The 144179-nt window shown below is 45.8% G+C and overlaps 1 protein-coding gene across 2 annotated transcripts; it reads right to left on the reverse strand.

Annotated features, from left to right (window-relative positions):
• Positions 1–8558: 8558 nt before the first annotated feature.
• Positions 8559–70641, reverse strand: Smad1 (SMAD family member 1). Of its 2 annotated transcripts, none has more exons than XM_005077731.4 (7): positions 70487–70641; positions 44348–44919; positions 26322–26579; positions 23595–23711; positions 19946–20167; positions 14384–14640; positions 8559–9923 (listed from the first exon to the last, which is right to left on the reverse strand). In XM_005077731.4, the coding sequence occupies exons 2-7, from the start codon at positions 44745–44747 to the stop codon at positions 9780–9782; spliced, it is 1398 nt and encodes a 465-aa protein (XP_005077788.1). In that variant the 5' UTR covers positions 44748–44919; positions 70487–70641; the 3' UTR covers positions 8559–9779. The 2 variants fall into 2 exon arrangements, with proteins under 2 accessions (XP_005077788.1, XP_021087275.1); XM_021231616.2 differs by lacking the exon at positions 70487–70641 and adding an exon at positions 60668–60791.
• Between the last annotated feature and the right edge of the window lie 73538 nt (positions 70642–144179).

Raw genomic sequence — 144179 nt, forward strand, 5'->3', positions numbered from 1 at the left:
TGTCTAGGAACTCACTGTGTAGACCAGCTGGCCTTGAACTCATAGAGATCCACCTGCCTCTGCCTCCTGAGTGCTGGATTAAAGGTGTGTGTCACCACTGCCTTCATGTGAAGATTTAAGTGTAGCTAAGGAAAGTCTGCAGGGAGGCAGCCCAGGTTCCAGTAAAGGTTCAGGCCAGGCTTCAACCTGTCTGCTGACATCCTTTGCACCTGAGAAATGTCCATAGTCCCTGCCGTAAGTAGGTATGTGAAATAAGGCCTGCAAACCAAATATTTACTGACAAAAGAAATTCATTTTAAAACCATCCTTTAGTGTATGTATTTTTACTGTTTATTAATGCCAAGCAAATTTTCATGCTAATGGGAAATGTGCTTATTTATTTTTACATAAAGAATTAAATCTGGCAGAATATTTCATATTGTTGGATGCGGAACATCTTCAAAGGTTCTCAAAGTTGATTGATATTTTGCTTTTAAAGACCAAGTCTGAAACCACTTTGTATAAATACATAGAACAAGATGGAGGAATATACTTAGAGTATTTTGGAATTTGTCTATCCTGGCATAATTTCAAGCCAAAATTTATTGAATAGTTGTTTCTATGGGGCTTAGCATCTCAAACAGCAATTTTAAAATCAAACATTCTTACACAATGCATCCCAAAGATACATTTGTTCAATTACCTACATTGGAAAGCCGGGGGAAAATATTTAGTGTTTGTTTCCTGTAATTAAACCATTATGTTTCTGTAAGAGTAGAAAACAGTAGAGTAAAAGCAAGGCAGTTAATAACACCGTGCGATCATCTGGAGTCTGAGAGTGCGAGTTGCAGCACGGTGGGTTGAACTATGCAAAGCGTGCTTGATTCATGGTCTGAGCCAAGACTGCGGTGACGTCACAGGACGGAATAGGGGTGAGCACTGCCAGGAGTGCCTTCGCTTCATTCCGACTCGGAATTAACTTTTGATCATTGTCCATTTACAAACTCCTTACTGACGCCAATTTTTCTAACACCCCCGCCACACATACTGAGTTGTGAGGCCACCTATATGTTTGAGACCCACAATTTTAGAGGTCACGGTAGGGGCCAGAGATGACGCCACCTCAGCCAGGGTGGGAGAAGGAGATCCGGAGAGAAACGGATGCGCTGAGGATGGGTTAAGGGTGGGGGCAGAGGGAGCCTCGATGGTTCTGATGTGGGGTGAGTTCCTTTAGCAACGGGACAAAGGATACCAATTAACAGTGACCAAGAAAGGGAAGATCACAGTGTGGGTGAGGGTGTATGGTGCTCAAGGGTTCAGTTGTGCCCATGTCAAGCTTAAGATGACATGGGTCAGGAGAGCAATGTCAAGGTAGATCTCCAAGCCCCTGAAAGGTGATCGGCCGTACATGGGAGGCATTCTGAGCCCTGGGATTGACTGAAGGTTGCAGGTCACATTGGGGAGAGTGGGTGGACCGAGGAGAGAAGAGTAGTAAGGACAGAGCCTTGGGGACCCTATAATATTAAACAAAGCATTTCTCTATTAATTATTCCATTAAGAGGATCACTGACGTTGCACACATTAATTTTAATGGGAATAATTAATGACTGATGACACTAGTTTTGGCTTATGGGTAAAAAGTTTGGAACTAATTATACTCATTTGTCAAAGCATGAGGATGTATTCCTTTATGTATTTCAAACTATTTCCCAATGCAGAGTATGAATGTCATAGTAACAGTGTGTTATAAAATAGAAGTGATTAACGTTTGCATTAAAGGCAGACTGTAGAAGGGAGCTCTTGGACTCATGAAAATTAGCAGTTGAAGTTCAGTAATCAATATTTATTGGTCACTTACAGCACAAGACTGGGTTTCTCAATGTAAAAGTCACTTTCATGTTTTCTAAAGAATTCAATGGGTTCCATTTTTTAAGTCAAAGAAAATTCACAAACTTAAATTTAAGTATAACATCCACACTGTAATACAACCTTAATATCTGAACTTGAATATGATTACAGTAAATTTTCAAACACACACACACACACACACACACACACACACACACACACACACACACAGATCTATTACCATACCAGCATTACAAAACAAAATAATATAGGTACTATTTAGCAGGTAATAGGTATGGCCAACAGCATTTAATTATTCCCAGTCTTCACCCCCTTTTCATATAGAAAACATAGCTGCAATAGATCTGGAGAACTTTCCAGAAAGTACTCAGGAAGAAGTGCTGCAGGAGTCAGGATCTGACGCAGGAATCAGTACCCAGAGTTTTGTCTCCTCCCCTTACACATTCTGCATGGTCTCCTAAGAGACGGAAGCTGCAGTCTGGAATAAATATAGAACCCTTCCCCCACTCTGAAGCTAGATTAATGCCACAATTCATTGATACTGGAGTCGCGCTGGTTTGAACTTTAAAGCACTTTACTGTCATACACGGGTTAGCTTTAAAGAAATGTCTGAGTGATGTCAGAGTTAGTGCTTACACTAAAGCAGGATTAGAGCCCATTAATGTTGAATCCACTTACAGTGTCTCCTTCCTTCGAGAAAGCAGGACCTATGCTGACTTAAGTTTCTAACTCTATTTAGGCAAGAGCCAAGTTCGGGATAGGATAGCAGCATGGAAAGAGACAAGTTAATGGATCTTACTAGATACAAGCGGGTTATTTATATATGATGACTGGTGACAGTAGAATGTGCTGTGTATTTAGGCAGTCACCCATGGCAAAGCAGCTGCCAGATCGCCTAGTTACGGAACATACACTTCCAGAAGTAGGAGAGGAGACTTCCGTGTCCTGATCAGAGGGGGTCAGATTACACAACCAAAATAAATCCTTGCCTGCGAAGGGAGAGTGGGAACTTGGGACACAGAACTGCAGGGCTTGAAGTGAATGGCTTCAGGAATGGTGACAGTGACAGGCAGGCTACAAACTGCTCTCAGAGAGGTGAGAGGGATGATTCCTGCCGGAGTGGCTGGCTGACTCCGCAGCTGGTAGTGGGAGCTCTGAGGAAAGGGTCTAGAAAAGTGTCTATTCAAGACAACAGCCCAGGGGGCGATCTGGGAATTCTCCCGAACATCCACAAGGCCGGTGTTTCATCCCCCAAACCACATAAGCAGACAGGGTGGCACAACCTGGAATTCCAGATTTGGAAGGTGGGGACAGGAGGATCTGAAGTTCAAGGTCACCCTTGGCCACGCAGTGAGCTTGTAGCCAGTCTTCTGCAATGTGTAACTCTCTGTTAAAAAAATTGTTTTGGCTGCCGGGCACTGGTGGCGCATGCCTTTAAGCCCAGCACTCGGGAAGCAGAGGCAGGTGGATCTCTGTGAGTTCGAGGCCAGCCTGGTCTACAGCGTGAGTTCCAGGACAAGCTCCAAAACATTAGAGAAACCCTGTCTCAAAAAACAAAACAAAACAAAATAATTTTGGGAGTTGTTAATATCTAATCTTCACTTTCAACTTAATGAGACTTGGAATCACCATGGCAACACATCTCTGGGCATGCTTATAAAAGTTACCTCATTAGGTTAATTGGAAGTAGGAAGACCCACCCTAAATGTGGACAGCAGCATCCTATGGGCTGGGGTCCCTGACTGAATCAAAAAGGAGAAAGCTGGCTGAGCACCAGCAGTCATGGCTGTCGCATGCGTTCTGACTGGAGATGCCCTGTGACCAGTGCCTCAGGCTCCTCCCACGCCTTCCCCACCGTGGTGGACCCAAATTGTGAGCCCCAAACCCTCTTCTCTTAAGCTGCTCTTGACCACAGCAATGAGACAAGTGGCTAAGACAGGCGTGGTCATGGCATGGCGAGGATAAGCAGTACAGCCACACGTAGTCATTGGTTGCTAGAATTTCCCCGGGGCTGCTTTATTTACCAACCTCAGCTCTAGGAACTTGGCCGCAGTCTCGTTCTCCCGACGTTGAGTTTCAGCTGTGGAAATGGATCTGCAGCAGGCCTGCTGCCCACTCAGGGATGCACGCAACTCTCGCGAGGGCACCTGGCTTGTTTTCTAGTGGTCTCCTTCCTCTCGAGGCAGCTGCTGACTTGCCCGTCCTCAGCGAGACTCTCTGTGGATGACTCCCCAGGGAAACAGGTGTCTCACAGCTCCCGTCTCAGCACAACCTTTCTTCCTGCTCACTCATCTTCCAGCCTCCGAGTTCTGTGCCCCATCTTTGTCTCCTCACCAGCAAACTTCTCTGAGCCCAAATGCACCTGCCTCCACTCCTTTCCGCTTAGACTTCCAAACCTTCACGTGCTGGCTTCAGGGACCACAGCTGCCCGTCCCCAAAGGTTAGTTAACTGTCAACCTCACAAAACCTAAAGCCACCCGGGAGGCAGGCACACGAACATGCCCGTAGGGGATTATGTTGGTGCGTTTACTGTGGGAAAACGTGTCCGCTGTGGGTGGCTTCCTTCCCTGGATGAGATCCCTGGTTATATAAAAGGAGAATGGGAGCTGACCTATAGCATTGCATACATTGCCCTCTGTCCCTGATTGTGGATGCCGTGTGACCAGCAGCTACTTGGTTATATAAATGGGGAATGGGAGCTGACCTATAGCATTGCATACACTGCCCTCTGTCCCTGATTGTGGATGTCGGGTGACCAGCAGCTACAGCGTCTGCCTTGATTCCCCATGATGAATTCCTTGAGCTGTGAGATAAAGAGCTTTCTCCCGTAAGTTATTTTGTCAGTGTGTTTCACCACAGCGATGGGAAAGGGAGCAAACACAACCCCGAAACCCATAGGTCGGCAATGGCTTTGTAATTCCTGTCTGTTCTCAGGCCTTGCCCTTGCCATGCGTTGGCCCTTCCGTGAGTCAAACCTTGCTCCGAGAAACCCTGCTGTCTGTGTCGCTTCTCCATTCCTTCCTGGTACCCTTACCTGGAGCTGCATTGTGGGTACACGCTTGATCCTCAAGTGATCTCGTCAATCAAGGGGCTATAATCATAGGAAGAAAACGGTTCCCATCCTTTCGTCTGCCGTACCCAAGATCCATTGATTGTGTGACTCCTGTCTAACTACCCTAGGCTTATTGGTGCTCCCAAATGCATCCCCATCTCCTGCTTTTACTTTCCCCTGGTCTATACACACTTTCCTTCACCAGGCTTTGGACAGTATAATCTCTAGTTAGCATGCAGACGTCAAAGAGGTATCATCTCCAAGGACTGGAGTGCATTTTCAGAGGTCAAACCAAACAATATGTCTGACCAGACTCTTCTACCCTGGACTTTTCTCTGATTATGCAAAAGTTCAACCTTGAATGCCACTTCCTCTGTGAAACCTTTAGCCATCTCCCTTCAACATGATTTCTTGTTGCTTTCTCCTTATTTGGCAGTAAGTTTCTTTATACTAGGCAACTTTGGACAAGATAGCTTATGGGCTGGTTTATTTATATTAAAAATGATGAGCAGCTTTGATCTTGAACAACACTGTTGTATGACCCTTTCCCGGGGAGGTGTGGACAAATGTCTCCTTACCTCAGCTAGGGAAGCAACAGCAGGCAGAATGATCCTAGCCACATCAAGTCTGGTGACACAGTAAGTGCATTGTGCTTATGCCCACAACGTGGTGAGAGGCTACTTAGAGGAGGAGCCTGGGTACCACAAGCAGCCACATCACTGAAGCCTCACCCCGTGTGGATGACTCCCATGGCTGTATAGATGGGGCTGCTATACTTCAGTAAGCCTTCCACACTCTATCGTTACTCAAGCAGCAACCATGACCACACGTAACTTGTGGTTACCTGTAGCTGGGATGGAGGACCAGGAAGGAGTGGCTAGATCTCAGGGGACAGTCTAAGGACTCTTCACTCCCTAGGAGAGAACATCACAGACCCGACTTTGGGAGTTTCTTGCAGGCAGTCAGGGTTGCTCTGCTTAAAGTGTTAATGGTTCCTTATGCTCCGAGCACAGCATTTCAAAACTGTCGCTCAGCAGTCTATTGTGTTAAAGGCTTAGCTTTCAGAATTGTGCTATCAGGAGATGATGAAGTCTTTGAGAGGTGGGAATTAGTTGGAGGTCTTTGGCCCCTTTGGGGCATGCTTTCAAAGGGGGTAGTGGGAGACACATCCCCTTGCTGCTCAGCCATGAGGTGAGTGGTTAGTTCATTTCTGCCCCAAGCACTTGTAATGACAAGCTGCCTCTGTCCCTTAGAGGTCTGAAAGCAATCACAAATCACAACCTTCACACTGTTTCTCTTTACACACTGACCATGGTAACCATTTATTACAGCAAAGGATAACCAGACTTGGGGATAGAGTAGAAGGCATCTCCTATGTTGTTGAGAGGAAGCCCTGGCGTGGTGCCTCGGCAGAGACCCAGGCATCTGCACCCTGCCGGTGCCCTCCCTTTCTTCCTGTGGATGGGATCTGATGGCTTACTCCTTTGAAGGCAAGGGTCTTCTCCACGTGCAACTGAGTCAAAGCCCCTCCCCAGGCAGCCTTTTAACCAGATCGAATCATTTACAGAGGAGTTCTAAGTGCTTTGTATGCTCAGTTAATCTCTCTATGACCCAGTCAGGTTAGCTTTACGGCCTCCATTTCACAGACGAGGGAACACTGCAAAAAACAGGGAAACTGCCGGGGAGGCCAGGGCTGGAGCTTCAATTCTGTCAGGCGCCAGAGATGCTAGGGCCAGGCTTCTCCCCTGCTAAACATCCTGGCTTCTGAGTCTCTTAAAACGGTCCAGTCACCTTTGTCATCTTCTTGGCTTCATTTGTTTTCTCGTTCTCTAGACAAGTAGCTGCCTTGATTTTCCTGATTCCTTTAACAAAATAGTCCCCAAAGACTTGCTCATTAACCTCCTACAGCGATGAGAATGTTTTTCATTAAGATTTTACTAGAATCCCGTATACCTACTCTTAAGCACAAAAGGCCTGTTATGCACGACACTGCATACCCCAGGGTCTCCATCTAGTAGGTCTCAATGGATGGGATGGTCTTTGTGTTTTATTTACTAGATTTTCAAGGCATTAATAGTGTAATATACAACTCACTAACTGCCCAGCAAAGGAACTCAAGGACAGCAAAAGTAGCTTTCCACCAAGAAAGGGGGGAACTCTGGAACTGAGCTGTTTGCTTCCAGACAATCTCCAGTTGTACATCATTCTCAATGGTAATTTTATTAATTCCCATTTGCCGTTTTCAAGGGTGTGTGTGTGTGTGTGTGTGTGTGGTGTATGTCTGTGCATGTGTGTGTGTGTGTGTGTGGTGTATGTCTGTGCATGTGTGTGTGTGCACATGCATGTATGTGCATGTCTGTGTGTGTGGTGTATGTCTGTGCATGTGTGTGCACATGCATGTCCTTGTGTGGGGGTGCACATGCATGTATGTGCATGTGTGGGGGTGCACACGCATGTGGAGGAATCAGTTTTGATGGCTCCTCCACTTTGTTCTTTGAGGCAGGGTCTCTCAATCAAATCTGGAGCTCATGGATATGGCTTGTCTCCACAGCCAACATGCTCAGGGGAGTCCTGTCTACCTTCTCAGGCTGGAATTGCAGGCAGGCTGCCATACCCACCCATACTTATGTGGGCTGTAAACTCTGATATCCACAACTCATCCTTTACCTGCTCTGCCTCTTCCCAGTTCAGTCTCAGTAATTTAAAATAAATAGATAATTATCTTACCGATCCTGGTCACAGGCACACTAAACCATCCAGGCCAATGGAAAAGACAGAATAGAGAAGGTTCAAGAAAGGTGGCTCCTGAATTTGTGACACATTTCTAGGGTATTCATAACTTTAGCTGAATGATCCTGGCTCAAATGTGTGACGCTGCCATCTCCAGCGGTCCATGAGAATGGAGAGGTCCACAGAAGCCAGGTGCCTAGCAAGGATGGACAGGAAACCGTCCCAGTGAAGGCCTCCTGGCCAGGCTTCCTCTGTTTGCCACTGATGTTCTTGGAGGCAACAATAAGATGCAGACATTTGGGCCACTGTTTTGTTTGTTTTTTGTTTTTTCGAGGCAGGGTTTCTCTGTATTGTTTTGGAGGCTGTCGGCCCAGCCCGGCCTCGAACTCACAGAGATCCGCCTGCCTCTGCCTCCCCGAGTGCTGGGATTAAAGGCGTGCGCCACCACCGCCCGGCTCACTGTTTATGAGGATACATTTCACAGTTTTACTGGGTGGGGAACATTCTTTTCTTTTAGAGTGGATTTCATCGGTGGGGGGCAGCAGACCCTTAAACTCTGGGATTGTGCACCGAGTCCAGGAGAGAATGTGAGGAAAAACAGTGGCATTTGTGTGGCTAGAGAACATAATGACCTCAAACTGTGGGTCCTTTTCAAAAAATTTTAAAAAATTCCCCTGGTTGGAAAGGGGGTGTCATCCCATCCCAGTAAAACTGCACAAAGTCAACTTCCTCCTGTGTGTCCAGTTTTTGGGCCCACCCTGGCTACATTCCCTGTGGTTACTTACCCTTCAGGTCGGGAATGTATGTTTCCATTTGAGTAAGGACATCCATCTTAAGTACACTGTGGAAGCTCCTTACATAAAAAGCACTCAAAAGACCACATCTTACCGATCCCAAATTTTAACATGCAAAGAAAGAAAATGACACATTTTTAATCAAAGGAAGCAATAATGACAGGTTTATTTAAAATTTTCCAGTAGAGAAAACCCGCTAGTGTTGGAATAAAGGTATTCAATGTATAAGAGCAGAGAATAGAAAAAATTAACAGAAGAAAACAAAACCAAAGAGTATAAAAAAACAAAACAAAATAAAAATGTTTGAAATGGATTCCAATAGGGATCTTCTTTAAACCTGTGAATAATGAGCACAGTTACTAGGTTTGGCAAACAATTCATTTGGAAATTAAAGCCTATGTCTGTATTGTAAACTCCTCCGTAAAAACTGCTCATTAAATTCAAGCCTTTTATATACCGGGCACTGAAACACAAAGCCAGTTGATTTGCAAATAAAAGGAATTATTCATTTGCTCTCACAGTTACAGGAATTAACCAGCTGCTTAACTGCCTTGTAGAGCAGAGACTGAGACAGAAGAAAAGAAAGGGAAAAAGTCGGATGAACCTCTAAAAAACCGAAACACAGCAAATTCAGACACAGCTCGTTCATTTAAGGCAGCAAAGTGAACTTTACGGTGTAGTCTACATTTGCGGTAGTCATTTCCTTTCCCACCCCACCCACAAATACCTTCTAGATCCACTAGCGTTTAGACTATTCATATCCTCCAAATAGTTTGTATATACATATTTAGCGAAGAGCACAGGCCTGACATCATTCGGACAGCACTACAGCCAGCATATGGTTTTAGAAAGAGTACTATGTATGTCATAAAGATTAACCTTTAAAAACAAACAAAAATCCCCATTCATTTCTACACAAATAGTTTTAAAATACTATGAAAGCCCACGAGAAGGTGATTCGTTGTGGGCTTGGAACCTGATGAAGAGCCCACTTCAAAGACTATTAGCGTAACATTCTGCCAAACACTCCAGACAAAAGGACTGCTCAGGATCGTTCTTCTTCTAATAGATAATGTGTCCCTGGCTTAGCCATCGCTTCTTAAACTACACACAGAAGTCCTGCTAAAAGTCGGCATTTCAGCTGATCATACAACAGAATGTCACAATGTAAACTAAACAGGTTCTTGATGTCAACGGCATGTTACCAAGGCTTGTTGATTTCTCAATCCAACAGTTGGTCACAGAGGTCAAGTATCATCAAGGCTCCTCTGTCAGGTCTTCCCCCGTCTGACATATCCATCCTTCAAGTACATGCAAGGCTCAACAGTTTGCAAGAGACAGAAGCCCGAGGCCCTTTAAGACACCGAGGAAATAGGATTGTGGGGCGAACCCATCTGGGTAAGAACTTTATCCAGCCACTGGAGAGGGCCATGCAGATGTATCTCAATCCAGCAGGGGGTGCTAGTAACATCCTGCCTGTGGTACTCGGCGCCCCAGCCCTAGGAAAAAGAAAGAACACTGGGGTCATTTAACTCCCTGTCTCAGTGATCCACCCTGTCACGTAAAAAGATCGTATGGTCAGTTCATAGAATCCTGTCTGGACTCGTGGCTATGTCCCACAAGAAGACAAACATACCACAAATGCATGGGTAATTTTGGGGGATGGACATTGGCCACCGAAAGTCTATCCAAGGACCCCAGATCACCCATCTTGCCTGGTGTAGTGGTGCACGCCTTTAATCCCAGCACTGGGGAAGCAGGAGCAGGAAGATCTCTGTGAGTTCCAGGCCAGTTAGGGGTATAGAATGAGACCTTATTTCAAATAAATAAATAAAAATTACTAGTATTAGATAATTAAAAATTTTTAAATACATTCCATAGTTTGTTTGAATAAAGATATTTAAAATATTTATTCCCATTACATTGCTGTTATGTTAAAACTTTACTCACTTATACTTTTAAGACATGTTATTACTGGGTAGCCCTGGAGGGCCTGAACTCCCTATGTAGACCCAACTGGCCTCAAACTCAGAGCTTACCTGTCTGATTTCTGGGCACTGGAATAAAAGGCATGCTATCAAACTGGCTCTCTCTCTCTCTCTCTCTCTCTCTCTCTCTCTCTCTCTCTCTCTCTCTCTCTCTCTCTCTCTGTCTCTCTCTCTCTCTCTCTCTCTCACATATATGTATATATATATATACACACATACATATATTATTGAAAAAATCAATTGTGCAAATATGTACGTGTTTGAGTATGGGATTACCCATGAATGTGGTATCTGTGGAGTCCAGAAGATGCTGGGTCCTGGAGCTGGAGTTATAGCCACTGGGGGCTGGGAGTGAGCCCAGGACCTCTGTAAGAGCACTGCACCTTTAACTGAGCATCCCTTGCCCCTTTATCCGTGTGTCCACGCCTGGAGAGTACGGAGGTCTACATTGGCTGCCTTGTTCAATCCCACTCCACTGCATTTTCTGAGATGAGGTCTCTCGCTGCACCTGGGGCTTGTGCCAATCAGGCTAGCCTGGCCGGCCAGCAAGCCGAAGGGGTCCTACCTGTCTCCCATGCCGGGAGCGCATATGGCACGGGGACCACAGACAGCACTGTACCCAGCTTTTTGATGCTGTGGCATGAGTGTGTGTGTGCATGCATGTGTGTGCACGTATGTGTGTGTATGCATGTGTGAGCATGCACACCACAGTGTGCGTGTGGAGCTCAAAGAACAAAGCTGTGAAGTTCTCCTCTCACTGCCACACGTGTTGTGCAGCATCTTCCTCAGAGACAAAACCTCCGTCTTAGAGGGAAGTTCCATAATTGCCAAATGTGCTAAGGGGAGGTGGACCATTCTACCCTCCAGGCAAACTCCTTACAACTCAGGAAGCAGGCACCTTAAAGGCTTTAGAAAGTCCCTGAAACTGACCAGATCCACCCGGCCCTCCCTCCCAGGCTGAGACACGCAGACTGGCTGGGCTGCCTGCTTCTGGGGTCAGGCACGCTCCAGCCTGCTGAGCTGTCTGTGCATTAGGTAGTGAACTCCAGAATCTCAGCTTTTGTGAGCCGCCACCCATGCTGGGGTGGGCTCTTGGTGATGTAGCTGTCTGAGTCATTTCTGTTCTATGTAACCCAAACAAAACTCAATGGCTCTCCAAGCTGGACTTCAGCGGTACCCACACTTTGGTCTGACATTGGTTTCCTATCTGAGGTGAGAAGACATTTTGCTCCTGTCTCAAGAACAGTGTCATACAACAAGTCTCATGGGAATCGAACTTGGGTTTCCATGCCGTGCGGTAAGTGCCTTTACCCACAAAACCATCTTACCGTCTCCCTTGGCATTTTTTTTCCTTTTTGAATGGGTGTTAGGGATCCAAACCCAGTTCTTAGGCTGCATGGGAAGCATTTTACAGACTGAACAATCCCCTCGACCCCGTTTTTTTTTTCCAACACGGTTTTACTCTGTGGCCCAGCTGGACTGAAATTCACTACATGGTTCAGCTGGCTGCAAATCTGTGGCAACCCTCGGGCCTCAACCTTCCATGTGCTGGCATCAAAGGTGTGGGCTACCATGCATGGCTCCCTTGTACCCACTCCTGTGACACCAGGATGGAAACCCGAGGCCTCTCATGTGCCTCAGTGACATCCCTAGCTCCGTCACAGCTGTCACTGAATTCTCCCTTTACCCTCCATAAACACAGTGGAGGTGGTGTCAGACAGACAGACATTGTTTCTTTCCTACTCTAACAGATGAAATTCTCCGGTCAAACAATGCAGATCTCTAGACCTTTCCGTCTCAAGACAGGAGAACGGTTACACATTCCCAAAGTTCTTCCTGATACCTAGTCATGCCCTGAAGCAACAGGTTCTGTCATGCCTCTGGACATTCCCAAAGTTCTTCTCTAGCCATTGCCCTGAAGCAACAGGTTCTGTCATGCCTCTGGCCAAGGAGGTGGTTTGCTAGATGGCTTCAGAATGACCAGTTGGGGCAAGAATGTTCCCCAGAAGTCACCACGAAAGCCAGGTGATAGGACACACCTGGAATTTCAGCACCAGTGGGAGGCTGAGGCAGAAGGATCATGACTTCCAGGCCAGTCTGGGCCACACTGCGTTTGAGGCTAACCTGGGTTACACAGCGAGACTGTCTTAAGTTGGAAAGAAAATGGTGTTTGTGTGGGTGATAAGAAAAACACAGAGCTCTGCTTGATCCGTGCGTGTAAAGAATAACAAACAGCCACTGGGGTCCTTTGACCTCTGCTACATACTGTCTCCACCAGCCTTAAGCAACACATCCGAATATGAGAGCTTTTAGGACAAAGTTGGGGCATGTGAACCCCACCCATGAACGTGCACCCAAGGAGAAAGCTTATTGGAGCACACGAACCAACGCTTCTTTAAACATTCAATAATCATGGTGCCATCAAGGGATCTTGAGAATAATTACCGAGGTCCCAATGCCACCTAATCCCATTTTACAGGTCAAGAGCAGAAGGTGTGAGAAAGTCCCTGTACCTCGACCAGTTAACACAGCCACAAGGGAGTTGGTCTTCCTTCCCAACAATAAGCACTTTGGCAAGCTGCTGGCCTCATTTTGAAAACCGTCTGAGCCAAAATGTGAAGTAAAAAACTAAATGGTGCTTGTGAATAGTGAACAAGGAGGGACTCTGGTCACATCTGTACACAACATACAGGCCAACCTTTAAGGGGTAGAGAGAGGCCTCCTTTAGGGCTAGCGAGTACCACGTTTGGCTGGAAGGAGGAAAACGCCTTTGATCTGGATGACGGGCTCTGGACTCAGCCCCAGTGATGAACACATCACCCAACAGGCCCAGCAAGAAGTCAGAGAGCTTTTGAAGACAGCACATGAAAGATGTCTGCCTCACCCAGGCTTGTAATTAGCGCTCTTTCTCAAGGTTTACCTTTAGCGGGATAAAGACTTATCTTGGAGACTTCAGAGACCAGTCAGTTACTAGACTGGGCCGTCATCAGATACACATTTAAAAAATTATTTTCCAACTGCATCTTAAAAACTTTCGTTTCTTAGCCACAGAAGAGGCCAGAGCTAAGCAATGACTTGGACGTTCTCCTTTCTGTGACACTACAGAACACTTACTCTGCTAACTTGTGAAGTATACACAGGGCACGAGGTTTACTAGAAATACTTTAAGAATAATTTCCCGTGTGATTGACTCGCCACTGACTTATTCTGCTGCATTTATTCCCCTCCGGCCCTGTGTGGAAGCCAGAGAAGAACTCGAGGGAGCTGGTTCTGTCTTTCTATCGCATGGGTCCCAGGAACTGAAGCGCCATAGGCGCCCATTCTCCCCGAGCCACCCCGCAGGCCACGCAGGACCACACTCACATCTGTAAGCAGCAAGCGTGGTACCCTGACCGTACTAAAGGCAGAGTGAGACGAACAAAGACGCACTGATTCAGCTGCTCTCACAGGGTGGCCGCGCATTAAAGCTACGGGGTAAACGCACACCACCCTCTACGATATTATAGAAGCTATGGGGCCCCAGGACAGCAGGACAGCGCAGTGGGTGGGGACACTGGCCCGGCATACCGGAGCCCAGCAATGGGGTGGTGGTGGCGGTGGGCGCACAGGCCTAGAATCCTAGATGTAGAGCTGACGGATCAGGACTTCAAACCCATCCTCAGCCAGCTGGAGGCCCGCCTGGACTACATTAGACCCTCAGCTTGACCAGAAACAAACAGCAAGATGGCTGGGGGAGGGGGGAGGTAAAGGCCCTGACGCCAAGCCTGAGTTCTGTCTCTGGGGCCCGCATGGTGGGAGGAGAGGACTATACCCTATGTTCCCAGGACAACCTCGTGGACACTGGTGCTCTTGCTAGGTGCTCATAGGGATATATACCAGGGAGGCACAGGCATACATTTTGGAGATGGGGGGGTGGGAGGCCCGCGAGGGGAGAGGTCAGGCCTGAAGGAGACTGGGAGGGTGCTGCTCACCTTCACGAAGCTCATTCGAATAGTGCACATTTTGGTGAGTTCGTACACGGTCTCAAAGCCATGGTTCACGGACTGCGCCAGCAGCTGAGCAAACTCTTGATTGTTGAAAATTTTCAGGCTGCACCCGCTGGGGATCTTGCAGACAGTGGTAGGATGGAAGCCGTGATGGTAGTTGCAGTTCCGGCTCTGCACAAAGATGCTGCTGTCGCTCAGGCACTCGGCATACACTTCTCCTCCAACGTAGTACAGGTGGACGCCTGGGAGAGGACACACCGCGTCAGCCGCGGGCTGGCAGGCACCCGGGCAGGGCCAAATATGGCCGCTCACACAGCCACTCTGACAAACCAGTGTGCTCAGGAACTAACAAAGCCTCTCAAAAATAATAAAGCATAGCACTTTTCGTTTTGGTATTTAATGTCCTGCTTGGCCAGAGATGAAAGCATATGTGCACTCTAAAAATAGGGCGCAATAAAACCTGCAGTTTCCTGGGGTAGCCTGTGTGTTTAAAGTCTTCTGCATTTGTGCCAGGGCTAAGCTGCCCAGAAAACTTCAGAGAGAGAGAAGGGATGATCAATGAACATGGAGGAAGGAAGCCTGGGTTGAAAAACTACTGCTGTAAGCTGTAAGACATGAGGTCTAGTTGAAAACAGAAGCCTTGTAAATAGAGGGGAAAATGTACAGTGTGAAATAAGAGCTCACCGAAATAACCACTAAAAACAATAATTGAAAACTTTTTACAATATAGAATGCTGGGAGGCCAGGCAACATCCCGCCTTCTCAGGGAGAAGGGAGCAGAGACCTGGATCCCCCTAGTAAAGCTGGAAGAAGGAGAGAACCCATTCTGCAAAGTTGTCCTCTGACTGCTACGTGCCCGTTATACACACACAAAATTTTAAAAAAGCAAATATTTAAAAAGGAAGATGGACCCTCTCGCTAGCCTCAGGAGGGGGTAAGAAGCGGCTAGCAGGCAGGCAGGTGGTGTGGCTGTGAGCCCTGCAGGTGACCCTGGAAGGGCTTAGTACAAAATGCTACTATGACAGACATGTCTGAGGAAACAGCATTACGGCATTTCTACAGACACACAGGGCTAAGCCTCCAGCATCAGATCTAGCCAATGTGGCAGAAATCCATTGTCTAGTGACAGAGAGAGATACATTTAACAGAAAAAATATAGAGAAAACTACTTAAGAGGGAAAAACAACTTTTCCCCTGATAACAAAAATGACTTCTCATTTTAGAAAATTAAGACAATATGTGTACAATATTGACATCCCTTCAGCGACAGAGGAAGATGCTTGTTAATGAATAGTCTGCAGTACTGTGTCCAGTTTCGCAATCGTTCAAGCCTCTGTTGCAAGCTTCCACATTTCTGTGTGACTGTGCTGCTGTAACCGTTTAACCAGGCCCCCTCGGCAGACCAGTGTTGACACTGATTATCTACTATTGCAGCATGACCAAATGTCACCGGACAGTTTCAACTAGCATCTGTAAGAGACATTCCTGGGAGGTAAATGGCTGGATCGAAGGCCTTTGAGTCGCTCTGCCAAATGACTTTCCAGAACGCTTGTGTTACATCAGCACTGTGAGCGCTACGATCAGCTGACCCACACCAGCACTGATACTGAGCGTACATGAAGCCAAGGCGTTCACAGCCGCAAAAAGAATTGTTTTAATTTACACATGGGGCTGGGCACACGCCTGGTTTACTGGCCGTTTGGGTGTCATCTCCTGTGAACTCACTTGACATCTCACCTATCACCCCCCTGGGGTTGTAAGCTCTTAATCATCCTTTTTTATGAGGTGTGCATTTAGAGCTAGATAGAAATAATTTATTTTGTATTTTCCTGTGTGTGTACATGTGTAGATAGATACATAGACAGACAGATAAACAGACTCAGATATATGTTTCAACCTACAAGTTTAAAACCCTTTAGTTGAATTTATGATTTTTGCTGAGATAGAAAAACTACCTTTCAGATAAGATATATTTTCATCAAGTTTTTTAATAGTTTGCCTTTTTACAGATACACACTAATCACTTACATGTGTGGTATATCCTCAGGACCACTAGGGGAGGCCCCTGACCTGCGGCCGCCACTTGACCTACCCTCTACGTCAGTGCAGGATGAGTCTAATTCTACTGCACTGTTTTGTCTACACACTCATTTATTTGTAGTTTTGTAATGTCGTTCTAGTCTTAATGGCACACTTTTTTCTTTACTCATCCATTAAAAAATTTAACTATTCTTATTTACCCTTTCAAGTAACACCGACATCATACTGTTCGGCATCCACACAACATTCACTGTAATCCAACTGGCTTTAAGTCACAAAGTAATACAGAAAGAATTACTATCCGCTCACAGTATTAACCCAGCCCTTTACTGAACAAAGGGTGCCTATATATGCAATTTGTCTCTCTCCCTAGCATAGCCCGTGGGAGGAGGCGTCACTAGTGGTGGCTCTGAGAGCTTAAAGTCTTGTGCCATTTCCACTTCCCTCTCTGTTTTGTGCTTTGGGCCCAATGTTCGAGCCCTCTGCTTCTGTCCCAGCCACCAAGTCTCCTGGTGCCAGCGTCCCTGCCACGAAGGAACCATGACCCTAAATAAACCCTTTCTTTAAGTTGCCTTGTTTATGGTGTTTATCAGTGACAGGCTAGGGAAACTGGTCATACCATCTTCTGGGTAAGTAGAATGCCATGGACAGGCGTGAAGGGAGACAACACATGTCTGTGTCCAGAGGGAGGTACACATTAATAAGAATGTTTTCAAAAGTATATGGAACCAAGAGTTCCTGGCCTGCTAGCTTCACTCTGAGAACCCATCCCAAGAATATTACCAATTGGTCATGACGTCTACAATTATGTCTATAGGAGGTCTTAGCTTCCTGCTTGTGGTTCAAGAGTTATGTTCTCAGCTTCTATTTAAGGATAGGTAGCCATGGCTTCCTCATCATTCCTAAGTCTATACTGAGTCCACTAGCCAGACATCTGGAGGGACTTTAAATGTATCCCCAGAACCCTCCTAACTTCCTAAAGAGGAAATTCTACCATACTTTTTTTGCTACTTTCGGGGAATAGTCACCTTAAAATTTAATGAAATACACACTCCTTCATTCTAAACATATTGACAGAAAACGCCAGAGGTCTCCAGGCACAAGAAAATGCCCACCTGTGCCATGAAGCTAAGCTCTACCATTTCACCACAGAAAATGCCCACCTGTGCCATGAAGCTAAACTCTACCATTTCACCACAGAAAATGCCCACCTGTGCCATGAAGCTAAACTCTACCATTTCACCACAGAAAATGCCCACCTGTGCCATGAAGCTAAACTCTACCATTTCACCACAGGCTGTCATTTCCATCTCTTCCTTTGGCCACATTAAGGAAATGTTCACCAAGTTCAACAGTTGTTAGGGTTCCTCTTTGAATCTAAGAATAAATGTTAAAAATCTTCTCAAATGTCTTCTCAAGCACCTATTAAAATAACCGTTTTACCTGATGCATTGCTGGAGGTGTTGATTCTCTTTTTACTCTATTTACTTACTTAGAGACAGGGTCTCATGATGCAGTCCTGGCTGGCCTGAAACTCAAGAGATCTGCCCGCCTCCACGTTTCCCAGCGCTCCTCACCGCTGACTTCAAGACGGGAGACTGACCAATTTACTGACTATGCAGATTTATCCACTGTATAATTCATTTTATTCTGCAACTAATTTTTATTGGCAACTAAAATAGTTTGTGGAGAAACATTCTAAAACATTCTCATAAAATTTCTCTTCATAGTTTGTTCTTCATACATTTACTTGTTCTGCGTGGTGTGTGTGTGTGTGTGTGTGTGTGTGTGTGTGTGTGTGTGTGTGTGTGTGTGGCCTGTGTGTGGCCTGTGTGTGGAGGTCAGAGTTGGCTTTCTCCTACCATGTGGTCCTGGGGATTGAACTAAGTTTGCCAGGCTTGGCGCAAGCCCCTTTACCCACTGAGCCATCTTACCAGCCCTATTCTTACAACAATAGTTACAAAATGGTGATGCTTGCATTCCCACACTGTCTATTTAGCTACTGGATTTGCCAGTTGATTCACTTCTCTGTTAGTATGGCAGTATCAATTAGGACTTACTTACTGGACAGAACCTCACTATGTATGTAGTCCAACCTGGCTTTGGAGCCTTGACTTCCTGTTCCAGGAGTTACGTGCACCACCATACCCAGCGGTGTGTTAAGATCCAGTGCTGCAGCTAATCACAGTTGGTTTTCATTATGTCTAGATCTGGAATCCAGTCTCAACTATGCACAGATCAAAAACGATTTTTTAATAGCACCAGCATTATCATGAAGAGGCTTTGCCCTCTCCGGGGTCACTCAACTATTTACATGATTCGGACTCTGCAGTAGGTATGACTCGAAGGGCACCTGAAAGGCACCTGCGTTAGGTGGCACGCTACACTGTTTTCTATATAAGGGAGCTGAGCATCCTTGGATTTAGTTCTCAGGGCCCCAGAACAAGCCCGCCATGGACAGCTGTATCCCGAGAGGCACCACCATTTGCAGAAGCTCTTCTTCACTTTCTGTCAGGTGAGATGCAGCTCATCGCAGACCTGGAGGCAGCCAGTTTGCCTCGGTGGGGATAGATGTCAGCGGCGATGATCTGGACCCTAGATGTGCTCATTGCTACTCCATACCTCTGCCTTCTCAGTAGACAAGGTAGACACTACACGCGTATTCAGAGGGTATAAAGAAAGGTTCGCATACAGACATAAGCACAAGAGCATATGAACACACGCCATGCCATTAAATTACGACTTTACACTGACACTTCTAAGGAATGATGCCACACCCCTTCTTGATTACATGCTCCTTACTCCACAGGGAAAGCTAAGCTCTCAGCACTACCCACACACTTAGTCATCGACTTAATCAGATGATAAATGCATACAAGCGCTGCAGAACTGTCTTCATCCACCACTCAAACATAGTTAAGTCCCCTAGGAAAGGTATTTGGGATGTTGCGAAGCATCAGTGGGGCAGAGGTGCTCGCCACCAAGCCTGATGACTTGAGTTTATTCCTAGTACCTCACGGTAGAAGGGAAGAACCCACATCCACAGCTGTCCTCTGACCTACACACACATGCACACACACACACACACACACACGCACACACACTTACACACACGCGCGCACACACACATGCACACACACACACACCTACACACGCGCGCACACACAGGCACACACATGTACACAAACTCGCACATACACATATACACACATGCACACACAAACACAGAGTAAACAAATGTAAAATCGTTTTAGAAGACACTTCACCGATAACAAAACGTAGGCCAGCGTAGCACCCCACAACAACAAGGCAGTAATGGCTGACACCCAGCAACACCAGGAGAGTTGGGAAGCCACTAGGATCACTGGTTGGGACTAGTTCCAGACAACATGAACTTGAAAAATACTTCAAACGGCAGCATCTGAACATTTGGCATTTGCCACAAGAACGATGGAGTCACTTCTAGAGGAACAAGAGACGAACAAAGAGGGGTAAAGGGACACTCACCTTTTCCGATATGTCGCCTGGTGTTTTCTATTGTGGAGTTCCGGTTAACGTTGGAGAGCAGCCCGAGGCAGAAGCGGTTCTTATTGTTGGAAGGATCGGTGAAACCGTCCACCAACACACTTGTGGAGGAGGCGTGGAACGCTTCGCCCACGCGGTTGTTGAGCTCATAGTACACAATAGAGCACCAGTGTTTTGGTTCCTCATAGGCAACGGCTTGAACGTCTGCAAGAAGGAAAGAAAAGGTTCTATTGCTCACTGCTGCGCCTGGAGCACCCCCAACGAGAAACCGCATTGTAAACCTGTGGAATGAAGACAGGGAGGGGCAGAGGGAGGGGCAAGGACGATGGTCACATGGGTCACTTCTATGAGACCAGAGTACTTCTCATTAAGGGTGGCATTCTCCTTTAATTGGGGAACAGTCTTCTCCAAGGACTGGCAGAAATCCGAAATACCAGCTCAGCAAGCCAGGCAACAGCTGAATGCTAATGACCTATTGCTTACTCATTAACATACAGAAGTAACTGAAATCACTCCTGCTGGCACACTACCTACAAGAAATACAAGTGACCAGTGAAAAAGCAAATGGCCCGGGAACAAGAGGGGCCCGGAGATGTGCCAATGGGACCGGCGAAGAAAGGAGCTGCTTTCGGCAAAGTCTTGGCAGACCTCTGCTTTCTCAAAGCCCTGAAAAGTAACTTCTTCCTATGGTGAAGACGCTGCTCGGCTTCACAAGAGCTAGGGATGGCTGCAGCTCCAGTTTTGCTATAGCTCAGGAAGAAACCGTGCCAGCTGGCCAGTCCCCCCGAATGAATCATATCTCTCTCATCCAGACTCCATGCTAACTTCCTTCTATTTGCCTCAAGTCATGCCGAGCAGGTGTGTTTGTCTCTCCCTTCCCAGAATGGGCCAACAATGGAAACTACCCAGTTTTACTGACAGGATGCAGCTTGTGAGGCCCAATCTCTTAAGGCTGATGAATCTCCAAACAGAAAATGCTTCTAAATGCTTTCAACCAAAAGGCTGGGGAAACAGCCCTTTCTGCATCAAAACCTCCTGTGCGTGCCTTTTGAGAGTCCAGGCATACAAACCACACAATTGCCAACTTGATTATTACCAATCTGAGCCTCGTGGGGCTTTAGTGTACAAGTGTAGGAAATAGAGAGAAAATCTACCAGAAGTGGGAGAAGGAGAAGGACTTCCATGTTCTTTGTTTGTTTGTGGGTTTTTGAGACAGGGTTTCTTTGTAACTTTGTAGACCAGGCTGGCCTCAAACTCACAGCCTGTCTGTGCCTCCCGAATGCTGCCATGTTCTTAACATAACCGGCCAGTTATTTGCTTTATATAAGTAGGTCAGCTGAAAACATACTATTTCCCTTGTTTTCTAGACAACACTTCCCTGTCTCCTGCTCTTCAAGGAGCAAAGCTTTAGTAATTCACAAGTGCCAAACCCCAGAGAAGGCTGTGCCATGGGTCACTCAGGCCTTTTCTCAGCTTTCAGCGCTGTTAAACATACTATTCATCCAGCTTACAGGTGGACACATTTTTTCCTATAAAAGGCCAGGAAGATCTTGTGAGACATATGGTCTTTATCACAACAATTCTACTCTGCCTTTGTAACAACAACCACAACAACAAATAAAAAAACCTAGCCACAGATAATGTGTAACAAATGGGCACAAGTGTGTTCTAATAAAGCTTTATTTACAAAAACAGAGAGTGGGCTGATCTGACTGTGTGCTATAGCTTGCTGACCCGTGCTCTGGGAAAACCACCTCAGTAACAACAGGAGAAAAGCCCAAGTTTTTTTCCTTTGAAAATATTAGGTGATTTTTTAAATTGGCTCTAACTGGGGACATTTTTAAAGCTATTTTAAAAATGGGACAGGGGCTATTCTCTCAATCAGACAGAACTCTTTACTTTTCAACTCACAAGATCTAAAGATGACTAAGGCCCATAAAATATAGAGCGCCTAGAAAAGAAAACTTCAAAGCAAAATCTACGTTTCTTTGGGATTATTCTCATCATTTTAATTTGGAGCAGTTAGGGTCTCAGGGATGCTTCCTGCATGCCCTCTCATCGCCAAGACCTCCCATCAGGGTGGTGCCTTCAGTGTAACCCAAGAGCCTACAGGGGTCATCACCACCCCAGCTCAGTCAGCACTGGAGCGTGTTCTGGGCATTCCAGTCACGCGAGCAGGGCATGCTCGATCAGTGTTACACCGGCTACGGGCAACATAGCATCTACACGAGCATCAACGACTCTCATGTCTAGCTACCTCTCATGCACTGCAAATGGGGTTACGGACAAAATTGGACGAATTCGGCAGGCATGTTGGTTTTTTATTTCAACTTGTTTCACACCCAGGCTGAGCACCTGGTGGAGGACTCTGCCGGGAGTCAGACTCTGAGCTCTGTCTTGCCAGAGCAGCATGGCACCTCGGGGCAGTGGTAAGGGTGTGCTTGGTGTTGGTGCGGTGTCAGTGTCTAGTATCCTGACTCTCTGCTCCTCTAAACCTACTCAACTTGTCACTGTGGTCCTGGGAAGCAGGGGGGCTGTCCACCACATCACTCCAGAGCCGAAACAGGCCTGATGGTGAAGACCAGCCCCTGCTCCTCAGAGGGACCATGAGCTTCGGTTCTGCTTGTAAGTTCTTCGAGGGAAGAGGGGTAAAATCTTGTCCTTTAAATTTTCAGTTGATGAAGTCAGGCACAAGGACAGAAAGAAGGAAACAATTATTACTTGTTTCAATGACAGATAAGGCCATAAAACAGATGTGGCACATGTGTGTCTTTTCTGACACGATAGCAGCTGTTGGGAACCCAGCTGTAATGGATTCCAGTATGATCCGATCACCTACGGGAGTCTGCCAGAGCCTATTCCTCGAGACCCCCTGAAAGATATGTCTGACAGCGTGGGTCTCAGGTTATAAATTACTGAACACACGAGCATATAAATAACTTATGTGCTTGCTATGTAAAACAGGACTCGCTATGTAAAACAGGACTCAGTCATTTCCTCCCGCTATCTCTGCATGAACAAGAGATCTCTAACAATCTCATATATAGGCATACAGGTATGTGAAGCAGCCATACAAACCCACATTTATTAGTAATAAATCACAGAGAAATGCCTTTTAAACAGTTATCTGATACATATGCATACATGATAATATATATCACTTAATCATTTATTGAAGGTGAAAGCAAATTAGCATGCTAAGGACATGGATATGCTTGTTTATTTTCCCATAAATAATAAATCTTGGCTGATTATTCAACACTGGTCAACATATAGCACCTCTGATCATCTTCAGAGGTGATTGACAGTTCAGTTCTCTAACAACCAATGCTGGGAACTCACTTCACCTATGTAATACAAATGGCAGAATACTGCTTAAGGCCATTTCAGAGACCAGTGGAAATCTGAGACCTCCATATTCAATTCTGAGATCTCATATGGGATTGTGACAGAATTTAAGTAAAAAGATAGGTTCTAGAGAATTCTTTCCATTAGGCTTAAAACAACAACAACAACCCTGTTTTACATGTTTCTTAAACAGCTACCTTCTTAAGGTCTACCTGAGTAAAAGTAACATTTGGACATACAGACAACAAACTCTAAAGAAGGAGCAAATGACAACTCGTTTTACCTCCTCTGTTGATTTCTGAGGGCAGTGAAGGTGCCATCATATTCGTGTCCATTGGCTGAGAGCCATCCTGGGCCATGGGGTCTTCAGGAGGCAGGTAAGCAGGTGGGGGTGTGTCGGCTACGAAGTTTGAAAGAAAAAAAAGATTACATGTTTCAGACACACATTCTCTTCTGCGCCGGGAGCTTTTGTGTATGCAGATGCATGTGCGTGCACACGTAGGAAGGGGTCAGAGGATAACTTTAGGTAAAAGCTTTTCTTTTACTGATTGTGGGGAGAGGAACATGTAGGGGGCAGAGCGTAACTTGGGGAGTCAGGTCTCTCCACCATGTGGGTCTCACGGTGGCAACAGGCGCCTTTGCCCAGTAAGCCACCTGGGCAGGCGTCACTTTTTGGGAGGTGGGGTCAGGGAGCAAGGCTCTGCAGCAGTCTCGGCTGCTTGGCCGGTGAGCCCCAGAAGGCTCGCTGCCCCTGCCTCCCTGTGCTGAGATCACTACTCACTCAGATGGAATCAAGCTCCCTACTGAAAGACTGGCCTACACGGCGGCAGGCGCCACTTTTCCCAGTAGTTAGAAGCGGGAGCAGGAAGATGGAGGGGTCATGGCCAACCTTGGCTACATCAGGCCTTGCCTCGCCCCTCCCCCGCCCTCCCAAAAAAAGACTAGGTCCTAAAGACACTGGATTTAAGGTATCGTTTCTGAAAACAATCACATCCCCAAACGTTGTTTCCAGTGACATTTCAGTGAGCCCCCTGCCTGTCTAGGGTCAGGTCACGTTAAATCCGCCAAGAAGAGCACATGGATATGCTCTGTGCAGCAGGCCCCAGGAACCCTGGGGTTTGGCCTGACTGGTGTAAGACTTCCGGACAGTAAACATATGGGCAGGAATTCGCTCTCTGGGCTTGCTAAAATCTACTAATTGAGATTTGGTTTCCCATGACTTGAAGCGATCTCCTTGGACTACCTTCACCTCAATCATTTAAGCAATGACTAGCTTAAAAATCCCCAATAACGGAATACTAGACAATAAATCAGCTTATCTCGGCTGTCTTCCGTTTCAGAACTTACACAGAACCCTTCTGAGCAGTTTCCAGCCAATAATATGATTACTGAAACCACACACAAACACTAATGCAAGCCTGGCATCTTCTTACTGTGAAACACAGGTCATTCCTTTTCCTGACTCGAAAACCAAGCTCCTCATTGGTTTGTGAGCCCACCCAGCAGAGCCTCGAGGACAAAATTATGCCATAGGGATGCACAAATGCTTGAGTAAATACTTAGGAGCAACAGTGGAACCCAAGTAACAAACTCAGCTTCTTCGGGGCTCCCTGGCGACTCCCCCTCCCCTGACCCAGGCAGAATCAACCCAGCTGCTAAAGAGCAGAGAGGCGGCAAGCCTTGGAAACCTTAGTCAGTCCCTCCTCTCTGGACTCTTACTGCCGCTGCCGCAGTGAAGTTAAACCCAGCTTGCTTACAGCCAGCAGCGAAGGCGGAGTCTCTTCTCAATGGACCCCAGTGAACTCACCACAGCAACCCTGGCAGCAACAGGGCTCACAGGGGTCATTGCTGACCGAGCACTACCAACCCACCAGACCTCAGCCCTTCCTCTTCCCTCTCCAGGGCCTGTGCTAATCCCTGACAGTCAAGGAAGTCTAGTGGCAGCCTTTGATTCTTTTACTGGGGCTCCTCTGGGGTTGCCCCTGCTCAAAAGTTCCCTGAAACAGACCTTTTCACCACTAACCTGTCCACCAGACCCAACGGGCTTGCCGGGGAATGAGTGGATAGGAGACCACCAAATATTATTAGTTTGGTTATTAAAATAATCCATCTCCCATCTTCATCTCAAACAGAAAAACATAATTCAAAATAAACAGGCTGGAAAATTAGCGTTTAAAAAGAAGAGGAAGTAATAAAGCATGGAGCACGTTTTAATTTCTGAAGGTATAACGTGGGTGCTGAAGTAAAATTTAATTTAAAGCACCTTAAGTGGCTCTATAAACATGCCTGCCCCATCATTGTCCCCTCACAAAAATATCCATAGATTTCATGGTGATCTCTTATTTATTGTGTCCTTCTTGATGTCTACAGGCTAGAGCTCTGGCACTAGTATCTGAGATGCTTGTTCACTAACCTGCAATCTGAAAAACGTAATCTTCTAGTTAATCACTTATGCTGGTAACTAGCACACCATCCGTCACGGCTGCTACAACAGGGAAATAACTGGCTTTTGTCTCTGCTGAGTTAAACAAGCAGATGGCCTCCAGCACTCCTGTTGCAATTCCTTGTTGTTAAAAGTTCGTATTTCTAGGGATTACATCACTGGCTAAATGAATCTAATTAAATGGGGGGGTGGTCCCTCAGGAAATAGCTCTTCTGCGGCTGCATTGATAGCAAGGGTTCTTCAATGTCGGAAATGCTCCGAAGCCGCTTCTCAGAACAGCAGTGTGAGTAACATGACATTTTCCCCTTCCTTTTTATGGAGAGCAGAGACTGGAACAATTGTGCCACTCCCAGAAGGATGCAGCTGTTTCAAAACTCTTGCAAACAAGAGGAAAATGGAACAGGACTCAAACAAGCCACCCTCCTCTCCAGCTGTACGAACAACTCCACTCCTAACACTGACATTTCCCAAGCACTGGCTACCCAGGAGGAGCTCAGGGGCCCGCCCCCCCCGCAGGCCACGCCCCCCCGCCTCCCCAAGGCAGGGTCCCCGGATGCCCCCTCATACCTGGCATCTGGAAAGGGCTGCCCGGGTCTGAGCTGGTGGGGGAGTGCGGGTAGGTGCTGCTGCTGCCGCCTGGGGAGTTGGGGTAGCTGCTGTTGGGCGAGTGGGGGAACGGGTGGCTGCTGGGCTGCTGGAAGGAATCTGGAAACGTGGCGTTCAGCGGCATGTGAGGCTCATTCTGCCCCAGGTTGCGGAACTGTGCCAGAAGACTGTGCTGAGGGTTATACTCACTGTGCCTGGGGACCAGCACGGGAGGGAGGACTGGGAACAGAGAGAAAACACGGACAAATGAAAAAGTGAAAGGCTCTAGGTGATTCCGGCACTGTAAGTGCTATCACAGAAAAAGTGACTGTCTGCTCCCGGGTACAGGCTAGATCACAGGACCCCAGCCTGAGCGCAGGGCCACTGGCCTGTTGACCCAGGGAAGCCTCAAGACACGGTTTCAGATTAAAAATAGATGCTTCATCCCATTTAAAAATTTCCTATTCACAAAAAAGCTAATGCACAATTAGCAATATACATTGCCGGCTGGCCAGGTGGCTTCGTGGGTAAAAGGGTTTGACCCCAGTTTGATCCCTGGAACTCAGGTAAAGGTGGAAGGACAGGATAGACTCCACAGAGCTGGTCTCTGGCTCCCACATGTGCATGACGGCATGTGTACCCCTCCAAACAAGCAACACACACACGCACGCACACACGCACACACACACACACACACACACACACACACACACACACACACACTCCCAGTACTCAGGAGGAAGGCTAAGGCAAAGGGATCTGAGGTTGGAGACCAGCCTGGGCCATTCTGTTTATATCTGTACGTATCGCCACTGATAGTCTCATAACAGTCTGCTAAAATCTGGGTTAACATGTATTGAATATTATTTACCGTTAAGTGTTTTAATCGACACATTAGCTCCTCTAAAAACAAAAAAGCAGTAAGCAGCAAGCAGGCGACGCCTGAAGGCAGGGAAGGGTTCGTGACGTGACCTCTGAGGTCCCGGGATGTCCAGGCAGCCACCCTTAGAAGCAGCATCCTTTCTGCAAGGACCTGCATGAATACACCCACTCCTCCGTGGCCCTCAGCACCAACCACAGGGCCAGGGAAGACACAGAAGTTATGGTCACATTTGCCAACTGAAGATAGGAGGTCCAAAGGGTTGGTACCCAGACAACAAAAAGAGCTGTCTCCTGAAGAGAAAGCTAAGAGCCTGAGGTGATGGAAACCAGCACAGCTACTCCAGAAGACCCCAGCAGAGCCTGCACCAAATGTCCACCTAGAACGGATAGGCTGGCTAATGCTGACTTACAGAACTCTACCCTGGGGGGTGCCACTAGACCCCACATGTCCTCCAGGGTCCCCGGGTGGTTCCCCTTGGTGACAAAGACCTTCAGGACTCCTCCTGCCCTCATGGTGTCAAAGCAGTAAGTAGAGCAGCTGCGTGTTTGAAAACTGCTCAAGAGAAGGAAGGAAGGAGATGTTAACACTGGCCACTGAGAATGGTGGCCAGGGCTCCCGGTGCATTTCCCTACAGAAACGTTGAGTGACCTTAGAAATGGAGTGTCCTTCGGGGCTTCCCAGGGCTTCTCCTGGAAGGCATGTGCAATGTGTGCTTATCCCTTAGCTGTGAGCTGTTGGTAAAACACATCTGGGGAAGTAGTAAAATTCCTCATACTCATTTGTCAATTACCATGAAGTGATAACACTTGTAATTTCCCTTGCTATCTGAGGATAATAAATATAATTTATTTCTAGCATGGCAATGGAATCTTCCCAAAGCAGGACATTATTTTCTACTTCTCCCTTCCAACAGTCATCTGAGGTGGAAAGCGTATTAAAGAAAGCCCTGGTAAAAAGCCTCCTTATTGCCAGCAGAAACCTACCTCATTTGTGCTATGAAATACAGCTCAGTATTTGAATTACTTATGTTTACACAAACATCCCTTATCTTTCAGCTGCCACAGTGTGAGTTACCACCTGCTCTTTGCTCCTTCTTCCTTTTGTGTTCGACTCAGGGAGCCCGTGCTGGCCTTGAACATTCTAGATGACTGAGGACACCCTTCCGGGTGCTGGGACTCCAGGCACACAACAGCATGCCTGGCTTTCCCGGCATGCCTGGCTTTCCCGGCATGCCTGGCTTTCCCGGCATGCCTGGCCTCAGCTGTAGCTCTGGTTAACTACTTGGAACAACGGGAACATTAGCAGCTTTTCCTTACATTAAGTGGATTCCACTTCCTAAACCACCTATTTTGGCAGCTCTCTTTGCCCAACAGCTTCAGAACGGGACTGCTCCTACCGCCAGCGGGTAGCGGTGGCCATGGGGGTAAAATCAGCTTCCTGACAGCAAAGGGTGCTGTGCTTCTGTACCCCGAGCTCTGCCGTCATTTCATTTGGTAGTGACCTGATCTAGGCACGGTGCTGAGACGGACCCGGTGCACATCAGAGACATCCATCAGCGGTTAGACGACCATGGACGTTAGCCATCTGTACTTGGTGCTGAGACGGACCGGTGCACATCAGAGACATCCATCAGTGGTTAGACGACCGTGGACCGTGGACGTTAGCCATCTGTACTTGAAGACACTCTAGATGTGAGTGTGACAAGTGACCTTTTTCTCATCCCTGACTGTTCTACGTTTTCAGGGTACTGGGGGTCGAACCAGGCACCTCTAGTAAACTGAGCTGCTCTAACTCTGCAGTGAGGTGCACAGATCTTCAAATAAACAATGTTTTAACCCCGACTCATCTTTGGGTCAATATCATACTTGTGACATTCACCAGTTTTATGGGTAGCAAGTTATTCTACGTGTCTGCAATTTATCTGATGACACAGTTTCACCTCCAGAGGACCTGGGATGTTTCCCAGAGGGGATCATTGTAATGAAGCTTCTGTGAACATTCTTTTTGGTCACTTCTTATGCCATAGTAGTTAACGCTTTTATTTCCTCTTTTAACTTTAAAATTTGTCATCATCATCGTGTGTGTGCGCGCCATATGCAGAGCGCGTGAGGTCACAGGACTTCAGAGTCGTTCTGCCGTACTTTCGCGTGGGTTCTGGGGATTGAACTCAGGTCTCCAAGTCTGTGTGACAAGCACCACGTCACCTGCCTGACACCCCCACACTCCACTCTTAACAATGCCACATTTACTCAGTCATTCACTCTCTTCCCCTCTCATGCTCCAAATACCACCGCTTCCCACCCCACCCCCGGATACTATGAGAGCAGGAGATTATATATATATATAAAATCTCCACAACAGTCAAGAGTAACTGCTACACAGGAGTACTAACGTTCACACATGCATGAGACCATTACTGACACGGTAACCATCTGTGTACCTACATATGAGTGATTCTACAGACTGCCTCTCAACTTGGGTTCCTCTGACAATGACTACTGCACATAGGGGGTAGGTGACATTATGCCCTTCTCTGGGTACACAGCCAGAGAAGTCAACCACATCTGCCCGTTTCCTCTCGACTGCTTGGTCAGACTACTGCCCAGCTCACCTACCATCCGCTGTAATTAGTTGGCAGATCCTCCAGACTGAGCGTAACCTCCACTGCTCATCAGACCTCACCAGCCCTGAATGTACATTTTGCTCCAATCAACTCTTGCTTAGAGAGTTGAAGCATGGCTTTTCTGTCATTCCATTACCCTTATTTTTCAGTCAAAATTCTACCCTAAGGAGGGACTTCCCCATGTCTGGCCTCCCACTCATCTATCTGTAACAGCCTCTGGTATGGATTTGTGAATTCTTGGTCAATGGGCTGAAATGTTCCCATTCTTATCTATTTTTGTGGTTCATCATGTCCTACAACTGGCCACTGTGTGCTCTTCACGCCTTTTAAAACACGCTGCCACTCTTTAAGCTTTTCTCTAGTTTTTGGAACACGGTGCTCCTGGCTTCTGTCTCACTTCTCCCTCGGACCCTGGGACCCTGTCCCTGCTGGTGAGGAACATCATAGAATCGGAAGTCACGCTAACTCTCTGTCCCTGCTGGTGAGGAACATCATAGAATCGGAAGTCACACTAAATCTCTGTCCCTGCTGGTGAGGAACATCATAGAATCAGAAGTCACGCTAACTCTCTGTGCATGGGACGTGTGCAGTGAAGATTGGTTTGCAATACTCTCCCTAGGTCCGACCCAGCTCCACCAATTTATGTTTTGGAATTTTTGAAGCGGGGTCTCAACTTTTAACCTGGGATGACTTGAACTCCTGATTCTCCTGCCTCCACTTCTTGCACACAGGATTATAGGCTTGAGTCAACATGCCTGGTCCAGTTTCAATGCACTTCATGAATTCCCTTAAAATCATTATTTTTTTTTCTCAAAACGACTACATTCACATGAACTACACCTAGGAATTTGTTTTATTTATTTTAAAATTTATTTTTATGTGCAAAATACTTGGATTCACTTCTATTAATTCAAAGTGTGTTTGGGTGTGACTCCCACCTTCAGTGTTAAACTCCTCTGCACAATTCATTGCCAGTCCTCACTGATTTTGTAAATCCAGAAGACACTGACATGGTTCTGAAGGTCAGAACAATACATCTCCCATCTCTTCTGCTCTGTTCCCTCATCCTAACCTCCTCACAGGGTAGCTAGCCATCTTTCTGGTTTCTCTTTGCATGCACGTGTGTGTGTGTGTGTGTGTGTGTGTGTGTGTGTGTGTGTGTGTCTTGCTCAATGGGAGAATTCATCCCTGCACCCTTCTGGGGCATGCAGCTTCCCAATTTATTTAAGTTTCTGATCCACTGGTTTTATTTGAAGCATAAGGAATGTATCCAATTTCATCTTTTCTGAATGGCTAGCCAGACCCCTTAACTGCCACTGACTAAGAGGTCATCTCTATCCTTGGGACTGGGCTGCTACCTTTTCCATAATATCCTGTGTATGTTGTTTTCAGACACTCCATTCTTCTCTAGTCTGTGCCCATGTGACTGTTTAGTTGTTGTTTTTAAATCACATTTTGTCAAGTGTGTGTGTGTGTTTGGTTTTTCAAGACAGAGTTTCTCTGTATAACCCTGGCTGTCCTGGAACTCGCTCTGTAGACCAGGCTGGCCTTGAACTCACAGAGATCTGCCTGCCTCTGCGTCCTGAGTGCTGGGATGAAAGGCGTGCGCCGCCGCCACCTGGCCCATATCACAGCATTAATGAAAGGGGTTTCAATGCCTGACAGGCCCGGCTCCTGTTGGTTTTGCTTCTCGGTTTTCACCTGCATGCATCTCTTTCCAAAAGTGTTAGTTACCACCCTGTATGCCTTTTAGAAACAAAACAGTTCTTCAGTCTTTACTGAGAAGCCATCACACTCACAAGTTAACAGTAAAGATCAGTACCTTGGTGAGGAAACACCTTTAGAATAGGGAGAGCTAGCTGGGTAAGAGGTGAAGGCAGGGGAATGTTGGGTGCAAAGCTATTCTGGGCTACAGAATGAGTTCTAGGCCAGCTTCAGCAACTTCGTGAGACTGTGCTGGAAGGAAAAACAGATGCCAGAGAGATGACCCAGAGGTTTAGAGTGCACACTGCTCTCCCAGCTCCTGGCACCCACATGGATAACTCCATCTTCCAGGGCTCACCTCCTGAACTCTGTGGTCTCCTGCATGCGTGTGCAGAGTTAAGGAGAAAGCCATGAGTACAGCTTAGCATGCATGAGGGCCCAGCTTCACCCCAGCACTGGGGAAACTAGAGAGCACTTTAACGTCTATGGTGGTTTGTGATTTGTAGACACTGCCTGTAGTTTCCCGGGGCAGCTGTAATAAAATACCGAACAGAGGTGACTGGATAACAGAAATTCATTTTCCTGCGGTCCTGGAGGGTGAAAGCAGAGGCAGGCCGGCTTCTGCTGAGACTTCTGTCCTTGGCTCCTGATGGCCTTTCATCCTGGTGTATCTCTTCATAGCCTAACCCTGTCTTGTGAGGACAGGGTTAGAGCTTCCCACAATGTCCCCATCCCAGCTTAATCTTTTCCTTAATGGCCCTGTCTCTAAAACCCACACTCTGTGGTACTTGACACTGGAGCTTCAGCACGGATTTAGAACACACACGGCCTGGTCGGTGCAGGTGCCCAAGGCGCCTCCCAAGTTCTCAATCCCTAACTCGACTTTAGGACAGCGTGCGAGGTTTGGAACTGCAATCCTTCCATTTCCGGAAAACATTTCTTTCTGTAAGATTCCAAACTGCTTCCTAAACACTGTCAGTAACCTGTTCTTTTTTATTTGGCTCTGAGGTTTATCCTTGGATGTGGAGCCTAATGGTTTTACTTAGATTTTTCTCCAAGCTGATTGGGTTGTGTGTTCAGAGAACCCTGGGCTGACAATCACCTGGAGTCTGTGCGTGCGTGTGTGTGTCTGTCTGTCTGTCTGCACGTGCATGCCCATGTGTTGGTTCAAGTAAACATGCACGTGGCGGCCAGAGGTTGACAGGAGCTGTTTGCCTCAATTACTTTCCTACTTGACCTTCTCAGCCAAGCCCCCTTACTCAACCTGGAGCTCACCGGTTTACTGGGCTGGCTGGACCTCCAGCTATAGTAATCCTCCCCCCCCCGCCCCCGTAGCTCCCCAGTGCTGGGACTGCAGGCGCATGCTGCCTGGATGCTTTGTTTGGGGTGCCTGGGATCTCAGGTCTGCAGACGTACGCAGGAAGCACTGTACCAACTAAGGAAAGAGAGAAGCCATCTCTCTGACAGGTCTTCGTTTTAAAAACAAATTTTAATGATTTACCTTAATTACGTGTGTATCTGTGAACACATCTGTACATGTATGTTAGTGCCAGGGCCCTCCGAGGCCAGAGGCATCAGATCCCCTAGAGCTGGGACTGCTGGCAGTTGTAAACTGCCCAGCGTGGATGCTGAGAACTGAACGTGGACCTAAGAGCAGTCTCTCCAGCCCCTGGCTTAAGTCTTAGGACGCTCTCTCCTCCTGACCTTTGAAAGGACGGAGAAGATTCTTCCTTTCCTCACTGCTGTTGACTCCGCTTTTCACTCTCTTTCCTTGAAAAACTAAAATCCCTTTCCCCACCAGCAGGGACACCGAACGAGGAATAAAACTGCCCGATGGATGCTGAGGACTGGGGAGACATTTGTGACTCTGCCGCTGGACCCTGCTTTTGTTCCCTGCACTCCCAAGGCACATCGGAAAGGGACGGCCAGGAACAGCTAAAATTACACAGCGAGCTCAACAGAATCCCGCACACCCAGACTGGAGCTCTGTGCAGAGACTCCAGCACGGCTTGAAATTCTACACCAGTGGTCAGTGGCGAAGTGTGGTGTCCAACCTGACAAGCCTTCAGCTGTGCTGTGACCCTCCAAATGGGCTCCGAAAGGCAGCTGTCCTCCGCTTTAACACACAAGAGCTTGAGGGTGAAGCTGCCAGCCCCCCTGCCTGCGTTTGTTCACAGAATGGCAGTCACGCTACCTACATGCTTCTTGCCTGGGATGGCAGGAGTGAATGAGCCACTGAGCTAAGTGACCTGAGCAGGGCGACTCCCTCGGGGACTCTCAGCAAGTCACCTGACTTGTTGGGGTTTCACACCCCTCACCTCCCAAAAAGAGCACCGCTTTGCTCAGGCAGCCCCACTCTGGAGTCTGCATGTCGTCTGCCACGACCCGTGGACAACTATCCTAGGTCAGCGGTACCCAGGACGCCATTTAAGAGCAGAGAGGTGGCCCAACCGGCCTTGCAGGAGTTCCTAGCAAAAGGGGAGTTGACAGAGCAGCTGCCTAAGGCAGATGTCCCCGCTAGAATACACTGGTGACCTTGTGGGCAGAAACCTTTCCCGGAAAGAGGTGGGGTGGGGGTGTGAGAAGGTTTTCAGGTTAATAGTATGTATGTTTATAAAACAGAATTCCTTGCATCAACATATGTCTTGGGAACTGAAGAAACTGCTCTCGGGATCTTAATCCAGGTTAAAATTTAACAGCAGCTAACAACAGCTAAAAACCTTTATCTTTCTGCTTGCTCATGGGTGGTGAGCTGAGGGTGGGCAGGGCTTGAAATATTAGATAAGGTCCCATAAAAGTCAACAGGAGGACACGGCTCCACCACAGGGCGTTTCCGGGCTCACTCTTCACAATGCAATCTGTCGCGCGGGGACGTAGGCTCGGCCTAGCTAAGTGTGTCATTCTGGGGGGCTGGTGTCTGATCAAAGCCTGTTCTCAGCCAGGGTTTACTAATTAGTGCTTCAAAACAGAGGAGGTTGAGAACATCGCTCCAAAGATTATCTTTCCAGTGTGAGTGTGTGAGTGAGTGTGTGAGTGTGTGTGTGTGAGAGAGAGGGACAGAGGAGGGAAGGAGAGAGGGGGACTGGGCTGTTTTCCTCAATCGTTTCTCTATTTTTTGAGACAGGCTCTTTCACAACCTGGAGTTCTCTGTTGGGCTAGACTGGCTAGGCCAGGAGCCCCATGACTGCACGCCTCTGCCCTGCCCCCCAGGCTTTTCCTGTGTGTGCCGAGGACTGAACTCAGGTCCTCGCGGGTGTGCAGTGAACGCTTCATTAAGCCATCTCCCCATGCCCAGGGTTAGGAGGCTGTTCTAAGAACATCATTTTCCCCACACTGATTTCCCCTAAGCAAGACACTGGTGTTTGCTTACAGGAATGCAGCCATCACTCTGGAGAAGAACAGCAAAGCACAATTCCAACATAAACAGGGAAATGAATTGTATTCAATACCAGCACTGGGCCTTTTCTTTTTCTTTTTTTTTTTTAGAAAATAAAAGCCAAACATTCAATTTGTTTAAAAGAAAAAATAGCCTAGATTTAAGTTAACTTCTGAAAGCTCAACTTCCTGGAAAATGGCAGGCCAATGACTTCTGCCCCACCCCTGGCGATGCCCATAGCACGCTGGCCATGGCTGGGGGCTACCTGAGGTTCCCCACCGCCCTCCCCACAGCTGTCCCAGGCTGCAGCAGGGTCAGTTTCGCTCCTCTGTCTCTGCTCGCCTGCCTCCAATGCTCAGTTCCTTGTCTTTCACGAGCCCTGTCCTCCCAGTGACAGCCGCCATGCTTTGCTGCTGACATCCTTCACCTGGTGGGACATCACGCCCTCGAGGGCAGAACTGCGGTTCCTTCATGTGAGTCACCCAGAACCTCCACGTGTTTTCAGTTAGTATGCCTGAGTTTGCCTTCAATTCCTGGTCTGTTTAAGTTGATGAATATAGTGAAGCCTTTCGGACTGTGTTCTTGGGACACTCACTACACAGGACCGACTGTGAATATCACCCCGTTCCCACTACATCAGAACCGGGGCATCTGGGTGAACTCAGCCTGGTCACCACCGTACAACCAGTACAGGTCTCCTGTTTGGGATGTTTAGTTATGGAAACCGAACTTCAAATTTCTCACCTGTGCCAACTCTCCAGTGAAGGCCCCTTGTACCCTAAGACTTCATACAGTGGCAGCTCTGAGTCTCAGGGAGAAAACAGATTCAAACCAGCGTGCTATGGGAATGACCAGCTTGGCCTTACACGGCTGACAAGAAAGCAGTGTCCAGGGCCTTCGAAATAGCTCAGCAAGTAAAGGGTGTTTGCTGCCAAGCGTGAGGACCTGAGTTTGAGTCCTGGAACCCACACAGCAGGAGGAGAGAAGTCACTCGTGCAAGTTGTGCAAGCCTTACACACACGCACGGGCACACAAGCGCGCGTGTGCGCGCGCGCATACACACACACACCATGGTGTGCACCTCTCCCCTCATAGACAGACAGATGTAAAAACCCTCACAAGCACATATGCATATGCCACTGGTAATTAAACTGGTAATTAAAAGGATACAGACAAATCTTCAGAGCAGAGCTGGAGGGACAGGGAGAGTAGTAACTAACTAACCTAAGAATACAGAACCAACTTCCAATGGGGTTAGGTCACCTGTGGTTGTCTAGCTAATACCCAGTGACTCAGGGTTCAAGCCTGGACAGCCAGGCTCCACAGTGGAGCTCTGGACCACCTTGGTCTTAAGGAGTTTCTGAGCAGTTGGCTCAGCTACCTAACAATCTACTAACACCTTCACAATGACCGCAAGCTGCTCTGCCTGGAGAGCCATCACCGTTCAATTAATTATATTCTCCTCTAAGTTCAAACTGACCCCAGCTAACGTGCTCTGTGAGGCTGAGACACCGGCTTCCTAATGATGAGTACTGACGGATGGGAAACAGACGCGAACCAAACTTCCTAAGCACCCAAGACGCAGGCGCCGATGCTCTCCACTCTCCCTTTCAGCCACAGGCTGGCACCACAGGCACCGCGGATGGCATGCTCTAAAACCTGCAACCCCGGTGTCTGGCTCCTTAGTTAGGGAGAAGCGGCTGCTTCCCGGGTCACGGGTGCTAAGTGGCGTGGATTTGAACGTGGATTCTAGCTGTCCGATTTCACGTTGTTCATACTCCCCCTCCGCCTCTCCACAGCCTGTGGCACGTGCTCCTGATGTCCGAGTCAATGAGAACACATGCCTGGCTTAAACATAGGGCAAAACACGGGCAATGAGATTCGTTGTCACTGTTCTTATTGTTCTGTTTACCGCTAGTTTTCTGGGGCATTTGCTTCATGAGGACTTGTTCACGTCACAAGCTTCACTTGGTCCCACAGACAGCACGGGGGTCTCTCCTCTTCTTGCAGAGAGAATGTACTAGTAGTGCAGAGAGCTCAATCACACACTGGTTGAAAGCAACTTCACAGTAGCCCTAAGGAGACGGACAATCTCAGGGACCACCTTCCCTCACAGTCAGCAGCCAGAGTGCCTCAAGGAGGAGGTGAGCGCCCTTGGGAGATAAGCAACGTCCCCTGGTCAAACTGCCCAAGTTGAATGGAAGCCTAAGCCTGATCACCCCCATCGGGTTTTCCCATCATTACTAAGGGAAGGTGGTGCCTTCTTTACATGACCTTTCCTGTCCTGACTCCTCGGGGATTCCACTCTACCCGTCTCCATGGGCTGACCCTTCTCATAGTACATGTGACCCATCCCCATAGCTTACAGTCTGTTTCTGTTTTTAGGACTTTCCTGATGAGATGGCCTCAAATCTGGGTGGTCTCTCTCATTTCTGTTGCCGTGTGGTGTAGACAAGCTTCTTACTCCCCTCCCTACCTTGCCAGAGTATCCCTGGGATTACAGACGTGGGCTTAATAAGGGCTTCTTGAAAGCATCTGGCTTTAAGGAAGAAACAAAAACAAAACAAAAACCCCTCCCATGGGTTCCAGCTACACAAACAATAAGGAAAACCCCGCCTGAAAAGCAAGGTAGAGGAACCGACTCCTGAGATGTCATCCTCTGACCTCTGCACGGATGCGGTGACATGTGCCAACCTCATGCTCCTCACATACAACTCATGAGAAACCTCCCAATTCTCTTCCCGCGCCTCGTTCTGACTGCACCTCTCAGAGGCAGGGCGAGGTGGGAAGTGTTCTGGTCATCCAATGCCTTGGTAGGCTTCTTTGGCTAACACAAACCCAACAGAAAATCATCCGATGGGGGGGAGGGGATATTTTTATTTGTTTGTTTGTTTGGCTCATGGGGCTCCAGTGGGTTCAGGATGCTTTGCTTGGTTCCACGGCACACCACAGCCCGAGCGCACAGAGGCGTGAAGCTGCTTCTGTCTCGGCAGGCGGAAACCAGCACGGGGGTGAGCCCCAGTACCCTTCAAGACCGAGTCCTCAGTGACCTGCCTTCCAGTCGGCACCACCAGCGGTGGCGCAAGCTGCTGTCATCTCCCCAGACTGACACAGTAGGACACTCGCATGACAGCCATGCCTATAGAAAACATACTGGCTAACTTTCCCTGGTCTTAGCCGTTCACTTAACTTGTTTTCCTTGTTCTTTAATAACACTCATTTACTTGATTCTCTCTCTACCTAAAAACTGATTACAGTTCTCTGTCCAGGGCTGGAGGATAGCTCTGTTGGTAACGTGCTTGGCTGCAAACACGAAGACCTGATTTCCATTGCCCCAGGCACAATGGTCACAGTCCCGTGTATCTCCCCCACCCCCTGCACACACCCTGGGAAGGTGGACACAGGAGGACTCCTGAAGCCTGGTGATTATCAACCTTGGTGACAGACTCCTGCAAAGGAAGTTCACACCCAAGGTAGTGCTCTGGTCTCCAAATGCACACATACACATAAAGAAACCCCAGGGTTATCAGGCGAACATCTCTGCATTGCCCCATGGGCCAGTGTGAGCTAGAACACGGTGTCCAGGTGTGTGACAATTGAGGAAGTCTTGTCAGTGCTATTCTGAGGTTTATGGTCAGCCTCTATCCACACCTGTCATTCAATTTAGTATGCACTACTATAATTACATGCCAGTCTTTCTTGGTGGGCGCAGTTCCTGTAGAGCCCTGTGTTTATTGCAAATGTCAGAAGAGAAATTGAGGTGTATTGGAACACAGTGCATGCTGTCTTGTTTTAATTTTTACAATTAGTACTGTTAATTGACCTCCAATGTTCAAAATCTTAGTAAGGAACACATCTTGGTATCTGATTTATTTAACTTCAAAACCTTCAAGAAAAGTCAATACATGCCCTCCCACCCCCACCCAGAAAACGTACTGCACAGGCTCTCTGGGATTTAATGATAGGTTCACATCCCCAAAAACCGTGAGGTCAAAACAGTATAGGTTGAAATGCACTCTTGCCTAACCTACCTAACCCTAAGGCCCACCCGTGCAGCTCCCTGGGGACGTCACCCAGGGTATCGCCTTGGGAGCATCTCCCGGGGGCATCAGCTCCCTCTGCAATTTCCACAGATGGTGTGTCTGACTGGAACACATGCTCCGTACATCTCCTACCATCGCCAGCACCATGCTGCACGCTGCCAGCCCAGAAAAGATTCAAAATCCGAGGGTCCATTGTCACTAGGCACAAATCACATCTGCACCATCATAGGGTGCCCGCTGTCGTAGGGCAAAGCACTAGGGTGTCTGGGGTATGAGACAAACTGACGATCTTCCAAAGAACATTGTTTGTTCTGTTGTTCTTTGAGACAGGGTTTCTCTGTGTAGCCCTGACTGTGCTAGAACTCACTCTGTAGACCAGGCTGGTCTTGAACTCAAAGAACCTTCTGCCTCTGCCTCCCAGGTTCTGGGATTAAAGACATGCGCCACCACCGCCTGGCTCACGGGACGCTTTTTGAGCTGAGATCATTATGGCTTTACAGGCAGCTTTATGTGACCACCAGAGCCTAACAGGGATACTGTCAAATGAAGAAACCTGAAGCATCCTCAGGCGTCTGACAGGGATACTGTCAAACAAATGTGCAGCATCCTTAGGACCACTCAGCCTGCTTCCTTCCTTGGCATCCAATTTCCCCTGCCCTATTCCTGCTAGGCAATAATGAATCTTTCTCCAGTTCTATAATGTTTGAAATGCTCTCTTCCAGGCAAAATTTACCAAGCCACAAATTACAGGGTGAATGGACAGCTAGGGTTGAAGTTCATATTCAGCCAGCAGGTGAGGAGGCATTTCAATCTTAAGCAGCCAGCAGCATTAACAACAAAAATGGAAGTCTCCGGCTTCATTTGTTTGCGGGGAGAGGGTGGTATCTGATGAGACAGGCTGTTACTATGAGGCCCCAAACTCTCAACTTTTTGCCTCAGCCTCCTGAGCGCTGGGAATATAGACACATGCTGGCACACCTGACAAGTCTCAGAATTTTAAGCTCGGGTGTGAGAAGGACTTCCATGTCAAAGTGCAAAAAAATAAATTTAAAGAACCACCACACGAGGAAAAAAAAAAAAAAAAGCAGAGGCCAGCAGCCAAGAAACCCCCATTAAGGCACTTTGAGAGCAGCGGACAGCAGCAGACTGGTCTTCTCACCACCACAATTAGGTGACTTACTCAGCCTTGGTCAGCATTTACTTTGGGAAAAGAAAAAGAGAAGCAATACTTAATCTGACCACTAATAAGCAGCCTCCACGCGGAAGGCTACTAAAAGTCCAAGCACACAGTCAGACTGCTGCATCAGCGGCAAGGCCAGTCTCAGGGACTCTGGGAACTTTCTGCTTCCTCGGAGTGTCTACATGTGGGCAGAGCTGGGCTTCAATAGTGGGCCAGCGTGCGGCCTGTCCACAGAAAGAAGGCTCTCTGCTTTGTACATGCACCGAAGCAACAGTGAACACAGAGGGAATATTTCTGAGAGTGCTGAGGTTCCCCTACCATCGTGTTTGCACGATCTTATTTGTAATACACGCCTCAGGTTAAGAAGAAACCGTAGTTACTTAATTTGACTAAATTATTTTGGGGCAAAGAACAGAAAGCAAGATGCTCAGAGGAACAATGACAAAATCTGCACCGAGCCAAATGAAAACAGATTCAATTGTCTTTCTCTCAATAACCTTGATGACTACCTGAAGGAAAAATCTAGAAAGAGTAAGCCAATTTTCTATCTGTATCAGAACATGAAAGCCCCAAATGCTGAATGGCTGGAAGATTAATTCACCCTGGGAAGGAAGGGCACAGCCTCACCACGACAGTGGCCCTGACTGGCCTGGATGCTTACTTACCAGGGGTTCAATAAACCTCAGCACGGATATCAATCACAATCCCAGCAACGCATGGCTGTCGTGTGATCACACACGGACTCTAAGAGGACAACACCACTTCTAAGTATGAAAAGACAAGAGTCAAAACCCTGGTGTAGTTAAACCAAACACATCTCAGCCTTGTCCTGCAAGGGTCTCTAGAACGGTCCCGTGGGTGGCTCCTAAGATTCTTGGCTGAAGAGGGCAAAGATCATGAAGCTCAGAGTCTTAGCCAGCCTCTCCACCTCATCAACCCTTTAAGTTAGAGCAGGTTACTAAGGAACAGAACTGCGCCAGGAATGGCTTCCCTTTCCATCCTTACATCTGAGGACAGTGGTTTTCAAAGGCTGCACGAACTGCAAACTCATCTCTACAGAGACAGATGTCCACATGGGCAGACTAGTCACAGCATCTTCAGTGATCACCAACAATCCCTGCCGTCGCGGCAGCTGCCGAGGCAGAGAAGGCGGAGGCACAGTGCCTGCCCTACGCAATCTTTCCTCAGGGGCTATCCGAACAGCAACTGGCTGTGACGTATATTATGAACAAGCTCGGGCTGCTATGGAAAGGCATAACCCCTCTGGGGTAAGAAAAGGGTAGGGTCAAGTGAGTCCCAACTACAGATCTGATGGAGAGAGAGAGAGGCGGGCTGGACCATGGGAGAGGAGGGAGGGGTTACAGCAGAGGCCTGCACAGAACTCAAGCACAGAGCCATGGAGAAAATGGGGAAGTGGGAGGGGCGGGCTCTGCGAAAGAGCTGTGGGAAAGTACATCTTTCTATCAGGGCCACACCCTAATAGGTCACAAGCTGCAGAGGTCACACAGAGGTGACCAGGTACGGGCTGCAGCAGTGCAGAGGGAGATGGAGGGCGCTGGGGAAGGACACAGACCCAGAGTGTTCTGAGCAGAGACCTCAGGTTGAGTGGACTTCTCGTGTTCAAACCCCTCTGCTTCCCTGACGTCTGACGCCCAAGTCCCTTGACTTGGAGGAGTCACTGTCACTACTTGGGTGACATTAAACTGCCCCTGTGGGCCCTGTGGCCTGAAACACATGCACCCAGAGTACGATTTGCACATTTCTTTTTACTCTGGGACACTCCCATCTCCATTTCAGTTTCTGACTAAAAGAAAACTATGTGTCTGTATGAGCTGTTCCTAAAAATAAACAACATAAACTTACATCCCTTCTGGTTTGACAGACAGTAAAGAATGTTAATACAAAAAAAAAAAAAAAGAATGTTCATACTAAAGCCAATGAGAGCTCAGGAAGGTTGCTAGGAAAAGGGGGAAATGGAGGCCAGAGCAACCTATAACAGTGTAACTTTCAAAGGGTCCAATAAAAAGTCACCCGAAAATAAAGCTACATGTGTAAGAACACAGTGAAAACTTATAGAATACTAAATAATATTATGTACGATGGCCTTCAATCCTTCCCAAATGAAATTCCAACAGAGGAGAGAGCCCTTCACAGCACAAGACAATCATAAAAATGTATATTCTACAGGCATACGGCACAATATGGAATGAAGAAGACAATCGCTTCCAGAGAAATCTAATGTCATTATATAATATTTTAAAACCATACAAAATAATGTGTTCCTATGAAAAATGTATGAGTATAAAACATGCATGGAGATAAATGTCAAACTCAGATTGGTGGTCACTAACAGAAATGTAATCAGAGGGACACACTTTATAAGTTTAGTTTATATGCTCTCTTTCTTAAAACAGGCAGTGGACACAAAAGCTTTTGCAAATTATTCCCCAGTCTTTGCTTTTTACATGACTGAAATAGTCCACAAAAATACACAAGGTCTTTGGCGATCAACCTATCACTGCATGACCGAGCTGGAAGTTTGTAGTCTACCCTTGGGGTCTGAAGTTCCCGTGAGAGAAAGGTCACCTGGCCATCCCGGGAGCAGGGACAGGGAGGGAAGCCACACGAATCTGACACCATTCATATTTGGGGACCCTCAGGAACCCTCAGCTAAGTGAACCAACCCATCAACAAAAACATCCTGCATGACAGGCACGTGGCAACTCAATGCTTCAATAGAGAACCCCTGCCAGTCAATCCGTCTGTCCCTGCCGGTCAATCCGTCTGTCCCTGCCGGTCAATCCGTCTGTCCCTGCCGGTCAATCCGTCTGTCCCTGCCGGTCAATCCGTCTGTCCCTGCCGGTCAATCCGTCTGCCCAGATGTAGAAACAAGCTCTAGGACAAACTATCAATTCAGAATGTCGTGGCTGCTCCCTTGGAAGCCCTCATCTGCAGATGGCACAGTGTCTGCGTGAGGCCTCTACGTGTCTGCTCCACAGCTTACATCAGATCTGAGCCGCCTGCGATGCCTAACACGTGGTAAACACCGGGTGACAGTCACCCCGCTGATTAGAGACTAAGAGGGGCTTCTGTCCTGCGCCAGCTGCTGCCACCGAGTCTAGGCATCCACAGGAGTCAGCCATGTGGGCTGCACTGCCCGGGTGCTGGATCCAGCAGTCACACAGCACCTAGCCCAGTCACCTCAAGGCCCTGGACTCCTTCCAGAACAATGGGCAGATTAACCCTGAGACTATGGCAGGGCAGACCTGTGGTGGTCTCTAAGCTGAGGGCAGGCCAATGCAAGCCAACCTACGTGAGGACCTCCAGCACTGCTGACCCTGGGCAGCATCAGGAGCAAGCACGTCTGAGCCCCATGTGGTGGCCACCGTACCTAGTCAGGGGCTTGGGGTGACCAAAAGGAAGCAGATCCTCCCTGACCAAAAGGAAGCAGATCCTCCCTGACCAAAAGGAAGCAGGTCCTCCCTGACCAAAAGGAAGCAGATCCTCCCTAACCAAAAGGAAGCAGGTCCTCCCCACCGAGAGCTCCCGGACTCTGAGCCCCAGAAAGCATGAAGGCCACTGACTTTTCCAACCACCAAAACTGAAAGAGAAAGTGTCAGGAAGGAAGAGCCTGCCTGCTCAGCAGGGACAGAGTTCCTTTCCTAACTATTTTCATCTGCAGCTGACTCCGTGTATAAATGCAGAATCCACGGACGGGAGAGGCCGACTCCAGCCTGTACCACAGCCCAACGCCACACATGTGAAGACTGAGATGTCTCAGAGTAACAGCAACAGCTCCTCACACGGCAGACCACGGCCCCATGGGGAACACACCACAGCACACTTCAACACGGGTGACAAAGAGCGCTGTCGGGAAAATGAAGTAGTGCTGGTCACAGGCGCCCCACGCTGCCCTTCCTTCAGCACACGGGACAGAGCCCTGGAGCCAATGGCACCAAGGGCAGATGCTTTCACACTCGCAACGCAAAGCAAGCCTTCCTCTTCATAAAGTGATCGCTACAGGCGCTCGTTACAGCGCGCGGGGGCCGGCTAGGGCCCGTGTGCTCTTTTGCACATGCAAGTGTGAAGACACACAAAGTTTCCCCCAAGCATTCTGGGATTACACCCCACAACAGAAAGGCACTGTTGCTCTGATCTCAGCGGGGCTCACGGGGCACACAGAGCCCCTCGGCACTCACCAGGGCTTTCCACACGCTTATAGTGGTAGGGGTTGATGCACACCTCCTTCTGCTTGGAACCGAAAGGAAACTCACAGCACTCCAGAGGCTTCAGTTCATGGTGGCTCTGGAGGTCCGGCCAGCGCCACACTCGGCAATAAATGACGTGGGGCAATCCCTTCCGGTGGGACACCTGCAGCCTGCCGTCCAGGGAGCGGGGAATGGTGACGCAGTTACTCGGCTGCCCCGGGCAGCTCAGGGCCTTCTCCAGCTCCTCCATGGCCCCTTTCTTCTTCTTCAGTTTCTTCACGAGAGCGTCCACCGCCTTCTCTGCCCACTTCTCTTCCTCGTCGCCCTGCTTCCACCCGAGAAGTCTCTTCACGGCTGGGCTCGTGAAGGAGAACAGGCTGGTCACATTCATGGCGGCTGCTCTAGTTCCTCACGCTCCTCTCGGGGTGAAGTGGCGGTGTCTCGAGAGGGGAGAGGCCGGAAGAGTTCAGCTTATTGACATCGATCCTCTTTGGCGTGTCCGTCGTTCTGAAAAGTTGAGAATGCTCTTCCTTCTGTTCCAAGAAGGGGCCCAAAGTTAGCACCTGCAGAAAGAAAGGAGAGGAAATGGGCTGTAAAACCACCTCTAGACGCGCCACGATTAACTGGTAAGTGCCCGGTGCCAAGCACTCAGGTCTTTTTCTGTGCGGGTGGTCCCTGGCTAAGGCTGCTCAGCTTCACGCTTGGGTGACTTTAGTAGAGAGATGAAAGCCCAGGCTGAGCTCCTGAGAACGTGCACTCTATGATGCCAGAGGCTGGGCCGAGTTCTAGAACTCTACATGGGAGCCCCAGTGCCCACTGCAACCCGCTGTACCTGGGCTTGGAGCGGCTAAGGAACTCGCCAGGGCTGAATCAGATTGTAAGGGTGGGGCCTGAAGGCAACGGGATTGGCGGCCTTACAAGAGGAAGAGAGCAGACTGCTCGGAGCAGCACCGTGCCCAGGGCAAAGGTCACGCGAGCGTCTGAGGCGGCAGGTACCCACTCGGGCAGTTTGCATGTCACCGCCACAAATGTACACGCAACAGGCAAGCCTCAACGGACGCCAGGCAGAAAACCGCAAAGAACGACCCAAGGACGATTCCCACGCACGACCCCGTGGGAGACTGGCCTATCGGCTGACAGGCCCAGGAGTAAAGTGCAAACGCGTGGCCCAGCTCAGTGGAAAGCAGCATGTAAAGGAGGAAAGGCGCTGGAGTATAAGGTGGCTGGGGCCGAGGAGCTAGCATGCCCAGAGTGACTGCCTCCTACAGGCCTGAGTCCCGTGTCAAAGTCCACACACACTGCAAGTCAGGGGTGGTGGCCCATGCGTTAACCCCAGCCCCAGCAGGGGACAGCTGGGTCCCTTAACGCGCTGCTGGCTGGCCAGCCTAGACCAGCTGGCAAGCCTTAGGCCTTGAAAATGAACAAATAAAACAACCACGGTGGACAGCTCTCGATGGCTGCAGCATGTGCACACAATTACACGTAACATACAACGATCTCTGTCTCACAATAACACAATCACACGTAACACACAAAGATCTCTGTCTCACAATCACACATAACACACAAAGATCTCTGTCTCACAATCACACATAACACACAAAGATCTCTGTCTCACAATTACACGTAACGCACAAAGATCTCTGTCTCACAATCACACATAACACACAAAGATCTCTGTCTCACAATTACACAATTACACGTAACACACAAAGATCTGTCTCAGTACAGCTAAGACAGCAACAATAATATTGGCATTAGAAGCAACCACATTTTAAACAGGAGTCATGAAGAAATTACAGTAGAGACGAAATATTTTAACTGAATGACTACAGAAACATGACATCAAAAATATTAAGATATAGCTTGGCAGTGGTGGCACACGCCTTTAATCTCAGGCAGAAGCAGGCAAATCTGTTCTACAGAGAATAATAGCCAGGATTACACAGAGAAACCCTGTCGAAAAACCAAAAACAAACAAACAGAGAAAGTAAGAAAGATGTGACATGCTGTAATTATATGGATGTTTATAACTAAAATCCATATTTACTGGGAGAGAAGAAAAAAAAGCCTGAAGAGGTGGACAGTGATTTAAGCCCAAAGAAAATACAAGTAATTGAGACATTATTTTTTAAGTATACTAGAGAAAACCTAATAAAACTGTATAATCTCTTAGCAAGACTGATCAATAAAACAGGAAATTCACAGAATAAATTGGGGACAATCTTCCTCACCCTCACTGGCCACTGTAGTGAACTGGGGTAGTCTGCACTTCCTGCTTCCTGGCAGGAAGAACCCACCTGGCCATTCCAGCTCAGTTAGTGTACCTGGAGCACAGCACGGTGCCTGGTACAGACAGATTCTCAGCAAATGTTTGGTGACTGGGTTCCAGAGAACTTAGACTAAGATGAAAAGATTGCAGGTTCCCTAAGTTCCTCCAGGGTAAAGGCTCAACTCACTCAAGAGAGAGCTACCACCCCAATTTACTAGTTATTTACAAGTTTTCATTTAACAGGAAAGAAAAGAGAAAACAAAGTTACGCCATTATCAGAAGTCGCACTGGGTGAGCAGGCACCTATTGATATGGTAATTCACTATTCAGTAAAGCACCACAGGCCCCCAGAACTGGAAAGACCGCTTCTTCCCAGACCTCCAGGAGCAAATCCGAGAGGTCCTGAATTTCTTCCAGCCCTTTTCTTTTAACCTGAAACAGCTTTTTAGTATTTTAATCACTGACTTTCAAATGGCAGGGTTTATTTATCTCAAAACCACTTGCGGGCTGTTTTCTGACGAGGGTGCACTTTATGAAGTGTGTTGGGGTGTTGGGGTGGGGGGTGCCTAGGGAGCCACCATTCTGGATCTTCACCCCCCCAAACAGCTATCCCAAATGCCTAGAACTAGGGCGGGGGGGGGGGCGCAACACCCTGAAGAGGCTTGATGTTTAAGGCAAGAAGCAGGGCGCAAACATCCGAGTAACTCCATGGAGCAGATGGCTAAGCCAATGCCACCCCATGGGACAGCACTGTCCTCTTCCGCTACTCTGGAGTCTCTCCCAGAAGGAATGCTGACAAAGTACCCGGGGTAACACGGTGTGGCTGGTAACCGCTGTCAGACTCGCAGAGGCCGGGTAAATCCTAACCCTATAGAATTAGGTGCCCCCTCTGGGAGGGGGTCGGGCGGGTCACAGGAAGAAGGCTTCTGAACTCTCCCTTCTGAGGGGGCAGTGGAGAGGTGTTACGCAGGAGGAAGCACCCCAACTGTCAGTCTTGATCTCGGGGTCTCACCAGCTCCAGCGCTGCCTGGCACAGAGGCTTGAACAGATGGAGTCAAATACCAACACAGACTAGAAAAAGACAGAAGAACTAACTCCAGGAACTTCGGGAAGCTTCTCCAAAGAGGAAGCCTCAGACAGCCCACTGCAAAACAACAAGAGTGACAGACATTCTGAGCACTTCCTATCGCCCAGTTTAGTCTCACCAACAAACTCGGAAGAGACTTCCATTTCCTTCACTAGACACGAGGAAGAAAAACTGTGAAGTCAACTGTTTTGTTCCGTGCCCCTTGTCCATCTGTGGGAGACAGAACCAGGGTCCGAACCCCTTTCCCCAACTCTATTGCATGCACAGACTGCTGAAACCCGGTCCTAAACCGAGGCACTTAGCAGTGGGTCAGGACTCCTAAAGGGTCAGCCCACGTGGAGGTGGTAACAGCCAGAGCAGCAATGGCAGGGCTGGGAAGGACAGTGCCAGCACCTTCTGTGTCAGCCTGAGGACACAGGGAGGAGACTGGGCATCACCGGGAAGGGAAGCAGGCACTCTGCACACGCCACGCTTGGACCCACACCGTGGTCACCTGGACAGTCAAGGTCTGGATGTCACTTACAATAATCAAACCAAAAAGACCCCAAGCCTAGGAATATAAGCAAGACAGCCATAAAAAAGTACAGGCTTGACAACTCACCGTGTGCCTCTGGGAGCTGAGGCTTTCCCAGGTGCATGTCAAACAGGGAACACGCCTCACACAAGGAACTCAAAGATGACTTCGACCAGCTCGGCACCACAAGCAGATTTTTTCTGTCCCTTTTTGTACTCCCGGCCTTAGTTTATGTCAGAAGCTGAGCGGCCTTATCAATTTAAAGCGCAACATAAGACATGAGTCGGCACACAGATCTGCTTCCCTCCTGTGCAAACGCAAACATTTCCCACTGGCCAGAAGCAAAACAAAACACCCCCGGTCCGTCCTCAGCCACCTCGTCAGAAGCTAGACTTTCTTGCACAGAGTAGTCTAAACTGGAAAGAGGAAAAAAGATTCACACCAAGATTTCCATCAAAATTATTTATAATCGGAAGATCACCCACCGTGCGGCCTGCATCAGCTCTGAAGCTACGCTCAGCAGCCCTGTGAAAGCAAGTGGGTACAGAGGGCCATGTGAGTGTGCCTGCTGCTCACACACTAGAAATGCCGCCTATGTCCCCAAACTCCGCAAGCGGGGTACAGAGCGCCACGTGAGTGTGCCCACCATAACAGCTGCTGCTCACATACTAGAAATGTCCCCAAACTCTGCAAGTGGCCTTCACTGAAAAAGTTATTCATTGTGCAAATGCTTGCCGATTGAACGACAGAAACACACACACACACACACACACACACACACACACACACACACACACTTCAAGAGCTGAAGCTGCCTGTACTCTGTACTCAGAATCAGATGAGGTGAGGGCCAGGAGAGATGGCTCAGTAGTGAAGAGCTGCTTCTATTTTTGCAGAACCTGGAGTGTGGGTCCCAGCACCCACATCCCGGGGCTCAGAGCTGACACCTCCAGCTCAGGGATCCAATGCCTCTAGCCTCAAGCCTCTGTGTACGGCACTCACAAGCTTCCCCACACACATAACTGGACTGACAGCGTGACCCATCTCCAGAAATAATAAAAGGACAATTTAAAAATGCTCCTTGATTCAGAACGTCCTAGAAACTCTGTCGCAAGAAGGACTTCAACTGGTACCGCTAGAAGCCATGCCAAACATTACAACAGTCACCTATGAATGCTAACTTTGAAACTTGTGGGGTATTCTTTATCATTGAAGGGTGAAATTTAAACGACTCTTAATTGCTTCATAATTTGCTTTATATTAGAGGAAACAGAACCAGCCAATTGTACAATGGAGAGCTTCCTTATCCCTGCCTCATCTAGTAAAGAAACATGCAATTATTCAACTCCGTAAATATCGGCACCTGCATTTCCCTCAGAAAGTTGTGACAGTGACACGAGCTTGTATCTGAAGACACAGCTGAACCTCCCCACCTAGGAGTTCTGTGTCTATGGATTCAACCAACAGTGGATATTTTTTAAAAATGGATCTTGGGCAGGCAAGATGGCTCTGTGGGTCGTGGCCCACAATCTTGGCAATCGAGTTTGATCCCTGGAACTCATAAAAGCAGAAGGAGAAAACTGACTCCGCACAGATGTCCTCTGACGCATACACACAGAGCACGTGTGCCCACACACACACACACACACACATCCTGCAGATATGCACACAGTCATTCTTAAAATGCGCTGGCATGCAACATTCACACCTCTTTCCCCAACACCCTACTGAGTTGGGTGCTGTAAGTCATCACTGAGCAGCACAGGGAGATGGGCAGTTTCCAGGTTTCCTCGGAGCCCCGGGGCCCATCTCCACAGGCAGGCAGGCCTGAGGGACCTTTCACAAGAGCTGGAGAAGTGAGACAAACGAGGACCAGCACACAGGCCTCAGCTTGGGCAGTTCTAACCCTGACAGGAGACCAGTAGGCCAGACAAAAGGCACGACTCCGTGTGTACTGAGGGGAGAGTTGAAGTTTCCAGTAAGACAGTGTCAGAAGCTGACTGAGAAACCTAAAGTTGAAGGCTCACACTACCTTTAAAAAGTAACGGACAGGTAAGCGCTCAGCTATGCAGGAGGCTCATCTCGAACCGTTCCTTCCTGGTAACTAATGGCATAATGTCAGGGCCTAGCGATCAAGGGGACTGAGCCCAACAAAGGTACAGGGTATTAATTAACTTTGAAAATGCGTAACAGCTGCGTAGGGAGAGACCTAGTACCTGCAGGGGCGTGGCATGGGTACGTGGGAAGACTCAGGGGATAAGAGATGGTAGAAGGGGGGGGGGGGGCTCTCTCTCTCTTGAATCCTGGCCGAAGCTTGGAGATCACAGAGCGTTGACCGAGCGTCTAATGTAAGTGATTACTCTTTCCAAATAAATTATCTTGGACTCCCTTTCCCAATATCCGTTGTGTGGATCAGTCGCATCTTCACAGCTGAGTAGGATACTTAAGGAAAAACCTTTATAAAGAATTTGTCTGGTCCATATTTTTAAGGAAAAGTATTTTCTAGTAACTTAATAAATCAACCGGGCCTGTTTCCAGACTACATAGCGGCCACTGTTTTATACTGTGGGCACAGAGAGGCTTACAGGCCTACCTCGTTTGTTACTTTTAATATGAAATACCATCGTGCCTTAGACCCTGGACATCACGGCAGCACACACCCCTGAGAGGTCCACTGTATAGATCAGGGGTCCTCAACCTTTCAACGCTGTAACCTTACTACAATTCCTCACGTTGTGATGACCCCAGCCATAAAGCGATTTCGCTGCTTCTTCATAACGGTAAGTTTGCTACTGTTATGAACTGTAATGTAAATATGTGTGCTTTCTGATGGTCTCCTGCGAATAGGTCATTCGCCCAGGGGTCAGACCCATAGGTTGAGAACCACTGGTCATCAGTGAAATTCTGACTGACATGAGGGAAAGGAGCCGGCATCCAATTCACGGCCCAAGGAGAATTCTGCTTCCTCTGCGATAAGCAAACCAGAACGTCAGAGAGGAGAAGAGAGGAGCACAGCAGGGCCTACAATGTAACTTCCGTTATTCTAAAATGGATTTAAAAATATTTCGCTCCTCACACAGACACGATACCCTAACAGAAGACTAGATTCTGGAGAGTTAAAAGACAAAGGCTGCAAAGAAATTTTCTTCTTACAATCGTAGTGAGAGTAACATATTATAAAACATAAAAACATAATTCAGTAAAGTAGTACAATGAGGTTTTGTAGGGTTCCCCCCTGTGGTTTTTTTTGGGGGGGTAAAAATAAGAGAAGTCAAAAAACGGGTACAGCAAACCTTATGATCATTAGGCCTACATGAAACCAGGCTACTGGATTAATCAGAACCTCAGAAGACCAAATGGCTCAAAGCTTCCAATAAAGTTTCTTATTTTAAAAACCAGACTCTGGAACCCCCCATGGAATGGCCCAGCATAAGGACTTCCCAGAAACAGCCACACCCCCATCGCCCAGCAGACACCAGCTTTGGTAAATCAATCTTGTCAACCAGATTGAGTTAAGTACCTACAATAGTTACCCACACCTCTGGCCTGTCTGTCAGGGAGTTTCCAGAGAAGATAAGCTGAGGGTGGTAGGCGCCCTGCCCTGACTGTGGGCAGCCCTTCCTATAGGCTGGGGCCCCAGAAGGGCTGAAGGGGAGAGGGGAACGGTGAGGCAGAGTGATGTCAATCTCTGGGTTCCAAGCCTCCATTCTGAGATTGAACTAAGGCTATATATTATCTTTTTTTTTTTTAAGGGTAGATTGTATTAAAGACTGGCATATTTATCTCCCTCCCCCAACAAGCAGAAGAAAGCTGTCGGGTGGGGAAAGTTAAGGAGCATGGTTAGGCAGGCAGGAGAAAAGACAAGTTAAGATTGCTATACAGTTCAATGTCATTACCCAAACATAAAAATGAAGGTGGGCCTCACTAGTGTCAGAAAACACCTCCTAACTGAAATGCTATGATCTGGTTCCGTGGGATGGGAGGGGTCCATTCTGTGGGCAGAAACGGTGAACAAACACTACCTGCTCATTGCTCCCACTTAAAGCAGCAATCAGCTCTCAGTACTCCCGTCAGAGCGAGGGTCAGACACAGGCAAGTAAGACTTGCTGTCAACCAATAACAAAGAAATTCCAGAACAAGAGGAGATTGGGGGTTATACAACCTCAATATTCCTTCTGGTTTTTTAAAGTAACATTACACACACACACACACACACACACACACACACACACACACACACACAAACACACACACACGCACGCACGCACACACGCACACACACGCGTCACCTTGCTTATGCAGAGGTCAGAGGGCAGCTTCCAGCAGTTCCCCCCTTCCACCGTGGGTGGGGTGGGACTCTGGCTACCAGGCTTGGCAGCAAGTACCTTTACCTGCTGAGTCCTTTCTCTGGCCCCTGATGCATGTTTTCATTGACTTTATTTCACTGCCAGAAAGTTAAGCTAAAATGAACTTGTAGTCAAGCCCCAGGAAAAAAATATTTGTACAGAATTCCTATGTAAGAAAACGGTATGAACGAAGACACTCAGAGACCACAGGACTCTCAGCTGTTCCCGGTCAATCGCGGATTGATAGGTAGAGGATCTGGTTGACCTTGCTCTCACTTAAGAAAACGTTCTCTTTCCAGAGTTGGAGTCTCCCCCATTGGGGAGGGTGGCAGGCAGGGTCAGAAGAGCAAGCCCAGGAGGCAGAGAGTGCTCTCGGCTGGACCAGGTGCTTTTACTGTCCAAGCATTAACAGCCCTTTCCAGTCTCAGTGTGACAGGGCGGCAGGCCTGCCATATGGTCTCTGAGGAGTGTTGATTAGGTGGAAGATCTGGAAATCAGCAGAGTGTGAATCCCACATTACCACTTACAAACCGACAGAGGGCTGTGACACAGCAAATGACTTCAAAAGTAGTGTCCCCTTGATGAAAAATGACAAAGGGCCTGTGGATGTCACCACGATGGGGCTTCTCAGGACGCCGCTGTGGTTTACCTATTTAGATGATCAGGTGTGTATCTCAAAGTAGCTTGCTTGCATTAGGAAAGGCAACTCATTCTCCTCTCCTGCACACACAGACCCTTTCCCCGGCACACTGAGGCCCAAACGGGGCGCTGGCTCATGTCCCTTACACTCCCTAAGGGACAGAGTTTCAGGGTTTCTTTTTAATCTCCCTAGATAGTAATTACTTCTTTGGCTAAGGAAACTGATGCCAATTCAAAGTCTCCTTACTGTCCCCAACCTCAGCCATCACTTGAGTTTTCTTCATCTCCTTAACATTTCCCTAAACCCTTCTTAACCAGCTCAAAGGGACCTTGGACAGACCCAGGTCGCACAACCTCCCCTGAGAAAGCCCACCAAGTGAAATTCAGGAGAGACAGCTCATCTAACAACAACAACAACAAACAAACCACTATTTGAGCCATTATCTTGAACGGCAATTTTACAGACTGCAGCGAAGGCCAAACGGGACAAATCCCCCAAGTGCCCGGCAGTGCCCGAGTCCTCACAACAGAAACAGTGCAGTTAGGTGAGCCTGGAGACAGGGGGCTGCGTCTCACAGGCCCTCCCAGGGCCCGACCGTCTCAGCTTTACCCCGAGTTTGTCACTCCGGAACACACTGGACCCTCCACCTTAGCCAGCACTGACCGATACGCAAGTCCAGTTTGCCGCTGCACTTGGTGGTGGACAGCAGACAAGAGGCAGGTCTCTGTGAGTTCAAGGCCCGCCTGGTTTATCTCACAAGTTCCAGGCCAGCTAGGGGATACATAGTGAGACCCTGTCTCAAAAAAAAAAAAAAACGAAATAAAAAAAAAAGAGCAATGTTTTAAAAACCAAGGAAGTCAGTCGGGCGTTGGTGGCACACGCCTTTAATCCCAGCACTCGGGAGGCAGAGACAGGCGGATCTCTGTGAGTTCGAGACCAGCCTGGTCTACCAAGTGAGTTCCAGGACAGGCTCCAAAACAATACAGAGAAACCCTGTCTCGAAAAACCAAAAAATAAAAAATAAAAAAATAAAACCAAGGAAGTAAGAAACCCACAGACGCAGAGATCTGAGTACAGGGAGCAAAGGCATCCCTTTCCTTCCGACCCCCACTCCCAGCGTCGTTCACAACACGTGTCTGCTTCTCTGAACCTGCAGGTGCTGTTTGTAAGGGCGGCCACGTCTGTGAGGCACGCTGGTGTACCCGGAGCAGGCAGGACCGTATGAGCTCTGGCCCTATATTTAGATCCTTCAGCTCCACTCTTAATTGCATAATTGAATCAGGACCCTCTGGAAGGGAAACACATCCATGTCCATCACGGGCATCAAAGGAAACATCTTTACGAGTTATATCCTTTTGCAAACCAACATATGGTCTCACGCCTCTCTCCCAATTGTTGAACCCCTCCTGTGGGAAGAGCATGGAATTTTATTTCTTTTTATCACTTGAAAAAATCACTTCCCTCCTCATTCAGTCAAGCTGGGTGGAGGCCACTTCCTCCACAGGTGAGAGAAATAAAACTTGTTGCTTTGACATTGTCAGGAATTTTAACATTAACCGTTTACTTTACGTTTTCAAAATGGAAACAAAAGGCAGATTAAAACCAAAATTAGCCAGGGCCTATTATTCAGGCTTTCTTTTTCTTCTTCTTTTTCTTTTTGCCATTTTATGATAGTTTAAAAAAAAAAGAGTTCTTAACTTGAAACGGCTCCAACTGCTGCTCCCACTCTACAGTTGCTGTCCTCTGATTTCAGTTACTTTGGGACAGCACGCTGATGCCACCCCTGACCCAATAGGGCTGTTACAAGGGTTAAATGTGAACACATACCAAGATTGGTGTGGAAACAGTAGCATGCTGAAACATTTGAACATATCCCTTTAGAGGAGCAATCTGACAAGTGACACTCTTTGGATACTGCTTATATACGTAAAGTGAAGCCTGTTCATTTTCTCTTTGTTTAATTAAGTCCTAGCATTATCTTTAATGCTTATAAGAGAAGGAAGCTACCACAGTTATTTAATTCACCCTGCAAACACCAGGGATGCGCCAAGGACTACTGTAAGTACCGAGGCAAAGGTATTGTCTCCTGAAACCTGTGGACCCGTATTCCGGTGAGAAGGAAACCTCGCCGAGAACACGCCCTGACAGGAAACCCAGGAAGCAGGGCAAACACTGGGGCAAGCGCAGAAGCCGGCATCAATGTTGCCTGTAATGTTCCGAGAAAGCTAGGGGGTCCAAGATGGCTGGAGTGGAACGTGGATGGAGGGGCCAGAAGCAAACAGGGGACCAGCCTGACTTGAGAACTGTTGCAAGGTCTGAGTTCAAGGGGACACATCTGACGTGCAGTTTGACAGGGTTACTGAAGCCCGCTGGGCTGTGGCAGGCTGGAGGGGCAGGAGGGGGGGCTCTGAGCGGGAGAGTCTCAAGGTGGCAGCCATTAAGACATAGGTGTTACAGGCCTGGACCAGCGTGGGATGAACTCAGAAGCGATCAGATTCCATGAGTAAAGAGCCCTGCTGGTGCAAACAGAGGAAACGGCTTAACTTCAGAAGTATGGAACCGCGCACCGTGGTGGTCAGGAGACGGAGTACTGGAGGGGTAGTCTCAACCCTGAGAGGGGAGGAGATGACAGATGTGAGACCAGGGGTGAGTGACAGGGGGGAGGGAGTAGCGAGCCCGGCACAGCTGGTGAAAAACTGTCTGGAGGTAGCCGAGAATGAGAGGGTGCTGAGAGAAACCAGCCAGAGCTGAGAGAGCTAAAAACTAACACGGGTGAGTATCTGTGTTCATACCCTGCTCTAGAGAACAGATATATAGCAATACCAGATACAAACCCATTGGGAAACACGGTTATTACTAAAAATGAAAAAAAAAAGGATGCTAGAAATCAGTGTCTCTCCCATGAAACCCTTCAAAAACTCTACAAGAGACACAAAACAGCCTCTGTGCAGAGAGAGGGTGTGTTTCTGCAACCTTGTCAGAACGGACAAAACTGAACATGGGTGTCCAGTGACCTGTAGCTCTGAGCTGGAAGCCAGGGGTGCAGGAGCCAACCACTTCTTTTTACCAGATTCTTCTTTTCACATTTAGAACCCCAACAAAAAGAGCTGAAAGCAGGTGAAAGGTTCATTCTGCAAAGCCTTCAAAGAGCGTTGTGACCAACAGGTGCTACTATGGGTTTTTGCATGTGTAAAGTCGAAAGTAACTGAAGGACTGTTTGCACAGTCCGGGTAAGACTTTCACTTAACGGAGATCTTGGAAGAGGCACACAGCATCCCTGCGCCCCTCTCAGAAACCATGACTTGCCTCCACAAACGGAACAGGAGCAGGAATGAATTCTTTTTTAAAGCAATTCAACTAAATGATCAAAAATTCAATTTACAAGATGGTATGCTATTATGGAAAGTAAGCTTGTTTCCTGCTGGGTCCTATTCCCATCCGCAGCTCACCACCAATGTTCAACACATGCGATTGTCGACTATTACCAAGAAAAGGGGGAAATGGTCTCTATTACCCACGCATCTTCAACAGTAAACTATCTCTGCCTCTTTTCTAGACTAATTTGTGGAGATAAATTTTGGAGAGCCCCTGAAACAGGTGCTGAGCAAGCCAGACTTCCTTCTGCCACAGAGCAGCAGCAGCCCACGGTCGACTTTCCATACGTGGATGGATTGACCGATACACACCTGGTCGCTTCAGAGAGACCAGAATGGTAGCTTTGGTCCAATCGGTGAGAGTTCCTTCCACCTGAGAGCAAACAGAAGCGTTTTCCACTATATTTAGAAAAGCTAATCTTTACATCTAGGCAAGCACAGACCAAAAGGTTTACCTGTCTCATAAGCCGGGCCTTTCTGCCTTTCAAGTCTAGTCCTATCCAGAAAGCCCTGTAAAACTTACCGATCACAAAGACAGACCCACGGCAATGCCCTCAGCAAGGCTCGAGAACCCACTTCCCTCCGGTACCTGCTTGATTACTGGGCAGCTTTAGTGTCCACTAATCGATAACAAATTCTTGAAGGGCTCACCACCAACCCAAAGCAGAGGAAAGGAAAGAAGCCTGAAGAATTCCCCCACCACCAGGCTTGCAAGGGTGAGCGTGGAGGGGAGGAAGCATGAACCACACCACACAGAAACTGGGAGACAGGTACAGGACATTGTCTGTTTACCTACCAAGGAACACACACGTGCCAACGCTGGTTTTTCCTTCGCTGCTATACCTCTCCTTTGTATCCTAAGCTATGTGGCCGCCTTACGATGGGAATCCAAAAGACACTGAGGAACCCTCGACCAGCCACAAGCACCAACTCCCTTCACCCCAATGGGAGCCTTGTAAGGTCTGCATTACTTTAGAGGCTGTAAAACCAAGACCCAATGGCCAGTGGGCCAAGGGAACTCAATGAGGCCACCCAGCCACTCCCTGCTTCCTGAACAATAATCCCCCGACTTGTCTGATGCATTAAGTGTAAGGATTTGTCTAGTATTTTATTTTAATTCCTCCAACTCCTTCCCTTAACTTACTTCTGTTGCTACTGTCTTCCTTCTAGGTATGCCCCCATCTTAGAACACAGACAAATCACAGGTTTTTATCGGGATGGCCATAGCAAAATTCACTTCACTTGAAGGACCTACAGAACTTTGAGTACCGTGAAGCAAGATGGGAACTTCGCACCCACAGCCCACATGGAGGCTCCACTCTGGGGAGCTCTTTCTTAGCTGTCTGTGGGATGCTAAACTCATTTTCTGGGCTGACCATGAGGCAGCAGGTAGAGTGAGCGCTGCCACTTACGAGGCCCTGAGTTCCATTTCTGGGGCCCACATTCGAAAGGAGGTAACTGACTCCTGAAGGTTGTCCTGACTTTCAAATGTGCACCATGACACACACCTGCCCCTACCTAGACACACATACACATGCACAGATGTGACTAATAAATGTGATTGAAATGTTCTATCTTCAAGGTCTTTTATTAGAAACATAAAATAATGCAAAAACAAACTACTTGGCCGATGTCTCATTCTTGGGGTAATACTTTTCCAACTGAGCAGGAACAGAGATGAAGAAAACTTAGCCAAGAACTTTTTCAAGCATCTTATTTTAGCAAAGATGAAAATACTACAACAGTCATGGCACAGCCTAGCACACAGCTGCAACGGTCCCCGTGCTGTGTGGACTCTGAAGAAGGGGGTGGAGTGAAGAGTGGAGGGACAGACAAAGCAGACGCAGACGTGGCAGACACACTAGCAGTGACATCACCTCTGTCACCCTCCCGCAGGGTGACATGCCCTGCTCTGTCACACCTCGCCTCCTTGTCTTTATGCGATCGAAGCACCTCAGGCCTCAGCAGCTTTCCTCTGCTGCATCGAGTTTCTGGCTCCTGCTAGGACACAGGGAATGATGTCTGTGTCACACACGCGCGCGCGCACACACACACACACACACACCCTTTCTCTTTAGTAGGAGTATGTGTGTGCTCATGAGTGCAGTCCCTGAAAAGGCCAGTAGAGGGCCTTGGATTCCCCTGGAGTACAAGCTGCAGGTGACCGAATTGCCTGATGCAAACGCTAGGAACCTAATGTGTGTACTCTGCCAAGAGCAGCAAGTGCTCTCAACAGCTGAACCATCTCCCCAGCCCGCATCCCTTCTAGCTCTTCTCTCCCCAAAGAAAAACAGAGCAAGAGTCCTCGGTGTTTAACAGATCTGCTTCAACACTTCCGGGGCCCTGCTACACCCCACCACCAGATCCCAAGCATGAAAGCCACTCATGGTCCATACCCACCAAGGCACTTACAACATAACCTGACAGATTTCCTAACATGTTTTCAAAACCTTCAACATGGGAAAATGCACTCAGCACACGGCCAGTGTGCCTGGCCGGCACCTGCTTCCACACAGAGATCATGAAGACACCCTGCATACCCTCAAGGAACTCAGGCTAACGAGATAACTGAAGTAAAAGGTATTACAACAGAGGCCAGACTAGACAAGCAGGTCTGTGCTGTTCCTCAGGGTTACAAGCACCTTACTCCCAGTCCCTATATTTATGACCCTTTATCCCAACTTTATCACACTGAATAAGATATGCATTAAGTATAAATATATATTTTAGGCATCCAGGAACTTGCTGGAGAATTAACTAAGGGAGAAAAGGAGGCTGGCAGGAACGACTTTCCCAGACAGGCCAGAGAGCCCAGATGGACTGGATGCTGGCCTGAACACCTGGTGGCCTGAGCTCAGTCTCCCGGAGCCACGAGTCGGAAGGGGAGACCCAAGTCTTTCATGTTGTCCTCTGACCTCCATAGACACAGCATGGTGTGCACACATGAACGCAGACACACATACACTAAGTAAATAGTAAATTTACAACACCCTACCAATTGGATCCAACTTCCTTCCCAGTCCCTTCATTTTTAGAGATTACCCCAAGCATACACGAACTGCCTTTAAACTCAGCTACAAAATATTAACACCAGCTTGCTATCCAGCCTTTCATATTACTATAGGGCCATCGTGCCAACAAGATTGTCCCCTCGGGTAGAAACTCCACACTTTTCTGTCCCTCTCAAACCACACAGTCTTGTAGGCACCTTGTGTTTGCTGAGTTGGTTAACACGGACTTAAAACCCAAATCCCAACACCAGATGTGCCCCTCTCCTGGAACACAGACCATCTCACCCCACGCGATCTGACGGCTCTGGCTGAGCACAAATAGATGCTATCCAGCTTTTTGTGCCCATCATCTAGATGATAAGTTCACTTCTTTTTAGTTAGCAAAAACACATTTAAAAACCTATCAAACATTCTCTCAAGCTTGAACAAACTAAACAGGAACTAACTACACACAACAGGGGAAGCATCGAGGTTGTTACTAATCCCTCCAGACTGCAGAGCCAGCAAGGGCCGTCAACAACACAGGAAGCGGCAAGAGAAGACACAGTAAGCACACACCACCGACTCCTGCGCTTTTAAGAAGGGGTCATGTCTAATTTCTACAGAGCTCTTTTATTTCCCATCAAGAAAAGCTACTGGACCAGGGAGACGGCTCCGTGGGTAGAAACACTTGCCCGGCAGACTTGAAGGTTTGAATTTGATCCCTGGAACCACGTACAAAGCCAGGTGTGGCGTGGGCATCTAGAAGGCCTCTCCAACGGCGACCGGAGAGGAGGAGACAGAACCCCCTCAAGGCTCACATTGCCTCAAGGCTCACAGACTGGAGTAAGCAGAGCAGAGAGAGAGACAATAATGCCTCAAACAAGGTGGAAAGGTGAGGGCTGAGTCCCAAAAGCTGTACACACACACACACACACACACACACACAGCCACTATATCTAATAGAATTAACACTGAAACAGTCCTTCTTCCCACCCAACTTAGCTCAAAGTGCTTTCGTGACCAAATGCATACCAATTCAGGGAATCCCCTCCTAGTCACTCATGGTTGGTTCGGAAGGGACTTACAGGATGCTGACAGGATGGTTGCGGGCAGAGCAAGGAGTCTACAAGTGAGACATGCAAGCTTTCCTCTCCACCTTGGGACTATTTTCAGGCAATTTAAAGGGACATCTATGGTGAGAAAACAGACAAATCCTGTCTCGCAGCTACCCACGAGCCTTATACCAGATGCCGAGGCAAGATGGGATTTGATTCAGGTGGTCAGGGTCTCACCCCTCATCAGCAGACCTCCTTTCCGGGCAGCGTTATGAAAAGCCTTCTAAGACCCCTGACCACTGTAATCCGCAACAGAAAATCAGGAGACTAAACCTGGGTGCACTTTTAACTTCAGAAGAGGTTTTCCTGCGCCGGGCAACTTCTCTCACATTGACTCTTCATAAGCTCGTCCGCCTTGTTAACCAAAGCCATATCCCAAGACATCACCATGTCTCACATGATTAAGCGTACGCACAGGCAGGAGATGTCCGGGGCACTTCAGAATGTCCTAGGGAAGACCAGTGTCTTCGAGGCTCATTAACCCTGCCAGTTGACTGAGCACTGTGCATGAGCAAGAGGCCTGCCTGCCAGGGCCAGAAATGTTCATTCTAGTTAGGTGACCCCTGACCCCAAGGAGGGAAGCAGGCCATTATGGAGGAAGCAGGTGGAGCTTCCATGTATCTTACACTCCCTGCAACTCCTGGTTCCCGAAAGTTTGCTCGGAAACACTGGGTCCCTTTCCTTCAACCCCAGTGCTGCCAGACAGACACATTCTCATCCACATGGAGAAACTCACTGTGGTCCAAGACGAGACACTGCTGCCCTCCCTCCCAGGGACCAGCTGGCGCAGGGCACATTCTCCGGCCTGTTTCCTTGTGAATTACTCGCTCATTTTTCCCCAAGTTTTTTCTCGTAGGGCATTGTTTCCTGCTGTGTGTGGAAGGTCACAGCAGCAAGGTCAAGACACCTATGAGCATTCAGGTGTGCTGTTTATATACAAATCAGTGGTTTTTACAGCAGAATGTTAATGAGAGCATGCTGCAGCCAGCCCAGCCCAGATAAAGGGGTGCTGGGGTCAGCAGATAAAGGGGTGCTGGGGTCAGGGGTCTAAAGGCCTAAGGGACTGCAGAAGAGCAGGCAGCAGGAATCTTGGAGAAAGACGGGGTGAGATGACAAAGTCTGGAAATTTGAACCTAAAGCATCTCCCGGACAGTTTGTAGTGACGGTTTTTAGAAAGCAGGGTAACAGAACTCAGGGATGAATCCCTCTAAAGACCTAGGGAAGTTACTTAAATCGCGCAGAGGCTTTAAAAATTAGTACCCTGAATTTATCCATGCCGTTTTCAGCTGGCACAACACCTGGATTAAATAGCCGCGTCTTCTGTTTGTTTGGTCTTTATGCATCATTCCTTAGTGTTAACTTTTTTCCCACTCCGACAACACACACTTACTCTGGGACTAGCCGGGATTCTTACCGTGTCAGATGGAAAGAAGGATGGATTGCAACATTCTGGGGGACTGCAGAGAGCTCTCTGGATGTGGTTCCAAGGGACAAAACCAGAGAAAAGCTTTATGGACACGGCAAGTGTCACGTCAACCAGTGTGAACCACATTGTAACTAGTTTTCCAAAAGTTACAATGTGAGCAAGTTTGGGGCATGATGTTAAGCAGGCAACTAGTTCCCTGCCACAGCCAGAGGGCCAGCACTTCTTGTATAACCTGATTCCCGGTCAGAATCACAGGGGTCAGCATTTGTCATCTGTGCTTCAGATTATAATCACACTGTCTTTAACTGTTGTCCCTTAGTCTCTCCAACCTCTCTATATAAAGTCTCATATTAAAAAAAACATAAGGGACTAGCAGGAGTATCAGAATCTATTTCTCATTTCTTAATATACTCATTCTCTCCACAACTACACTTATCACACCTTGTTCCCTCAAGCACAAGTGACAGGCATGCCCTGTCTCGGACCCTCCTCTGGACTCGACTCACCGAGTCATGGCTTCTCCGTTCCTACATCTTTCTCTCAGCTGCTTATTGTGACTACTTCAGACATGCCTCTTGCGAATTCCTAGGCATGAGCTTGGATGGAAAAGTGAATCTGTGCTGTCTCTTGTCCTTGGTTCTCTCTGGGTGCACAGAGGACGTCTAGAGAGACACGCCCCTCATCTTGCACTAAAAGACCCCACATAAAGCTGAGTTCTACATCTCTAACTTACCTACAAAACCTAACCAGGCATCCCACTGGAAATCCACACATCAATTCTAATGTGTCACCTGTATACAGGCCTGGTCCCCCACTACCATGCAACGGCTACGTCAGTTTCCCTGCCAGAGGCTCGGAGTTTCAGGTCATCTCTGGCATCTTTCTTGTAATTCCACAGCCATGCAATGGCCAAATCTTCATTAGTTTGTTCTTACTGTTCTTTACCATTTTATCAAAAATTATCATCATATAAGAGAAAGCTTTAAAAAGAAAAAAATGCTGTGTCCAGCATCTACTGACCCCAATTCTAAACTTGTGTCCGAGTCTTTTCAGTGACTTCCAAGGCTTCTGCATCCTGGCATACTACAAGCCCCCAAAAGTGTTCACCTCAACTTCTGCGCATCTCCGTCCTATTCCGTTAGGGATGCCCACCGAGGTCAGGCAGGCCGGCCCACCAGTGGGTAAGTCTGTGCTGCTCAATTTGATAGCCGCATACTGCTAATGTGAACACTGACGCCAAGCTAACAGACAGGAAAAATGGCCGTATCTCGATTGCGCTGGCCACAGTCAGCGCCCGACAGTCACCGATGCCTATGGCTCTGGGTGGCGGACACAGGACACCTGCACCACAGCAGAATTTCCATTGGACAGGGCTGCTACAGGGTCACTTACTCTGGTCGCTACCGACACAAGCCCTGTCCACAGGAGTCCTCCATGAGTCATGAGACTAAAGCCTAGATTGCTCTGTAACAATTCTTACAGTGCTTTTTCTTTCATTTTTATGTGTCTTCTCATGCATTAATATAACTCTTAAAACTTAAAAAAAATTCATAGGTGAATGAAACATACACTATGATACTACACCAAAAATATCACCAAATAAGTGACTTAAATAAATCATTTATTTAAATAACCCTCTTCCATTAAAAGTCTTCTTTCAATCTAAACAAAAGACCTTACATTTAACTAAAGAATAACTTAATTTAATACCTAATTATAGCAGTTCAAGATAATCAGCCATCCTTTTTTTCTTGTGGTGTCTGAAACGGAAAGGAAAAATAGCTGTACAGGTCTGAAACACTTCTATTCTGCATATACATAAGGAAACCACGGGCAGACAAACAGAGTTTGAATAACTATCCCCTAAGACTATCTGAGACAGTAAGAAAAAAAAATACAGCACAGTTGCAGTAAAATTAAGGAAAACTGTCAATAAAGCATTCAAAACTTCAGTATAAAAACATGTTTCTAAATCAGCAAGTATCCCTTTTCCATCTCTTTCACAAACATGACCGTGAACATCCTTTGACATCCCTGAGCCAGGAAACATACGGATATTTAATTGATGGACATATGTGTCATGCGCCCTTTCTTTCAATGCAGGCGTGTCTCTAACAACAACACAAATCAGAAGAGGAGGAGGAGGAGGAGGAAAGAGAAACCACCACCACCCATCTTCTTTTCAGACACTTGGAAGCAGGCAGAGATGAGATGGAGGAGAATCAACAGGCAAGGACTCCAGGAGCCCGAGAGGGCTGACGCTTTCTTCTTAGGAGGCAATCCTTTCTCAAACTGTTGCCGGTTTATAATGAAAAGTGCACAGCTGAGCGGCTACACTGTCCAAATATGGCAGCTCCCAGTGCCTCCTCCAAAACCGACGTAGTCCCTGGGATTGAACCGTTTGTGAAAGTTTCTGCTCTTCCCAAGGGAACGATAGCATCCTTTATGCAAATGAACACCCTGGACATCCTGCTCATCTCGGCAAACAGGCCAGCAAGGGCCCCCAGTGCTGTCTTGTGGAGTACCTATGCCCCATCTCAGCACACACCTAGGTTACGGTTTGGATCTGAAGTGGTTACAGCATCGTGCTTTCCTTAGAGAAGCAGCTGCAGTAGGCGAAAACTACTTGGTATGTTCTTGCTACAAATCACATCCCTGATGACCAGATTACAGTACTTCTACCACCAGATACGGCCAAAAAAGAAAACAGTGAAAAGACCACATTTCATGACAGACGTCCCTGTTTCCAAAACACACCCTACAGTCCTGGTACCAGAATTGTAAGACCACGCATAGAAATACCAAGAGCATCACCAATCTCAACATCATCCTGACTTAAACTTCCTCCATCCTTTCACAGCTAAATTACCCCTTTTCTTCCCAGACCTTTTCAACCGTCTCCCTGCTACCCACCTAGCCCCTTAAAGACCCCAAACTTCACCTTCTGTGAGGGAGTGTACTGTTCTTGAGAGTCAAGAGGGGCTTCCTGTATTTCTCGGTATGTCACAGCTGTCTGATACAATGTGAACTTTGGTCACCCATTTCTAATAAGATCTCATTGATTAAATCAGGTATAAGGCTTTTCTTCTCAGTTTCTACAATGAAAAAAATCAATTTTAATCTGTAAAAAGCAAACATTTCTCTACGGTTGTCAGATTTAATTGCTACTTAGCTCAAAAAAAGTGTTAGGTATAAAACATCAATATCATGCCCCCCCCAATTCTTCTTTCTTCCCCTCCCCAAATGATCCAGGATGTGCTCAGCCCAATGCCTCAGGAACAGAGTATAACAGGAAATAACAGATAAGTGAACCCTCAATCCTCAGAGGACCAGGTCTGGCTTTCTGTTTCAATCAGTTAGATGGGAAATAGCACACAAGCCAGGTAATTTCTCTTGGCCTCAGATTGCCCAACCTGGTAGGAGCAATTGGATTAGAAACCTTTTAAAGCAATGTTTAACAATGAGCATCTTTAGTCTCTAACGCCCTTGGCAAGGTACACATCAACATTTCTGGATAGGAAGATAGGAGTGAAAGGCTGTCAGAACCATGCTTCCTTCAGACTCACAAACTCTTCCCCCAAAAAAGCTAAGAGCACGTGAGTAGTGAGACTTCCTACAAAAGCTGTCCCCACGGAATTTGCAATGAACTAGTCTTACCTCAGTGCTGGGGCTAACTGCTCAAGGGAAGCAGAGCTGGACTACCACACTTTCCTCAACAGCATCATCAGGAATCACACAGAAAAGCAGGGAGACAGCTGACCGGACTTGTAAATGCCTTACTGACAGACCTCAAGTCATAGGCTGCTCAGATAAGCACGAGCTTCAGTTTCTCTCCTTTAAACAGGGGTGACGGAGACAGCATCCCCAAAACAAAGCATGACATAGAATGAATTTGTCTAAGGGCCTTGAGAGTAAAAGCAGAGTCATGTACACACTGAAAAAGCAAAGCCTACCGGGTATTCCAAATCCCTGCTTAACTGAACCCGAGTCTCAAAAACAAACAAAAACAAATATCCCCCCAAAAAACAAACAACAAAAAAAAATGGGCAACATGTGTAACCAAACATTAACTCAAGATCAGAGGCATAATGAATCCAAGGTATTCCCGGCAGCCCCTGGTGACTTCACGGAGGCTTTGGACTGCAACACGCCACAGCTTTGCCTGTCCTCGTGCCGTGGTAACACTGAGGGCAATCCTTCAGTACAGATGCATGCGAGAGTGTCATATGCTATGAACCTGGGGGGGGAGGGCACGCTTGTGTTTTACTATAGACAGCAACTTTTCAACTCTTCCAGAGCTGCAAAGCCGTGGTATAGCGGGAAGGCTCAGAGGGGAAGGGTGCCTGCTGCCAACCCTGACGGCCTGAGTTTGGTCCCTGAGAGAAGGGGAACAGACTCCAGCGGGCTGCCCTTAACCTCACAGGTCTTGCACCCGTCCCCTACACACACAAGTAAATGGTTTTTTTGAAAGTAATATTTTAATTATGAAAAACAAAGACTTTCAATGTTTTCCTACACTAACCTGTATTAGATTAGTATCCCTGGAATGTGTTATGTTAGAATGCTCAATTCTAAAAATTGATATTCGAGTGGCTGATTTGAATTCTGTAAAACACATTTCTGCTATTTTACACCACATAATTAGGTTGAAGTGGCATTCTCAGCATTGACGATTATAAAATCAAAGTATGGATCTACTATGAAGAAACCCGAAGGGGCTCCATGCCCTATACTATTAAATACCCAGCAAATCTTAATGTAAAATAAGCAAGAGGAAAATTCCGTTTCCTCTTTAGCAGGTGGTAAAATTGTATGTATACCAAAGAATCATCTTTCAATAAATTTAAAATGTAGCTCTCTCCTTCTGCCGTGCAGGTCCTAGGCCACACTCAGGTGGTCAGTCTTACTGACACACTGAATCATTCCACCGGCCTTTAGTAATGCACATCTCTTCATGAGTGTATCAGTAAGTATGCGATCTGCAAACCTGCTTCATATACCTGTATACTCAGGGTCACGGATAAATTTCTTGGGCAAGAAGGGAGTTCGAGGGGAAGAGAGTTTAAGAGGCCCCGTTCTAAGCAGAAAACAAACAAAACAGTTAAGATTGAGGCTCAGGGAGGAGTCAGGTTGCTTAACTCATATTCCTGCTTAGACTGTAAACCATAACTTGTTAGCTGTGCAGCCAAAAGCAACACACTCACTCTGCCTCGGTTTCTTTACCTGTGAGATGGAGATGGAGAGAGGTCCCAGGCTTAGGTAATTTATAGCCACTATAAACAATGCTGGCACACAGTAAAAACTCAGAAAGAAAGGGGGAAAAATCTATAATAATTTCCATTTACGAATGACAAATAAGATCTGCTGAAAAGCCATTTTACCCAGCTTCGTCACTTTCAAACTACATGTCTGAAAAACAGTTATTTGTACAGGGGAAAGGTCGTGGGCCATTCTTTAGATTCTAGAGTCTAGAACTTTCTGTGAGAATGAAACTGTCCCATACACATTCCATTCAACATGGCAGTCGCATACGGCTACTTGAAGGCTGGGTGGTACGGACAACATGGTATCTTAAATTATGATTAATTACACAGACAAGGCTACTTCTACCTTATCAGACAGCATGTCTAAATTGAATAGTTTTATAAAAATAAAAACTTAAGCAAAAGTGAGGATCTCCCCGCCCCCTTGAGTTGCTGTTATGTTTTCAGTGGAAATCTGGTAGCTATGACCTGGTACAGCAATAACACGCTGACGCACATATCAATACAGTGCAAGCTCAAAGCTAGTAAATGATCAGAAACAAGAGTGTGTAAGCCTCTGCTATTTTAGAAGACCCAGAAGGTCAAGTTAAACACACATGAGCATGCCTTGATACACAAGTCAGAACTGCAAAGCCCCTCTCCCCCACCCCAACGCATCAACTTCAGATTTCTCTTCTCCCCCTCAGGAATCACAATTCAGAAGGTTGCTTCTGCTTTTAGAGACACTAGGGTCCTTGACCATGTCCCTTTCCATTATAAACAAAACCCATGTACCACCCGGATCTGAAGCATAACGCCAGGCTCCTGCTCAGCTGCCCCTGTAATACGGTTTAATTATGATGACTGAACTAACAGGCTGACATCATAGACTTTTACAGGCTGACCCCATGTCATCCTGATGTATCATTTTGCACCAGCTCAGTGCTGTAAATCAATTTAAGATCTCAGGCAGGTTGAAAAGGCTGGTAATGACGCTCTCTCTGCCTCTCTGGAGACTGCATTATACACAACTTACATTATTTATAAAGTCTCAGCGATGCCTCCATTAGCCTTGTAAGACCACACAAATGAGATCTTTTAGACACACACAACTTGGCCTTGATTATGTAGGCTACTGCAGCTTAAATATGCTCATCTAATTACATCAGGCTTTATTCTTCTTCCAACCTACCCACATTACTCCACTTTATCTTGAGGCCAGTGTCGCTGGAAATCAAGATCAAACGCAGAAATTTCGTTTTTAACTAGCATGTGTAGCTGGGGACCTAGATTTATTTCCTCTTGATGCTCATATGAACTTACCAGGAAAAGAATTGAAATTCCAAGATGAACAAAGTTATTAGCATTTTTAATTGCCTAAAAAAAAACTGTCATTCTTCCAAAACATAAAGCCTATCCTCTCCCGCCGGGCACGCAGGTAGAGAGGATGCTGTAAAGGAAGAATGCATTTGGTTACTACCTACGGCTGCCGGGGTCAAAACTAAACCAAGGACAAATCCCCAGCCTCCGAAGAAACCTGATCCTCCTCCCGAGTCTCTCGAATCCCACCCCCAGAAAAGTCACCTCTCGAGACCGGTTTACAGCTTCCTAAAAACTGCAGAATTACACAAATGGCACACCACCTTCACGGAAATATCGCTTAACTGAAAATGAGGGAAGCAGGGCGAACACGTTAAGTCAGCACAGCCTACTTAGGCCTGGCACCTCCGTCACAGTGACAATGCTACAAAAAAAAATTATTTTCACCAACTGAAAACACTGAGCGAGTAAACATCGCCTCTGCCTCAACTCTGTGGATGGTTCCAGCACAGCTCATCTGCTTCCGGTACAACGTAGAGTGGTAATTACAAACAAGAGGAAAAATGAACCTGTCAGGGGGCAGTGTCCCCATCGTGCTGAGGTGTGGGCACGTTACCCACCGCAGGCCCGGGGAGGGAGAGACGCTGTCTGTGTGCAGCTCAGGCTGTGATTTCGCCCCGCAACGGGGAGGGCGTTACACACGCCAAGCAACTCCCCACGGGTCCGTGCTCTGAAAACTTCAGATGTCACCCAAGAAGCCCAGAGAGGGCGGAGAGAGGGGCCCGGGGTGGCTGGCCCAGGCTGGGGCTTTCGGATGGAAAGCTCTCGGCTGGGTAGTCTCGTACCCTGCACCGTGCATTCAGAAAACCTGCGTGCGCCTCCGCATCAACAAGATCGGCAGCCACCGCAGTACGGAGACGCGGTCGGCGACGGTCCCCGCGGGCTCCCCGGCCCCTCGGGGACCGAGACGCGGTGCCCGCAGCCCTCGCACGCAGCCCGCAGAGCGGCCGCCCAGGCCCCGCGCTCGCTCGCACGCACGCCCACCGCCCCCGCCTCGCGACCGAAACACTAACAAAAGACGCTCGCTCGGGACGGGAACAGTTGTTCCCGGCTCTCGGAACGCGCGGTGAAGCAATCGAATCCGGGAAAGGGAAAGGAATGAGGCGACACTGGGCGACGCAGGGGGTGTAGGCGGAAGGAGGCGGGAGGGAGGGGGAGAAGGGGAAAAAAAAAGACGCGAGGCCGCCAGACCTTTGAATAAATCGGAGGGAACTGTGCTGCGAACTTTCCTTAACCTCGACCTCCCCCCCCCCGCGCCCCGAGACGGCGTGGGGACCCCCGAGGGGTGCGCGCACCCATCCAGGGCGACCCCAGCGGAGCGCGGCGCTGTCCCAGCGAGGGGCTGCAGGCCGGGGAGGGGACACAATGGGGCTGCGGCCCGATGCGGACCGGGGTCCCCGGAGAGCCGGGCACGCCCGACAAAGACCCGGAGGGACGGGAGAAGGAGGTCGGGCGGCAGGTTCGCGGCCGGCCGCAAGGCGCCATCATGGGGGGGAGGGGGGAGCCGCCGTCCCGGAGCTCGTCCCGGGTCGCCCCCTGCGCGGGTCCCGGGGCACGTCCCGGGTCCTCTCCGGAGCACGTCCCGGATCGCGCCTGGAGCCGGCTCCACGTCCCCCCCCCTCCCCGCCGCCCCCCAGAGCCCTCCCGGGTCCCCCTGGAGCTGGTCCCTGTCCCGGTGCGCCCCGCGCGGCGCAGGACAAGTCCCCCCTCTCGAGTCAGCCCCGGTACGCCCGGCTTTACCGGCTCGGCGGCGCGCCCATCGGCGGGGACGCACGAGACCGGGCGCCGGGTCCCGCGCTCCGCTCCGCTCGGCTCCGCTCCTGGCCGCCGTCCCCGAGCCTCGGCCCTGGCCTCGCCGCGGCGCGCCCGCTCGCTCCCGGAGCCTGGATTGATCTGGTCGCGCTGGCGTCAGGCAGTCGGAACCGCCCAGCCTCCACAGCCCGCCTGCCAATACCCGGCTCCCAACCCGCCCGCCGCTCGCCCTCGCTCGCACGCGCACCGCGCGCGCCCGCTGCCGCCTAGGGATCCTCTCCAAATTCCCGGCCCGCGCGATCCCTGCCTCCTGCTCTCCGGTCCCTGCCTAGCTGCCAGTCAAGTTCCAAAGCCTGTGTTTATTTTCGGAAATGTTCTCGAACACGACCACCGGGCCCACCCAATAGTCCTACAAACGCCTTTTAATGACCCTACAATCACTGACCCAGTGATTTACAGGCCCTCCAAATGGCATATGCCCCAAACTGGGTGACCTGTTAAAAGCACTGCTATGGCTTAACACGAACCTCACTCTAGGTAGATGCATTTGCTTCCAGTTTGTACCCTTGCTGCGTCAAGTGACAGAAGCCATTTGTATGTTTGATACAAGGTCTCTCGTAACCCAGAAAGACCTCGAACCCGCTTTGTAGGGGGAAAAGACCTTGAACTTCTGCTCCTCGTCCTGAGTACCGCACGACCACACGCCTTTATTTATAAGGTTCTAAGGATCAGACCCATGGCCGCAAGCATGCTAGGCAATAGAGCTTCACCCCAGCCCTTTCTGCTTGCTCGCTTGCTTGCTTGTTTTGTGACAGGGTTTCGCTGTATAGCCCAGGCTGGCCTTGAACTGGGAAATATCCTTTTAGTGCTGTAAATTTTTGGTGCAACCTTTTAGATGCCCTGCTCTCCCAAAACAGCAACAACAACACAAATGGACTCACATCTTCCTGATCTGTTCAAACACCAAAAGTTCCTTCTAGAAACAATCAACTTTTCTCTTGGTCAGTTTCTGGAAGCGGGCATGAAATCTTGGACATTTATCATAATGTTGAGTTATGTTCAGAGAAGAACTATTCTAGGAGTAAATAAATGCCCCACAAACCAAAAAAAGGGAAAAAATAATTACCAGCAATATAAAGAAAATACCAAAGGCCACTACAAATTAATGATACTCTCCAATTATTCCTGTACCTTTACATGCCTAGCATTCCACTTAAAATTCTTATTAATTATTTAAGTATTATATCTGTATTCCATATTTAATTATTCAAAGGAAATGCAACAAATTCCATAAACCCATAAAATGCCATTTATAAATTATACATAAGAATATTTCTGCTAATTAAATTTCTTTCTTCATTAAACTATTTGAGCACTTACTGGTCAATTCTTGGATCTCATCTTGTTTTCCTTAAAAGCAGCATTTGATGTAGTTGTTTGTTCTCTGGTCCCTTATGCAACAGCTGGACTGAGCCTGGTTAAATGCTACCCGGAGTCACTCCCCTAGCTTCTACAGAACCTCTTTTGATGAAAAGAATGGGGTATATCCATACACAGGAACACTACTCAGCCACAGAAAAGCAGTGGGTACTGCCATTTTCTCCCCAGATGGGATGAAAGCCTGGGTTCCATCCTCAGCACCAAATAAATGAAGAGTGATAGTACCTTATAAGAAGACCTACAGGTCAAGGTCATCCTAGGCTGTATAGTAACTTCAAGACCACCTTGACCCACATGAGTTCAGTCTCAAAAACAAAATAAAAGCAACCAAACAATAAGGTATTCTGCCAAATGAAGAAAAAAACATATATTTTGTTTACTTCATACGTGTGAGATGGTCATAGTAGACAAATCCACAGGGACAGAAAGTTGCCTGGGATTGGGTGTTAGGATGCAGGACTGAGGGACCTGGGGTGATCGCTAAGGTTACGGGGTGGGAAAAGGATTAGAAAATAATGAAATTTGATGGTTATACAACTGTATGGATACAGTAAAAGCCATAGGATTTTATATTTTGAAAGACTGCATTACACGATTATGAATTTTATCCTGATAAAACTGTTTTTAAAAAATCAGTGCATGATTCTTGATTAAATCCTAAAGGGAGGGCTGGAGAGATGGCTTAGCAGTTAAGAGCACTGACTGTTCTTCCAAGGACCTGGGTTCAATTCCCAGTGCCCATGTGGCAGCTCACAACTGTGACTCCAGCTCCAGGTGATTCACTACCCTCTCCCAGCCTCCAAGTACCCCAGACATGCAATGATACACAGAAACACATGCCATCAAGACACCTATGCTCATACAATAAAAATAAATAAAAACTCCTAGAGGAGAGATATACAGTGGCATTATATAACTGTTCATTAAAATAATTTGCAAAACTACAGATGGCCTTTCTGAGTGTAGTCCTGGTATGATAATTATTAATATTATACCCACTATAAACTTTTATTTGACCCTGTGCAAGTTATTTCTTTAAGTGGTAATAAAAAAATGGATACTCTTTCAAAAAGGACATTTCTGAGACAGTCGTAAATTCTGACTAACCTCACTATTAAAGTCCTTTCATTAATTAAAAAAGAAACTTGAATTCCCATTTCACTCAGAATCAACGTTCATACCGTGATAAAGGCCATGTATGATGTATGACCTACCCCAACTGCCATCCTTTCCACTCCAACCTGGCTCTTATCTCCTGGTCTCGTCCTCAAGTCATCCTGGCCAGATCCTGGCATCCTGGCCATGTCCGTCTTCCAGATGGACATGGCTCCCACCTAAGTTCTAGGGCATTGCCAGTGCCTCCTTGGGCAGCCCTTCCCAGCCATTCCCACCCCCTGTGTCTTCGCTCATGTTTGTCTCGCAAGGTCTCCCCAGCCCCGCGTCTGAAGCCCTGCTGCGTGTCCACAAGCTCTCCTTCTCAGCCCTCTCTCCGACCTGTCACCTCCTGTTACAACCAGAGGTGGCTTGGGCTCACGGTTTTGTTTCCTCGCTTGCTTTGCCTGCTTCCAAATGCCATTAGAATCTAACTTCTCCGGCCTTCCCGTGTGGACGGGAAACCAGCACTCCTCCAGGTCTTCAGCAGCAGACTAAGACTGCCGAGGTGCCCAGCCTTGTGAACCAGCAGCTACAGAACTGTATCGCGCCGATGATGCTCACGGTTGTATTATCCAAGCCCTTCGCTTAAGCCAACCTAACGCCTTCCTTTCCTGATGTGCATTCGTCCTATTCCCTTCTTCTGGAAAACCCTGACTAACGCAGTTTCCAACCCTCCCAGTGGAGGAAAGGGCAAGTCCACTGCATAGAGTCTTGGAAGATGGGAAGCCAGAGCAGTGGTGCACGGAGAAATGAAAGCCAGGAGGGAAGGCAGGGGGCGCATGTGCGCTCAAGCAGGTAGCTGCAGGGGTGTGAGCCCCACACAGGTCTCTTCTGGCTGCTTTCTCCTCTCTGTGAACTGTCCCAGGACTGCTTCCTGCGAATGGGAGAGGGCGGCCAGGGGGAAGAGAGGAGAGTGTTCTAGGCAGTCATCTCCTGAGGGTCAGGAGGCAGGCAAAGTACGGAGTTTTGGTGGCAGTGCCAGGCCGCACTGCTAAGTACCCATCTGAGGTCAGCAATGGTAACTTTGAAGCAAACCCTGTCAGCCGGGCTCAGCCGACCACAGGAGGCGGAGCTGGGCTTCTTCACTAAAGCTGGGCTTTGTGAGTTAGTGTGGTAGAGAGAAGAGCCAGACCCTAGAAGACATGGACAAGGGAGAGACCACAAGGAACTAGGTGGTGAGGACAGATCGTGAGATGACAGGTGGGGACATTGGCAGTGTCCAGTGGGGCTCGTGAATCTCTGGAGTTGAGGGGTGTTCTCAAAACTGGGGAGCATTGAGAAAGGGGTGCTTGAGACTCACTGTAGGTAGAGCTTCCTAAGCACGGGCCCCAGGACTGAACCTTGAAAGGCGTGACTTCTATCTCTAAGCATCCCTCTCCATAAAGTGTAAGGCTTCCTCATTATCTTTAGAGGACACTGGAACCCATCAGATTTGGTTTGTGAGGTGGGCGATGAAGTCCTTTGTCGGCCTGCCATTGCTCGGAGCCCTTTACACACTTATTAACTCCTTAGTCCCTTGAGACAACACAGCAAGGAGCCAGGAAGCCGGCTCGGGCGCGGTTGGGAGCGCACATTACCCTTGCAGACAACCTGAGCTTGGCTCCCAGCACCCACATTGGGTATTTGTCTTCCTGTAACTCCAGCTCCAGGGGATCTGACGCCCTCTTCTGACCTCCACAGGCTCCTACATGCAAGTGTACATACCCTTCCACCTAAAATACATTATTAACAATTAAAATAAATCTTTTTTAGTATGGATGGCATTGTTCCTGTTTTGCAGGTGAGGAGCTAAGGTGCCAAGCACAAAGTGACTAGCTGTTGATCGTACAAGCGTGTTGATGTCTCTCTGGTACTCAGCATGGACTCTACCTGTAGCAGATGTTTTACAGGTTGGCTATATTCTTTTTGCTAAATATTCACAGTACTGTGCGAGAAAGTTTCTGTCTCCAAGCCAAGAGCTTTAAGCAAATTCATGTCAAAGGAACAATGAAAAGTGAAAGTGACTATATGATACTTTTTCTTAATTTTCAGTAGTTTTGCTTCCAGTAGCAATCTCCTTTTGGAAGGTCTGTATCCACTGACACACCAGAAGAATGTTACCTGCTTTTAACACAAAACCTAAATAAGCCATGGCTTAAAGAAGACCCCAGGGAGGACTCGAGGGTCTGAGGGAGCCTTCAAGGGCGTCAAAACAAAGTTCTCCACCATTTTCTTTGCTTTTCTTTCATGGCTAGTTACAAAAGAGCTATTGCAGCCTCTGCAGAGGAGATGGGCTGAGCCAGAAGCAGCGTTAAGAGAGACACTGCTAACCAGCACCGTTGGTGACTGGCTGTCACCATTCCTACAACCTCTGCTGATGACAGTTCTGCTATGGTCTTTCCTGTCTACAAGCAAGGCTGGAGAATTTTTAACCCGGCTGCGTTGTCCCCATGTGGGACGGTGAAGGGTAAAGGCAGCAAGCTCAGACGACTTGTACTGGCCCGTAAACCCTGAAGGATATATGTGGAAGGGGCGGTAGAGCTGTGATGTGTGTGCACCTGTGTGTGTTCAAATACGCTTCCAGGAAAGTCACTGCTAGACGCCTTTGTCAATCTTGGTCTTGTGTCTTGAGACAGTTTTGTTTTGTCCTGTTTTCGCATCATTTCTGCTATGTTGGCTGGTCAGCCCGCTCTTGGGATCCACCTGGCTCTGCACCCCAAGCCCACCCCCTAGGGCTGTGGTCACCTGCATGTGCAGCCGTGCCCTGCTTAAAAGGGAGGCCAGGATCCAAACTCTCGTCCTCTTGTTCAGCAAGCACCCTTACCCACCAAAGCATCTCCCCGGGCCCAGTTCTCAAGTCTTTTGCAGACTTACTTAACACGCGGGCGTGGAAGTTACTCATGGTGACCGTATCTGCAGCAACTACAACAGAGCTGGGCAGACCGTGAGCTGAGGTCCTTCCCTCTCTCTTTGGAAAGCCGGCTGTTAAACATTTACCAGCACACCAGAATTGGGCAAGCAGCCAGGACTTCCTGGTACACGAGGCCTCTCTCCCCTCCTCGCCTTCATCAGTTATTTCTGACTCATGAGTCCGTTTTATTAATGATTAAGCAGGTACATTTTTAAATGCTCACCATAATAACCTCCTACCTTTTCCTTACATAGTGGTCCTGGGCTCATCCGATTACACGGTTCTTCGTCTTCCGTTAGGGAGTGTGCAGCATTCTTTGCCAGCCGGCTGGAAGTGCCATAAAGTCGTCACCATTTCTGTTCAAGTCATTTAAAGGGCTGGAGTTTTAAACATCCCAAAATTCCAGATGTCGCTGAGACAATGCACTTCTCTAAGTGTAAAGATAATCTGACTCAACTTACCACCTCCTTTAAAATAATTCCTGCTTTCAAAATTATTCGTGTACTGTGTACGGTGCATGCCTTTACCTAACTCTTAGGAGGCAGAGGTAGGCAAATCTTTGTAAGTTCCAGGCTAACCAGTGCTACATGGTGAGACCCTGTCTCAAAACACAAACAAACAAACAAAAAACAAAACAAAACCAAAAACTGTATGAAGAAAAGGCATGAAGTGCGTTAAGCGCTATTGTTTCATCTTAGCGATAAGAAAAAGGCGATGACTTGCTGTTGCTGCCATTTTGGTTTTTTGATCTCTGGTACCACGAAACTTATCCTTCAGGGAAGAGGCGTTCAGGTCAGTCCCAGCTCAGATGGGCGCAGCTGAAGTGCATGGTGTCTTCAGCGTGGGGACGCACCTTCCACCAAGGGCCATAGCAATAGTCTACTGTGTTTTGGGGAGTCTGTTGGACAATCCTGACCAAAAATTTGAAAGGAAACTTCGCACACACATTTGATAGATGGTCTTTGTCTTTTGGTGGGAACATTTTCGCCACAGATAGGAAAATTTCACTTAAGCTATACATGTATATCTACGCAATGATTTGTCGGTAGTATAGTTAATACTGATTTTAGGTAGATAACAGTTTGATTCCTCATGACTTTTTGAGACATCTTACTGTTATTTTACCCCCACCCCATCCCTAATTAGAGCTCTGCCCTGTTGTTCTCACTTCCCACTTCAGATTACCTATGCCCTGCTACCCACATGGCCCCTAACCCTCACAATGGTCACCCCATCGCCCCCAAATGACCTCCTAACCCCCACAACAGCCCCTCTTTACTTTCCAGGTTTCTGTAGTTACTCCAGGTTGAAAATGTAAAGTTCAATGTGAGGATTCCCGGCTTCCATTCCAAATGCCAATCCTACCTGTTAATTTCCATGCATGATATTATTATTAGCAAGGTTTTCATAATAAAAAATGTTAAAGCTTGTGGACTGTGAGGATATAAACATTTTCTCTCAATTAAAAGGATAGTGAAAGAATAAACCAAAACATATTTAAAAGTTGCATAGGTTTGAAAAAGAGAGAAATATAGAATGGAAACTGGACTTTATTGACTATAATATGTTCTATGACTATAACATTGAACCACAGTCACATTTTACATAATTATTAAGCAGAAGCATTATTCTGAAGAAGTAAACTATTACAATTAAACAAGCCAACCTGCAAATACAGCCTGCAAATACAGAGGGGAATTATGTTAAGTGTCTTGTGAAAATACAGTCACCTTGGTAGGCACCGAGACACACTTTTAGTCCTACCACTGGGGAGGCATAGAACGGCAGATCTTTGTGGGTTTGAAGCCAGCCTGGTCTACACACAAAGTTCTAAGACAGGCAAGGAACAAGCAGTAACAAAAAAAGATAGAGCCACTTGATTTAAATCTTTAGTAGGATAGGATCTAATGACACAGAGAACTGAAAGAGAAAGAAAGGAAAAAGGAAGGAAGGGAGGGAGGAAGGAAGGAAGGACAAAAGAAGGAAGGACTGTTTTCCATAGCCATGTCATTAATAATACTTGACATTTTGAATTTTAAATTGTAATAAAATATAAGACAAAACTAATTATTTTAACATTGTTACAAACCACGATTGGGACATTTCCAGGACTCTGGAGCCAAATGAGCCATGGGAGTTTCATCCACAAGCTAGTACCCTTTGCTTCGTCTGTGGAAGAATTAATAGCCCCATGTTACAAGCTTCTAAGGAGTGAGATTTACATATGCTGGGCTGAGTTGTCATGACTGCAAAAGTAGAGACAAAACTTAGCAAGTAATGATGTTTACAATTTATATGGATTTCCTTATTAGTGAAGGACTAATTTTGATGTCTGAAAGGCACTGTGCCAAAGAAATATACTGGAAGACTTTCTTCACATAACAGTATAGTTAACATTAAGGAAATGTAGACAGGTAGGATAAAGCCAATCAAATTATGACATGTATTCAACATACTCTGGCGTATTTGTAATGCCTGTATATGACACACACATTACACTAACAATAGGTTACATAGTTTGCAACAAAAGCTTGAATCCTACTCATTCGAATTTATTTGAATGTAAATCAACAAGGGAGATCTTGATTTGTTCACAATTTTTTGTTTTGTTTTGTTTTTCGAGACAGGGTTTCTCTGTGGCTTTGGAGACTGTCCTGGAACTAGCTCTTATAGACCCAGCTGGTCTGGAACTCACAGAGATGCGCCTGCCTCTGCTTCCCGAGTGTTGGATTAAAGGTGTGCGCCACCACTGCCCGGCTCATCCACAAATGTTTATTGAGCGCTGTCTTTAACTGTCACCTTGACAGTCTAGAGTCACCTAAGAAGGAAGTCTCAGTTGAGGGATTGTCCAGCTCTGCTTGGCCTGTGGGCACGTCTGTGGGGGTTTCTTGATCTCTGTTTAATGTAGGAGGGCCCAGCCCACTGTGGACAGCACCATTTTCTGGGCAGGTAGGCTTAGGCCACCTTAGAAAGCTAATATTAGCCAGCCAGCAGGGACCGTGGTTTCTGCTTCGGCTTTCTCCTTGAGTTTCTGCAATGATAGATTGTGACCTGCATGCTAAAAGTAAGCCTTTCCCCTGCGAGCTTGCCTTTGGTCAGAGGGTCTTGTCTCGGCGGCAGAAAGGAAACTAGAGCAGCTCTGACTGTGCACGGTGTTTGGACGCATCGCTACCTCCCTGCAGCTCACAGGGGGTTGCCGTACACGCAGGATAACTCATGTGGTGGGTAACACTGGGAGCCAGAGCCAAACTAAGCACACCCGTAATTCCCAGACACCCTTGCCACTGTTTTGGATTGCCCTTGCATGAGCCATTTCCTCGCTGAACTACCCGAGGACGGCCATGCGTTCAGAACACCTCAGTGCAACATTTTTTCAGGCTGTCTTTTTTCTCAGTTTCCCAAATGCCCTTGAAACTCCCACTTAAAGGCCTCCAGTTGGTTTTGGGTTTGGGTTTTTTTGTCTGCTTGTTTTTTTTTTTCTGAATTAGAATTAAATGCTTCTGGCTTTTAAATATGGCCTCCTATGCAGCCCAGGCTGGCCTCAAACTTGTGATCCACCTGCCTTGGGTTCTGAAGTACTGGAATGCAGGTATGCACCACCTCAGTGTATAAATGCTTTAGAAAAGAGAGGCCCTGTGACTTTTCAAAGTTCAACTCTTTCAAAAGTCTTCCCACATAACAAATAGAAAGAACCATTTCTTGCTACTTATTTATTTATCTAGGCTTACTATGTAATGATGAATGTCAAAATAAGAAAAGATTTGGTAAGGAATACCAGAAAACCCCCATCGATATATCTTTCCCACAGTACAAGCTTTTTTTTCCTTTTTAATCAAATACAAACCATTTCTTCAGGCAGTAAAATGATTCGGCAGGTAGAGGCACTTGCTTCTATACCTGATGACCCGTGTTTGCTTGCCAGGAGGAAGAAGAAAACTGACTCCTGAAAGTTGCTCTCTGGCCCCCACAGACGTGTTATAGCATGAGCCCTCCTTTCTGTCCCTAATAAGTGTTCTTCCTTCTCAATATGTGTGGGAACCTCGCCTCTTTCAGTTACTCTTGGTGAAAGAAAAATGCTAGTGCCTTTCCGGTGCAGGAACCCTGGGTCGGTGCGGGAACCCTGGGTCAGATGCACCTTCAGGGGCTTCCTTTACCTAGAGCCCGCTCCCTCCTTCCTCGGTTGCAGGCAGAATAACGCACGTGTCTCTAGTAGTGTGGGCCCTGGAATTACAGGGCACTGGACTCGCGTTAGTCACAAAAGGAGAGCAATGTAGCCTAGGATGAGTCTCCGGGTGCCTCTCCTGTTGCATGCCATGGTTAGTGTTCATCAGGCCCAGGAAAATCAAGATTGACTTCTTCCCCTTTGAGAGCCTCACTTCCTTTCTGTGGGGATGCTGCTCCTTGGGAGAAGGCTCTTTGCTTCGATTTAGCTCACAGGGACCTGGATGGAAGCCCGCTGCCACTCCGGCCTTCTCCCCAGAGCATGTGCATCAGTGCGCTCCTGCTCCTAGCTCCCAGGGAGGTTCTCAGTGAGCAGAAACGCAGCAGTCTTCAATCCCCTTTTGTCCTGCTTGGAAGCTTTCATGTCTGTTAACTCACGAGGTCCCCTATTCTTCCAATAAATACTTACTCAGCATCTACAAGGCCTGCTATAGGTGAACAAGCCACACAGGACTCTTGCTTCCGTGGGAGCGCCGTCCTGTGAATCCTGGGAATACCTGGGAAGGTGGGTCCCAAGAGGCAACCTGCTACTGTTGGGAAAAGCACCTTAAAGAGCCAGATTGCACCAGACTGCTTCTTCCGAGGACTCCCACACCTCTTCCCTGGGTCCGTTTTTTCTCGCAGATGAATGAATGGTGAGCTTGGTTGTTTTTCATCACCCCTTCCACGCGCGCAGGACATGCGCGCAGAATGCGCTGCACGCAGGTGTCGCGAGAGTGCAGCTAAGAGAACTCAAGGGACACCACGAGGGATGACTCACTCTGCAGAGATTCGTGTCACCCACGTGTCTGGAGCGGTGCTTTATTAGCGTGTGATGCAAGCACAGTAACGTCGCTTCTGTGTGTTTGAGCACCCACCTGCCCTGAGTGACAAGAAGTCTCCTGACTCCCAGAGGCTCCTCACCACCCTACGACTTACTCAATGACTTGAGAAGGAGCCCAGTACTGCTACAGGGGGCCAAGAGGAGAGAGAAAACGGAGGTGTGTTTGCCACCAGAAGTTAAGGATGGACCCCGAACGCACCAGTGTTAAGGGCACTGGCTCATGCCTGCCGGACTCAGTTTGTGAGCTCAGAGGCCATGTCCGTACGTGCTCAGTCATTCATGCATTGCTCTTTACCCTTTGGGCCAAGGCTAGAAAAGATCCAGTGACAGCGGGAAAACACCACTCCCACACAACTGGCTTCATCTGCCTTAGCACCCTGGGCCACAGAGGCACATCCTACCGTGAATCCTACAAACGCGTACACGCATACATTACTTACCAACAAACACTCCTTCGGGAACAGGGACACCCACACATACACACTCACACAGAAGGCTTGTCTCTCTGCCCTGTTTTCACAGCATCGAGGGCTCTTCACCGATCCCGGTCAATGAAGCACTATACTCAGGAGACTTGTTCTCCCTCTCAAACCTCTGCTAACAACTGTTCCACTGTTGAGTTCTAGACGAACCACGTTTTAAGATTCCGCATTGGTGAAATCACGGAGTGTTTGTCCGTCTGTATGTGGTTTATTTCACCTAACACAGCGTCCTCTAGTTCCATTGTAGTTGTCACAAACTAAAGGATTTCCTCTTTTCTCATAGCTGAGCAGGTTTTCAGCTATGTTTATTACTAGGTTCTCTTTATCCCATTCATCAGTTGACACATTCTTTTTATCGAGGGCCTTACATGTTTAAAGATTATGAAACAAGTTTATGCACATTAAGAAATTCTAAGAAGCTAGAGAAACTGTCAGTGACCAACAGAGCATACTGCCAACACAGAAGCCATGTGGGGCAGGTCAAAACTAGGGGCTCAGAAACGCTGTTCTTACATCCAGGGGCACTCACAGATGCACCATACCCACATAGCACAGATCACTTAAAAGTAAAATAAGTGCTGGGCGGTGGTGGCGCACGCCTTTAATCTCAGCACTCGGGAGGCAGAGGCTGGCGGATCTCTGTGATCTTGAGACCAGCCTGGTCTACAAGAGCTAGTTCTAGGACAGCCTCCAAAGTCACAGGGAAACCCTGTCTCAAAAAACCAAAACCAAAACCAAAAAAAGTAAAATAAGTATTTATAAAAGAAATTCCAAAGTATAAAAACATAAAGTAATAAATGTGTGTTTTTACTTGTTGTTTTTGTTTGTTTGGGTTATGGTATGTTTGTTTGGTTTTGATTTTGCAAGATAGGGTTTCTTTGTGCAACAGCTCTGGCTGTCCTAGAACTCGCTCTGTAGACCAGGCTGGCCTTGAACTCACAGAGATCTGACTGTCTCTGCCTCCCGAGTGCTGGGATTAAAGGTGTGCACCACACCATCTGGCTTGTTTGTTTGTATAAAGTAATAAATGAGAGACATTTTATCATCTTTTTCTCATCTTATTCCTTAAGGACAGGTGTTTAAAATTGTGTCCTTGAAAAATAATATTTTAATAATAATAAAAATAATATAATAATAATGAATGCTTTTAACTATAAAAGGAATGTAAGGCTCATGATATGAAATTTGTATAGCAATCTTCTTTTGATGGCATGCACCTGTAGTTCTAGCTACTTAGGAGGCTGAGAATAAAGTGTGTTTGGAACCTTAAAGATCAAAACTGACCCGGTCAGCATTGTGAGAGCATCCTCAGAAAATAAAAGAAAACAAACAGAAATATTAAAATCTTCTAATTTATTCAGAATAATAAATCCCACTCTTCAGAAAAAATACCTGTGAAACTCTACTGTTATAAAAATTGCCATAAGTTAGTTTACAAAAATAAACTATTTTAGGATTCTGTGTGCCTGCGTGTGTGTGTGTGTGTGTGTGTGTGTGTGTGTGTGTGTGTGTGTGCATGCCCACATGCTTGAACGGAATAGATCTTGGCATCTCTATAAGTCTCATGTGCCCAGCTATTCCCACGCCTCTGTGTCTACAGTTACCCCCTTCAGATATTTACTACGTGTGTTTGCGGGGAGGGAGTGGAGGCCAAAGGACAGCTTTCTGGAATCTGTTCTCTTCTCCCACCATGTGGGTCCCCGGGATCAGCAGCAAGTGCCTTCACACACACACACACACACACACACACACACACACACACACACACGGTAATGCCATTTTCTAGACACCAGCAGATTCCTCTTCTGTTTTTCAAGCTATTTCTTTCCGATTCCAAATTTCCTGTATTTTATTTTCTTGGCATCTTCTCATCCTGAGAGGTCCCCATTCTCTGAATTGATTACCAAGTCCCCACTCCCCTCAGTTGCTGCTAAATGTCTTTTTGGAGTTATTGAGCCCACACTCATTTCTTAGCCCTGGCGGCCTGGCTCATTCCCCACTCTGATAAAATCCCCTCTGAGGTCCTGAGGCAAACCTTCCACACAAGGCTCTCTCAGCCTCTGACTCTGTAGCCTTCTGGGCACAATGACCTCTTCTTTTACAAACATTCTTGTTCTCCTGAGCTGTCGCAACATCCTGGTCCTTCCTCCTTCCTGCAGGAGTCTCCTTTATCCCAGGACTGCCCAGGGGGCTTTTGTTCTCCCCCCCCCCCCTATCTGCTCCGGGATCTCCCTGGAGGAGTCTTCAGCTCCCAGGACTATAAACATGTTGACTTCACCTGTCTGACATGAACTCTGGAGTTTCACAGTGTAGGCTAGCTGGATGCTTGTCATAGTTGCGACTTCATTTCAAAGTTAGCCTGTCACAACCACAGCCTCCCCCTGACGGCTATTTCTATTAATGTTTCCACGCTCTTGGGGCAAGAGAGGTGACAGTGCTGGTCATCTTTCCACAACGCCCCATGGGTTCCTTCAAAGATCTACCCCCTCTTGCTTCTCTGTTCTAAATTCATTCATCTCCCTGCTTCTCAGCTGCGGTATTTATTTATGTTTTCTTGCTTGTGCTAAATCAAAAGACGAAGTATTGGGTTTCATTACAGCCTTTCAAACAGAACGTTTTTCGGTTGATTTCCTTTCCTTCACCTTTTTCCACATCGCGCGTGCGCGGGTCCTTCTGTCCCCGCCCCCAACACTCCCGTTCCCCCTTGGTCCCCTTTTCTAGCTCCAGTGTCTTTTGTTTTTCCGCCTTTACCCAGGACTCACACGATCTGCATAGGAGAACGAGCACTCCGTTTTATCTTTCTGGGCTTGGGTCACCTTGCTTAAGATACAATTTTCCTACAAATTTCATCACTGTATTTTTCTTTCTAGCTGAACAAACACAGCGGTTTCCTTGTCTGTTCGTCTGTTGATGTACATCTAGGCTGGCCCATTTCCCTGCTACTGTGACTACAGCAGCAATAGGCATGCCCGAGCAAGCAGCCCCGTGGTAGCACACAGAGCCCTTTGGGTGCACGTCCAGGGATGGTACAGCTGGGTCGCATGGTTGTTACAGTTTAAATTTGGGGGAACCTTCATAATAATAATAATAATAATTATTATTATTATTGGTTTTTACAAGACAGGATTTCTCTGTATTGTTTTGGAGGCTGTTGGTCCAGTTAGGCCTCGAACTCACAGAGATCCGCCTGCCTCTGCCTCCCGAGTGCTGGGATTAAAGGCGTGCACCACCACCATCCGGCTCATAATGATTTTTAAAAATGATTTCTATTACATTTCAGAGTGGTGTGTGCAGGTGTGTGCATGTGCATGCAGGTGTCCACGGGGGTCAGAGGCACCGGACACCCCAGAGCTGGAGTTATGTGTTTGTGTGAGTGCCGGGAACTGAACACGGGTCCTTGGGAAGAGCAGGAGATATCTTAACCCCTGAGCCACCTCTCCAGCTCTCTGAGAGTATATTAGTTTACAATCCCACCAGTAGTGAATAGATGTTTCTGCTTCCCCAGATCCTCAGGACAATTTTGCTGTTAGATTTCTTGAGCATAGCTATTTGACTGTCACGAGGTGGAATCTCAAAGTAGTTTTATTTTTTTTTTTACTTTCTTTTTATTTATTCAGTGTGTCTTTGACATCATGCATCTTGATCCCATTCATTTCCCAGCTCCTTTGCATCTGCCCTGTCTCTGGAATCCCGCCCCCCCCCAAAAACCCCACAGAATTTAAGAGAAAAAAGGAAAAAATTAAAAATCTCATCATAGCCGGGCTGTGGTGGGGCACGCCTTTAATCCCAGCACTTGGGAGGTAGAGGCAGGTGAATCTCTGTGAGTTCAAGACCAGCCTGGTCTACAAGAGCTAGTTCCAGGACAGCCTCCAAAGACAGAGAAACCCTGTCTCGAAAAACAAAACAAAACAAAAAAATCTCGTCATGGAAGCTGCAGTGTGACACAGGGACTCATGCAGTGAACCTGTGCCCACGCATCTTTACTTGAAAGCGTTTGTTGCAAAGGGTCACTGGTCCAGTTCGAGGCCTCTGAATTTGCATTTTCTTATGACTAGGGATGGTGAACACTTTTGAAAACACTTACTGGCGGTTTGTATTTCTTCTTTTGAAAACTGTTCAGTTTATTAGCCTGTTGTTGATTGGCAGTTTTTGTAGAAGAGTGATGTTCAGATTTTCAGTTCTTTATATGAATATTCTAGCTATGGCCATCTGTATGACTTTCTCCCATTCTGTGGGCTGTCTGCTCACCCTGCTGACATCTCTTTGCTATGCTCAAAGGTTTTCATTTCATGTCATCCCATTTTGAGGTATTTCCTGTGGCTCTGGAGTCCTGTCCAGAAAGGTCTTGCCTGTTTGCCTATCTTAAAGTGCATTTTCTATCTCTAGCAATTTCAGTGTTTCGGGTTTTAGATAAAGATCGTTGGAGATCGCTGGAGAGATGTCTCAGAGGTTAAGAGAACCGACTATTCTTCCAGAGGTCCTGAGTTCAATTCCCAGCAACCACAGGGCGGCTCACAACCATCTATAATGAGATCTGGTGCCCTCTTCTGGTCTGCAGACATACATGGAGGCAGGATGTTATAATCATAATAAATAAATAAATCTTAAAAAAAGATTGTTGGTCCACTTTGAATTGATTTTTGTGCGGGATTAAAGATGTGGACCTAATTTCATTCTTTTGCAAGCAGATATCCAGTTTTGCTGGAAGAATTCATTGAATAGAGTCCTTTCCCACTACACATTTTTTACACCTTTGTCAAAAAACCTAGGTCATAGCTGCACGCGTTATGTATTAGTCTGTGTGTGTGTGTGAGAGAGAGAGACAGACAGAGAGAGACAGAGAGACAGACAGACAGACAGAGAGACAGACAGACAGACAGAGAGACAGAGAGAGACAGAGAGACAGACAGACAGAGACAGAGAGACAGACAGAGACAGACAGACAGACAGAGAGACAGACAGACAGAGACAGAGACAGAGAGACAGACAGAGACAGAGAGACAGACAGACAGACAGACAGAGAGACAGACAGAGACAGAGAGACAGAGACAGAGAGACAGACAGAGACAGAGAGACAGACAGAGACAGAGAGACAGACAGAGAGAGACAGAGAGACAGACAGACAGAGACAGAGAGACAGACAGAGACAGACAGACAGACAGAGAGACAGACAGACAGAGACAGAGACAGAGAGACAGACAGAGACAGAGAGACAGACAGACAGACAGACAGAGAGACAGACAGAGACAGAGAGACAGAGACAGAGAGACAGACAGAGACAGAGAGACAGACAGAGACAGAGAGACAGACAGAGAGAGACAGAGAGACAGACAGACAGAGAGAGACAGAGAGACAGACAGACAGAGAGAGACAGAGACAGACAGAGAGAGAGAGAGAGAGAGAGAGAGAGAGAGGGAGAGAGAGAGGGGTGCTAGTTCCATGCAGTTTTTGTCACTATAGCTTTGTAGCATAATTTAAGGTCAGGTACTATGGTGCTTCCAACAGCACCCTGCCTGCTCAGAGTGGCTTTAGGTATTTGTGCTCTTGTGCGTTTTCATGGGCTCCCCTTTTCTTCTCCTTCGGAGACCCCACTTCACTGTCATATATCCAGTCTCACACCGTTCTCCTTGACCTGCGTTTCATTTTGAAGAGTTTCTGCTGCCTGGTGTTCAAGTTCACTCGTCTTTTCTTTTTTTTAGTTTCCACTCTTCTTTCAGTCTCACGAATGGGTTTTCCATCTCAGTCTTTGTATTTCTTATCTTTGTTCTGTTTGAGTCTTTAAAAAGATCTGTTTCGCCGGGCAGTGGTGGCGCATGCCTTTAATCCCAGCACTCGGGAGGCAGAGGCAGGCGGATCTCTGTGAGTTCGAGGCCAGCCTGGTCTACAGAGCGAGTTCCAGGACAGCTTCCAAAACAATACAGAGAAACCCTGTCTCGAAAAAACAAAAAACAAAAAAAACAAAAAAAAAATCTGTTCCACGTCTCTTCTAAAACATGCTCGAGTTTCTTTGTCTGTCTGTTTTCACCTGTTAGAGCACAAGGCGCGCATTGTTCAGCGTCAGCATGCGCACTCGCCAGTTCTCCTCCGTGCTGTACACCACGCTTCTCCCACCCCCTGCCTCTGATCTTGTATTCCTTGTGGAAATTTTGATGGCACACCAGGCATTATGAATTTCCTGTTACTGTACTCTGGGTATGTCTTTAAATATTCTCAGACATTGTTTCTAGGATTCACGTAAGTGCCAGGAGATAGGCTGGCAATTTCCAGAGCTTAGTGTTAAGGTTTCCTAGGTAGAACCAAAACAGACTAGGGCCAGTTTGGCTCTGTTACTGAAGCATTGCTTTTGCAAATGCTCTGTTGAGTATAGGTTGCACAGCATTGTGTAATCTGTGGAGAATTCCATGTTCCATTCTAGCGACTTAAAAAATTTTCTTGCTGGGCGGTGGTGGTGCACGCCTTTAATCCCAGCATTTGGGAGGGAGAGGCAGGCAGATCTCTGTGAGTTCGAAGCCAGCTTGGTCTACAGAGTGAGTTCCAGGACAGCCTCCAAAACAATACGGAGTAATCCTGTCTCAAAACAAAACAAAAACAAAAACATTCTTTATTTACTCATACACATGTGTGTAGTGGGACGTTTTCTGTCCCACCAGCCAGCTCCCAAATAACCACATGGAGACTGGGCAGATAGCCTAGACTTGTTTTTTAACTAGCTCTTATAATTTGAATTAACCCATTTTAATAATCTACATTCTACCACATGGTTTTTACCTCTCTTCCATTTTGTGTGTCCAACTTGTCCTGCCTCTGGCTGGCTTCTTTCTGCATCTCTGTCCTTCTTCCCAGCATCTTCTCTGCCCCCAAAATCCTAACTATTGGCTATTCAGATTCTTATTAAGCCAATCCTAGTGACAAATCTTCACAGTGAACGAAAAGATTATTCTACGATACATGTATGTATGCATGCATGACTATGCGTGAGAGAGAGAGAGAGAGAGAGAGAGAGAGAGAGAGAGAGAGAGAGAGAGTGTGTAAGCACCATGGTATGTGTATGGGGGTCAGAGGACAGCTTGCGGGAGTCATTTCTCTCCTTCCACCATGAGTCCTGAAGATCAAGCTCAAGTAACCAGGCTCGGCATGTGCCTTTACCACCAAGCGGTCTCACCATGCCACCCATGGCCCTTTCCATGGCTCTTAGCCTAAGCACAAACAGATCAGTAATTCGCTGAAAACTTATGGGGTCCCCTCTGTCTGAACAACCATCTGTCTGGTACTTGAGCCTACAGATTCTGGCTGCCTTGGTCTGTCTACATTTCCATCTGTGTCTCAACTCCAGGAGACACCGGGCTGTGATTTGCCCTTCCGGTACCACAGCCTGGCAACCTCCCGAGCACTACACTGAGATCAAACTGGGACTTTCCTTGATAATTCCTCTCTCCGGGGCTGCTGTAACATGGCACCTTATGCTCTGTGTCCTGAAGTGCTGTGTTTACACTGAGCTCTTGGTTGATCTGGAATACATTTTTTTTCCTTTAAATTGGTACACAGTAGAGGTTATGAATGGAGCTGTGTCTTCTCTCCCAGTGTGACTGGATCTGCAGACAGGGCCTAAGGAGGTAACTAAGGTTAAATGAGGTCATCAGGGCAGGTCCCTGATCCAGCGAGGCTTTGGCCTTTAAGAAGAAAGTGACACACCACTGATGTATGTGTGCAGACGAAAAGTGCTTTGAGGACTTGGAGCAGTAGCCATCTGCAAGTTGGGGCCGGAAGGGTTTACTGAAACAGTCCCTGCCAGCACCTGGATCTTGCACATCTGGCTTCCAGAACTGTAAGAAAACAAATGTGTAACATTTAAGAAATCTGACTTATGATACAATATTATTGCAGCTCTAGAATATTTGTGCAGAAGCCAGGCGTTGGTGGCGCACGCCTTTAATCCCAGCACTCGGGAGGCAGAGGCAGGCGGATCTCTGTGAGTTCGAGACCAGCCTGGTCTACAGAGCGAGTTTCAGGACAGCCTCCAAAGCCACAGAGAAACCCTGTCTCGAAAAACCAAAAAAAAAAAAAAAATAAAATAAAAGAATATTTGTGCAGCAATACCCAACTTTATTGGTAGAAAATCAGTATACTAATTGGTTTTGTTTTTGTTTTGAGGCAGGGTCTGACTATGTAGTTCTGGCTGGCCTGGAAATCACTTTATGGATCAGGCTAGACCCTAATTCATAGAGATTCATCTGTCTCTGTCTCCAGAACACGGGCACTGAAGGCATGTACCACCAAGTCCACCTAAACTGATGGTCTTATTTTTCTCTCACAGACATGTATTGCGGCCTCTGCCGTATCCTATGTCTCTGTTCTGAGCTCTCTCTTCTAGTTCACTGATCAACATATTGACTCTTACTCTAGAACACCATCCTCATTGCTAGAATTTTCAATGCTTTAGCATCAAATGGGAAATTTATCTGATTTAATCTTTATCAAGACTACCAGTGACTCGGTACTGGGGAGACTGCTCACCGGATAAGTGTTTGCTGCACAAGCATTAAGACCTGAGATCAGAACTCACATAAATCCAGGTTCATCAGTACACGTCTACAACCCCAGCACCATGGAGGCAGAGACAGGTAGACTCCCCCAGCATACCTGTACACACATATGCAACACAATACCTGTACACACATATGCAACACATATGTGCGCGCGTGCCTGCGCGCGCACACGCACGCGCACACACACACACACACACACACACACACACACACACCACAGAGGCAGAGAGAGCATACTGGTGATTCTTCTGAACAGGTATTAGTATTAGTTGCCAAAAATCACCAAAAGCATCATGGGGTTTTAATTATGCTACATTGAAACTGTAGATCAATTCGAGGAGTGTTAGTATATTTATATCGTTGTTGTCCTGTGTTAATCTGACTTTTTGTCTCTGTGACCCAACATCTGAGATAACAGTTTCAGGGAAGAAAGATTCATTTCATCTGTCTTCACTGAAATCTACTTGTGGATGCATTATTTGAGGCAAAAGAGTAGAATGGTGTAAAGCTGTCCTATCATGGCCACCAAGAACCACAGCCAGAAAGGAAGCCTCAGCTAGTGGTCCTCCCCTTCCCCTTTAACTCACCCAGTTCACTGGATGGGGCCGCCCACATTCAGGGCAGCCCCGCCCCCATGTCTGGACACATCATCACAGACATACACAACACTAACTCATACACAACACAAACATACACTAACATACACAGACATACACAACACTAACTCATACACAACACAGACATACACTAACATACACAGACATACACAACACTAACTCATACAGAACACAGACATAGACTAACATACACAGACATACACAACACTAACTCATACACAACACTTTAACTCATCCAGCTCACTGGATGGGGCCGCCCAAACAGGGCAGCCCCGCCCCCATCTCTGGACACATCATCACAGACATACAGAACACTAACTCATACACAACACTTTAACTCACCCAGTTCACTGGATGGTGCCGCCCACATTCAGGGCAGTCCCGCCCCCATCTCTGGACGCATCATCACGGACATACACAACGCTATGCTATACTGATCTCCCAGACCCTTTCAATCTAATCCAGTTGACAAGATGAACTGTACTTCCTTTTCATGAGCATAGGATCAGTCTCAACGTATTGAGATTTTCTTTATTATTTTGCGATACTATTTTACAGGATATCCGTGAATGCCTTGCACTCTTTGTGAGATTTTACTTTTAAATACATTTTAATTGTTATAATTATGAACGGATTTAAAAAAAAGTTTTCAATTTCAAATTTTAATCAAGCTACTTTCTCATAGTTTATGTATTTTTTATCCAAATCAACAAAAAGAACAAAAACTGTGACTTTACTTTCTAAGAATATCATTAGGTAACACAGTAAAATTAAAGAACCAATCAAAATAAAGTAATCATATGTGATATACTGCAATGTACAGAGTGTGATTTTCAACCCAAGGTCATGTTATAGGGCATACTACTCAACACAACATGTTCTGCGATGTCTAAGGCACACAGACTAACAAAGCCTTTTGAGACTTCTCTGTTCAGACCTTTAACCCATTATTTGATTATGCTGTCTGTTTTCTTGATAGGTTGTTTTTTGAATTCTTATGCTTTCTAGATATAAACCTTCTGTGGGATAGGTAGTGAGTAAAGATTTTCTCACATTCTGTGGCCATCTCTGCTTGAGTGACTGATTCGTTTCTATACAGAAGCTTTTCAGTTCCATGAGGCCCATTTGTCAGCTGTTTGCTTTATTTCCTGTCTTATTTAGGAAGTCCTTATCTATGTTTCTATCTTGTGGTTCAGACTCTACCTTCTCTTCTAGTGGTTTCCAAGTTTCAGGTGTATGGAGTTGATCTGTGGGTAAGGCTAGGAGATAAGGGCCGAGTTTCATTCTTCTACTTGCCCGTGTCCAGTTTTCCCCACACTGTTTGGTGACGATGTCTTTTCCCCATTGTGTAGTTTTGGCATCCTTGATACATGTGGCTGTAATTGTGCGGCTGTAGCCCTAGGTCTTCTGTTCTAGTTCATTACATTTCTGTTTTTACGCCAGTTACTACGGTGCTCGATAATACGCGCTGTAGTATAACTTGAGGCTGGGTATGGTAATGCCTCTAACGTTATTCTTTTTGCAATGGGTTGCTTTGGTAATCCAGGATCTTTTGTGTTTTTGTATGAATTTTAAGATAATTTTTTTACTTTGAAGAATGACACAGGGATTTTGATTGGGATTATACTAATATCTGTATATTGCTTTTGGTAGGATAGTCATTTTTACAATATTAATTCTACCAACCTATGAGCATGGGAGGACTTTCTATATACTTGGTTGTTTCTATTTCTTTCTTAAGTGTTTTTTTTTAAAGATTTTATTTATTTATTATGAATACAACATCCTGCCTCTATGTATGTCTGCAAGCCAGGAGAGGGCACCAGATCTCATTACGGATGGTTGTGAGCCACCACGTGGTTGCTGGGAATTGAACTCAGGACCTCTGGAAGAGCAGTCAGTGCTCTTAGCCTCTGAGCCATCTCTCCAGCCCTCTTAAGTGTTTTAAAGTTTTAATTATAGAGGTCTTCCACCATCTTGGTTAGTTTAACTCCAATGTATTTTTTAAATGTTGTTGTCAATGGGATTGGTTCCTAATTTCTTTCTCATTTTTTTTTCAGGATATCTGATTGCGCTGTGAAACTGGGAGACTGTGTTAATAGAATCAACCTTGGATCAGGAGGAGGGCTAGCGACTAGATGACAAGAATTAGCCATAGACAGCATGAGGATCCAGGAAGAAGGATAAAGAGATTCACTGGAAGGAGTAAGGAGGGACTCAGAAATTGGCAGTCTTTTGGGTTTTGGACAAATGGAGAGACATTCTCTTGCTGGGTCTCCAGCCCAAAGGAAGGTCAGCTGGTTGTTTCTTGGCCCCTCTGAGCTGTATCATGTTTTCACACCAACATCTAATTTCAGGGTAGTAGTTAAAATATCAGTAGATTTTTGTATGTTAATTTTGTATCCTTCCTAGTTTGCTCAAAGTTATAGGAGTTTTCTGGTGGAGTCTTTAGTGTTTCTTATGATTATATCATCTGCAAACAAAGATAATTTGACATATTTTCCTATTTATATCCCTTTTATTTCCTTCTCTTATCTTATATGGAAAAGAAGTAGGGACAATGTTATTGCTTTTGAGCTTTTCTCCATTTAACATGATATTAGCCATGATTTGGTTAGGTATAATGTTTACTGTGTTGAAGTATGTTTCCTTCAACACTATTCTTTCTAGGATTTTTATTATGAAGGGATGTTGGGTCTTTTTGTCAAAGCTGTTTTTGCATCTATTAAGATGACCATGTGATTTTTGTCTTTATTTCCATCTATATGATTTGTTATATTTATCCACTTGGAAAGGCTGAACTGTTCCTGTGTCTCTGGAATAAAACCAGCCTGATTATGCTCAATGATTTTTTTATGTGTTCCTATATTCACTTTGCAGTTATTTTGTTGAGAATTTTTGCATTTTAGTGTATGAGGGGTATTGGTCTATAGTTTGCTCTTGTTTTGCTGTCTTTATCTGTTTTTAGTGTTGGAGAAACAATGTCTTCATAGAAGGAGTTTAGAAGTGCCCCTTCTGTTTCTATTTTGTAGGACACTTTTAGAAACTTTTTATAAAGGTCTGTAAGAATTCTTCTGTGAATCTACCTGTACCTGAGCATTTTATTAGTGGATTTCTTTTCTTTCTTTTTTTAGATTTCAAAACTTTATTTTATAAGTATGAATGTTTGCCTACGTGTATGTGTATGCATCACTTGCAAATCTTGTGTGTTCTTGGAGGCCAGAAAAGGGGGCTGGATCCCCCAGAACGGAAGTAACAGATAGTTGTGAGCCACTCTGTGGGTGCTGGGAATAGAACCTGAATCTCAGCAAGAGCAGTGAGTGCTCCAGACCATCGAGCCACCTCTGTAACTCCAGTAGGTTCTTCTAATGACTGCTTCAATCCCCTCACTTGTAGGTCTGTTCAAACTGTTGATGTCGTCTTGATTTAACAGTCGTGAGTTGGCCAGATGTACCTAGAGATTCATTTATTTCAGGTTTAGCAGCTCATTGGGATATAGGTTTTGAGAGGATGTCCTTAAGATTTTTCTGAATTCCCTTGGTATCTGTTGTGATGTCTCGATATTCATCTCTAATTTTATTAGCTTGAATCTTCCTTTCCTCCTTTGGCTAATTTGGTTAAGGCTTTGACACTCTTGTACCTAGTTTCAAAAAGCTAATTCTTTATTTCATTAATAGTTTTTTTTTGTTTTTGTTCGCTTTCATTTCATTAATTTCCATTCATGGTTTGATTATTTCTTTCCATCTGCTATATTAGGTTTGGATTCTTCTTGTTTTTCCACTCTTAAAGTACATCAGTAAGTTGTTTATTTGTGCTGTTTTTAATGTTTTTAAATGTAAAAACTTAGAGGTACAGTTTCCCTTTTAGGACTCTTTTTACTGTATCCACTGAATTTCTTCAATGTTTCATTTAGTAGTGTGTTTTTTGTCTCCATGAGTTTGTGTATCTCATGGAGTTTCTTTCTCTGTTTATTTTAAGCTTTTTTACAATGTGATCAGATAGAATAAATGAAGTTACATCAATTTTTCTAATTGGGGGGGCTTGTGTCCCATTATGTAGTCCACTTTAGAGATACTTTCATGGGCTTCTTGGATGTACCTTCTAAAGTGTTTGGGTAGAATATTTTGTAGGTAACTTTTGGGTCTGTTGTTTATGATTTATCTGGTTCCAATGTTTCTTTTTATTTTTTTTCTGGATGATCTATTCACTGACAAAAGTAGAGTATTCAAGTTATCATTTGAGTTTAATGAGTATATATTTAGAATTGTAACATCCTCTTGGACCTTTTCTTTTCTTCTGATTAGTTTTATCTATTTTGCCGACCTCAGAATAATGCTTACCTGCTCATTTCCTGGTCCCAATTTGCTTGCAATACTTTTTTCCATCTTTGGTTCTAAGGTTCTATCCTTGACAGTGATGTGTGGTTCTTACACATGGCAAGGAGATGCCGCCTGCTGCCTTTTTTAAAAAACTAATTACAGTGATCTACTGATTTCCTTGTGCATATGTTTGTGAATTGTGTATTTGTATGTGCAAACACATGCCACAGCACATCTATGGAAGTCAGAGGAGAATGTGTAGGAAATAGCTTCTTCCTTCAGGCTTGAGGCAAGCCCCCTTAAATGCGAGTTATCTTGTCAGCCCTAGATCCTGTTTTCTAATCCAATCAGCTAGCTTTTGTCTTTTGGGTAGGAAATGAGGCCAGGGATAGCCAGCTTTCTTATTGAGAGGAGTCTATTAATTGCTGTCATTTTGTTGACTCTGTGGTGTTTGCTTTCTTAGTCCTCCTTTGCATAACAGCTAGTCTACCACCACTTAACTGGTTTTTTCTGTGGCCTCTTTGGCGCTTATTCTTTCCCTTGGTGTGAACTATTCCTTCCAGGATCCTCTGTAAAACCGGCTTGTCAGTCATAAACTCTCTTAGCCTGTTTCTACCATGAAAACCCTTTCTTTGTCATTCAAGTATGATGGGTAGTTCTGCCAGGTGATGTAATCTGAGTTCATATCTAAGAGCTTGAGTTGAATTGCTCCAGACACTTCTGGCTTTTTAACTTTCCATGGAGAAACCAGACATACCCTGGTGAATCTGCCTTCCTATGTGATTTGAGTCTTCCTTTTTGTGTGTGTGTTGTTTTTGATATGGAATCATGACATCTTTAGTTAGGTCATTGGTTGTATCTTTTGCTGTGAGTTCTTAGCCCGCAAGGTCAAAGTTCCAAGGCAGGGCAGTGGGCTGGGTGTTCAGGGAATTCTGAAGGTGCTGAGCCAAGGGGAATTGTTTTCTTACTAGGACCCCGTGGGGGAGACCTGAGGTGGGGTATGGCCCCGGGTGAATTGGGAACAAAAACAAAGTGAACAGATCTCTTGCCAAAAGAAAGTCTCACGTGGGGCGGTAAGTTAGGCACCAGAAGGTCTGAAGGAAGACGGGACAGAGCCAAGGGGACAGCAGTTCTATTCCAGGTCTGGTTACGTGGGCTGCATGCCCAGGGATATAAATGGACATTGAGTGGCCATTTTCCCTTTGTGGTTGGTCTATATAAGTAAGTAAGAGTTTGTGCTTTTACTACCTTGCCAAACTGTTAATTTCAATAATCTGAGGTATGGCTTTTCTTTTAAAATTTTTTTATGTATGTATGTCATTTATAAAAATGACATCGTTCCTTTAAAACCCTGCTTCTGCTACTATTTACTCTTGACTTATTGTGCTGGCTTGGAATGTCTAACACAACATTGAATAGAAGGGGATATTTTTGTATTGTTCCTAATTTTAAAAAGGATATTTTCAATATTCTTCATTTAAAATGATATTTCAGAGAGCCTGGTGAGATGACTCAGTGGGAAAAATGCTTGTTGTGTAAGCATGAGGACCTAAATAATTTATTGGGTAAGTTTTATTCTACATCCATTGAAAAGATCATTGTTTCCCTTCTTAATATATTTTTGGGTAACTTACATTTATGTATTTTCTAATAATAATTCATGCATTCTTGGGATATGCATACAACTTAGTCATGATGTATTTTTTGGACATGTTAGCATGTTAACTTTGGTTTGCTAATATTTTATTTAGAAAATTTACATCATGTTTCTAAACTTGATTGCCTTTTCTTTTGTCGATCTATTTTCTTGCATCTTTTTTTTTTCTGGTTCATTGTCAAAGTTGAACTACCCCATAGGATGCCGAATTCCCAAGTTTTTCATTTCCAAGAATCTGGTAAAGGCTGTGCATGTGTAGACAGATGCAATTGGAGTTCCATCTAACACGTCATAATTTTTTTCTAATATTAATTAAAATTATGCATTCTGTTTTCAAATATGCCGGCTGTACTGTTTATATCGGTCCTTCCCACAGAACAGCCTGGCTCACCAGCTCACCCCTTCCTGCTCACTTTCGTGGGATTTGCCTCTGGCGTTTTCAGATTTGGCGTTGGCTCCAGGACCCCTTCCTTCCTTCCTCGGTGTCTTCCTAGCGTCTTGATCTCTGCCCCTGTGTCATCTTCTCCTCGCAGCCTCGCATCGCTCTGCCTCTGAATTATTAATTGCACACTCACTGCGTTAATTTCCCCTCCGCACTTTTTTCTGTTTTACTTCCCCCAATGCTCATCTTATCCTCATCCCCCAGATTGTTTCTGTTTCTTTGTTGTTTTGTTTTTCTGAGCAGGGTTTCCTATAGCCAAGGACCAAACTGGCTATGTAGTCAAGGATGACCTCCTGCATCCGGTTCCTGGATGCTGGGGTAACAAGTGTACACAAACGTACTTGGTTTTTATTCTACAAGTTTTGAAATGTACATGTTTTGATAATCAGTAGAATCAATTTTGTGTTTTTACACTAATTGTAACTTTTCTTTTGACAGTGTTTTGGTTGTCTAATTTTAATTTATTTAGTTTCTAAACTACTAATGATGTCCCACCATCCAAGCCACCTGAATGTGTGTATTTTCCCCTCACATAACCTAAATGACTTGGTTCAGCCAGAAAAATTGTGTAATGTGACTGCTGTCCGTTTTTTTGAAAGAGTTTACAAACAAAACAAAATCTATCATTTGTTTAGGCTTGAAGCAAGCTGCTGGGCTCTCATGACTCTTTCCCTCACATGGTCAACTACCCTAGCCATGACACTGACATCCCCTGTTAGTCCATACTTCCAAGAAGTCACCGGGAGTCAGCAGGAGAGCAGTCAGAGCTTAGGATCCCCTGGTGACTGTGCCGTGTGCCCGGGCAAGAGCGGAGCCCTGAGCGAGAGAAGAGAGAGGCTTGATGTCAACGGGAATAATGATCCAGCAGACTGCTGGTTTTCATCTCTAAAGTCGTGAGCTCCACCTACTGCGAATAAGCCACAGCCCCCTGACTGAGCGTGTTTTCTCCATCTGGGAAGTAGTCCCCAATCCCTCCATAGCAATGCCTCATAGGTAGCACCGGAGTTGTTCCTATACAGAGTCATTCCAGTGTTTCATTACTTCCAGACAATGGCGTCGTCCCGTGTCACGGGGCTGGTCTCGCATCTCCTTCACCATCTCCCAGCTATATACTGTATCCCACGGGTTTCCCTAACGGTCTGAATCATTGCTCTGCACATTCGTTGGACATTACCTAGGTCTTTTTTGTTTTTTGTTTTTTTTTAAAGGATTTTGGTTTTAGCATGGATGAGTGTGATGTCACATGTGTGCGGGTGCTTGTGGAGTCAGAAGGGGCATCAGATCCCCAAGAGATGGAGTTGAGGCAGTTGCGAGCCACCTGGTGGCTTCTGGGAACCAAACGGGTCCTCGGGAAAAGCAAGCGCAGTTATCCACTCACCACCTCTCTCACCCTTATCACGATAGGACGTTTAACAGTGGAGCTACCCAATGGTGCCAGGCATACCAGCTAGAATTCAGCTGGGATGTCTTCTTCACCTGCTGGGCAGGAAGAGTCCTTCTCAGTCTCACCCTATCTTCCTTGTTTTGGGGCTGCTCTCAGAACTTCAGGAACTCTGAGAAGTGGCTGCCATGGCGGATTTGGGCACACAGGATGTCCTGGAAGAGGAAGGCTCAAACACAGCTCAGAGCTTTGGCCTTGAAACCTTCACTCTACCACCCCTGTAAAGAACAGTAGGCCTGCGCACGGTAGGAGCTTTCTTCAAATGCTCCAATGCGTTTCACCGTCTCCTCCAAAGCTCCTGGCCATCCTATGACCATCTTTCTCCTGGCTTGCTCTTCAGCTCCTTTCTCCCAGCTTGTTGGGCTGAGCCCACTGAGGCCTGGGACCAGACGTTCCTTCCCTAGCCCGCCCACTTCCGCCACCACTTGGACCTATCACAAGAGGTTCCCACCAAGAGCCCCAGTCACTGTTCTGCAGTGGATCTAGAGGAAGACGATTCGGGAGCTGAAGCTCATCTGGACAGGCTTTTCTGATCTGAAGACCTAAACCCAGGCTGTTCCTAGAAGGCCAGCCCCCGCGCAGGCTCCCTGGGGAGGAAGGCAGAGCTTGCTACTGTTGCTGCTGTTGACCCTGAAGTAGCAGGGTGAGCCAAGTACTGCCCTGTGTAACGGTGTTAGCGTCTTGTGGTGGCTGTGCTGGAGAGCTAGCTCAGGCCATGGTCCTACCCTTACCCTGTCTAGTCCCTCATCCTTGTACACCTATCTTTTCCTTCCCCTGTTCATTTCTTGTTAGATTTTCCTTCTTTTTACAGTTTTCTATTTTCTGAGATTATGATAAAGTTACATCATTTCCCCTTTCCTTTTATTAACTCAAAGCTCTAGTATGTATTACCCCACCCACCCCGCTCTCTTTCGAATTTATGGTCTCTTTTAAAAATTTTTCTGTTAGAATTGTATGTATTATATATTTAAATATATAAGCATCCCCGCCTCCTCCTCCTTCGTTTGTATAATGTCCCTTCCATGTGCATGCTTTCAGGGCTGATCACTGGGACTGGGCAACTGACAGGTGGGCTCTTCCCTGGGGCCCTCTCAATATGCCTTAGTGGCCTTCAGTTCTTTGTGTAGGGCTGAGGCTTGGGTATCATGTCCACCGGCACTGTCCTTGTTTAGGTCAGGGTTAGGTAGCCGTGCGGTGAGATTGACGGGTGTGGTTTCTGGCATTTCTGAGAGGCACTCTCATAAACTCCCTGCTCCCCCTTCTCTCTACAAGTCTTTCTGCCCCCTCTTCCTTCCACAGTGACCCCTGAACCCTGGGTGTGGTTATGTTGCCTTTTGGTCTGTTTACTGCAGGGTTGGGCACTGAGGCTTTGACTAGGCAAACCCTCTACCCCTGAGTTAGGCCTTGTTTCTAAGCCATTGCTTCTAGCTACCGGGGAATATTCCTTGATCTGCGGTCACAATCAATAAGAGAATCTGTGCTTCTCCCCAGACCCCCATCCTAACAAGAAAAAGATCATCCTAGATCACCCTTCTCATTCGTAGAGATTATTATTTACTCAGGGAAAGTTCGGTAAACGGGGACGGGGAAGAGAGGGTCCTAGTCCTCTGCTTAGCAAACAGCTGTTGGTAACGGTCCTGAAGTAGAGTTAGCAATGTAGTCGTTTTCTTACTAAGGATGGTGACCAGGCAACACAGCGTTTGTCCGAACAAAGCCCAGATGACTTCGAACGAGGCTTGTGAAAGGCTCGCACTTATTTGGAGCCACTCCCAGGAACACCCTGAAGACAATCCTGATTCAAAAGAAAGTTTTGCAACAAGTGGGCTCTCCCCTAAGTGCTCCAGGGACAGTTCAGCCGGATGGTGACTCAGGCGCAGTGTACAGGCGTCGATGAGCAGATGCAGCCGCCAGCTGCCGCGCAGCGCAGTGCGGGGAGTCAAAGCTGAGACAGGCACAGGCTCTCCGGTCATTTCTGGCTGGCCTCAGTTTGTGCCTGAAGGTGGATTGCAGAATCTCTGATGCATTGCCAGAGGGGTCACTGGAGGGGTGTGTTTTTGCTCAAATGTACTGTCACCCTCTTGTCCCTGCCCATAAGTCATAGCTCTCAAATGCAGGTACTGGCAAAAAAAAACAAAAACAAAAAAAAAAAAAACAAACCAAAAAAACCGACTCCAGCTGCCCAGGGCTTCTTATGACAAGTCCCTCAGATCTTCTGCCATCTATCTAATAATATGTGGAGAAATTGTGTGCGCATGCGCGTGCGCGTGCGTGTGTGTGTGTGTGTGTGTGTGTGTGTGTGTGTGTGTGTGTGAATACTGAGTGCAGAACCAACACTGGAATCTAGATACGTCAAGAGGTTTTAGAAAATCACAGTCACAGCTCGACACAATGCTTCCAAGGGAGCATCCTATAGGCCCGCCCTCCCCTTCCCCGCCCCCCCAAAGCCCCAAACCCCTATTGGTTAACACTGGAAATGGCAGGACAGAGGCAAGAACAAACTTCAGATTCTACATGCAGATGGTTCCACTTGGGTGCAAGTAAAAGCCAAATTCTGGTCTCCCCTTTGCTCACCAGCCTGCCTAAAGAAGGCATCTTTTCCTCACTGCTCAGTCAAAAGCAGATGCAGCAGCTTTGCAGACAACCAGGGATTTGACCGAGAGCCCCCTTTTCCCCGTTAGGAGCACTCTGTGTGCTGAACGTGGCCCCATGCAGAGGGAGGTGCGCTGTCATATGTAAGCCTCAGTGACCAGCCAACCCACTGAAGCTCTTGGTGATGGGACACCAATACGAGTCTCTTGAACTTATTCTCTGAGGTGTCCATGCATGCATACAGTGTGTCCTGGTCGTAACTACTCCCTGTTCCCTGTCTCCAATCCCTGCCATCAACACTTAGGTGCTTCGCATTTTTTAATAACCCATTGAGTCCAGTTAGTGCTGCCTACATGTGCACAGGAGTGGGGCCAGCCACTGGGACCCAGGAGACCTGCCAGCAGCCATCCCCTGGGCAAAGTGTCCAGTCTCCCTTCTGCCCCAGCAGCCCCCTGCCTCCACAGGCATCTGCTGCCCACAGTTCTTTAGCAATTATGCCCCCACACATTTGAATACTTAGCATTCATCACATGTCTGACCTCTTTTAACTTTTGACGCAGAAGAACCTTTGGAATCCCTAGAGGCAAACTTTAAATTTGTATCAAGTGTTCAGAAAGAGACTGCCCTGCAGGTAGACAGGTGTTTCCTAACACAGGTGAGCCAAGCCCGGCGGTGGGAGCAGAGCAATTTGCGGCTCTCAGAAGAGACCGTATTTCTCAGTAAGTACAGGCCAAAAGGTGAAACTGTTCTCTTTCTTCATTTCCTAGTGTTTAACAAAAGTGTTGACTTTTTGTGTCTGTGGGCAAATCATAGGGTCAACTGTTTTCTAATGCCATCCAACCTTGCCCAGGACGACCACAAGTGACACAGACATCAGGTAGCTACAGCCTCTCCTTGCTTTCCCAGAGAAACCATCTATAAACAGAGATGTTTCAAAAACACAAACACTGGATTTCTATGAATAGTGGGATTTATTTCCTTATGTAACATCTTTACTTTTTGGTTTTGGTTTTGGTTTTTTTGAGACAGGGTTTCTTGTGTATCCCTGGCTAGCCTGGAACTCACTCTGTAGATCAGGCTGGCCTCAAACTCAGAGTTGGTTTTGGTTTTGGTTTTTTGAGACAGAGTTTCTCGTGTAGCCTTGGCTGTCCTGGAACTCACTCTGTAGATCGGGCTGGTCTCGAATTCACAGAGATCCTCCTGCCTCTTCTTCCCAAGTGCTAGGATTAAAAGCATGCACCACCACTGCCCGGCAACATTTTACTTTTAGAAAATGACACATCTTGGGGCTGGAGAGATCTGACTGCTTTTCTAGAGGATCTGAGTTTGATTCCCAGCTTACACTTGCCTGTAACTCCAGTCTCAGGGGATCCAGCGTCCTTTTCTGGACTCCACAGGCACCAGGCACACACACGGTGCACAGACAGATGTGCAGGCACAATACCCACATACATAATAAACAAAGAGATGTAAGTTTTAAAATGACGCATCTTACCAGGAAACCACTTTGCTAAGAAGATATTAGACCCTGTTCCCTGTGTTACTGACCTGGCTCTTATCTGGGCTGGTTATAGTCTTTCCCTTCAATGTTTCCATTTAGACCTGGGGAGAAAGCCTCATCCAGGAGTTACACAGCCAGAAGGTGTGAAGTACTGTTGCTTAGGAAAATCTCTCCTGTCCCATGGAGAAATCCTGGGCACACACATGGACATGTGCACATGGACAGGGAAGCCAGAACTCCATCAAGTAACACCTGAACGCTCCATGGCACCTTTTCACTCCTGATTAGTTTGAAATGTTACTTAAGCACCCACTATGTGCAGCACCCAGAACCTTTAATAAATGCTAAGTATATAAGGTCATATAAGACACCATTGCTAGGGGCTGGAGAGATGGCTCAGCTGTTAAGAGCACAGGCAGATCTTCAAGAGGACCAGGGTTCAATTCCCAGCACCCCCCATGGTGGCTTAAAACTATCCTGAAACTCCAGTTCTAAGAGATCAAATTCCCTCTGTGGGCCTCCACAGATAGCAGCACACATGTGATGCATATGTGTATTTGTGTGTGTGTGTGTGTGTGTGTGTGTATGTAGGCATGCACACACATGCACATAAAAGTAAATGCATTTTTTAAAATTAGTTAAGGTAACATGTTTCACTAATAGACAAACAAAACCCATCTCTGTTTGCATAGAAAAACATTTTCTACATCAATTTATGATTATAAAACACCTCTAAGCAAGCAGAAATGAGAGTGCATTTTCTCAGTTTGATAAAGAGAATCTAAAAAACATCTATAGCTAGTGTAATTCTTCATGGTAAAATTCTTAATACTTTCCCCCTTAAAATCATGAGTAAGTCAAGAATGTCTGTTGTTACCAACTAACATTACATTGGATATTTAGACCAATTTGATGAATCAATTTTTCTTAAAAAGACATAAAAATTGTAAAGGAAGAAGCTTATATGTCTGCCACTTGAAGAAGACATTGTTTACACAGAACTAATAAGTGATTTAACAAGCTTGAAAGATGTGATATCAATTAAAAAGTTAACTTTCTTTCCATATACTAGAAATGAACAATTAGCTTTTAAAATTTATAAAAATTTGTTCACTGAAGCATTAAACAATGTGAACACTTAGGGTTACATCTCAAACAACTCATCCAAGTCTAATACACTATAAAATGTTAGGTGCCAGGTGTGGTGTGGCATACAACTGCATTCCCATTAGACGCGGGTGGCTCTCTGTAGTTCAAGGCCAGCCTTGTCTACAGATGGAGTTCCAGGCTAGCCAGAGCTGAGTTGTGTACCAAAAACTTGTAAAACATTGCTGAAAAATGAAACACAAACTAGAAGGTATGTTCAGAAATCAAAAAAACTCAATATTTTAAAAATGCCAGTTCTCCCAAGATTTCTTTATTGATTCAAACAACGTCAATCAAAATCTTAGCATGTTTTTAGAAATTAAAATTGTCAGGATGTGGAGGGCATAGCTCAGTGGTAGTGAGTTTGCTTAACATCTGTGAACCTCTGAGTTCCATTCCTAGGACCAGAATACATTGGGAACACCCGTAAAGTCCCCTGTGCATGAGAGATAGCATGGGCACAGGCCATAGACATTTCTGTGGGCCTCTGACACCTGATATAGGACTTGCATAAAACGAATAGAAAGCTATCAAATTAGGTAGGAAAAAACACACCACCACCAAAGGAAAGAGAAGGTAGAGGATTTTAATTTGAGGTTTACAACCGGAAAGTTACACAGCCGACAAAGCAAAACCAAAACATGAAGAGATGGGTGTGTGCCATGACACACAGCTACGGGGTTGACATGACGGGGATGGGGGATGAAGGTCATCACATTTGCACACCAAACACAGCACAGGGTCATCTGTCCAGCCTCTGATTGCGCTAATGACTCCACAGATGGAAATATGTACAAGCCTATCAAACTTGATACTTTAAATAAGTGTGGCTAATTGCATGTTAATTATACTTCCGTAAACCTGTCTTTTGTTTGTCTTAAAGTACTGGGGACTGAACCCAAGATCTTGCACTCAGCTATGTCCTTAGCTCCCAGGTCTCATAAGTAGCTCAGACTGGCCTCATCATGTGTTAGCATCCAAAGTGCTATGTGGCGTCCACACGAGCAAGTCTTAGCGCGAGTGAATGTGTGTGTGTGTGTGTGTGTGTGTGTGTGTGTGTCTGTCGTAAGGAGGGAGCAGCCTTATATACAGACTTATAGCACAGTAGAGAAACCCCAGGTGTAAGAGCTCGTGTTTTCCTCGTTCTACACATTGATGTCAGTGGGGCAAGGCTGGGGCTGTAAGCCAGGACTAGAGAGCAGGATGCACTTGTGGCTATCAGCTGACAAGCAATGCACAGGGGTCCGTGGGGTCTGGGACCCAACAGTGCTAGGTTTATAGGTGTATACCGCATGCCTGACAATAAAGCTATTTTTTACAAAAGCAACATTAAGTCCGTTTCTGCATATTACCTAGAAGGCTACAAGTATTCACTGATGTATCTAGAGCAACGTGACTGTGTCACTGCCATCAAGCTGTCAAGGGGGTCCAGTATCTTCAAATTCCAGAGAGCCTGCTTTCACCTGAAGTGTTTAAATCTAATTACCTGTCTCAACAGGACTGTAATGAGTTAGTCCCTCTGTGTTTTTAACGTGCTAAGAATACCTTTTATCCTGGTGCTCTTCTCTTACACCCAACTGTTTGTGAAAGAAAGAAAGTTAACGTTCACCTGTGCTTTGGCACTGGAGATGGTAAAGAACACTAGAAACAAAAGACGAACACAGTCTGCCTCAAACCAGAAAAAACAAAGGGCAATTCAATGTACAATTAGGATTGCGTCAGCCTGGTTTTGTGTCATGAATTGCACTTCAAGCCTGGAGCTGGAGAATTCACTCAGCAGTCAAGAGCACCTGCTCTTCTGGCAAAGGACCCCGATTTGGTTCCCAGCACCCACGTGGCAACTCACAACCATTTTCAAGTCCAGTTCCAGGGGACACAACACCTCTTCTGACCCCCGAGGGCACCAGGCATGCACATGGTGCAGATATACACATGCAGGCAAAACACTTACACACATACACGACATCAAATCTTTGAAAAAATTAAATAGTCTCAGCCTGACAAAGAATGTGAGTGTTCTGGAAACTTTTATGTCAATTTAACACAATCTATACATCTCAGAAGAGAGAACCTCAATAGAGAAAATGTCTCTGTAAGGTCCGGTTGTAGGCAAACATTTTCTAAACTCGTGATTGATAGGAGAGGCCCAGTCCGTGGTAGGTGGCACCATCCCTGAGCTGGTGTCCTGGGTTCTATGAGAGAGCAGGCTGAGCAAGCCATGAGGAGTAAGTCAGTAAGCAGCACCCCTCCACGGCCTCTGCATCAGCTCCTGCCTCCAGCTCCCTGCCCTGTCTGAGCTCCTGCCCTTCCTGATGTCCTTTAGTGATGAGCAGTGATGAGCTAATAATCAACATCCATACTTGGACCAGGGAAAGCTGTTGCCATTCCTCTGAACCTGACCCCAGGAAGGCCTTGCTACCCCAGTGAGTCTGAGGCACTGGTGTCCTTGGCATGGCTGTATCAACAATGCACGTTTGCTGAGGACTTTATCCCCACAACCATTTACTGGTAATCACTAATAATATAACCATAGAATCTGGGGTGGTAAGTTCAAAGTTAGTTACAAGAACAACTCATCCATGTATTTCTGCATCACAGGAAAGGGACTGAGTATCAGGGTGCCTGTTCTGTTCTGACTACAGATGGACAGAAGGCCATATCCTCTGATCTGTCTGTCATTTAAAAAGTCTACATGTATCATCATATATCTCAATGGGACTTTGCTTTTTGTTTGTTTGTTTGTTTGGGTTTTTATAGGGTAAGTGGAAACTCCCTTTGTTTTGTTTTTAAATCAAATTTCGCTGGAGCTGTGAGAAAGTAACACAGTGTTTTCATGGCAAGGGCTTTGTCTTGCATTTTAAATAACGTGTATGTTTTCCCATTGAAATTGGTACTTGAATATTAATCAATGAGTATTGTCAAAAGGAGTGTTTTTGAAAAGAATACATAGATGACCTCAGCATTTATAAAGACAATTATCCTATCAAGAAAAAGAAGCTATCCACCTTAAATACAGTGTTTAAGTTCACTGCTGGTCATCTCAGTTATAAAATCAGGCAATACACATTACAGATAATTCACAGGAAACTGAATGCAGCAGTCATTCTGCTCATGATACCTGTGACCGGGAATTTATCGGAACCACAGCTAGCACCTTCCTCTAAGTGCTCGGGGTCACACAACTAATAATGCCACTGTTTTACTCCATGAAGCACACAACACATGTCTTGCCTACAGGGAAGGTCTAGTTCCTGATAAATGTGAACATTAGAGCTCTTTGCTGTAAAATGTTTTTCAAATACCTCACACAGGATTCATTTTCCTTTTGCCATTTGCTGACGCTGAAACCCTAACAAGGAAAAATGACGACCAGTAAACAATGATGTTGATGTCTGATGTCTTTAGAAGGCAGGTAGGCAGGCTTGTTTGCGTACATATGTCCATGCTCGGGTGTATGCACACACACAGAGAAAATATTTAACTGGACAGCAATAATCAAATGTTGACGATTCGATTTAGACAGTGAACATATTAAGTGGCCAAAATGTTTGTAAATTTCAAACATGAACTATAAAACTCACAAAATGTATAAATCTACCCTACTACAGTTGATGCCATCCTTAATGTAAAAGAGTTTGCCTCAGGGAAGCCAATCTTTTGCCAGAAGCCTGCCCATTTCAGATAGTGCACGTAGACTTTAATAAGCCACTGCCAATGGGCACCTGACCAATCGTGGTAGCTGAAGTCCTCAGGTTGTCCGTAATCATTTGGACTGTCTTTGCATCTGCCAATGCTCAGCTAAGCATGCAGGGGCTTAGAGACATTTGTGCTCTAGAGATCCCAGTGAGTGGTCCAGGGAAATTCTGGCTGCCTTTGAACAGCCACCTTTGCCCTTGCTTCTACAAACATTTTCTGAATTTACCGTGTGCAGCATAGTTTCTGGCTACACACAAGACACAAGCGTCACACAGAGGCTTCACCTCGAGTCCCCAAACGATAAGGTTTTGTGCAAAGGAGGAGATTTTTGCAGCTCCTAACAATTCGGAATATGCTGCAAGGACTGAGCACTTAGTAGACACTAACCAGATAGGAAATTCTATTGGTGCCATTTTGGAAGCTGTGCTAGGCACGTGAAAGTATAGATCTGACTACGACGCAGCTCAGAGTCCCATTCCTCTCAGAGAGACAGGCGGAGTCTTAAAGCAGGTATAAGCACACACCTAGGAAACACTGGTACCTTATGGGGTTAGTAGCTGTGGTGTGTGCCAGAGCAGACGAAAAACACTGACAGCCAAAATGTTAGTTTTTAAGAGACAGTTTTTCTATCAGCTGATACAATCATGTGTTGCCTAATTAAGCCAAAGAACAGTTTTCCCCCATTTAGGATGAATTCAATGATAAGTTTTAATATTTCACTAGGCGATCAATTGTGGACCATTCCCTTGAGGACGTAGGGAAAATAAGTCTTTTTTTTCTGACATCATTAAAGACTTCAGATTCTCACCACAATGAAATTAATTATAAGAATCAGATTCAGCTTCTAATTTTAAAGAAATGTGAAACTTTACAAGAATGTAACTATAAAAATAGTTAAACAGGTCAATAAGAGTAGTAAAGAACACTAAACCATCCATTAAAATACTTCATGTGTGGAAAATCACAAGTTCAAGGCCATCCTAGGATGCTTAGTGAGTTCCAGGTTATCCTGGGGTAGACTGGTTCCTTATCTGGAAAAAAAAAGGAAAAAAAGAAAGAAAGAAAAGGCAAAATGTCTCCTGTAGGCTATAATGAAGGAGAAAGGGAATTTCTTACTGATGATGTGGCCCTGAGCTGGGGAGCAGGAAGGCAGGGGAGGGAGCTAGTGATTGATGGGTGGAAGCTCTAGGAGGGAATCACAAACAAAAGCTGACCAGGCCGGGTGAGAAGGGTAGAAAAAGAAAAAACCAGCCACTGAACCATCAGGGAGACCTAAGGCAGAAGTAAGCAAAGCTGAAAGACCCTGTGAGATAATGACACCAGGCTCTGCACAGATGAGCCGGTCACTGTCACCTCTGGGCCCAGCTGTGCTCCTCAGGACCTCAGAATGTGACTGAATTTGGATACAGGATATTTTAATGGATAATTGCTTAAAATAAGGATATTACATGGGTCCTAGTCCATTCTGACCGGTGGACTTAGAGGCCGAAGAAATCTGGCCGTATGAGGGGACCCCAAGGACACAGACAGAGGAAAGACCAAGGGTCACATAGGGATAAGACAGCTTTCTACAAGGCAAGAAGTCACTGGACCTGCAGGCACCTTGATCTCAGCGTTCTGGCCTCCAGAACTGTGAGAAAATAAAGACCTGTCGTTTGAAAAAAAAATACTGCATCTATTCAAGAAGATAGATGGGAATCTGAGCACTATGAGGGAGACATGACAGAAACAGGAAACGGCCCAGTAGAGTCTTTAGGGATAAAATATAAACGCTGTGTAAATCACAGCGGATGGACTTAACAGTGCAGTAGATATTGCAAATGAAAACATAGTGGCCTTGGAGCTTGGCAATGGAAATCATTCACATGGAACAGACAAAAGGGGAAAGCATAGGAACAGGATGTCAGCAGCTGTAGGATGAGTTCGCACTGCCCGGCACACTTGAAACTGAAATTCCCCTTCCTCCCTAAAACAGCATGGGTTGAAGGGGGGACAGAAATTTTATTTAAGAAAACACCAAGCACAGTTTCCCAAAACTTACTTTAAAAGATTTCTGAATTTGATGGACACTACAAACTCAGACTCAAGAAGCTCACCAAGACCCAAGAAGAAACCCTGAAAGAAACGGTAAAGGGCACATGGCCTAGCTTGCTTCTCTGTTGTTTGATAACCATCAGGGCCAAAAGCAACCTGGAGAGGGAAAGTTTTTTATTGTTTTTTTGTTTGTTTTTTTAATAGAGGTTCACTTTGTCATCGAGGGAGGTCAGGGCAGAAGCTCAAGGCGGGGCCTGAACGGGAAGTCTGAAGCAGAAACCACGTGAGGCATAAATGCACACTAGCTTACACTGTCTTATTTGCTCAGCCCAAGCCCACCTGCCTAGGAACGGCACCGCCCACACTGGAATAGGCCCTCCTATAGCAATAAGCAATTAAGAAAACACCCCACCTGAGAAACCCTCTTTGGAGTTGTTGGTCAGGGTTCAGTGTAGTTGATTTTTTTTTTTTTTTACTCTTTTGGGGCCTGCCACCCAGCTCTCACATAAATATTCGGAGACTTAGTTTTGCTTATGAAAGCTGGGCCTTTAGCTGGCTTGTTTCTACCCAGATTTTCTAACTTAAATTATGCTGTTTCTCTTGGACTATGTTTTGCCCTTGTCTTGTGCTTTTTTAAAAATACTTTTTATAAGATTTTTATTTATTTGTTATGTATACAGTGTTCTACCTGCATGTATGCCTGCAGGCCAGAAGAGGGCACCAGATCTCATTATAGATGGTTGTGAGCCACCCACCATGTGGTTGCTGGGAACCGAACTCAAGACCTCTGGAAGAGCAGTCCATGCTCCTAACCTCTGAGCCATCTCTCCAGCCCCCTTTGTGCTTTTTAACCTTTCTCTATTCTATGTGTCTTTCTTTCCTTCTTACTCTGCGGTTGGCTGGGTGGCTGGGTGGCTGGGTGGCTGGCCCCTGGCTTCCTTCTCTCCTGCTTTACTAGATCCTTGCTCTCTAGATTTCTCCTGTTTATTCTCTCCACCCATCAGCCCTACCTGTTTCTCTCTCCTGCCTCGTTATTGGCCATTCAGCTCTTTATTAGACCAATCAGGTGTTTTAGGCAGGCAAAGTAACACAACTGCACAGAGTTAAACACATGCAACATAAAAGAATGCAACACATCTTCGCATCATTAAACTAATGTTTCACAGCATAAACCACTGTAACACATCTTAAAACTAATATTCCACAAAAGCTGGCCAAGAGTCTCCCCAAACATTATAGGCTATCGCTACTGCTTTTGGTTGCCCCAACGAGGTAGGAGGTAAGTCCCTATTGCCTAAGACACATGCACTTTAGGCACAGGACCCAGAAACCCCCCCTCCCCCAGATAGAACCGACCCAACAGCCTCCTCCCCGAGGACTAGCTTTCATGGTACCAGAAGCCACCATGCCAGCTTCCAAAGGAGGGAAGCAGCCAACGGTCCTCCCTGGCTGTGGCAACTAGGAACCACAGCAATAATCGGCATGGCATGATAACCTTAAAGGGGAAGTAATTGCATGTGTGCCTCAGTTGTAGCCAACAGCTCCCTAACTGGCCTTAAACCCCAGTCTACAAAAAGGAAATCATGATGGTTTTGGAAACCTCGTCCACTACCCCGGGCTAGTGAAGCCATGAGGAGGAGTATTTATGTATTTAGGAGTATGTGGTGTGTGTGTGTGTGTGTGTGTGTGTGTGTGTGTGTGTGTGTGTGTGTACCAATTAGCGAAAAAAGATGTCATGAATTTGAAAGAGAGCAAGGAGAACTATATGATAAGGCTTTGGGGGAGGGAAAGGAAGAAATGGTATAATTATAATCTCAATAACAACAATTTTCTAAAAGAAAGAAAATTCCCCACGAACATGCTACAGGCCAATCTGAACAGTTCTTCAGTTGAGGTGACCCTAGGTTTGTGTAGTTGACAGCTGAAGGTAACTATTACAGCAAGCTATGGTAAATACACTAGAAATAATAAAGGGCAAATCTTAGGCACTGCCAGAGAAAACAAGACTGTGTGAGACAGAAAAATAATACACAGTAGCTTTCTAAGGTGCCATAATAAAACACCACACACTGGGTGACCAAGACAACAGAGATTACTTTCCTTTGGAGGCTGAAGTCTGCACATAGGGGTTCAACACAGTTGGGTTTGGATGGGGCTGTCTTGTGGCTGTGCAAGGCTGCCTTCTAACTATGCTCTCCACCTCAGTTTGCATACTTCCCTGTGGGACAGGCGTAGGGATGGGTTCCCCTTCCTTTAGGGCTACCAACCCTGTGCAATCAGAACCCAAACCTCATGAGGTCATTTAAGCCCAATGGCTCTCTGAAGACTCCATCTCCAAACACAGTCACATTGGCTTTTGGACAGCACCACGTAGTTAGGTGGGTGTGGGGGAGGGCAGAGCTCAGTTTAGCCTGTGGGGGGAGGTGAGACATAGACTCCACAGAAAAACAGTGAAGAGCAGAACCTGGTGCAGCTGCTTTTTTTTTTTCTTTTAAGGTTTTTCATACACATAAAATTTGAGATAATTTTTTTTTGGGTTCAAGACTGTGTTTCTCCATGTAGCTTTGTAGACCAGGCTTGCCTCAAACTTACAGAGATGCACCTGCCTCTGCCTCCAGAGTGCTAGGATTAAAGGCGTGACACATCTTTGGGACCACCATTTGACTCCCTCCCCGGGGTCTCCTGAGAGGGAGGCTGTGCCATTTAAACGAGACACTTTTCTGAAACATCTGTTTCTAGAATAATTTTTAAATGTTGGTGCTTTAAGTTAAATAACTTTCATTACCTTTCACCACCTTGTGAAATGGACCTGATGTCGAAATTTTATAGGTTAACTCAGGAATTTAAAAGTTTGATCAAGACATTGGTGCTTAAAAAATGAAATTGACATTAAGAAATTAAAGACATTTGCAACTGTTCAAAAGTATGACACATCCTGGGAAAAATTAACAAAACATTAACAAGACATTGATGAGAGAGATTTCAAAGGACCTACTTCAATGGAGATGCAAACAATGTCCCTGGCTTTGTAGGCTCAATATTGACGAGTCAATTCTTCTTCGAGCAAGTTGTAGAGTCAAGATTCAGTGCAATCGAGTTGAAATGTAGCAGGTTCTTTGATAGAGACGGCTGAGCTGATTAAAATGTATACATGAAGAAGCCAAACAATTGTTTAAAATTAAAGGAAAGAAGGAAAAGGGGATTAAATTGGATGACACGAGCATTAAAAGTTGTAATAATCAAAGATATGTTGGCTGGCGGGCAGACATGTTGCTCAGAGAAACAGAAAGGGAAGTCAGAGGTCCATTCAGGTCCAAGTACCCACAGAGTTTTCATCAGGGTGCTGAAGTATTGGATGTCCCTATAGCACAAATAAAATGTTACTTTCAGGTAATACTAAAAAATTCAGTCAAATTAGATCATAGACCTTTAATTTAGAGACAAGTCTATTGAATTAAGAAGCTCATGAAAGACAAAATCCTCAGTGAGCCTCGGTTAGTGGTAGATTCCTTAGACACACTGACCCCAAGAAAAGGAAGAAGAAAGGAACTGAACTTCACCGAAATCAAATCTCTGAATTTTTAAAATCACTGTTCAGGCCGGGCGGTGGCGGCGCACGCCTTTAATCCCAGAACTCGGGAGGCAAAGGCAGGCAGATCTCTGTGAGTTCGAGGCCGGGCTGGACCAACAGCCTCCAAAGCAATACAGAGAAACCCTGTCTTGTAAAACCAAAATAATAATAATAATAATAATAATAATAATAAACAAAAAATAAGATAAAATCACTGTTCAGAACAATAAGAATTCTCATGTATTGTTGGTAGATACACGAAATAGCAAAATCACATTGGAAAATGGGTTAAGATTTTTGTCTAAAGTTATATATACTCTTACCATGTGATCAAACTTATTTATTTCTCTGCGTTTGTGCAAGAGAAGTTAAAAATGTACATCACACAGAGATTTAAGAATGCTGCATAACTTCATTAGTACCAACAAAAACTAGAAACATAAATATTTACCAACTGGACAAGTTGTGGCCTGTCCTTATAAAGGCATACTACTCAGAAAAAAAAAGAGATGAACTATCAATGATATGGATAAATCTTCAAATAATGTATAAAATGAAAATGGCATGACAGGGAGTAAGTCCCTCCAAAGATGTCCAAACATTAGTTCCTGAAATATGTCACCATGCTACATTAAATGGCAAAAAGAACTTGTTAGTAAGGTTAAGGATATATATATATATCCAGCCAGGTAGTGAGGGCACAGGCCTGTAATCCCAGGAAGCAAAGACAAGAGGATCTCTGTGAGGTCGAGGTCAGCCTGGTCTATAGAGAGTTCCAGGACAGCCAGAGCTACAGAGAGAAACCCTGTCTTGGAAACAAACAAACAAACAAACAACAACAACAACAAAAGACCCCAACAAACAAAAAAGTTAGGTGATCACCACCCACTGATACTAATGTTTTGGTGGCTGTGTAATCAAGCACAGGACAGTCACATAGTCACACCTGCATACACACTCAAGCATGTGTCAACGGATATAGAGCTTTCCCGTACCATCCCCCCCCCCCACACTCTTAAGTTATGCGCTATTGGGGGTGAGATAGGAGTTCATATAAACCACATTGGTTTGGTCTGTGGGGTCAACATGAGCTCGTCACAGGTGAAGCTCTCTTGGTATTAGAGGACCTGTCTGCTTTGTAAGTTTTTATGGGGCGTTTCATTGTTAGGTTAAAACTCCTAGAATGGCTTAGTGGGAGACAGAAGCCCAGAACCCCAGCAATTGAGAGGCTGAGGAAGGAAGATTTCCATGAATTTGTGGTCAACCTGGACAATAGCTAGTCTCTGTGTCAAAACCCAAACCCCAGACCTCACAAACACCTCCTACAGGGGTGTGGCTTGGGGCTGGTGGAAGACAGCCCAGTAGGATTGTAAAGAGAGGCTTTTTCCTTGAGAGAAGCCTTCCCGCCAGCCTGGTTCTAGAGCCGCATCAGTCCCAAATAAATACACAGGAGGCTAAATTAATTATGAAGCTGTTGGCCTTGCTTATTTCTTACTGGCTAGCTCTGACTTAAGTAATTACCCCATAATTGTTAATCTAAGTATGTCTCTTACCGGAGAAGTTTCCTGGCTTCCTACCCCATGGTGTTACATCTCGACTCTCTGTGTTTCTCCTTCCCAGAGTTCTCCCGGACTCCTAGTCCCACCTATTTAGATTCCTATTGGCCAGCAGTGCTTTATTGACACAGGACTTCCATATCAGTAGGATAATTAGCTGCATTTGTTCTGCACAAATTCTAGACAATTCTGCTTCTGTTGCTTGACAGTTGCTTGCTCTCGGGTCCCGCGTCTTCATCCCATGGGGGAAGGTACGAGAAGTCTCGTGTTCTCTCAGTAGCAATAGCAGGAGAGTCATCCCATAACAGGTCCTGTCCCATGAGACCCTCAGCCTGAGACCACTCTCGCAAGTACAAAAACAAAACAAAAGCAACCCTATAACAGCCTCCTCTCTGATCCCAAAGCCCTTTAAAAACCACCCCAACTTCCCACAAAGCCTTGCCGTAACAGACCTCTCCATTTCCCCTGAGCACATACAGCATCACCCACTTCAATAGCTGAGCCAAATTTGAGGTGTTAATCCATTCCCTCACACCCTTATGTCTGCAGGGTGAGGACTGTGCATGCACTTCCTGTTTTACAGTTGAGGAAACCAGGACTCAGTTGCTGGCTGCCGGTCACACAGGGAGTAGCAGAGCTGGGTGTGACACCCCCCCAGGACCTCACTCAACACAGTTATCCTTCTGTTGGCCAAACCACAGCGACACCGGTGAGCAGCAACCCCCCCAGGCACAGTGCCGTGCTGCTCTGATGTGTGTGGGAATGCGTGGGCACTTGATGAAGGCTGCCGACGAGACCGGGGTTGGCTTGGCCCAGGGTCTGGTAGGTGAGGCTCCTGTTGTGCTGGACCCGGCTAAGTTCTAGCAAGCCTCGCTGGTCAGTGTGACAGGACAAAGAAATGTTTGAGGAATGTCTCCTTTGACCCTCTCCTGGTATTGGGTGCCCAGCGATCTGCACACTGTATCCGGATTAAGAAGCAGAAGACTCCAAATGTCTTTCCAAAAGAGGCAGACGACACCTGTTAGAGAATGTGTCATGCAGTTCTGATGTCCACTTGCTGCTAGGGACACATCGAGGGAGGGAAGGATCCTCATGAAGTCTCTCTGGAATCTTGGCAGCAGGAGGGGTCGATGACATGGAATCTACTATGACCACAACCAATGCATTTTTTAAAGTGAATGAAGAACAAAGATCAGGCTAGCTAGGTGGCTCAGCAGGTAAAGGGGCCTGCCACAAAGCTCGAGGACCTGAGTTCTGTCCCCAAGACCCATCTGGTAGAAGGAACTGACTCCTTCACGTTGTTCTCTGACCTCCACATGTGCTATGGAACACTTTTTTAAAAGAAAAACGTAGAAAATAGTCAAGGCTTCATTAACCAAGACTCCCGTTTCTATCCTTTTCCAAATCTTTGTACTGTGGTGTGTGTGCATGGGCGTGCGCGCTCGTGCGTGCGTGTCTGTGCGTGCGTGTGTGCGTGTGTGTGTGTGCGTGTGTGTGCGTGTGTGTGTGCTCGTGCGTGCGTGTGTGTGCGTGTGTGCGTGCGTGCGTGCGTGTGCGTGTGTGCGTGTGTGGTGTGTGCGTGCGTGTGTGTGTGCGTGCGTGTGTGGTGTGTGCGTGCGTGTGTGTGCGTGTGTGCGTGCGTGTGTGTGCGTGCGTGTGTGTGCGTGCGTGCGTGTGTACGTGTGTGTGCGCGCTCGTGCGTGCGTGTGTGTGCGTGCGTGCGTGCGTGCGTGCGTGCGTGCGTGTGTGTGTGTGTGTGTGTGTGTGTGTGTGGTGTGTGCCGGAGCACTTGTTTGCTTGCTCATGAATGTGGAGCAGATCGACCTGCTGTTCCTCAGGTTCTCTCTGGGACTTGCCAAACAGACTGGTGTGGCTTAGCCCTTGAGCCCAGGAATGCGTCATTCCTGCCTCAGTGCCGGGAAATGAGCACCCCACACTGAGATGTTTTTAGGTTTCTGGGGGGATTGAACCCGGGTCCTCATGCTCAGAGGACAAACACTTTACTGCCTGAGCCCTTCCCATGGTTCCTACATAAAAGTGAGTGCATGAAAGCCTGGGGGTGTCGCAGGTATCATGTGTGTGTTTGTGGGGTGCATACCAGTAAAAAAAAGATTGAAAAGGTTTAAGAAGGGAAAGGATAACAAGGATATAAAAGTAACTGTTTCTGGGGGTATCAAGACCTTCCTATTTTTCCAGTGCCAAGCACTTTACGAAGATTAACTCGTCTAGCCCTTATAGTAACCCTTCAAGGGGACATTTCCATTGTACAAAGGAGGAACTCAGAAAGAAGCCATGTCTTATCCAAGGTCATACAAGACCCTACCCTGAATCATAGCCTGTGACAACTGGAGACATTGTCAACAGACTGCACTCCCCAAACCATTCTGTAAACCAAAATGCTGTCACTGGGAGATCTTTCCCAGACACGTGCACTAAAGGCAAATCACTTATTAGCTTATAGGTACATCATAAATTCTGTGTGAATGAGTGGCGTGTTTATTTCCAAGTAGCTCCAAAGCAATGTTTTACAAATACCTTCATGATTTTTTCCCATCTATTTAATATTTTTCTTTAAATTGACTATTTTCATTCTCACTTCTTCCTAAGTTTTAATATTCATAGAAATTATAGGCTTGACGAGCTACTTACATTTTCTAGTAGATATTAAACATGTGACTGTTAAATAGATCGGTCTGTTTCCACAGTAGCTTTTGTTTAAATTGTTTGGGAAATGACGTTTTTGTTGTTGTTGCTGTTGTTCTGTTTTGCTTTTCTTTTGAGCAGAAGGAGAGAAATTCCCTCCCCGGAACTGATCTGGTATGTTTTAAGATGCAGTGTCCACTGTGGGCTGTGTTCTAAACGCTCCTTCCCTGCTGGTCCTAGGGGAGCTCTAGTAGAATCATTGTATCTAGGGTAACCGTTAGAATGAAGCAGTCGTTTTCACTGTATCTAGCGTAAACATCAGAAGGAAAGGCTGTTTTCTATAAGTACTTAGACCTTGAAGAAAACATTGTGGAAAACATTGACTGCTTTCTGTTGTCTGTGCAGTTATTTTTTCTGAAGGAACATTACAGCCTTTGACTTTGTCTTAAGACTACCCCAGCACATCTGGAACATTATGGATACTGAGTACTTCAAACAGTCCACAATAAGGACTAAAGTTGCAGGGGCGTAAAGTTTTCCTTCAGAAAAAAGTGTAGATTAGATCAGGTCTTTGTGATGAGGAACTTGTCTTACCCAAAAAAGCAACTTTCGTATAACAATCAATAAATAAGCCTTTGCATGGCTGTTTGGGGTTCAGGCTCACAGAAACTAATCCTCCCAGCTGCCAGAGAGCCTAGAATTCATCTTTGAGTGACCCCTGTAACTGGTGGTACTATCTGGGAGGGCTGTCCCCAGCCCTTTAGGAGGTAGGGCCTGACTGGCAGAAGTCTGTAGGCCCCAGTTCCTGCCTTACTCTGCTGTGGTGTGAACAGACCTGCCACACACTGCTGCAGCCCCAAACTAAGCTGGTCTGCATGTTTTCCCATTGTGACGGCCAAGTCCTTTGTCCAAATCTGTGAGCTAAGACGAGCCTTTCTTTCCTTGGGCTATTTTGTCAGACACTGTGCTCATACTTTCCCTTCCCTAGCTTCTGCCATCTTCACTCAGGGTCCTTACCTCATCCACAGCCTCCTCAGGGCTCCTGCATCTCCTGCAACCCAAGCATAGTCATCCCCAGTGTGGTATATATCTCCTCTCTGGTCTGCATCAGCGTTCCCAAGGAGCCACTGTTCCATTGTCTTGTATGATTTTCTTAGCTTGTGAAGCATATGCCAAGTGTAGGATCTGTGAGTTAACACTCTCAGGTAAAGTGTGTTTCCATGCATGTTGTCTCTCTGGAGGCCATGACATGACTGTGTAACTGGAAGCACACGTTTTGAGACCTGAGGTGGGACCATCTCCATGCTCTGCAGATCCGATCAGCAGACCATGGGCGTGGCCTCCGGTGTCCTTTCTCTTCCAGTCCCTGAGACCCTCAGGTAACATGGGTGAGTAAGGAGCTTCAGCCTGCTGTGTGACTAGTTTGGATCACTCTTACTGTCACAAGGTTCCCATCTTATACAGGTCTCTCTCCTGTCACCACACCCAGAAGACATCCTGTAACATCTTGTAAAGACTCATCATTCCATTCATTGTTCTTCAACAGGCTTGATAAGTAGTGGTCAGTTCTAATACATTTCCCAGCATTACGTCACCTTCAATATGCAAAAAGTATGTGTAAATACTAATTGCATCATTAACATAACACAATAAAATTACCCGAGTTTTGTTAGGATTGGAACATAATCTCTTCACCCTTGGGGATTTTGTAGACCCAGACTTCATGCTTGAAGATTAGAAAAATAGAATTATTTCCTTCAATATGTGAAAGACAGAAACTGTAGCTTGTTCTAGAATAGTTTCCAAGGATCAAAACTAATTCACTTTTATGATAAAACAATAAGCATTAATAAAACAGTGTTGAAGAAGACATGAAATACCAAGACCAGCTGGGAAAACCATAGCACAGAGCTGTGCTCCTGATCTCAAAATATGCTTTATTTGTGTCTCTGAGCCCCTGCAGCTGCCTCCACACCTCATGGAGGAACTGTTGGTATGCACTGTCTTCATCCTGCAAGTCTATTCCGTGTGACTTCCCCCCTTACCCCCCCTCCCCGCCCGAAGCACCATGTACAAGGGGCAAGACGGGACTGACCGAAGGGAGTTGGAATCAGTTCAGAACATTTGACTCTTTTTTTGGCATTGGAGGAAGGACCAATCTTTTTATTATTAAGAGTAGCTGGGGTTTCCCTGTCCCTGGAACATATGCTGTGCTGAGCAGCTGTGTGTCCAGGGAGGCCTTCTGCGATGGAAAGAGTGCTCCAAGGGTTTGTCCCATCACTCTCTCTTCAAAGACCCCTGGAGAGCTCTAGCCTGCTAAAAATGGGGGCACCGGGAATAACAGAACCTACTCAGGAAATTCCCATTAAACTAAGGTGCTCTCAACTCAAATACCAATGGAGGGGGGGCGGATATTGGTAAAACACGGGTTCTTATCCTTGAAATTTTCTACACTAAAATGATACAAGTGTGATTTAAGTACGAATCACATTTGAAGCAAGTGGGGAATTTACAAGTTCGTGAGAGAACTTGTAATAATCCAACCAACCAGAAAAAAATAACCAACAAAGCCACGGGAAACAACAATCATCTCAACAAAAACATTAAATGCAAGTAACCTCTCCTTGCCATTTAAAGAAGTAGGTTACTTGGCTATGTTAAGAAACAGTATCCAACCATTTGTTATCACCAAGAAATGCATTACTCTAGCAAAGACATACCCAGATTGAGAGTCCAAGGATAGACACCAGCCTACAAAGCAAGCTAGTTTGGCATTCTAGTAACAGACAAAGGGAACTTCAAACCAAAATTAGTATAAGTAAATAAATAAATAAAGATGAGTACAACATATTCACAAAGTGAAAAAATCACCAAGAAGATAACAAAATTTGTAAATATTTATGTCTCAAACCTTAGGGCTGCCAATTTGTTACAATAAACACCAAAAGACGGGATGATTCAGATAGGTCTTGATTAAATAATAGTAGATTTCATGTTCCACTCTTGTCTTTAGATAGGTTTCCCAAACTTAAAACAAACCAAAACAAGCTGGGCGGTGGTGGCACACACCTTTAATCCCAGCACTTGGGAGGCAGAGGCAGGCAGATCTCTGTGAGTTCGAGGCCAGGCTGGACCGACAGCCTCCAAAACAATACAGAGAAACCCTGTCTCATAAAACCAAAAGCCAAAAACCAAAACAAAACAAAAATCAGCTGGGCAGTGGTGGTGAATACCTTACTTCCAGCACATGGGAGGCAGAGGCAGGCAGATCTCTGAGTTCAAGGCCAGCCTGGTCTACAGAGTGAGTTTCAGTACAGACTACACAGAGAAACCCTGTCTCGAAAAACTAAAAAAAATAAATTGAGTTTAGTTTGGTCTTATGCAGGTTCCCCATTTGTCAGACTTGAGTCAGTGATCTCTCAGTAGCTCGGGTCAGCTTATTCTGTGGGTTTCTCCATCATGGTCTTGATTCCTTTGTTTATATTATCGCTCCTCTCTCACTTTGATTGTACTCTAGGAGCTTGGCCCATTGGTTAGTTATGGCTTTCTGCATCTACTTCATCTGTTTCTGGAAGAGGGTTCTAACTTCTCTGGGGTTGTGGATTGTAGGCTGGGTATCTCTTGCTTTATGTCTGGTATCCCCTTATGAGTGAGGACATACTGTATTTGTCTTTCTGGTTTGGGGTTTGTAGGGAAAAGGGGCCAGTCAAAGAAGCACACCTTAAGCAAAGCCAAAAAAAAACCCAAAAAGCAAAAACAAAAACAAAAAACACTTTGTCCCTGGAATCAGAGCCAGTGAAAGAAATACACCCTGTCCCTAAAACTAGAGCCAAAAGGCTAAAAAGGACCAGAGAAAGAAACACACTTTGGTCCTGAAACCAGAGCCAAATCTGACCCTAACCCTGTGCAGAAAACTAACCAATCCCTGAGCAGGAGATCCAGCCATCCTAAGATCAGGGATTGAAATCTGACCAATCCCCACCCTGGAAAAACTCCACTCCCTAAGAATCCCTATATAAACCCCATGTCTATTCAGCTTGTGACTGTTCAGCTGCCCAGCTCTCCTCTGCCACCCTGGCAGAGGGCAGCCACTCTCCTGGATTCTTCCTTCCCTCCTAGTAAATCTCTTGAATGAGGTTTGGGTAAGACCTTCTTTTGCTGAAGCAGAGATGACCCTGGGCGGAGCAGAGCTGAGCAGGGCTGTAACACTTTTCACTGGGGTAAACTTTCCCCTGGTGAACTGAAGTTGTTACACTCTCCTCTCTGGGGGACTCTAGCTGAACTGTAACAACTTCAGTCGGGAAACCCTCTCCTGCAGGAGCAGAACTGATAACACTGGGGAAGCCTCTCCCTGATATTAATGATAGTCAATGCTATAGGAAAACAATATATTTATTTACCAGAGAGAGAGAGAGTTGCACAAACCAGGAGTTAGAAGCGTGGCTGGCTTCCAGGAGAAAAGGGAGGTTCCTTTTTCTTTCACTTCCTTTTATATCTACCTGTGTCAGTTTACATGTCCCCACCCTCATGGGCGGATAGCTATGTGGGGTTCACTCCTACACCCTGAAGCTGCTTACTGTGACCTGTGGTATTCCTCGGCTCCCGAGTGCCAGAATACCTTTCTATCTGAGCTGTGACACTCAGTATTCTTTGACTCCCGAGTGCCAGAATCTATCCCTGTCCATCCCATCCGATCTGTTGAAATGCTCACATTTGGTGCAGTGACATTTGGTGCAGTGATAGGTTCTCCTGATGCCTGTGCTCCCCATAGTGGTCTGAGCCACACTGGAACCCTAGCCAAAACAGGAGCCTCTATTTCTTTTTCTCCCCCCCATCTGCTTGACCCCAGACTCACCAGCCGTTCCCCTTCTCCTCCAAACCACACAGTCGGACACACTTCTACCCCTACCAACCTCTCAGGTGGATCCCCAAAACCCTGTCACAGATATAACCAAGGCTCAAACCCACTTTCACTCCAAAGTCTCAGGGGACTCAAACCTCTCTGTTCTGACTTCCTACAATCTTCTGCACCCCACTTCTTCTCCCTATAAGACCCCCATACTTGCAGTTAAAAACAAACGGAGCCTACTGCTTGGTTCAGGATCTCCGACTTATCAACTCAGCATTAGTTGCCCTCCACCCTTAAACTCTCCTCCCCGCCATCCCCTCAGAAATCTCTCATTTCCGTCAGTGACCTTGAGGATGCCTTTTCTATTCCTCGGGACCCCCAGTCACAGAATATCTTTGCCTTTGCTCGGACTGACCTAGACACACACATTTCTACCCAACTCACCTGGACAGTCCTGTTTCCAAGGAACATAACCAAACTGATAGTGCAGCTAGAGCTGAGACTCTCGGGGGCCTGGATCCCCATCACATGGCACACGGCACTCTCATTTTATAACCCACGCCTCCATCACCATCTCCAAGTACTCAACAAGTTTTATCCTATCCCTATATAGTCAGCCTTTGCCCCACCTTATGAAAACCTATTTAGAGTCCACCTCCAAGCATCTATCCTATCTAAAGACTATCACTAATTCTTGTAAAGTCTGTCAAACTTTTAAGCCTACCTCCAGGAATCAGAGTCTCCCTTTTCCTACTCATCAAGTTGGGGATCCCTTCCTGGATCAGACTGGCAGCTCAACTCAACCCCTCCCACATGCCTACAGTTTAGTGCTTCAGGTACCCTTTTTCCTAGTGGATACCTTCTCAGGATGGGTAGAAGGTTTCCCCCACCACTAATAAAGGATCTGGATAGTTTCTGATCTGTTTATTAGGGAGACTATCCCCAGTTTTGGAGTTCTAACCTCCATTCAATAAGATAATGATTCTGACTTTACCTTTCAAATTCTAAAAGCTTTAACCAGAGTCCTTAACATCCTATGATGTTCCCATATCCCCTACCTTTCCTAGTCTCCGGGCAGAGTTGAACAAACTAATTGTTCTCTAAAAATATCCTTATCAAACTCTTCTAAGAACTTCATACGATTGGAAAAACTCCTGCCATTGGCTCTCCTGCAATTAACAGCTCTTCCAAAGAAGCCCGTCTGATAGGAGATGTCATTCTGTAAATCTGTCTCTCTTATTGGTGGATGAATAAAGCACTGTTGGCCAATAGGGAAGCAAGATAGGTGGGACTAGGAGTTGAGGAGGATTCTTGGAAACAGAGGGAGAGTCAGACATCATGTAGGCCGCCAGAGTAAGAGGTCCGGACCCTTTTCTCTGGTAAGACAAATACTTAGATTAACAATTATGGGTTAAATACTTAAGTCAGAGCTAGCCAGTAAGAAACAAGCAAACAGCTAACAGCTTCATAATTAATACAGTGTCCTGTGTGTTATCTGGGGACTGCAACTGTGGCAGGGCCCAGGCGGATGGCGGGGAAGGCTACACTCTACACCCATCATCATTTCCTTTTTTGATGATACTGATCCCAACTCCTTCTCATACCATTTCTTGTTTCAAACCTTAATCTCTGCGTATCAGTTATCGAATGACACTTTGCCTAACCACTTTGAAGAATACTGATTGTGTGTCCCTCCTGGGTCAAACTCACAACCTCCTTTTGTGGCCTTACCCATTGTCTTATCAGACTTTCTTACCTTGCCACTTGCAAACTGCTCTGAGTCAAACATTGCTACCATCCCTTATCTCTCCCACGTCTCTCTCTTCAGTATCGCAGACTGCTCTAACTCCTCAGGAACACACCTGTGGTCACTATGGATTCTGCAGATCACAATAATACCACAACGCTTAGTTCTACCACACAGCCCCTATGTCCAAACATTCACAGTGCTTTTCAATTCTCTGTGGCACACATGTATACCACTGCCCACCTTCTAGGTGGTCAGGGACTGACACCCTGGTGTTCGTTTCCCCTAAATTTGGGGTTGTACCTGTTGAAGAGCCCTTGTCAATTCTCATCACTGAATTTATAGCTGCACGACATGAGCAATCCAGGTCATACCGCTTCTGGCAGCCCTGGGCATAACTGCAGGTTCAGCCACTGGAGCAGCAGGACGGACCGCTTCCCTAAATATGCACCAGAGGCTTTCCTCGAAATCCTGGATGGATTTCCACAGGTAGCTCAGACTCTCCTCACCCTTCAGTCTATCTAGGACGTTGCTTCTATGTTAATCAATCAGGTATGGTGAAAGATAAGATTCAACAACCTCAGAGAGACCTCCAAACACACAAGGAACAGCTTGGTAGCTCTCTAGCCAGTGACTCACTGACAGTCAGTGTAGAATTGGACACTACCTTTCTGAACCCCTCTTCTCTCTTTTCTTAATCCTACCAGTGGCACCCTGCCTTATAAACTTCTTGTCTAGATTCCAACAACAAGTTCAAAGGATTTCTAATCAGACTTTCAACCAGTTGCTGTTGCAGGATTACCAGTCCCTAGCTAAGGAACCAGATGTCTGCAACACCTGGGCACAGCCTGACAATGAAGATGAAGTTTGCCCCATAACGTCGATGCCCCAATTCAGCAGGAAGTAGTCTAATGATAATGCAGCCCCCTTTCCAGACCCCAATTGTTTTATTGGAAAAGGGGCCAGCCAAAGAAGCACACCCTGAGCAGAGCCAAAGAAACACCCTTTGGCTTGCAACCAGACTTTGGCTGGGGGAACCTGGGCCTCTAAGAGTAGCAGAGGAGTGCCAGACAATCAATGGTCACTTCCTCGGTCTCAGGGAAATGTTTCCAGGTAGCGGAGGGGAAACTTAACGCAGTTGTTGATGGTGGATGGAGTGCTGAGCCATCGGTGAGCCGGCAGACAAGTCTGTTGCTGGTGGACTGGAGATGAGGGATAGGGTCCCAGTGCGGCTCAGACCACTATGGGGAGCACAGGCATCAGGAGAGCCTATCACAGCACCAAATGTCACTGCACCAAATGTGAGCATTTCAACAGATCGGATGGGATGGACAGGGATAGATTCTGGTACTCGGGAGTCAAGGAAAACCACAGACACAGGGTTTACATAGGGCTTCTTCCGGGGTGGAGTTTTCCATGGTGTGGGTTGGTCAGATTTCAATACCTGAGCTTTGGATAACTAGATCTCCTGCTCAGGGATTGGTTAGTATTCTGCACAGGTTTATGGTCAGATTTGTCTCTGGTTTCAGGGCTAATGTGTGTGTTGCTTTCTCTGGTCCTTTTTAGCCTTTTGGATCTAGTTTTAGGGCCAGGGTGCATTTCTTTCACTGGCTCTGATTCCAGGGACAAAGTGTGTTTCTTTGGCACTGGTTTCAGGGTCAGTGTGTGTTTCTTTGGTTCTGGTTGTCGGGACAAAGTGTGTTTCTTTGGCACTGTTTTCAGGGTCTGGGTGTGTTTCTTTGGTTCTGGTTGTTGGGACAAAGTGTGTTTCTTTGGCACTGTTTTCAGGGTCTGGGTGTGTTTCTTTGGTTCTGGTTGTCGGGACAAAGTGTGTTTCTTTGACTCTGCTCAGGGTGTGCTTCTTTGGCTGGACCTTTTCCCTACTGGGCTACCTCATTTAGGATGGTTTTTACTAGTTCTGCCCATTTGCATGCAAATTTTAGGATGTCATTGTTTCTTACCACTGAGTAATACTCCATTGTGTAAATGTGCCACATTTTCTTTATCCATTCTTTAACTGAGAGGCATCTAGGCTGTTTCCAAGATCTGGCTTTTACAAATAATGTTGCTCTGAACATAGTTGAGCAAATGTCCTTGTGGTATGAATTTGCCTCCTTTGAGTGTATGCCCAACAGGGGTATTGCAGGGTCTTGAGGTAAGCTGAACCCTAATTTTCTGAGAAATAGCCATACTGATTTCCACAGTGACTGTACAGGTTTGCACTCCCACCAGCAATGGAGGAGTGTTCCCCTTTTTCCACATCCTCTCTAGCATAAGCTGTCATTAGTGTTTTTGATTTTAGCCATTCTGATCAGTGTAAGATGGAATCTCAGAGTGGTTTTAATGACTAAGGGTGTTGAGCATTTTCTTAAGTGTCTTTCTGCCACTTGAGATTGTTCTCTTGAGAATTCTCTATTTAGATATGTACCCTGTAGGAGGAAAACAATGCCGCCATTAACCATGTGACTTACTAGAGGTGCATACAGATGAGGTAATAAAAGAGCGGTTTACCACACCGCTAACCACACCCACTTTAGGCATGACTAAAGATGTATACGGATGGATATAAAGACGTATACGTACGTAGGCGATGAACTACGTCACTAGCCAGGCCCACTTTTGGGCATGGCTAGGGGGCGTTACGGGGGAAGGTATAAAAGATTGAACAACAGAAGTCTTGGTCTCTTTTTCCGTCTTTCGGCTTCCAGTTCGGCGGTGGAAAACTACTGGGCTCATCTGGGTTACTTGTTTGGTATCTTGTGAGTAATTTCTACAATAAATACTTAGTTTTACTTTCAGTAAGTGTGCCGTTTATCGTTACAGCATCAGTACCCCATTTTTAAAATTGGATTATTTCGTAGTTTGATGTCTAGTTTCTTGAGTTCTTTGTACATTTTGGAGATCAGCCCTCTGTCAGATGTGGGGTTGGTGAAGATCTTTTCCCATTCTGTAGGGAGCCGTTATGTCTTGTTGACCATGTTCTTTGCTTTACAGAAGCTTCTTAGTTTCAGGAGGCCCCACTTATTAATTGTTGCTATCAGAGTCTGTGCTACTAGTGTTCTATTTAGAAAGCGATCTCCTGTGCCTATGGATTCAAAAGTATTTCCCAATTCCTCTTCTATGAGGTTCAGTGTGGATGAATTTATATTGAGGTCTTTGAAGATTGCCATTTTACTATGTTTATCCTACCTATCCAAGAGCATGGGAGATCTTTCCATTTTCTGATATCTTCTTTAATTTCTTTCTTTAAAGACTTGAAATACTTGTCATACAGGTGCTTCATTTGTTTGGTTAGATGGGGGGAAGCCTTCTGTACATATGTTTTCCTTATTGGTTGATGAATAAAACACTGTTGGCCAATAGGGAAGCAAGATAGGTGGGACTAGATGACAAGGAGGATTCTGGGAAGTGTAGTAACATAAAAGTCTCTGTGTGATCCTGGGAGGAGAGGACACATGAGTCTGGCATTCTCAGTAAGATAAGACCTTGTAGAAATACATATATTAGTAGCTATGGGTTAATACTTAAGGCAGAGCTAGCCAATAAGAAATCCTAGTCACCAGCCAACAGATTTATAATTAATAAAGTGTCTTTGGTGTTATTTGAGGGCTGAAGCAGTGATAGGACATAATGGCACCCAGACTTGGGGCATGAACTCCCACTTAAAAATCTCACAAAAACTTAAAAAGGGATTTTAGAAACAAAAGAACAGAGACAAGCAAGCCTTCTTGGTAGCAGCATTTCTCTCATGTGGGCTCTGTTTTGCTAGAGACAAGCAGAGACTCATGTGGTTCCTTTAAGAGTGATTTCCTAATTTGCATAAGCATGGAAAAAACCTGTGCACAGCCCTTTTAGCAATGTTGTTTAGCAGATTAAGACTCATGTGGATAGAAAACAATAGAGATTTACAATAAAGATTCAGATGAAGTAAACCTCTAAAGGGTTTGCAGTGTGTTTAAAAATATATGTAGGTTTGGGAGAAAATAGAAACAGAATGACTGGGCAATGGTGACACATGCCTTTAATCCCAGCACTCCAGAGGCAGAGGCAGACAGATTTCTATGATTTAAGACCAGCCTGATGTACAGAGTAAATTTCAAGACAGGCAGAAATAAACAGAATAAGAATAACCCTGTCTCATGAAAGGAAAAAGTAACAGTAAAGAAATAGAGTTATAATAGTAAATAAGCCACATAAAGATGAAAAATACACAGAGAGCCTGGATACTGCATGTTATTATGTTATCTTTAAATTCTTTAATTGCTGAGAAAGGAAACACTGCTAAAGGACATTTTAAATGCAGCTAAATTAATCCAACGTATATATTTTAAAAATGCTTTGACTTCAAACTTTAAGTTTAAGGACAGGTTACTTGGGAAAAGAGTTTCTTCTTTTGTTTCCACAGAAAATAAGAAAGGTGTGGATTCCTTCCAGACTAATATGGTATAATGAGGCAAGACCCCTGAAACAGTGACCCAGCTGACCCGGCATCCAAAACAGCTGAGATGATGCAGCCTCACAGACTACAACAGTCAAGATTTGGTCGGTTTCTGTTTTCTCATGATCCCCACGACAGCGTCCCCTAACAGCAGGAAGTAGTTTGGAATGGACAACACCCAAATTCCCAAATATTGTTTTCATTTAAATGGGGTAGGTTATAAATGGTTAATGATCACAACCAATCTCTTTTTAAAGGTAAAATGGGCGTTATGGTATAGAAATGAATACTGTGTATTGAATGGACTTTCGCTTATTGATGAAAATTTATTATCAATTTTGTGATATGTATATTTCTCTTCTTATTTAGATATTATGTTTATATAGCTCTTTTAAAAATGTAATGTTTCATGAAATACAGATTATAGATTGTTACCTATAATAGTCAAAACTTATAGTTAGGTCAGTTAGGTTTTCTTGATATATAGAGATATATTTCAATTGAATAGACATTCTTTAAACCTTTCAAGGACCTACAGAATATGGCATTTAAAATGGTTTAGGATTTTTCTTGACAGTGAGACACAACTGCTCCTGGCAGCACCAATTACATTTGAGAGGAAGATGGACATCGAAGAAACTCGTTATAGAGTTTGCTTCCAATATGGCAAGTCTAGCCATTTGCACAAGAAACTGCTCTTGTATGGAATGATTTACTGTTGCTATATGAACTGGACATGTAGGGCCTACATTAAAACAACTGCTAAAACAAGATGGACTTTGCTACAGGGTTCCTGTATCTGTCAGTATCTGTCAGACATCCTACAGAACACAGAGAAAAGTGACTAACAAACTGGTGATACAGGCAGACAGTTTAAAGTTTCCTACTTTGCTAAGGAGTCTGCCTGACACACTATGGTCTATGGGCTGAAGATGAAACATTACAGAAGAACTTCAGGTGACTGACCGGGCAACCAGTTGTCTCTGTCAGTTCTAGAGTTTACATATTATCCTCCTGTGGTCTTTGATGGAGTTGAAGACAGATAGTCATGGTTATAGTTTTCCTTAGTTATGATAAAAGATGAGTCACATATAAGACTTTAGACTCACAAAGATAGGATAGATAAAGTATTTGCTTTAAATATTGCTAAATGTTATTGAACTGAATATTTGATCATGGTGGATGATTTTTCTCATATGTTCTTGGATTCAGTTTGCTAGTATTTTATTGAGTATTTTTGTGTCTATGTTAGTGAGGGAAATTGGTCTATAATTCTCTTTCTGCGTTGTGTCTTTGTGTGGTTTGGGTATCAGTGTAATTGTAGCCTCATAAAAAGAGTTTGGCAATATTCCTTTTGCTTCTATCATGTGGAATAATTTGAGGAGTATTGGTATTAGCTCTTCTTTGAATTTCTGGTAGAATTCTGCTCTGAATCCATCTGGGCCTGGGCTTTTTTTGGTTGAGAAATACTGATAACTGTTTCTACTTCCTTAGGGGTTATAAGTGTTTTTAAGTTGTTTATCTGTTCTTGATTTCATTTTGGTTTGTGGTACTCATCTAGAAAATTGTCCATCTCCTTAAAGTTTTCCAATTTTGTGGAGTACAGGTTTTTGAAGTATGACCTGATGATTCTCTGGATTTCCTCAGTGTCTATTGTTATGCCCCCTTTTTTGTTTCTGATTTTGTTAATTTGGATATTCTTTCTGCCTTTTGATGAGTTTGGATAAAGATGTATCTGTTGAATTTCTCAAAGAACCAACTCTTTGTCTCATTGATTCTCTGCATTGTTTTCTTTGCTTCTATTTTATTGATTTCAGCCCTCAATTTGACTATTTTTTGCTGTCTACTCCTTCTGGGTGAGTTTGCTTCTTTTGTTCTAGCACTGTCAGTTGTTCTGTTCATTTACTAGTGTGCAATTTTTTTCCTTCTTTATATAGGCATTTAGTGCTATGAACTTTCCTCTCAGCACTGCTTTCATTGTGTCCTACAAGTTTGGGTATGTTATGAGGCCATTTTCATTAAATTTTAGGAAGTATTTTCTGTCTTTCATTATTTCTTCCTTGATCCAGTGGTGGTTCAGTTAGTTATTGTTCAATTACCATGTATTTGTGGGCTTTCTGAAATTAATGTTGCTGTTGAATTCTAACTTTAAGCTGTGGTGACCTGACAGGGTACAGAGGTTTATTCCAGTTCCTTTTTGTATCTGTTGAGGTTTGCTTTGTTACCGAGTATGTGGTCGATTTTTGAGAAAGTTCTGTGAGGTGTTGCAAAGAAAGTATATTCTTTTGTGTTTGGGTGGAATATTCTATAGATGTCTGTTAAGTCCATTTGAGTCATAACATCTGTTAGTTCCCTTATTTCTCTGTTAAGCTTCTCTCTGACTGACCTGTCCAGTGGTGAGAGTGCAGTGTTGAAGTCTCCCATTATTAGTGTGTGGAGCTTGATTTGTGATTTAAGCTTTAGCAATGTTTCTTTAACAATTCAGGACCCCTTGTGTTTGGGGCATAGATGTCCAGAACTCAGATTTCCTCTTGATGGATTTTTCCTGTGATGAATATGAAATGCCCTTCTTTATCTTTTTTGGTTGATTTTAGTTTGAAGTCTATTTTGTTAGATATTAGGATAGCTATACCAGCTTGTTTCTTAGGTCCATTTAATTGAAATTTTTTCCCCAACCCTTTACTCTGAGGTAATGTCTGTCTGTGAGTTTGAGGTGTGTTTCTTGTATGCAGCAGGAGGAGAGAATCTGTTTTCATATCCAATCTGTTAGCCTGTGTCTTTTTTATAGGTGAATTGAGACCATTTATATTATTGGATGTTAATGATTAGTGATTGCTAGTTCCTGTTATTTTGTTTTTGTTGTTGGTGATGGCTTTGTGTGTTCAATTCCCTTCTTCGGGGTTTGCTGCTGTAAGCTCATCTATTTCCTGTGTTCTTGTGGATGTAGGTGATTTCCTTGGGTTGGCATTTTCCTTCTAGTACTTTCTGTAGAGCTGGGTTTATGGATAGGTATTGTTAAAATTTGGTTTTATCATGGAATATTTTGTTTTCTCCATCTATGGTTATTGAAAGCTTTTCTGGATATAGTAGTCTGGGCAGGCATCCATGGTCTCTTAGTGTCTGCATAACATCTGACCAGGACCTTCTGGCTTTCATTGTTTCCATTGAGGAGTCAAGTGTAATTATGACAGATCTGCCTGTATATGTTACCTGGCCTTTCTCCTTTTCTTCATTTTGAATGTTTATTGTTTTGACTTTTTTTGTCTAGTCTATTTGATATTCTGTAAGCCTCTTGTATTTTCATCAGTATGTCCTTCTTTAGGTTGGGGAAGTTTTCTTCTATGATTTTGTTGATTATATTTTGTGTGTCTTTGAGTTGGACTTCTTTTCCTTCTATCCCTATTATTCTTAAGTTAGGTCATTTCATGATATCCCAGATTTCCTGCATGTTTTGTGTTAAGGATTTGTTGCATTTAAAATTTTCTTTGCCTGAAAAATCCATGTCCTCTATCATATCTTCATGCCTGAAATTTGCTCTTCCATCTCTTGTATTCTGTTGTTTATGCTTGCATCTGTGGTTCTTGATGTTTACCCAGATTTTCCATTTCCAGAATTCCCTCTGTTTGTGTTTTCTTTATTGCCTCTATTTCAGATTTCAAGTCTTGAATCATTTCTACCACTTGTTGATTACATTTTTTCTGAGGCTCATGCCCCTTGATGCTGCTCCAGGCCTGAAGATCGGGCTCTTCCTCTGATGCTGCTTCCAGGCTGGGATTCGAACCTCTCACTGATGCTGCTTCCAGTCTCTGATGCTGCTTCTGGACTGGGATTTGGGACCCTCACTGAAGCCCCTTAGGGCCTGTACCTCCGAATAATAAACTTTTGAATGACCAGTGCTTCACTGAAGAAATAAGAAAGGAAATTTAAATATGTATAAGATCATATGAAAATGAAAGCACAACCTATTAGAACTTTTGGGATACATCTAAAATAGTTCTAAGAGAAAGGTTTATAGCTGTAATTTCTTACATTAAAAATATTCAGAGCACTTCAAGATCTTAGAAAACCAAATCCAAGCCAAACCCAAATGTAATAGGCAGAAAAAAATGATAAACATAACAGCAAAAACTCATGGAATAGGGACTAAAATTGACAGAAAATCAACAAAAGACTTGTTTATTTGTAAAAATTAATGGATAAAATCCGGCTAAACTAACCAAAAGAAAGAAGACTCAATGAATAAAATTATAGGTGGAAAAAGACAGATATGCTAACTAGCCTTGGTGGAGCACACCTTTAATCCCAGAATTTGGGAGGCAGAGGCAGGCAGATCTCTGGGACTTTGAGGCAGCCTGGTCTAGAAAGCAAATTCCAGGACAGCCAGAGCTATTAAACAGGAAAAACCTTGTCTTGAAGTACAATACAAAACAAACAAATGAAAGATAGGTTACAACAAACTCTAATGAAGTTCAAAGCTTCCTTAAGAAATATTTTTGAAAACTCTTACTCCAAAAGACTGAAAAATCTGGAAGAAATGGATTAATCCCTAAATATGTATGATCTACTGAATATAAACCAAAATTGTATAATCAACATATTTAGACCCATAACAAGCAATGGTACTGAAGTAGTAATTGAAAGTCTCTCTACAAAGAAAAGCCAAGACATGACAAAGCCACTTTAATTTTTTAAAGTTATGTATATGTCTGTGTGTATGTGCATGTGTGTGCAAATGCCCAAGGGAGATACAGGCATCAGATTTATAGGTAGTTGTGACTTGTGTCCTAGGAACTGAACTTGATCCTCTGTAAGAGCAGTATGTGCCCTTGACTACCATAACATCTCTCCAGGCTTCTACCAACTTTTAAGGATATCCTAATTAATGGTAGTACATCTCAAACTGGCAAAATAGAAAAAGATTGAGATCAGCCTTTTCTACAAGAGCTAGTTCCAGGGCAGCCTCCAAAGAAACCAAAGCCACAGAGAAACCCTGCCTCAAGAAACCAAAAAAAAAAAAAAGAAAGAAAGAAAGAAAGAGATAGAAGAAGTGCTACTAAAGTCCCCCTATGAAGCAGCATTACCTTGATTCCAAAACCAGATATGGACAAATAAAAAATAAAAGACCAATTTTCGTGATTAACATAGACACAGAAATTCTCAAAATAGTTACAAACCAATTCAAGAAAACATTAATGACCAAGTTGGTTTAGTCATAGGGATGCAAGGATGGTTCAATAGGCACCAATCTGTAAATGTAATGCAACATAAAATGCACTTAAAGATGAAAAATCACAGGATCATTTCAACAGACACAGAAAATGGTCTTTGACAAAGTTGAACATCCCTTCAAAATAGAGGTTCCAAGGAAATTTAGAAGAGAAGGAACATCGCTCAACATGCTGCATGGCAAACCTGTAACCAACATGATCCTAAATGTGAGGAAACAGTGTCTCCTTTAAAATCTGGAATGTAACAAGGCAGCCCACTTTCCACTCTTATTCAATGTCCTGTCCAAAATCTTGCTTTGTGTAGATACAATCCAACATTTAAAAGACTCTAAAACTTCAGCAGAAACTCTTAGAACTGGTAAGCATTTCCATCAAAGCAGAGAGATGGTTATTTGGGGTGAAGGTTTGTTTATCTTGTTGATTTTCTCAAAGAACCAATTCTTTGTTTCATTGATTCATTATATTGTTTTCTTTGCTTATATTTTATTGATTTCAACCCTCAATTTGATTATTTCCTGGCTTCTACTCCTCTTTTGTGAGTTTGCTTCTTTTTGTTCTAGAGCTTTCAGGTGTGTTGTTAATTCTCTATTGTGACTATTCTCCAGTTTTTTTATGTGAACATTTAGTGCTATGAACTTTCCTCTAAGCACTGCTTTCAAAGTGTCCCATAAGTTTGGGTATGTTGTGCCTTCATTTTCATTGAAGTCTAGGAAGCCTTTCTCTCTCTCTCTCTCTCTCTCTCTCTCTCTCTCTCTCTCTCTCTCTCTCTCTCTCTCTCTCTCTCTCTCTCTTTCTTTCTTCCTTGGTCCAGAAGTGATGCAATTGAGCATTGTTCAATATCCATGAGTTTGTAGGTTTTCTGCAAATTGTGTTGTTGTTGAATTCTAACTTTAAACCATGGTGATCAGATAAGACACAGGGTGTTTTTCCAATATTTTTGTATCTGTTAAGGTTTGCTTTGTTGGCGAGTATGTGCTCAATTTTAGAGACGTTTCCATGTGGTGCTGAGAAGAAGGTATATTCTTTTGAGTTTGGATGGAATGTTCTATAGATGTCTGCTAAACCCAATTGAGCCATAACTTCTGTTAGTTCCTTTATTTCTCTGTTAAGTTTCTGTCTGGTAGTCCTGTCCCGTGGTGAGAGTGGGTGTTGAAGTCTCCCACTATAAGTGTGTGGGGTTTTATGTGTGATTTATATTTTAGTAATGTTTCTTTTACGAATGTGGGGACCTTTGCATTTGAGGTATAGATGTTCAGAATTGAGACTTTATCTTGATGGATTTTCCTGTGATGATTATGAAATGACCTTCTTCATCTATTTTGATTAAATTTAGTTTGAAGTCTAATTTGTTGGATATTAGGATAGCTATACCAGCTTCTTTGTTAGGTCCATTTGATTGGAAAATCTTTTCCCAACCTTTTACTCTCAGGTAATGTCTGTCTTTGAAGTAGTGTTTCTTTTCTTTTTTTTTTTTAAGATTTATTTATTTATCACATATACAGTGTTCTGCCTACATGCCAGAAGAGGTCACCAGACTGAATTGTAGATGGTTGTGAGCCACCATGTGGTTGCTGGGAATTGAACTCAGGACCCCTGGAAAAGCAGTCAGTGCTCTTAACCTCTGAGCCATCTCTCCAGCCCTGAAGTAGTGTTTCTTATATGCAGCAGAAGGATGAATTCTGTTAGCCTGTGTCTTTGTACTAGGCTATTTAAGACCTTTGCTATTAAGGGATATTAATGACCATTGATTGTTAATTCTTGTTAGTTTTGGATTTGTTGTTGGTTGTGGTTTTATGTGTATGTTTCCCTTTTTGGGGGGGCTTTTGGTAAGGTGGGATCATCTATTGCCTTTGTTTTTGTGAGTGTAGCTAACTTCACAAATGTGAAAAAATTCCAATAGCACATCCAAACCTTCCCACAATGGAGCAACCTGGAATCCCAAGTGGCCCTTGAATCCCCCTCCCAGTCTATGGTATCCTGGTAGTGAATGCCCCTCCATCATGATTGTAAAGACACACACTTGTTTCTTTGCCTTTCTACTCCACACTGAGCAATTATGGAACAAGGATAGTATATCCACAGTGAAAATGTCTGTTTAGAAACTAAAAGATCTTTGAAACAATGGAGGACCCCAACACAGGGATTGCTCCTTGAGCCTACAATGTTTATTTAATGCATGGACAGACAGACAGACTAGCAGCATGGCAGGGAGGGCTGTAATGTGAGGATATCTGGGCCCACATGGCACAAGGACTTTCTTATACTTCCTAAGGACCTAAGGACAGGGTGTGGGGGGGTTCACAGCTGGAGCCTTCAGCCAAGCTCTGCTTCCCAGACGAGGGGGTGGAGAGCAGGATGTGTGGCCACCAATACTCCCTTTGATGTAGACTCCCTTCCCTAAGTGAGAGATCCTGCAACCGGGGACTCATAGACAAAGTCTCAGTAGGGTGCCAATCCGTATCTGTGAGAGGGAAGGGGCTGCAGGCTGTGGCCCCAACAGCTGATTTTAACACTACATTCTTACAGGAGAGATAAGAATGAAGACACAACGGAGACATGGCCCATGAGTTAAAAATCCCTCCAGAAAGTTCTCAGACACCAGCACTGTTCTCCTAATCTCCGCCACTGGAAGAACCTTTGATCCGTCGCCTCCTTTGGCCATTTCTGCAGCAGGGACGAGGAAGCGCACCTTCCCGCCACGCCCCTGATGGTCTCCTGGATTTACAGGTTTGCTTTCTGCTGAGCTGAGTGTTCAAAAGCAACATTCTTCCAAAAACCTAAAAAGCCCTGTACGCTGCCCACACCAAAGTTCTTGACCTCAAGAATTTTGGGATTTGTTTCATTTCTTTTGTTTCTTCATCCTAGCACCCCCCACTACCACCACTTGCATGGGTCACCTGTTTTTTTGTTTGTTTTGTTTTGTTTTGTGACTGCTGAGGAACCCAAGGGTAATAGCTTATCTTAACTCAGCTTGACAGGGTAAGGATCGCAAAGAAACAAGCTCCTGGGAATGGCTATGGCAGCCTCCCCAGATAGGCATGATTGGGGTAGAAGACCCTCTTGAATGTGGGCTTACATCGTTCTACACAATGGGTTCATAGACTGAATGAGAAGAAAGCAGCCAGAGGTCAGACTCATCTCCCAGAGTTTCCTACATGTGGCAGCAACCCTGACTGACTTCCTCATATCTTGGAACCAAGTCTTGCTACCAAGATACGTCTATCCTCTCAGACCAAGAATCAGAATAAATCCTGTCTTCCTTAAGCTGCTTCTTGTTGGCATTTTGTCATAGTATGGAGGGAAACTAACACACTGGACTTCTCTGATGAGGTGGCTTTCCCACACTCCAGAGCCTATGAGCTGGATTGTCTCCGTACCCATCAGCCAGAAAACTCAGTCACACAGACTCTCTCTAACAGCAAAAGAGCCTGGGAGACAGGCCAGTCTGCTGTATGCTCAGGATTTTAAAATCATGGTGAATGAACAGGGTTCTCTCTGAATCCCTGAATCCTTTTCCTGATGGATGTTACAGGGTTGCCCTGCCTTTCCGTTCCTATGTTCTGATCATGAAAATAAAAGCTGAGAGCCTCAGGAAGGAGGCGTGACCAGCACAGACACAGTGACCTCCAGAGAGCAAGCAGAGAGCCCTGAGAAGCAAGGGCCTTGGGTGACAGCTGACGTGGGGACAGCTGGACAAAGACTCTCTCTGTGTTAAATGGCTTCAATCTGTGAACAGGTTCCAGGGATCTTAACACCATGAGCTGAAAAACAGTTGAAACTTTATTCTCTGGATAAAGAAAGCTGTGATTTAATAGAGTTCAGACTTAGAAGCATGGTTATTTGTAGCCAGACATTTCTGTGTCTTTTAATGTTTTATTTTTATGTGTTGGCTTGTAGTTAGCATTTTACAATCCCCTATTTTTGGAAATCCCATTGTGAACACTTCATACTTTCTTTTTTTTATTTGAAGGACCCTCATGTAGCTAACTAACTACCTGTGGTAGGCCGTTCTCTGTTCTTGCAGCAACTACTTAGATGACAGCTTTGGTAAGAGAGGAAGCTCACTTAGGCTCCTAATTTTGGAGGCTCAGTGATGCTTGATTGAACTGACAATTCTGGACATGTTGGAGAGGGCAGTTCCGTCACAGAAGAACCTGTGGCCTACAAAGTGACTCACCTCACGGCGAGGAGAAGAAAAGGGGAGCACAGTGGCAGAGCTCAATAACTCCCTTCTGACTAAGTCCCGAGGAAAAGATTTCCCACTCTGCTCTGCCCCTTATAGGTCCCACCGCTTCCTAATGGCACCAAGCTGGGGGCCTATGCCTTTAACACCTGGGCCTTTGGGAGCATTTACATTCCAAATTAGAGTGTCCTCTATGTGTCCAATAAATATACATGAATGTCCTATGGAGTGTCCATCACACACTGTACTGTACCGCTTAAAATGTGAGGATAGTCCCTGCTTTCCTGATACTTGAAGTCCCCTAGGTAAGAAAGACATGACCCGAGGCCCTGGAGAACAGCAATTCTTTGTTCCTCGTTGTATAAAGCTATGAAACAGGAGGTTGTAGGGTTGGGCTTGGCAGTTTGTACCTGTGACTCTGAACCTTAGGTGACTAACGTAGGTGAGCATGCGAGTTCAAGGCCAACCTGGTTAAGATACAGAGATCTTGTCCCATCAAACAAAGTTAAGGCCCCCATCACCACCACCACCACCACCACCATCAGCAACAAGGAACCTGCAGCAAGTGAGGTTTTGGTTATAATGCTGTCTAGTCATGAAGTACGGACATTTTTCAGAGTAGACCACAAAAGCCTGATCTTTGAAGGTCAAGGACAGCTGTGTAGGCAGAGCCCATTGGCTAGTGTTCAAATAAACAATGCAGTGCGCACTGGCAAATTACAAGTCGTTAAGTACTTCACAGTGACTTTGTCTAGAGTGGCCATGCTGAGCGGTTCCCAGACCAGCAGAGCTTTCTCTTAAGGTCCCACACAGCAGGTAGGGGTGACACACGTGTCCCTTGCTTTCTTCATTTAATGTGTATTCCAGTGGTGTTCTCCTTACCTGTGTCATGGCTGCGTAATATTCCGTCGTTTGGATGACTGTAATTTAATTAGTCCCGCAGCCTTATTGTCATTGCTTCTGTGACAAGTTACCAAAAATCCGGTGACTGAAAACTGTGTGTGTTATATTCACTATAGTGTAGCGGAGGAGCCCGGAAGTCCCAGTGGGTCACACTGGGCTAAACTCAGAGGTTAAAGGTTGCATTCATTTCTCAAGGCTCTAGAGGAAAGTTTCTTGCCAGTCAGTTCCTAGCATCCTCACATTCTCATGCATTGCTCTTTTTCACTTTAAAACTTTAAAAATTTCATTTATGTGTGTGTGTGTGTGTGTGTGTGTGTGTGTGTGTGTGTGTGTGTATGTGCCATAGCATACACGTGGGGGTCAGAGTTCTCTCAGCTGTGAGTTACTAGATCTCACAGCAAATGCTGCTTCTACTGAGATTTTTCCCAAGTGGAAGCCATAACCTACTTTAATTTAAAAAGTCTTATTACTTTAAATTTAATTCGTTTTGTTTTGTTTTGAGACAGGGTTTCTCTGTGTAGCCCTGACCGTCCTGGAACTCACTCTGTGGACCAGGCTGGTCTCGAACTCACTGAGATCCTCCTGCCCCAACCACCAAGTGCTTAATTATGTGTATGTGTGCGTAGACATGTGGACGCACACAGGCACCGGGAAGTCCAGGGACGTAGGATCCTTCTGCAGCTGCGCTTGACGTGGCTGTTGCAAATAACCCCTCACTCCGGCTCACGTAAGCAAGCCCAACAAAACCACCGAGTCACACAAAAAGCCCAAACGATGAGAACAGAAGCGGACTTGATGGGAGGGGCACAAAGGGATGGGGTGCAAATATGATCAAAATGCGTTACATTTGTATGAGCATGTCATTCTTAAACCCAGCATTATGCACAGTCAACTCTTCTTAGCCCGCGTGTTTCAACCTTGAGTTCTTTCCTTTGGGAAGACAGCGGAGGAGGAGCCTTCACCTGGTAACCTGACACTGTGATGGGTTATATGGAAAGACCTCAGGTGCTGCATCATGGTGCAAGATGCTTTTAGCATTCCGCGGTGGGCATCCCTTAAGTGAGCTTGATCTCTCTCTCTCTCTCTCTCTCTCTCTCTCTCTCTCTCTCTCTCTCTCTCTCTCTCTCTCTCTCATTTTTATCTTTGATTTTGAAAGAATTTTATGCTACTTTACAAAAATAACTCATCTTTTCTTGTTCTGAGCAGTGTAAATGACACTGGAGTGGTGTCCTATTAGAATTTGATGGCATTCTCCTGCATCATCTTGACCTGGGGTGGTCCCCATGGTCTCTGACGATTTCTCCTTTACTAGAAGTTTCTCTCCTGAGTGCTGCTGGTACTGCTGTGGTGTTGCTGTGGTGGTGTGCCCTCTCAGTTTCATTTCAAGCCCCTTTGCTCGGATCTGTCTTCTCTGGCCTGAGATCCAGGGCTGGCGTTCTCTAACTGACCAGTGTACCTTTGATTCCCAGCTCTCTGAACCACGTTGTTCGAGGAGTGTCTTGCATGGCACTTCACTGAGGGTGTTTTCCTCTGAGGCAGGTACTGTTGTCAGTTCTGTACAGACTTTAACCTGCTAGTCCATCCCAAAGTTTCAGTGATGTTTAGCTCAGTCCTGACTTACAAATGAAGGTTTTATTTTATTTTATTTTATTTTATTTAAAGAATGAGTTTTAACTCTGCTTTTTGATATGTGATAGCTATTCTGGAAGTTAGTTTAACCTGCAATTTTGACATAACTTTCTGTTTTATTGCTTAACAAATTTTACAGTTGGATTTTTAAAAAAAAATGTGTGTACTGCTTCTGACTGCTTACTTGGAAAGCTAAGCCTTTGCTTTAGTAGTTATTTTCATATACTATAATTCATAATGAAAATAAATTGATGTCTGGTGTAGTCATGCACATCTGTAACTTGTGCTACAAAGTGAGACCCTGTCCAAAAAGTAACTAATTATAAACGCCCATCATGGAAAATTAAATTAAATTTTGTTTTGCTTGTTTTTCAAGGCAAGGTTTTCTGTGTGTAACAGCCCTCTGCCTCCAGAGTGCTGGAACTAAAGGTGTGTGCCCCTATGCCTGGCTAATAAGTAATCATTTACTGCGGACTTTATTGTCTTTCTACTTAGACAGAAGCAGGCTTGTGTGCCCAGAGTCAGGACCCCCCCCCCCAAAGACCACCAGGAGACCAGATCCGATGCAAAGGCAGAGTCTTTCCTATTCTACCATGCTGGAGTCCACCATCCCACACAAAGACAAGATGGCTACAACCCGGAGAAGGAGGTGGGGCTTCTCTTAAGCCTTACTGAGGGGCGTGTGTAAGGAAGTTAGGTCATTCTAGATATGATTGGCTTAACCAAGTGGCAATCATATTAGTATGTTCTAACTGGAATTTTCCATTTGGGGGCGGGGCTGAGCAAGTCCCAGGTCCTGTCCTTGAGCTGCTGACTCAGGCCTGGCCTGGCCTAGTACTACTTACTGTATGTACGGGGGCTCCTCCTTGCTGTTGGGGGCGTTGGAGATCGACTGTCCTTTATTTGTGGCTTTTCCTCTGGAACTGCTTGCTCAGGAAACGGAAACAGGGGCCTGATCTCCGAGAGAAGACTCGGCAGCCTGTTATGGCTTCTGCTTGGTCCTTTCAGATTAAGTCATCAAAATAATACATTTCTCAAAGCTAGTCACCAAATAGATTTACTAATAGCCAAATTGTTCTACGGCGTCTTTGCTGAATGAGTTTTAGAAAAAGGGTGTGTTTTTTCTCTCCTCCAGCCTTCACCACCGCTTCAGCTGACTGTGGTGTCTCCACGCCTGCGAGGTCTCTTTTTGCCCCATCCCAGCCATCCGATGAGATGGCAATCGGCCTGCTTCTAGCTTGGTCCCTTCTCCTCCCCAGCTTCGACTTAACTCACTTACAGTCTCTCCTGGCTTGCTGCATTGATAGTTTGTTGAGGGCCGTTATCCTTACAATTTGCCCTAGTTTTGCCTACTGAATGGACTGGCTGTTTGCTGACAGTCTCTCAGCTGTGGGTGCTTCACTTACAACAATGAGTTGGTGGTGCCATCTTCCAGGGCTTGTAGGTCTTCACATCTTGAATTCTTGCATAAATCAAACAATGCTCGTTTCTGCTTTTATAGTTGCAAAACAGTATGGCTGGGAATAAAGCCGTCAGATCACAATTTCTTCACTTTGCAAGCACCTCTATGTTTCATTTTAGCATTTGTCCCTGACATGGGGAACTTTCAGTCATGCAAAGTTTTTTCATTATGGATGTACACCAAGCCTGCGCTCCAACTGAATTTAATTTTAATTTTAATTTTTGCCTGCTCCATAAGTCTATACTCCCAACTCCTGATGCTCAGGGGTTAGCAACATTTAACCTTCTTTTGGGATATAGCTCCGGCCCCTGCTTTTATTCTAGAACAGATGTATGAAAGGACATCCAGCACCACTAGCTGCCAGAGAAGTGGAAATTCGGGCCATGATGGAGATGACCTCTCACTCCAGTTCCAGTGGCTATCATCAGAAAGATGTCCTGGCTTCGCTCTCGTGCAGGAATGTAAATGTGTAGAGCCGTCATTGAAAGGCGCAGGTTGCTCATCAAGCTACAAATGGAGCCGTCTTGTGAGCCAGCAATCTCATTACTGGTCACATATTCAAAGGAAATGAAGTCAGCATGCTGAAGAAATATGGGAACTCCGATGTCTACTGCATCGCTCTTCATGCCATTCAAGCGATGGAAATGCAGTCGGTGCCAGGGCCCATCAGCTGGCGAATGGGCAGAGGGAACGCGGCCTGCGCGCATCGGGGACGTGGATCCGGGACCGCATCCAATGGAGAAAGCCAGCTAGGCACCAGCATTCTCCACCTCGCTGCTTCGTGACTGCGGATGCAGCGTGACCAGATGCTTCAGGCTTCCCCGCCACGAAGGACTGTGAGTCAAAATAAACCCTTGCTCTGTTAAATTGATCTCGTCGGGGTGTTTTATCAAAGCAACAGGAAAAGAAAGAAGGCAAGATGCCGAGGGCCTCTAGAAGGTGTCTCCAGCCCCGTGCTGTGGCTCTGGAGAGAAGCGCGCGCTTCTACCGGGGTGGGGAGGGAACGGGGAGGCCTTTAAAATGGGTTTTTAAATGCTGACAGCCAACTCTCTGCCTTTCACCCCGCCTTGCACTTAAGAGGCACTGTTACTGTCACCATCCGAGTTCCCCCCGTTTTGTTGTCATGAACGCTACAGATGCACTGATTAAGTTTTATTTCTCTCTGGTCTGCTATGGCAGTTACCACCTGTTCCAAATTCCCACCAAGAAGAGCTCTCCTCTCTTCCCTCGCTGGGTCTCTGTTTTTTTTTTTTTTTAATTTCTGCACAGTTCTCTTTCAATGCAGTTTTGAGAGGAATCCATAACTCTATATAGAAAACTTCTGTAATTACAGCATCTTGTTACTTTTGCAAGAATAGACAAATTGGGGGGGGGGGGGGTTGGCTCAGAGGTTAAGACCCTGGTTTGATTCCTAGCATCCAGATGGTGGCTCACAACCATCTATAACTCCAGTACCAGGGACCTTATCCTCTCTTCTGACCTCCTTGGGCACTTCATGATCATAGTAGGCATACATACATGCTGGCAGAACACTCAGATACATAAAATAAATAAATCTAAAATGTTTTAATCCAAAAAAATCTCTGGGTCATAAAGTCCAAAGAGCCCAGAAAGCAACTGAGAATTGTCAAACTGAATAAGAAAAGTTCATCCACAAATATCACCCAACACAGATGATAAGGTTATGCAACAAGGAGTTTGCAGCAGCCACCCTCAAACTGCTTCAGTAATCACAGAAACAAATTTTTAAAGCTTCTGCAGAGAAAAAAGGAGGCAACAAAAAGAAGCAAAGGAAATTTAGAACTGAAAAGTACAATCACGTCCATTTAAAAGCTCACTGGGGTCATTCTGATCATTCTCCAGCGGCAGAATGAACAGAACAGCAGGAAGCAGCACTATCCGGACAGTAAGGGAGAAAACGGATGAGGCGAGCTGCTGGGAGACCCGGACGCTGAACCACAACACAGCAAGAACATTCACTCGATTGGAGGGTGACATGGATTGCAGAAACGGAGAAAGGCTGAAGAAGTTTCAGAGCGTAGCAGCCGAGAACTGCCCTAAACATTGTAAAATATAGGTTCAAAACTGGAGGGAAACTCAGCGAAATTAAAAACCAGAGAAATCGTTGCACAGAGAGAAACCTTGTCTCAAAAACAAAACAGAGAAAGTCATGTTCTTATATGTTGAATTTCTTAAAACTCAAGAGAAGAAAGTGAAGCCCCAAGAAGGACCCCCACCACACACACACACACACACACACACACACACACACACACACACACACACACAGTGTTCCTCATTAGAAACCAGGGCAGATGCAGAGTAGCCAGAAATCCAGAAATCACCCTTTTTTAAATCCTAAAAGGAGATAACCCAGAATTCTTTACCAAACAAAAAATACATGTCGGGAATAAATGAAAATTCAAATCTTCAAATCATTATCAGATGAAAGAAGCCAAGAAAACATGTCCCC

This window comes from Mesocricetus auratus, unplaced genomic scaffold (genome assembly GCF_017639785.1).
Source record: "Mesocricetus auratus isolate SY011 unplaced genomic scaffold, BCM_Maur_2.0 Super-Scaffold_100041, whole genome shotgun sequence".
Lineage (NCBI taxonomy): Eukaryota > Metazoa > Chordata > Mammalia > Rodentia > Cricetidae > Mesocricetus > Mesocricetus auratus.

Coding starts and splice junctions, on each gene's coding strand:
- Smad1 (XM_005077731.4), bottom strand. CDS start 44,747: ATGAATGTGACCAGCCTGTTCTCCTTCACGAGCCCAGCCGTGAAGAGA. Junction 26,580..44,347: donor TAAGCGTGTGGAAAGCCCTG/GTGAGTGCCGAG, acceptor CTCTGTTCCCAG/TCCTCCCTCCCGTGCTGGTC. Junction 20,168..23,594: donor CTCAGAAATCAACAGAGGAG/GTAAAACGAGTT, acceptor TCCTTCTTGCAG/ACGTTCAAGCCGTTGCCTAT.